General features: G+C 35.0%; 3 protein-coding genes across 3 annotated transcripts; 2 read left to right on the top strand and 1 right to left on the bottom strand.

The window, feature by feature from the left end:
• The first annotated feature begins 81,971 nt into the window (after positions 1–81,971).
• On the top strand, positions 81,972–85,028 carry LOC129876759 (F-box protein PP2-A13-like). Its single transcript, XM_055952256.1, has 3 exons — positions 81,972–82,464; positions 82,976–83,094; positions 84,342–85,028. The coding sequence occupies exons 1-3, from the start codon at positions 82,138–82,140 to the stop codon at positions 84,781–84,783; spliced, it is 888 nt and encodes a 295-aa protein (XP_055808231.1). The 5' UTR covers positions 81,972–82,137; the 3' UTR covers positions 84,784–85,028.
• Positions 85,029–116,354: 31,326 nt separating this feature from the next.
• Positions 116,355–128,535, top strand: LOC129875494 (F-box protein At4g00755-like). The gene is made up of 6 exons (XM_055950769.1): positions 116,355–116,478; positions 117,898–118,082; positions 126,577–126,996; positions 127,136–127,305; positions 127,526–127,644; positions 127,985–128,535. The coding sequence occupies exons 2-6, from the start codon at positions 117,956–117,958 to the stop codon at positions 128,265–128,267; spliced, it is 1,119 nt and encodes a 372-aa protein (XP_055806744.1). The 5' UTR covers positions 116,355–116,478; positions 117,898–117,955; the 3' UTR covers positions 128,268–128,535.
• Positions 128,536–128,770: 235 nt separating this feature from the next.
• Positions 128,771–134,061, bottom strand: LOC129875496 (peroxisomal membrane protein 11C-like). The gene is made up of 8 exons (XM_055950770.1): positions 133,835–134,061; positions 130,716–130,922; positions 130,272–130,346; positions 130,121–130,195; positions 129,953–130,033; positions 129,780–129,854; positions 129,508–129,681; positions 128,771–129,122 (listed from the first exon to the last, which is right to left on the bottom strand). Exons 2-8 carry the CDS (start codon positions 130,905–130,907, stop codon positions 129,087–129,089), a joined length of 708 nt encoding a protein of 235 aa, XP_055806745.1. The 5' UTR covers positions 130,908–130,922; positions 133,835–134,061; the 3' UTR covers positions 128,771–129,086.
• Positions 134,062–144,179: the final 10,118 nt, after the last annotated feature.

Raw genomic sequence — 144,179 nt, 5'->3', positions numbered from 1 at the left:
ATGAGAAGGGTACTGAAACAAATCGGTCATATTCAGGCAGAAGGTACCACGTTACTGTGTGATAATGTTTCAACTATAAAGTTGTCCAAATATCCAGTTTTACATGGTCGTTCCAAGCATATAAGAGTAAGATTTCATTTTCTTAGAGATCTTGCTAAAGATGGAATTGTTGAATTATTATTTTGTGGCACTAGAGACCAACTTGCAGACCTGATGACTAAACCTCTCAAGTTGGAAGCTTTTCTGAGATTTCGTGAGAAACTGGGCATGTGTGTTGTCCAGATTTGAACTAATTTTTTCTTGTCAAAGGAAATTAGTTCAAGGGAGCGTTTGTTGGAAGTAGTTGCTTGAATTTAGGACTGTTGAAATTAAGACCTACTCTACTAGGTTGTTAGAGTAGTATGCTATTTTTATTAACCGCTAGATACGTAAACTGATTTTTCTCATTATTGTTAGTTGTACGGCTTTATAAAGTCAATAGCTGTTTTTCAATAAACTGATCACACTGAAAACCAATTGTTTGTGTTCCTGTTTCTTCAATACTTTACAGTTGTATGGCCAAATAATACTTGTCAAGGTTTTTTCCAAATATTTCTGAAAATATATGTAGTCAAACGTGTCCTTAGTATAACTATGTTAGATAAGTTTTTTAAAAATATCGCTAAATTAGGTGTATATATATATATATATAATATAAATGTTTGCTTAATTACGTAGTGTTTTGCTTTATACAAAGGAAATTAAAGCTCTTTTCCATACAACGTGAGTTTGAAAAAGAAATCAAGAAACCTGCCTTCTCCTAGAAGTCTTTAGACATCACTAGGTTTTAAGAAAAGGGTCTTACAGTGACTGTGATTTTGTAATCAATGAAGCTTTGGTGCCATCTAGATACTAGAGAAAAGAATGATACAAGGCTGCAGTTTATCATTTTTTCCTTTTGGAGTTTAACGTGCAACTTTAAAGGTGAGATCTTAAACAAGTATTACAAAATCAAAAATAGTTTATGGATTCTTGTATTATGTACCACTCTATAACCTAGATTTATTTTAATACCATATTTATTGAAATCGCTAGATATCAAGGATTCTATGGGATTTACTTATTATTACTATTGTAATTCTTTAAGAGCTTTGATTTTATTTAATACGTTTAATTATTTTTTTTTTTGTGGGGGGGGGGGGGGGGAACAGACCCTACACGAGGCTCCCACCTCTCGTGCACAACCAGGGGTTGAGCCGCACACCCCCAAGCCTTATTATTCATAAAGTATAACAATACAAGGAGGGGGACATAAATCTTACCTCCGATTTTAATTGGTTCATAAGTCGGACAACCTACTAAGGTCGGCTAACTCATCCCCTGATACTATACAGTGCTTCCTAACTAACTAGAAAAGCGTTAAACCTACGAGAGGACTCCTCTCGATACAATGCAACTACGAAAAACGTAAATGAGGGAGACTCTCCCCTTCCATGTGAATACAAGAAAGAAACCTACACTAGTCCTATCCAAATAAGCTACATTTCATAGCTAAATTGAAGAAGAGCAAGTATACGAATCTTCCAATTTCCATGGATCGAGATCGTTCATTATATCTGTGTCTTTCTTAGTCTTGTCATACCGAGTTTGTCCAGGATGTAAAAGTATGAAGTCCCTTTCTGGTTGTTGGAGATTTAGGCGTTGTATCTTGTTTACAGACACACCATATCAAGTTTATGCAAGTTGTAATGATCCTTTTCAGTCAGTGGGAACTGCAGTTCCGCAAGTAGTTGTGAGGTGTTCGATGTTGCTGATGTTGTTCTTGGATGCTGCATCTGTGTAGTGTACCTACAACACTAATGCAGAAGTGTTGCAAATCTGCACAAATGGTTCTTGTTAAGGCTTGTTGCTGAATCTGGTGGTTGTTGTATGTTGTTGTGTACATTTCAATATGGTTATTGCAGTTATAGTTGTTGTAGCTTGTTGCTTGATGGATGTTGTTGTAGATGTATGTTGCAGTTCTGCAGTGTGCAAAGAGCTGTAGCTTTGCACCAAGAGAGACAATGCAAGAAGCATATACTCCAATCCCTTTCAGTATTTGTTGGTGTGACTGCTGAAACTCTAAAGCAGTTCCAAAATTGAGACAAATGTGGTAGTCCTTTATTGTACCTGCATCAAGGAAACAGATTGCAGCATACATAAGGAGAATTCATGGTGGTTCCTTGATTTGCTTGAGCTTTCTTCTTCTGAATGCAACCATCTCCAGCTTGTCTAATTTGACATATCCTCTGGTTGCATGTGGACGATGTTGGTAAGTGTAGAACTGGTGAATGGTATCAATTTCATGGCTATATTTGGACAAAGTGTCAGCTGGAAAGTTGGCTTCCCTGTATACATGGTTGCATTGGAACTGATCCAGTAATTTAACAAGATCTTGGAGCTCTGTAATGTGCTGGATCATGCTCCATGGTGGTCTAAGTCTGTGCTTCAACCATCCCACTAATAGTTCTGAATCAGTCTCCAACATTACCCTGCTATATCCATGTTGGACACACCATTTAATTCCCATTACTGCAGCTTGAACCTCTGCCTGGTTATTAGATCCCTCTCCTAGTTGAGTTGCATATGCATATATCAGCTCCCCTTTATGATCTCTGAGTATACCACCTGCTCCTATCTTTCCAGGGTTGTTGATGGCACTTCCATCAGTATTAAGATTCACAAAGTTAGGAGGGGGTTTGTTCCATTTGACTTGGATCACACTTGTATCATGTTTGCTGTGTTCCACCATGTCCACAAATTCTTTCCATTTACAAGGCATCTTCTTATTAGGGAAAGAATTAATGGCCAGCATATATAAGTCTTTGACAATGAAGCATATAACTCTAGAAGAGCTAGATTTCTTGCCTCCATACTTGGAAGCACATCTATTTTTCCAAAGGTTCCAACACACAAAGATAGGGGTAGCTTGTATAAGCAACTTATGCATGTCATTGTTAGTCTTGATCAACCACCACCTCATTAAAAGATTCTTTAGAGGGGTGTTGTTGTGTTACAGGCCCCAGAACCTTGAGAAATGCTTCCAAATATGTTGTGCAAAATGTCCAGAGACAAAAATATGGTCTATGTCATCCATACCTTTCCTATGGCAGCAAGAGCATGCAGCAGGTTCATATCCAAATGCTACAATTCTGTCATTTGTAGGCAACTTGAATTTGAAAGCTCTCCATAGTATAAAGGAGACTTTGAAGGGTATATTGTTGTGCCAGATATTACTGCTAGTGAGAGTTCTGTTCTTCTTCTTCCTCACCAAGTTCCATGCAGATGCACATGTGAACTCTCCCTGAGAGTTGGGTTTCCAATAGGCCTGGTCCTTAATGTTAGGATTGTATTTGACAGGGGTGCTTAGAATTTGATTTATAATTTGTGAAGGGGCAAAACTAATCAATTTGTTAAGTTTGGTTGGGTGCTTTATTTAAAATTAGAGATTTGAAGGGCAGTTGCATTTCATTACCTATTAATGGCAGGGGCGGACCCACCCTATGTCAGAGCTAGTCAGTGAGAGGAAAGGAAAGCTCGTTTCAAGTGAGTGAGTTCTCAGGGTGTCAACCGACACTGCTTCGTTAAATTTTTTTGTATTATATATATACAAAAATCAAAAAAAGTAGAATATATAACACTAATGACACTGCTTTAAAGAAGTAAGCTCCATGGCTTGTTGCGGTGTTTGGCGAATGGAACAACCAATCGTTCTAGAGTAACCGAGTTTGAATCTCTGTAGCTTAAACTTGACTTTTACCTTTGTGGCCTTCTCAAATAAAAGTAAATATTGTAGGGATTCTGAATTCGAACCCCAACCTCTTATTCCTAGTAAAATTAGGATAAAATAGAACAGTTGAACTACAGCACAATTCATAAACAACTGTAGAAATTTAACTACTTGTCCAAATTGGAATTGGACACAATAATAAGTTTTAAAGTTAAACCTAAGTTGAAAACAGATCTCCAAATCTACAAGCTTCTGGCTGCGTTTTTTGTGGTTAGTTTCACTTTTCTTTTTAATCTCCCAACTAAAATTTTTAGTTGTAGTTGAAATTCTTGAATATATTCATTATTTTCTTATAGATTTAATTTCTGGAAATTGTTTGGAGTTGGAGTATCTAATTTATTTTAATTTGTAATTCAGATTAAATTTAATGGAGAGATATTATTCTAAAGTATCTTCCAATCTTTGAAAATCAAGTTCAACACCTCAAATATTTTTTAACTTAACAGAAGAAAGAGGTAATGAGTTGGAACAAGACCGACAAAGTGAAAGAGTTGATTTAAATTCCTTAAAATTTGATCCCGGAGAAAGATTATCAATTTGAAAATATCATCCGAATGACTGTGATGCAATAGGGAGAGTGTATCTTCAAAATGGTCTTTTTCGACCTCAAAATCACCAATTTCCTTCTGCATCAGCACACAGCCCGGACCCTGCGCATAGCGGGAGCTTAAGTGCACCGGGCTGCCCTTTTTATATATATATATATATATATATATATATATATATATATATATATATATATATATGCTTATTATGTTGAGTTTACTTGTCTATGATCCGCTTACTTCTAAACCACGTGATCCTACAAGTACTTTAGTTTTTGTGTACTGATACTACACCTGTTCTGTCTTTTGTTGAGTACAAGGCATATTCAGCCGACTATGGAGAGACCTTGGTTGGAAGAGTGAGACTTGTTTGAGTTCAAGGGTGATCTTCTTCCAATCATGGTGGGTCAAGGTCGTTACAAAGTTGGTATCATAGCCTAGGTTCATTGATCTCATTGTAAATAAGTCTAGTAGAGTATTGCAGAATGGTACAGAGATGTCTGTACTTTTCTTTGAGAGGCTACATGATTTTAGGAAAAGTTTCATTGTTTTCTTTCCTTCGTACTATTACTTGATTCCAATTGGTATTTAGTGATCCAAATTGGTATCTAAACTCTTTCACTCTCTTGTCTGCAGATGGTTAGCACTTTCTATAATAGTGTAAGGCCTGTAGCTCTAGTAGATCTAGAGGAAGAGCCCGTTGTTCGAGGGAGAGGCTGAGGCTGAGGTAAGGCAAGAGAGGGAGTCAAGGCAGGGACAGAGTGAGAGAAGCACCTTCCAGAGTGGAGGTTCCAATTGAGGAGGTGCTAGTAGATGAGGCCCCTCCTTCTCCCCAGAACAAGTTAGAGGGAGAGGTAGAAGTTGGAGAGAAAGAAGAGCATGTTGAACAGGAGGAGGACACTCAGACGGGGGATGCTGGTATTCCCCCTTTGGACCTCATATTAGCTCAGTAGATCATGGGTTTCTTGAGTGGGTTGGCCGGTAATGGAGTCATTCCCGCAGTACCAACTCCTATCACTTGCCCTTTTGCTTATACAACTCCACTAGCAGACGAGGTGGTAGGCACAGATGCCTTTTTCGGACTACTCATGGTCCAGTAATGAATGGAAATAAGAATGACATACTCACCAAGTTTCTAAAACTCAAACCTCCAGTCTTCCATAGTACTGAGAATAAAGATGCTTATGAGTTTATTAATGACTGCTACGAGTGGTTGCACAAGCTGGGTATAATACATCAGCATGGAGTGGAGTTTGTGATATTTTAGTTGCAAGGTAAAGCCAAGAAGTGGTGGAGGGCTTTTGTAGAGTGTCGTTTGACAGTATTGCCCCACTTACTTGGGTTCAGTTTCATATCTTATTTCTAGAGAAGTATGTGCCCCGTACTTTGAGGGACAGGAAGAAGGATGAGTGTCACGCTCTGGGAGGATACCCTAGGCGCGACCAGCACTCGAAAGCCATTTCTGGCCTTCAAGCGAACCACCTGGTCCAGTCACACTTTCATTCGCTCATATTCTCTCGGCAGAAGACTAAATCATAGGCATACTATTCATATTTTAGGAGCCGAAGTCCAAACACTATCAAATCAACAAACAACTGTAATAAGACTATTTAAAATAACAATCCAACATTCCCACACTCTGGTCTATGAAGCCTCTATCAACAATCTAGGAGGTGCCAATGACAAGGTTATGGCTACCAACCATCAAAATAAGGAAAACAAAACAAAGTTATAAAAAAGATCTCGGTATCCTCTGGAAACTAGGAGGACTCACCAACTAGCTGGGAGTGTATGGATATTCAATAGTGGGCCGGTTGATGATCACTAGTACCTGTCTCTTCATCATGAAATGATGCAGGCCAAATGGCGTCAGTACATGGAATGTACGAGTATGTAAAATGGCCGAATGAAACAACATCAGAAAGAAGCAAACAAACTCAGAATCTCAACTCAGGAAGAAGAGCAACTCACTCAAATGTCCTAAGTCTAACAAAATATATGGTTTAGACGGGACCAACTCACATGCCATTCAGCTCAAACCGACCTAGAGTACTATCAAGACCTATATGTGAGTTTCTCTTATCCTACAACCATCCCTTATGATCCAGGGATAGTACACCAAGCCGACGTTGTTGCCACGTCCGTTCATACCTTGCCAGGGTATGAACGAGTCCCCAATCATGGATTCCATCAATCAGTCAAGTCCTATCATTTCAGGACAATAAAATGGAAAACATCTAACTTTAACGGTTCGATCCAATGGGAAGCATCCGACTTTAACGGTTCCATCCCTACCTATGTTGGCGGCGTAGTTTATGGGGTTCAAGTATGGACTATACTCTTACCCGCTTTGGTGCTCGATACTCCTCCCATGACTCCATGCTCATAAGACTCCATTCAATCATCTCAAACAAGTCATCAAGGCTAGTCTCATTTAGGACTTTGCCCACTCATCGACTCTATCCTCAATTTAACTCAACAAGTCATCACAACAAGTCTTATTTATCACATCCTTAGGACTCATTACAACTCCAAGGTTTTTAAATCAACAATTCAAGAGGAATAACACATTTAAGTAAATTGAGATATTTAACATAATCACATGGTTAAGGAAATCAACAAAGTATGTTAATAACTCATCTCCATTGACTCATGCTAATAAGAAGATTTTAGGAATTTCTTAGCTCAACAATATCAACATAATAGGAATCAAGTAAATAGGTGACAAGACTCATTTGAACATAGACCGACCAAAACACTCCATTCTTATGGAAATTTAACCTCAAAGAAAGTATAGGGAACATGGGTGCACTCAACCCATGCTTTGAGTAGCCTTACATACCTTAGTGAAGACTTGAAGAAAACCTTGTTGTTGGGTCTTCAATGGGAAACTTGAATTTCTTGAAGCTCTTGAATGAAATCTTTGTTGGAGAAGGATTGAAGAGGAAGAAAGGGATTTCTAGGGCTTTTAGAGACAGAGAGGGACTGAAAATATGGTCCAAAAACATTCAAGGCTGATACATATATAATTTTGGAAAATTCCTATAATGCCCTTTCTCCAAAATCTGGAAAATAGGCCAAAAACACTCTTGGAGCGATAGTGGCGCGTCACGCCACTACGGCGCCAAGTCAAATAGGATAAAAACCTGCACATCTTTTAGCAGCGCATCACGCCAAGGACCAAACTACTGAGGCTTGTTCCTGGCGCGATAGTGGCGTGTCGCACCCTTATAGCGCCAAGCCCAAGTTTTCAGAGTTCTGGAAAAATAGGCTTGAAAACCCTGCACATCTGATAGTGGTGTGCCGCGCCAGGGGCCAAACTACTGAGGCTTGTTCCTGACGCGATAGTGGCGCATCGCACCACTGCGGCGCCAAGCCCAGATTTCCAACAGTCGCAACCCAGGACTGAAATTCCTGTCGTGCTAGTTCGTCTTAGGATCGTCATATCTTTTGACTCCAAACTCCAAAAATTATGATCTTGGTGGAGTTGGAAAGTAGACTCGAAGACCTTTAATTCAATAGGTCATGAGCTACCTAGATCGTCGTTTCTCAAAAGATAGGGTCATTAGAAGTCAACCCCTTACACGAACTCATTCTAAAATTTAGCCACGACAAATTCTTGGACTTAGCTTGGTCCTAGGGGTCCTTTGTGACCCCACATCACCTCTAACACCCTTCAACTACTCAGGGACTCATCCTAACTCATGCATATACTTTACAATAATCGAGTTCAATCCTACATGAATACAAGAAGGGACCGAATCTTAGGGAAAAATTTTGGGGGGTGTTACGTTATCTCCTCCTTGGGATCATTCGTCCTCGAATGACGAGAAATCAAGGATGGACTCAGGGCACAAATCACAATAAGAATTCAGCCATCAATTAATCAATTTCTCAAATAAGAATTACTATCCAAACTCAAAATACACAAACGAATTCAAGCCAAGGGACTGAGCATTACCTTCAACATTCTCATTGGTAGGCATGAATAGATGGGGATATTTAGATTTCATATCTTCCTCCGCTTCCCACGTGGCTTCCTCAACAAATGGATTTCTCCACAGGACTTTGACTGAGGCGATCTCTTTGTTTCTTAATTTGTGAATTTGGCGATCAAGAATTTAGACCGGAACCTCTTCATAGGATAAGCTATCCTTAACTCCAATACTATCTATGGGGACTACCAACGAGGGATTGCCTAAGCACTTCTTCAACATCAAAACATGAAATACTGGGTGAATAGAGGCTAGCTCCGAGGGTAACTCCAACTCATAGGCGACGCTCCTAATCTGCCTCGCAATCTGGTAAGGACCAATGTATCGAGGACTAAGCTTCCCTTCCTTCCAAACCTCATGACACCCTTCATGGGTGATACTTTCAAATACACCCAATCATCCACCCCAAACTCTAAGTCTCTCCTTCTCACGTCGGTGTAAGATTTTTGGCAGCTTTGGGTTGTCTTTAGCCTATCTTGAATAACTCTCACCTTATCCATGGCTTGGTGAAAAAAATCGGGCCCAATCAACTCAACTTCAAACCATCCAATTGGCGATCTATACCTCCTCCTATACAAAGCGTCATAAAAAGCCATTTGAATGCTTGCATGATAGCTATTATTATATGCAAACTCTATGAGAAGTAAGTGATCATCCCAATTTCCTTTGAAGTTAAGCACACAAGCTCTCAACATATCCTCCAACATCTGGATGGTGCGCTCCGCTTTGCCATTCGTCTAGGGATGAAAGGTCGTACTAAGCTTCACCTTTGAACCCAGTCCCTTCTGAAAGGATCTCCAGAATTGGGAGGTGAATTGAGCTCCTCTATCTGAAATGATAAAAAAGGGAACCCCATGCAATCTGACGATCTCCTGAATGTATAACTTTGCATAATCTTCTGCGGTGTCAGTAGTCATAACTGCCAAGAAGTGAGTTGATTTCGTCATTCCATCCATAATCACCCAAATGGAATCATGTTGCTTTCGGAACCTCGGTAAACCTGTAATAAAGTCCATGTTGATCATCTCCCACTTCCATTCTGGAATTTCTATATTTTGAGCTAAACCACATGGCCTTTGATGCTCAACCGTCACCTATTGGCGATTCGGGCACTTGGAAACAAATTCTGCAATGTCTCTCTTCATCCCACTCCACCAATAGATTTCCCTCAAGTCATGATACATTTTTGTAGAGCTTGGATGTATAGAGTATCTGGAACTATGTACTTCGGCCATAATTCTCTCTCGAACATCATCGACATTGGGTTCACACAACCTATTTTGGTACCTTACCACACCATCTCCCCCTTTTGTAAAATCCATCACCTCTTATTTGTGAACAACTTCCTTCAATTGGAGAAGGACGGGATCATGATTTTGTTTCTCCTTTACCTCTGCCACCAGTTAGGATGTAGCCCCATCCTAAACATTAACCCCAGCTTCATTGTTCTCTTCAAGACGAACTTCCAATCAGGCTAATTTGTGCACTTCTTTAGCCAATTCTTTCCTTCCCTCCTCTGTATGGGCAGTGCTACCCATAGACAACCTACTAAAAGCATTAGCAACTACATTAGCTTTACCTAGATGGTAAAGGATGCTCATATCATAGTCCTTGAGTAGTTCGAGCCATCTTCTTTGTCTTAGGTTGAGTTTCTTCTGGCTGAAGACGTATTGTAAACTCTTGTGATCGGTGAACACATCAACATGCACTCTATATAAGTAGTGGCGCCAAATTTTTAGAGCAAATACCACAGCTGCCAGCTCAAGGTCATGAGTTGGGTAATTCCTCTCATGAACCTTAAGCTGTCTTGAAGCATAGGCTATCACCTTTGCCCTCTGCATCAGCACACAGCCCAAACCAACTTTAGATGCATCATAATAGATCACAAAACCCTCTATTCTATCGGGCAAAGTTAGAATAGGAGCAGTGGTTAGCTTGGTCTTCAATTTCTGGAAACTCTCCTCACAAGCATCGGATCATTGGAACTTACCCTTCTTTTGGCTTAGCTTGGTCAATGGTGATGATATAGATGAGAATCCCTCTACAAACCTTTGGTAGTAGCCAGCCAAACACAAAAAGCTCCTTATCTCCATTGGAGATGTGGGTCTGGGCCAATTTTTCACTGTCTCAATCTTCTGAGCATCAACCTGAATACCATCTCCAGACATAATGTGGCCTAGAAAGGCCACTGATGCAAGCCAAAATTCACAATTTGAGAACTTTGTATATAATACCTGGTCTTTCAAAGTTTGCAAGACAACTCTAAGATGATGGGCGTGCTCCTCCTTATTCTTGGAGTAAACCAAAATATCATCTATAAATACAATCATAAATATGTCAAGATATGGTTTAAATACTCGGTTCATGAGATCCATAAAAGCTGCAGGGGAATTTGTCAACCCAAATGACATCACCAAGAACTCAAAATGGCCATAGTGGGTCCGAAAAGCTATCTTTGGAATATCACACTCCCTCACCTTCAACTGATGGTAGCCCGATCTTAGGTCTATTTTTGAGAAATAGGTGGCACCCTAAAGTTGATCAAATAAATCATTTATTCTGGGGAGAGGGTATTTGTTCTTTACGGTGACCTTGTTCAGCTGTCACGACCCGAGCCTAGGGCCTAGACGTGACATGGCGAATGAGGAACCCGAAAGTACCTCAAACAAGCCTCTTAGCATTCTTTTAGCCTTTCATAGGTAATGATGATAAATAAACAAGCGGAAATCATAATAAATCTTCAACTTACATATGTCCAACAATACCTCTAACTATTAGATTTAACGGGGCTAAGACAAGTCCCTATCTCACCCTTAATCATAATAGAAGAAATTCCATAGTAAAATATCTTAACATATCATAAACTAGAAAGATAAAGGAGTATTGTTCCCGGAACATGGGAACTCACCAAAAGTAGTGTTCAATGGAATATCAACTAGCCACGTCGAGGAGAATGAGGAGGAGCACTGATCCCTACATGGTGATATCATGTAGGCAAAAGAGTATGCGTTAGTACTTTGAATGTACTAAGTATGTAAGGATGCATGAACATTGAGAAAACATTAAAACATTTATGTAATATGGAACATAATTTAATGTATGCATAATAAATCATATATATATCATTTAAAACATTCATTTTGTGGGAAATTAACCATAACCGACATTTAAGACCATGCGAGCTATTACATGGAATCCAACAAAACCCCCTACGTTGGCCGGGGAGACTACTTGCCAGGTAGAACTCCGTCAACTTCATTCATTTCTTTAGCTTTAACTTTAAGGGCTATTTATGGATCCATTAGCCTAAGCCTACAAGGGCTCCTATGTTGGCACATAGTTAATGAGACAAGGGGTTGCTACTAGGATTCCCTTACCGAATCCCACCTCAATGCCTCATTCGGTGCTAAGTCAATCCCACGGAATAGTTTAATACTTCAAAATATTGATAGCATATAACTTGAGAATTAAAACATCATAGGTAGAATAGCTCATAAAATATTTGGTAATTCAAATATGCAAGAATTTTCCTTATTGCATAAAGAATCCATCATTCATATCATTTCATCATTCTTTTACTTCATAAGACTCCCTTTTGATCATAGATATTTCTTTTATAAACATTCATTTGGAGTCAAAGCTTTCAAGTCAAACTTTATTAAAAACATAGTAAAACTAGGTGGGTTCAAATTACTTCAACTTGCAAATATGTATGTAAATAAATATACATAAATACTTTGAAATCCATTAATTAAAAATCATGCTTTAAACAACCCACCATGAATTTCAAGAACCTTTAAATAGATAAATAGAGGAATTACTTGTAAACCATCAATTCATACATATAAAATTATGTTGCATCAAAATAGACCAATAATCATTAGTTTAACCATGATTCATACGATTAAGTAAAAATAAGAATTTATCATAAGTAAATATTACTTAAAATCAAGATATTTTATTGAAAGAGTTTTTGGACTACATGGATGGAAGAACCCATGGATAAACACCCACATAATTTAGAGTAAAGCTTAAAGAAAATAAACATAATTTATCATATAATCAAAATAATTTAGACATGAGAGTGGAAGGAATACTCTCATTGAAACCTTACATACCTGGAAACCGAAGCTTTAGTTGGTACCGGAAAACTTAATGACCACTCTTGAGTCCTAGCTTTTCTCCTTGCCGGAACATTTTGTGTATTACCCGGAATATATGAATTACCAGAATAGTATTTCTTCACTACTAAGAACTAAAACTATATTTGAGAATGTGTAAACAAGTGTATAGAGAGAAGATTTGCTTGAGAAAGCTTGATGAATAAAATGAGGAAATAAGGTGGGTATTTATAGGTGGGAAAGAGGACCTAACAATAAATAAAATAATTATAAATAAAAATCTGAAAATTTAGTGGAATATATTGATGTCATAGATGATGTTAAATGGAGGACAATTTATGTCATGAGTGATGTCAAATGTATCTAGATCTTTCTATGGTAGGTGAAATGAGTTATCTTTGACAGAATACTCTTTTTGGAGCTACGTTTGAATAAGTTAAATTCCTTATTAGGATTTGGTGTCTTCATAAGAATTGTATATATGTAAGTCTAGTTTCATATCGTTCAAGAATCAACCAATTTGGATAAACCTACAGTGAGATATGATTTTTCTTCTATAAACACTCATTTCCGTCACAGCATCCTACCTTACAAAGATTAATTTATTTGACATACCTAACCTCCGAAACTTAAAATATGTTCTTCATAAAGGTTGTAGGTAATGATCTTGTGGTTACTCAGAAATTTGAATCACTCAATTTGGATATTCCTATGAAAGGTTATGACCAAAATACAGAGACTGTATCATATTTAGGCAAACATTGAAACATCGTATACAACGTTTTTAGGGGATGTTACATCAGCTGCCTGTAATTAATGCACATCCTAAGGGATCCATCTTTCTTTTGCACGAATAGGACAGGAGGACCCCATGGTGAGACACTCGGCCTAATGAATCCCTTATCTAACAAGTCCTTCAACTGTTCTTTCAACTCAGACGGAGCCATTCTATATGGAGGGATTGAGATAGGCTGGGTATCAGGAAGGACATCAATCCCAAAGTCGATCTCCCTATCAAGAGGAATTCCCGGCAGATCTTCAGGAAAGACGTCAGGAAACTCGTTGATAATCGGAACCGACTCAAGGGATGGAGACTCAATATTGTCATCTTTCACTCAGACAATATGATAAATACACCCTTTTGAGATTAGCTTCTTGGCCCTAAGGTAGGAAATAAACTTACCCTTAGGCACTATAGGACTCCCCTTTAACTCTATGACAACCTCGTTTGTGAATTTGAACTTAACAATCCGAGTCCTACAATCAATAGAGGCATAACAGACATAAAGCCAATCCATGCTAAGGATCACATCAAAATCAACCATGTTCAACTCAACTAAGTCAGCTAAGGTATTCCTATGATGAATTGACACTGTGCAATCTCTATAGACTCTTTCAGCTAAGATAGAATCATCGATAGGAGTAGCTACACTGAAAGGCTCAAGAAGACATTCGAGAATTTTATTAAATTTACTAGCCACGTAAGGAGTCACAAAATATATAGTGGCTCCCGGATCCATCAAAACATAACAGTCAAGAGAAGAGACTCATATTATACTCGTCACGACATTTGGAGAGTTCTCCTGATCTTGGCGACTACCCATGGCATATAGGCGGTTTGTACCTCCGCCTGTACCTGAAGCAGTGCCCCTCTGATTACCTCTAGCCTGTGGTGCGGTGGTAGAATACTGAGCTCTATTTCCCCCTGTTGGACACTCCCTTTGAAAATGGTCCATTTGGCCGCATTTATAACAACCACCCCTTTACGCTCTACACTCTCCCAAGTGGAGCTTACCGCACTTACCGCACGGTGGCTTCTCTCTCAAACCTTGACCCACGCTATCCTGGGATTGAGAACCCTGGGGTCTAACATTCTGATGACTCTATCCCTACCGATCATACCTGTTCTGCGGCATAGGTGCACTTGCAGACGATGAGGCATAACTGGAAGGCCTCTTCTAGAAGAAGGACCTGTTGCTCTTTTTCTGCCTCTGTTCATTCTTATGTCCCGCTGATTTTGTCCTCTTGCTCAGATGCTCTTCCCTGTCTTTCCTCTTCTCATCTTCCACCTGTTGAGCATACACCATCAATCTTGAAATATCCATGTCGGAGATTAACAATGTCGCCTTGCACTCCTTCTTCACATGTCTTCCTAAGCCAGAGAAATATTTTCTCATCTTCGACCTCATATCTGGGATCATTTCTGGAGCATATCTGGATAGTTGGATGAACTTCAGGCCGTACTTCTTAACTGTCATACCTTTTTGTTTTAGATTTACAAACTCCTCCACTTTCACTTCCCTCAATTCTCTGGGAAAGAAATGGTTAAGAAAGGCTCCCTCAAATTCATCCTACATAGCAGGTTCAGCATCCTCACCTCTACCTTGTTCCTACTGGTTATACCAGATGTTTGCCACATCCTTGAGCTGGTAGGACACCAACTCAACCCTCTCAATCTCCGTAGCATGCATAGCTTTCAGGTTTTTTCACATCTCATCAATAAAATTTTGGGGATCTTCATCAACCTTAGACCCCGTGAATGCCGGCGGATTTATTCTCAGAAAGTCTCTAATCCTGGTGGCAGCAGACGGCTCTTGGGAACTGAAGCTAAGAGTTGGCAAACTCTGGTTACTATTTCGGGCAGCCACTAATTGAGTGAGCATAGCAATCATTCCTCGAAAGTCTACTTCCGAAGTTGGTGCAGGCAGAGTAGTAGGCACTTGAGGTGCCTCCGCATATCTCGTAGGTCGGTCTCTAGCCCTCGATGGTTGTACCTCTGACTGAGTCATCTCTGCATTATCAGTGTTCCTCTGGCTAGCAGTACGCTTAAGAGGCAATATCTGCAACGTATAAACGCACGAATTAGAAAAGGGAGTTTCATAGAGTTTTACTCTATCGCACGAATTTAGAGTATGAAAAAAGTGAAATAATTCTTAATATCTTATAGCCTCCTAATTATAAGTGTGGTGCACAACACACCCATAAGCAAGACTCTACTAGATACGGATTCATAGACTCCCTAAAACTTTTGAACTCTGTGCTCTGATACCATGTTTGTCACGCCCCGAGAGGGTACCCTAGGCGTGACCGGCACTCGAAAGCCATTTCTGGCCTTCAAGCGAACCACCTGGTCCAGTCACACTTTCATTTGCTGACATTCTCTCGGTGGAAGACTAAATCATAGACATACTATTCATATTTTAGGGGCCGAAGTCCAAACACTATCAAATCAACAAATAACTGTAATAAGACTATTCAAAATAACAATCCAACGTTCCCATACTCTGGTCTATGAAGCCTCTATCAACAATCTAAGAGGTGACAATAACAAGCCCATGGCTACCAACCGTCAAAATAAGGAAAACAAAACAAAGGTGAAAAGAAGATCTCGGTATCCTCCGAAAACTAAAAGGACTCACCAACTAGCTGGGAGTGTATGGATCTTTAATGGTGCACCAGTTGATGATCACTAGTACCTGTCTCTGCATCATGAAATGATGCAGGCCAAATGGCGTCAGTACATGGAATGTACGAGTATGTAAAATGGCCGAATAAAACAACATCAGAAAGAAGCAAACAAACTCAGAATCTCAACTCAGGAAGAAGAGCAACTCACTCAAATGTCCTAAGTCTAACAGAAAATATGGTTTAGACGGGACCAACTCACATACCATTCAGCTCAAACCGACTCAGAGTACTATCAAGACCTATATGTGAGTTTCTCTTATCCTACAACCATCACTTATGAGCCAGTGATAGTACACCAAGCCGACGTTGTTGCCACGTTCGTTCATACCTTGCCGGGGTATGAACGAGTCACCAATCATGGATTCCATCGATCATTCAAGTTCTATCATTTTAGGACAATAAAATGGGAAACATCTGACTTTAACGGTTCGATCCCATGGGAAGCATTCGACTTTAGCGATTCCATCCCTACCTACATTGGCGGCGTAGTTTATGGGGTTCGAGTATGGACTATACTCTTACCTACTTCGGTGCTCGTTACTCCTCCCATAACTCCATGCTCATAAGGCTCTATTCAATCATCTCAAACAAGTCATCACGGCTAGTCTCATTTAGGACTTTGCCCACTCATCGAATCTATTCTCAATTCAACTCAATCAAGTCATCACGGCAAGTCTCATTTATCCCATCCTTAGGACTCATCACAACTTCAAGGTTTTTAAATCAACAATTCAAGAGAAATAACACATTTAAGGAAATTTACATATTTAACATAATCACATGGTTAAGGAAATCAACAAAGTACGTTAACAACTCATCTCCATCGACTCATGCTAATAAGAAGATTTTAGGAATTTCTTATCTCAACAACATCAACATAATAGGAATCAAGTAAATAGGTGACAAGACTCATTTGAACATAGACCTACCAAGAAACTCCATTCTTATGGACATTTAACCTCAAAAAAAGTATAAGGCACATGGGTTGACTCAACCCATGCTTTAAGTAGCCTTACATACCTTAGTGAAGACTTGAAGAAAACCTTGTTGTTGGGTCTTCAATGGGAAACCTGAATTTTTTTGAAGCTCTTGAATGAAAACTTTGTTGGAGAAGGATTGAAGTGGAAGAGAGGGATTTCTAGGGCTTTTAGAGAGAGAGAGAGGGACTGAAAATATGGTCCAAAAACGTTCAAGGCTGATACATATATAATTTGGGAAAATTCCCAAATTAACTTCTCTCCAAAATCTGGAAAATAGGCCAAAAACACTCTTGGCGCAATAGTGGTGCCTCGCGCCACTGCGGCGCCAAGTCGAATAGACTAAAAACCTGCATATCTTTTAGTGGGGCATCGCGCCAAGGACTAAACTACTGAGGCTTGTTCTTGGCGTGATAGTGGCGCATCGTGCCCTTACAGCACCAAGCCTAAGTTTTCATGGTTCTAGAAAAATAGGCTTTAAAACCCTACACATCTCGTAGTGGCGCACCGCGCCAGGTTTCTAACTACTAAGGCTTATTCCTGGCGTGATAGTGGTGCGTCGCGCCACTGCGGCGCCAAGCCCAGATTTCCAACAGTTGCAACCCAGGTCTGAAATTCCTGTCGTGCTAGTTCGTCTTACGATCATCATATCTTTTGACTCCAAACTCAAAAAATTACGATCTTGGTGGCGTTGGAAAGAAGACTCGAAGACCTTTAATTTAATAGGTCATGAGCCACTCAGATCATCGTTTTTCAAAATATAGGGTCGTTAAAAGTCGACCCCTTACACGAACGCATTCTAAAATTTAGCCACAATGAATTCTTGGACTTAACTTGGTCCTAGGGGTCCTTCATGACCCCACATCACCTCTAACACCCTTCAATTATCAAGGACTCATCCTAACTTATGTATATACTTTACAATAATCGAGTTCGATCCTACACAAATACAAGAAAGGTCTGAATCTTAGGAAAAAATTTTGGGGGGTGTTACAATGAGTTTATGTCCCTAGAACAAGGAGGGTTATCAGTGGCTGCTTATGAGACCAAGTTTCATGTATTGTCTAAATATGCTACTCAACTGGTCACAACAGAGGAGTAGAGGATTAGGTTGTTTGTGAAGGTGTTGAACCCCGAGTTGCAGGTATTGCCCGTCCATATAATTTCGTCATACAGGAGTTTCAACGAAGTCACAGACTTTATAAAGAAATTTAAAGGTGTGAAAGTTAAAGGTGTGAGGAGATATAGGCAGGATAAAGCTTTGGCCAAGAAGTCCAAGAGAATAGGTAATTTCTAGGGATTCTACTTCAGAGGGTCAAGCAGGCCGGTTATTACAGCTCGGTCAATTTAGTCAGTGCTGCCCGCTTCTATTGACAGTTTTTCAGGTACTCCACAGTAGCATCCAGCCCATGAGGTTAAGGGAGAATCATTCCCAAGTAGTCACCCATCATTTGATCACAGTTATTTAACTATGGAGAACCGAGAAAGAGGAAGTGTCCTTACCTAGTGAGACAGTTTCAGCACCCAACATACCAGTGCAGTGGTACCGACGGTTGGGGGGAGCAATGGTAAGGGCATCCATAGAGTGGGAGAAGAGGAAATCTAAGAGATCGTGGGGGTCGAGGTAATGGTAATACAGGTCGAAAAGCAGACCATCCAAGCAGGAAGGTAGCTCATCTGGATGATCGGGCTCAGTTTTATGCATTCCCAGGCAAGATTGAGGCAGAGGTGTCTGACGCAGGGATCATAGGTACTATTATTGTCTGTGACCGGATGACTATTGTTTTGTTTGATCCGGGTTCTTTTTATTCTTATGTGTTTGTGAAATATGCCTTAGGATTTGATGCACTGTGTGATATACTAGATGCCCCTGTTCATTTTTCTACCCTTGTTGAAGAGTCAGTCATAGTCACCCATGTGTATCATGCTTGTTCCGTTATGTTTATGGGATACCATACTTGGGTGGACTTGGTGATTTTAGACATGACAAATTTTGATGTGATCTTAGTCATGACTTGGTTGTCCCCCTACTTTGTTGTACTTAATTGCAATACAAAAACTGTGACTCTAGAGATCCCGAGGAGGGAAAGGTTAGAGTGGGAAGGGGTGTACAAGACTAAGCCAACTAATGTTATATCTTTTCCCCAAGCTAGAGAAATGGTAGGGAAGGGTTATTTGGCCTATTTGGCCCATATCGTATAAGTGGATGTAGAGTCTCCGTCTATTGTGTCTATTCCAGTAGTGTGTGAATTTTTGAAAGTATTTCCTTTAGACTTAACTAGTATGCCTCCTGACCTAGATATAGATTTTTTCATTGACTTAGAGCCGGATACTCTCCAATTTCCATTCCTCTCTACCGTATGACTCTGGTAGAGTTGAGATAGCTTAAGGCTCAGATCAAGAAGCTTTTTGATAAGGGGTTCATTCATCCCAGTGCTTCCCCTTGGGGTGCTTCGGTGTTGTTTATCAAGAAAACAAATGGTAGTATGAGAATGTGCATTGACTACCGACAACTGAATAAGGTTACCATCAGAAATAAATATGTTTTTCCTCATATTGATGACCTTTTTGATTAGTTACAAGGTGCTTCAATCTTCTCAAAGATTGATCTCAGGTTCGGGTATCATCAGTTGAAAATTAGGCCTAAGGATGTTCCCAAAAACGTTTTTAGAACCAGGTACGAGCACTATGAATTTTTGGTGATGTTCTTTGGGTTGACCAATGCACTTGCTACCTTCATAAGTTTGATGAATAGGTTGTTCAATCTATTCTTGGATTTGTTCATGATAGTGTTTGTACATGATATATTAGTATATTCAAAGAGTAAATAGGAACATGTAGACCATCTCCAAATTGTCCTAGGTTTTTGGGAAGACAAAAGTTGTATGCAAAATTGTCCAAGTGTGAATTTTGGCTGCCTTCATTTGCCTTTTTAGGCTATGTTGTTCAAACGAAGGGGTAATGGTAGACCCACAAAAATATCGAGGCAGTTAAGAACTGGGCTAGGCCTAGTTCCGTGACTAATGTTAGAAGTTCTGTGGGAAGGGCCAGTTATTATCACCATTTTGTGAAAAATTTTGCTTCCATTGCCACTCACTTAACCAGGCTGACCAAAAAGGAGGTACCATTAGAGTGGACTGACAAGTACGAAGAGAGCTTCCAGAAGCTTAAAACTCTTCTGACCACAGCAACAATCTTTACCCTGCTGGTCAAAGGTAAAGACTTTATTATTTATTGTGATGCTTCACATTCAGGTTTAGGTGTTGTGTGGATGCAGGATAAGAATATTATAGCATATGCTTTGCGACAGTTAAAGGTGCATGAGAGGAACTACCCGACTCATAACTTAGAGTTAGAAGTGGTAGTATTTGCACTAAAAATCTGGAAGCATTATTTAGATGGCGTCAAGTCTAAGATATTTTCTGATCAACGCAGCTTACAACATGTGTTCATCCAGAAGGACTTGAATTTGAGACTGGGAAGGTAGATAGGGTTGCTCAAAGACTATGATATCACTATCCAATATCGTCCAGGTAAGGCAAATATGGTGGCAGACGCACTGAGCCATAAATCAGTTAGCATGGGCACTATAGCCTGTTGGGAGCCCTTAAACGGCCCCTATCTAGAAAACTCCAAGCTTGGAGGCCAGGTTTATGAGGCTAGGCATCTCAGAGAAGGGTGGGATAATGGTCAAAGTTGATCTAAGGCCTAATTTTCATAGAATAGATCAAGACCAAGTAGTTTGAGGATGTCAACTTAAATGAAATTAGACGAAACGCGTTGATGGGAAAGGCTTAAGACTCAATACTTGATGCAAGTGGGGTGCTCCACTTTAGGGGAAGGATTTGTATTCCCCGAGTAGATGGCTTAATTCAAAAAATTCTGTCTGAATCTCATGGCTCGCGGTACTCTATTTTCCCTAGAGTGACTAAGATGTATTAAGAGTTGAAACGTCTATATTTGTGGCCGAGTATGAAGAAAGACATCGCTTAATATGTAGCCAAGTGTTGGAATTGTCAACGGGTGAAATATGAGCATAAAAGACCTGCAGGTTTGCCTCAAAGAATGCACATTCCTGAATGAAAGTGGGAAAGAATAGCCATGGACTTCGTAGTGGGACTTCTCAAGACTTTGGGGAAAAATGACTCCACTTGGGTACTGGTTGACAGGTTGACAAATTTAGCACACTCCATCTCGGTTAGAGTGGACTACAATGTACAACAGTTGGCCAGGATTTATATGAAGGAGATAGTAAGGCTACATGGGGTGCCCCTTTATATCATTTCAGGTCGTGGTACACAGTTCACTTCCAAATTTGGGGAAACGTTACATGAAGAGTTGGGCACTCAACTCACTTTCAGCACCACTTTCCATCCACAGACAGATAGGCAATTAGAGAGGACTATTCAAGTGCTGGAAGACATGTTGAGGGCATGTGTGATCAATTTAGGGGATATTGGGACAAGTTTTTTCCCTTATGTGAGTTCTCTTACAATAATAACTATCCCTCTAGCATTGAGATGGCACCATTTGAAGCCCTTTATAGGAGGGGGGTGTAGGTCTCCCATAGGGTGGTTTGAAGCTGGAGAAGTGGAGCCATTAGGGGTAGACTTAGTAAGGGATGCTCAGAATAAGGTAAGAAGCATCCAAGCTAAGCTTTTAGCAGCTCAAAGTTGTCAAAAAGTGTACGCTGACCGCAAGGTAAGGAATATGACATTCGAGGCTGGTGACAAAGTACTTCTAAAAGTGTCACCCATTAAAGAGGTGATGATATTTGGCAAGAAGGGTAAATTCAGTCCTCATTATATTGGCCCTCTTTGAGATTCTTGACTGTGTAAAGCTAGTGGCGTACAAATTTTCCTTACCACCTAGCTTGTCTATAGTATACCCAGTATTCTATGTATCAATTTTGAAGAAGTACTATGGGGATAGGTACTACATCACTAAATAGAACTCGACATTATTAGACAGGGAACTTCAATATAAGGAATAGCCAGTTGGAATCCTTGATCATGATGTCCGAAAGTTGAGGACTACATAGATCAATATGGTCAAGGTGCAATGGAAACATCATTCGTTAGAGGAAGCTACTTGGAAGACTTAAAGGGACATGCGAGATAAGTATCCTCAACTGTTTGGCGAAATAGGTACTACTTTATTTCTACTTTAGACCTATTTTTCCTAGTTAGTCACTTGGGGATGAGTGATGGGTAAATTGGTATCTATTATAGAGACCTATCCCCATCGTTAGAAATAGGCCAATGGGGAAGGATTTCGGACCAGAAAACTTTGGGTAGTAACTTCAAAAAGATTTAGCCTAGGCCAGATTTGAACGAATTCTGAGTCAGGTGAGGTATAGGGTGATTATGTGAATGGTGGGAGATCGAATCTCTGATTTATTTGGATAAACAGATAGCCAAGATGATACAAAATATTTACAGCTTCCCAGAATCGCATTCGGATGAGTAAAAGTCCTGAAATTGAATTTGGTGAAGGGTATATTTTAATATATCTTTAGAAGGGGTTGTGTTTTGAAATGGGGACTAGGATCTCAAACTCCAAGCTCACTATTTCAGTATATCCCGCCAGAATGGGATTTCGCCCTCCAGAGCGGGGCCTTTAAAGTGGGACAGTCGCGAATAAGTCAGGAAAAACCCTAAAAATGATATTGTTCTGCAAAAATAGTTTTTAGAATGACAGGAGGTGACATAGGGTGATTTTTATTAATTTCCCATTTATTTCCACACTTAATATAAGAATTTTACTCCTTATATTCATCTTTTGATTTATAAAATCTAGAAACTATGGTTGGTGATCATTGGGGGAGGGTTTGAACTGAACCTAATGGTGGGAAATAGCCCTAAGGTAGGGGTTAGGATCATAGGTTGTGTCCTTGGGTAAGAATTGAGTTATAATTCTTGTTAATTAGGCTATTTTATTGATCCTTTTGTATATGTGATTTGTTTTAGACCAAGAACTAGCAAAAAGATCTCGAAAAGGGAAACCTCTTGCATCTTAAAGTTGTTCAAGCTTGAATTTGAGGTAGGTGATAGTTTTGTTTCCCGTACGTATTTAATATACTTGTTGAATTACTTCATGATATGCATATGTATATATGAATAGGGAAACATGTTAGATTATAGATGAAATGATCACTTATTGGCTTGTTTTTGTGATGAACCTATTCTTGGTGATATAATGTTGTATATACTGAATATATTTGTGATTGTGGTATGTTTAGATCGGGTGTCATATTTCGAAACATAAATTAGATCAGATGTCATGTTCCAACACATATTTCGATCGGGTGTCACATTCCGACACATATTTAGATCGGGTGTCATGTTTCAACACAAGGTTGAATGTTTGTAGGTCCCTTGAGAGGACCCTTATGTGAAGTTATGTCATGTTGAATTTATTGAATTCAGAGAATTTTGATCTTACCTGAGTATGTTGGAGATGATATTGGTTAACTTATTCTGTATATATATATATATATATATATATGTATATATGATTCGCTTACTGGCTAACCGCGTGATCCTACCAGTACACTGTTAATTTTGTGTACTGATACTATATTTGCTCTGCCTTTTATTGAGTGCAGGGCATATTCAGCCGGCTGTAGAGATACCTCAGTTGGTAGAGTGAGTTTTGTTTGAGTTCAAGGGTGAGCTATTTATTCCAAGTTATCGTGGACTCTTCATTGTACTAGTCATTTTTACAGGAATAAGATTTCAAACATTGTTCTAGTTTTATCACTTCACATTGGGAGTGTTTCCCCTTTATTATACTAATACTTGGTTAGAGTTTTGGTACGGACGACTTTCAGTTCTAGGATGTTTTCGCATTTCAGGTTGTTGTTTAGATTGTTCTGCTGAGTTTATTGGGTCTCAATACTATTTCTGGTATTATTTCCTGCTTCTGCAAGTCTTTAACTGTTTTTCTCTTAAGTTTAATAGTGTGGGCTATAAGAATGGTTCTCCCACTGGAGAGTTAGTGTGGGTGCCAGTAATGGCGGGTCGGGGTCATGACAAACCTTTTAGAAAAATTTATAATATATATTTTATTAAGTTTATTTTTCTAGTTTCTTGAGATGAAAAATTTTTAGTACTTTTTTGATAATCGATTCTTTCAAATAATAATATTCAATTGATAATTATCCAGTTCATTTAATCTTTCTTGGGACATAATACTCCACATATATCAACTTCTTTTAATATTTTTTTGTTTGTATGAAAAGTTCACTTCTTCTACAAATACTACTCAATATTTTTATTTAAAAACCTATAATCTATTATTGTTAAAAAAATTGAGATGGCTCAAAAAATAAGTGGATAGGGATGAGATTGAAATCTGATTAGCACTAGCAAGGGTGTTTCCAGTGACGATGTGTTCATCGACATAATCTAAGAGAATTTTGGTGTCACCAATACCATTTTCTTTGAAAACAGAAGAGTTGTCGGACTCATTCTTGATTAAATGTATGAAAATAGGTGACCTTTGAATGAAGTGTACTAGGATTGTGCTCGAATCTAAACCTGCACCAAAAAGGGAACTAATAACAAGTGTATATGGGTACATAAACAACGCTAACCCAGTAAGTATCATATACCGACTCACCTTGTAGTGGCGAGGTTTGATCGTTGCAAATACTTATTTCTATACTTAATGGATAATAGCTTCAACGGTAAAAATAAATATTCAAAGGATAAGGAGGAAATCAATATGAAAAAAAATCAGAGTCAACATATAGAGCAGGAGTTGTCTGAGTTGTTTGCTAGCATGAGGAGATATTGTGGTGAGATTTCTATCTGATCCGTGACACAACTCTCCTTGTTTTTATGTTACTTCGTGTCTTTTGTTTTGAACAATGTATAGTAGATTCAGACTTTTAAAATTTTAGTGGCTCTTATACTAGGACTTCTAGATTTTCAGGGATTTGGTTGTATTTACACATTTCTATGATTATTCGACTGGGTTAGAGGATTATTTTAGCCTTATCATTTACTTTTCTTCTTAATGGTTAATAATGGACTAAAATTAGTTAGGGTTCGCCTATCCAGCTTAAGGGTAAGTGACTTTACAAATTTTAGATATTTAGGGTCGTGACAGGTCCATAATGCACCCCTTTATCTATGTTGAACTATGTGTTTCACCGGTCCATCCATAGTAAACCTCATCTCATCAAGTGATAAAGAATGCTAAGCAGATTGTTGACCATCCAACATGATCATCTCAATAAAAAGAATCAAATATTATAAAAACACATAATACAAGCCCCGTGGTCTAACCACATGCTTCAAAACCTAGCTCATGTTTTTCCACTCACACAAACTAGATGGTTTAAATAGGGGTAATTATTGACAGCGAACTTGATAGAGTATTTCCAAAATCAAGCCTCATTGGAGATGCAATGTACACAACATTCACACCCTCAATGCCATTTCTTCTGGTAGCAAATTCCAAATCAGAACTTGCCATCATGGAAATCGTTCATCCTTCTAATGATGCTTAAGGCCCCAACAGTTCTTTTCCCTAGGCACTGATCCTCTTAGTTTCATCTTTTACTCGGACATTTTCAATCCTTTTTTGATGCACATCAACATTTATGTCAAGATTAATTGCCTCACAATAATCACATTGGTCACAAATTAGGTTTCTCATAGCTTCCTTCAGTGCAATATGATCTATGCGAACTTATCATTTTTTTTCAAGGTCCAATTTTCTTCGTGTTTCAATTTTGACAATTAAACAACATAATTCACATTAATAATTAACCACGAAAAATTCACACAAGGATAAAATGAATCAAGGAAAAGAAAGTATTGATGCATCAACTACACTCATCTTCTTCTATAAGCTTCACTTGGTTGCAACGCGTGGAAAATTTAATTCCATGATATTTTCTTTCTTTTTGATCAAGATGAGGATTCTCTTGGAAGAAACTGCTACCAAAGAGATCAAAAAATCACCAAAAGTTGGAATTAACATTAGAAAATCAACAAGTACAAAAGAAATTAGAATGATACACATGACTCAACCTCTTGAAGTTGGTTGGAGTTATGCCTACTATATTTCTTTTTTAACGATTTACCATACAGAGAATCTAGTTCATCCACCAAATTCACCCCCACCTTATCTCATGGTAAATCATTAAAGAGGAAATATAGTAGGCATAATTCTAACCAAATTCATGATCTTCAAGCGTGTGTATTATTTCAATTTCTTTTGTACATGTTGATTTTCTAATTTTTATTTTAAATTTTGGTTATTTTTTGTCTCGTTGGTAGCATTTTCTATGAAGAGAATCCTCATTCTAATCAAAAAGCAAGAAAATATCTTGGAATTAAATTGTCCATGCATTGCAAACAAGTAAAACTTTGGTTCCAAAATAAAAGAACCAAGTTAAGGTGATGCATCAATACTTTCTTTTCCTTGATTCATTTTACCTTTGTGTGAAATTTTTTTTATAAGTGATTATGAAAGTGAATTATGTTTTTTAATCAGTCAAAATCAAAACTCGGAGAAAATAAAAACTTGAAAAGAAAATGATAAGCTTTGCATAGAGCATATTGAACTAAAGAAAGCTATGACAAGTCCAATTTGCAATCGATGTGGTTGTTTAGGCTATTATTCCGGACATAAATGTTGGCGAGCATCAAACAAGGATTGAAAATATCCGACTAAAAGATGAAACTAAGAGAATCAGTGCCCAAGGAAAAAACTTTTGGAGCCTTTAGCATCCTTAGAAGGATCAATGATTTCCATCATGGCAAATTCTAATTTGGAATTTTTTGTTGGAAGAAATGGTATTGAATTGTGAATGTTGTGGTTATTGCATCTCTAGTGAGACTTAATTTTGAAAATGTTCTATCAAGTTCGCTGTCAGTAATTACCACGCATCTCACCACAAGCTTGGATATTGAATATGTAAGATATGAAAAGTCAATGATAATAAATCTTATTTTTTTCAATCATGAAATGAGTTGTTTAATCTATCTGAGATCAATGAACTTCTTTGAGTTAGAAGCTTAGATGGAGGTGGAGAAAGATTGAATCTTGAAGAATATGCTAAATTATGTACTCGATTTATTTGCATGATACCTACACATTACCTTACCATATATTATTATTCAATAAGTGAATAAGATAGGGACGAACACAACAATAAATTATTGTACAAAAGTAATATTTATTATACATGTCACGATCTAATCTATCGGGCCGTGCGGTCACCTACTCTAACATCAAAATAGGAGAATCCTTACAAAATATCATGCGGAAGTTTAAAAATTATCATAATAACAACCTGAAAGTCAAGAATACACCACAATTAAGTACTAAACTCTAAGGTTTATTACAAGAAAAATATTTTAACACCTAAAAGGATACTTGTCTAAACAGGTACAAGAGTTTATAAATACACAAAGTATAAATAAAAACAAGACGCAGCTCCAACCAGAAGAAATAAAGAGTAGAAGTTGTAGGGGACTCATCTTCGTCTTTACCTATAAAACATCACTGACCTTACAACCAGACTATGCTAAGTGGCATAGCAGGAGTAGTACCAGTATAAATAACACATACTGGTACGCATCATCGATCAACTCAATACCCACCGCATAATATAAAGAAATCAATAAGAAGAAGCATGCTCTTAAAGAATTACATTCGACAACCTTTATGCACATACTCTCGTCATTCCCATTATCCTCATTAAAGTCGTTCAAGCCAAACTCTCACCTCTTCCAGTTGGTCCGCTGAGGCCTAGCCCTTCTATCACATAGAGGAGTTTCCAAACTATGGGCCTCTACTAACTCTATCCATTCCATCTACTATCTTTATTTTTCACACCAACACTTGGTCCTAGAATAATTAGTATCTCACTTAAAAAAGGGAACATTTAGGTGGGTTAAGGCACATTTTCTAACAGCTCTGGCCCGCTGTGGCGGGACCTATCCCACTCTGGTAGCCTCACCACAGTGGGATTCCTCACGCCAGAGCGTTCTGTCTGGAAGAAAAGGCTTTGAATTCTCTTCAAATCCCCCATTTAACATATATGCCCACATGACATCAATAATATCTTACTTTAAGTCACTAATTTAACTTAATAATATATTGATTTCTCTCTACTTATTTACCCACGACCTCCTGCCTATGATGTGGACAAGTCTAGCAACCATAACATAATTGAGCATATACATGAATACATTATCAATTTACCATTTTAGAGAAATATACAGTTTCATAATATAAATCTCAGATACAAAAGTCAACATGGTAACACTTGGACCATCGGTCCTTTCATATCAATTATTACACAAGATGGCCATACTCAATGATAATCGAGTTAGTTTCTCTATCATCATACATATAATCAAGATCAATTCGCAGATGATAGGCACACAATGGTTCTCTCATGGAACTCATACTCAAATTGCTAGTATGTCAATGTGACACCCAATCCAATAGTTAGTATGTAGCAAAACGCGACTTCTAATCCAATATATGTGTCGGAATGTGATACTCGATCCAATATATGTGTTGGAATGCGACACCTGATCCAATATCACAATCACAATGCACAATCACAGTCTATAATGAATAGTTCACATACTTGCACAATCAAATAATCAGGCTCATTGCATGTAATTGTCCACAAATAGTTATTTTATTAGTTTCATTCTATTTTCTCCTTTATTAACAATATTTCATCAAGCCTTATTTATTTAAGGCATCACTTTTGGGTAGAGCAAGTAAAAATTATGGATTTCATAGTCTTGGATTGTAGACTCATCATAACAACATATATCATCCAACTACAACAATTAAAAATATGGTAAACATCTCAACATCACTCAATCACTATTAAGCGTTTATCTATGATATAGACTAAATCATAACCTACAATCATAGATAATTAAATAGGTTCGTGGCATGATATCTACCAACCCTAAGTCATTAACATTCACCTTTTTGTTTCAAGATTCACATTACTCAAGTAATTCACAAGAAATAATCAGCATAAACGCACCCAATTAATCACATCCCTTTATATACATCGATAACTCATAATCCACGGTCTCAAGATCTCCTAACAACCCAGTAATAGTCTACATTTAATCCCGCAAGTATAATTGGCCTTCTAAACAATTTTCCCCAAGGTTAACATTCAAAGATTGGACCTTTATCACTAGTCACATCATAATCATGACTCATATTATATATTCCCATTTTAAACAACAATTGACAATCATTTAACTATCCATACTCCGTGACCAAAGGCTTAATCATGAAATCTCCCATCAATTTATATTATATTAAGCAATGTAAATGAATTTATAACAACTCAATCGAGAAAATCTAGCCTACCAGGACTCCAAGCAATTGTAGAAGGATTATATCATGATCCTTAACTTTCGAAAGGAGAATCTATGGAGATGAGTCTGAAATTTATGGGTTGTAGCCTTTCTTGCGTTAAGAATCTCTTCTCCCATTCTTTCCAATCCTAGAATAGCTTCTGGGGGATTTCTAGGGTAGCCCTCATCTATTTTGGCACTTAGAGGAAGAATGAGATAATAAAAAGATGTCTCCTTTTCATTCTGTCCCATCAAATCCCGCACCAGTGGCCCAACACAAATAGTTCTCAATAAAATGGGCATAACATTTTACTACGAACTCAAAATTAGGCAAATTTGGTGGCGTTGGAAAGAAGACTAACAATCCTTTAATTTGATAGGTCATGGGCCACCTAATTAATTATAGACTGAGAGATATGGTCGTTTGAAATTGACCTTAGTTTAAACTCAAGTCCAAAACTAAATTAGAAAGACACTTTTAACTCAACTTTGAGATATGAGCATAGTACGACCTTAATTCGCAACTAATGCACTCGCATACCAAGAAATTAACATAGTCATATGACAAAAGAGATTGGTATATGTTTACCGTATATAATTTTAGTAACGACGGGTTAGATCATTATAATAGGTATCAATTTACCCCTCGTTCGTCCCCGAATGACAACACATAGGGGAGGGCATAAGCCGATCTAAGATTTTTTCGAAACCAATGATGAGAAACCATTACAACTTAGGGAAAACCACATCCAAACTAACCCATTTTACGTCAATGCTATATCTAGAGTTCTACTAATCCGAATTCTATTTTAAAAATTTCTACAGGATATTATGTCCCTCGCATATCATGATACCACCTCAAATTTTTCAAACTCTACACCTCAAGACACCAAATACCTCTAAACCACACAATTCATAAAGTTCATTGGAATCTATTCTAACTGAAATCTTGTCAACTCTCATACTAGGAGAAACTTTACCCGGGCACTTACACCTTAATAAATACTATAATGAGCACATCATCTCCATTCAAAGAGTGGTAACCACAAAGTATCTCACAAATCAAACACAAGAATCAAAACACCTCAAATAAGAATGCAAGGATGCTCATTCAAAATTAATAATCGAGTATCAGTCACATTTGCTGGCAATGACCTCGGCATCACACTCTTTCTAAAAATGACATCGGCATCACACTCTTGCCAGAAATAACCTCAGTAGCACACTTTTCATCTCATTACAGTGTCAGGAAATAAAATGCAATTCGGCATGTTCACACAATAATGAGGAAACTAAAAGTTTAAGTAATTCACAATCACAATGGGACTATCAAGGCATATCATAAGATTCACATCAATGTCAATATCAATCATTTTCACATAAGGGTCCTCTCATGAGACCTTCGAGCACTTAATAATTTTCTCCATTATCTTAGCATAAACAAACATGCACACTACAGGGACCTGTTCATCACCCACTTAGACCAATAACAACATGATAAGAAACACCATTTTAGAAATAACTAAAACATTGAGTTCACATAAACTCAATCCAATAAGAAAAATAATTATGACAAATAGACACATAATTTAACAATAATTAAATTATTGAGTCCTCATAAACTCAATCCAGTAGTTAAAATAATTATGATCACAAGTACAACATAACCCGAACTCCCAATCTCAAGTCTTGACTTAATAAATACATGACACTACATTAAGACCTTTAACATAATTCCAAGATCAACCCAAGAAATGCACAACAACAATTCAGCATCACATTGTTTAAAATCAGTTACAAAATATGTTAAGGAAATTTTTCATGACAACAAATTTCGCTATTATGCAACAATAGCCTTCTTCTCACATGGTTTCCAACCAATCCTGACTGTCTTGAAATTAGAGTTTCTCTATGGTCATAAATCATTCTTTTTCCTTAACATCTTTACCAACGGTAAGTCCAGCACAATTAAGAGTTGTATTTCCTCACACGAGTATAACATGTAACACGTCAGAAATTCATTCATTAATCATTGTACATAATCAAGTTATGACTCTCTTTTTTACCACAAGTTTATCAAAACCCAAACAATCATATCTCACATATTTTTAAATATTCAAGCAAGTACCTTTTTGCATGTAGACATTTATCTCAAGCAACATAAATTCACAACACATCATATTATCTATAAAAGCACAATTCACACATCATATTATTCATATAAGTGCACTCCACACATTGTCACTCAAGCAGACAACAGTACACATAGTCACATATTTGAAACCACATCACACAAGAAAGTCAATTTCTAAACTTAATTCATTTCATAGATGATCATTCATTGATCATCCATGCACTTACATAGTCTCTATGACCAGATACCAATTGGAACTTTCTTGATTTCTATTTTTCTTGATTGTGTTCCTTCAATCGTGACAACAACATCAAGTTTACTTCGTTGAGATACCAATTGAAATTAGGAGATACCAATTGGATTCAACTCATACCAAAAGCAACGACCCGCACAAAAGGAGAGAAAAAATGGAATGACTTCCTAGAATTCTTCATAGCTTATCGAAGATTAGATGTAGACATCAACACACCAATCCACATGAGTCTATTCCACACTTGATCTTGTATAGGGAGACCAGTAACTTGGGCTCTGATATAAAATTATCACAATCCAACCTATCAGGCCATGCGGGCACCTACTCTAACATCTAGATAGGAGAATCCTTACAAAATATCATGCGGAAGTTCAAAAATTACCAAAATAATAGCCTAAAAAGTCAAGAATACACCATAATTAAGTATTAAACTCTAAGATTTATTATAAGAAAAACACTTTAATACCTCTAAGGATACTAGTCTAAAGAGGTACAAGAGCTTCCAAAGACACAGAGTATAAATAAAAACAAGACAACTCCCACAATAAGAAATGAAGAGTAGAAGTTGTTGGGGACTCATCTTCGTCTTCACATATGAAGAATCACTGACTCTACAACCAAACTATGCCAAGTGGAATAGCAGGAGTAGTACCAGTATAAATAACACGTACTGGTACGCATCATCGGTCAACTCAATACCCACCGCATAATATAAAGAAATCAATAAGAAGAAGCATGCTCTTAAAGAATTACATTCGACAACCTTTATGCACATACTCTCGTCATTCCCATTATCCTCATTAAAGTCGTTCAAGCCAAACTCTCACCTCTTCTAGTTGGTCCGCTGAGGCCTAGCCTTTCTATCACATAGAGGAGTTTCCAAACTATGGGCCTCTACTAACTCTATCCATTCCATCTACTATCTTTATTTTTCACACCAACACTTGGTCCTAGAATAATTAGTATCTCACTTAAAAAAGGGAACATTTAGGTGGGTTAAGGCACATTTTCTAACAGCTCTGGCCCGCTATGGCGGGACCTATCCCACTCTGGTAGCCTCACCACAGTGGGATTCCTCACGCCAGAGCGTTCTGTCTGGAAGAAAAGGCTTTGAATTCTCTTCAAATCCCCCATTTAACATATATGCCCACATGACATCAATAATATCTGACTTTAAGTCACTAATTTATCTTAATAATGCATCGATTGCTCTCTACTTATTTACCCACGACCTTCTGCCTATGATGTGGACAAGTCTAGCAACCATAACATAATTGAGCATATACATGAATACATTATCAATTTACCATTTTAGAGAAATATACAGTTTCACAATATAAATCTCAGATACAAAAGTCAACATGGTAACACTTGGACCTTCGGTCCTTTCATATCAATTATTACACAAGATGGCCATACTCAATGATAATCGAGTTAGTTTCTCTATCATCATACATATAATCAAGATCAATTCGCAGATGATAGGCACACAATGGTTCTCTCATGGAACTCATACTCAAACTGCTAGTATGTCAATGTGACACCAAATCCAATAGTTAGTATGTAGCGGAACGCAACTTCTAATCCAATATATGTGTTGGAACGTGACACCCAATTCAATATATGTATTGGAACGTGACACCTGATCCAATATATGTGTAGGAATGCGATACCTAATCCAATATCACAATCATAATCCACAACGAATAGTTCACACACTTGCACAATCAACTAACCAGGCCCATTGCTTGTAATTGTCCACAAATAGTTATTTCATTAGTTTTATTCTATTTTTCCCTTTATTAACAATATTTCATCAAGCCTTCTTTATTTAGGGCATTGCTTTTGGGTAGAGTAAGTTCAAAATTATGGATTTCAAAGTCTTGAGATTGTAGCCCCATCACAACAACATATCAATCATCCAACCACAACAATTAAATGCATGGTAAACATCACAACAATACTCAGTCACTATTAAAGGTCTCTTTATGATATATACTAAACCATAACCTACAACCATAGGTAATCAAATAGATTCATGGCATGAGATCTATCAACACTAAGTCATTAACATTCACCCTTTTATTTCATGATTCGCATTACTCAAGTAATTCACAAGGAATAATTAGCATGAGCACACAATTAATCACATCCCTTTATATACATCAATAATTCATTACCCATAGGTCTCAAGATCTCCTAACAATTCAATAATAGTCTACATTTAATTTTGCAAGGGTCATTGGCCTTCTAAATAGTTTTCACTAAGGTTAACATTCAAAGAATGGACCTTTATCGCTATTCACATAATAATCATGACCCACATCATATATTTCCACTCTAAACAGCAATTGACAATCATTTAACCATCCAGACTCCGTGCCCGAAGGCCTAGGCATGAAATCTCCCGTCAATTTACATTATATTAAGCAATGTGAACGAATTTATAACTTCTCAATTGAGAAAATCTAGCCTACCTGGACTCCAAGTAATTTTAAAAGGATTATAACATGATCCCTGACTTTCAAAAGGAGAATCTATGGAGACGGTCCTGAAATCCATGGGTTGCAGCCTTCCTTGCGTTAAGAATCTCTTCTCCTCTTCTCTCCAAATCTAGAATAGCTTCTTGGGGGTTTCTAGGGTAACCCTCATCTGTTTTGGCACTTCGGGAAAGAATAAGATAATAAAAAGATATCTCCCTTTCATTCTGTCCAGTCAAATCCTGCACCAGCGGCCCTAATCCCGCTCGGGCGTCCCAGGACAGATAGTTCTCAATAAAATAGGCATACTTTTTATTCCTAACTCTAAATTAGAAAATTTTGGTGGTTTTGGAAAAAAGAGTCATAGACCTTTAATTTGATAGGTCATGGGCCACTTAATTATTTATAGGATGAGAGATATGGTCATTCGAAGTTGACCCTAGTTTGAACTCAAGTCCAAAACTAAATCGGAAAGACACTTTCAACTCAACTTTGAGATTGGAACATAGTACGACCTTAATTCACAACTAATGCACTCGCATACTAAGAAATTGATCCTAGTCTTATGAAAAAAGAGATTCGTATACGTTTACCGTAGATAATTTTAGTAACGACTGGCTAGGTCATTACAATACCATAATTAAGTGTTATGTCATTGTCTCTTCTTTATGGGCTAACAAATATTTACTCTTTTTTGGGTATGTGTTTTACTTTTGTTTTCAAATTCTCCTTCCTATTTCTAGTTTTTTAATTTGGTTTCTCTCCTTCACTTGCACATTACATGTATCTCTAATTAATCACTCTCTCACACACACATGCAATCTATTTAATTTGTTCATGATTGATTTTTCTCTTTGAATATTTCAATTCGACATCTCTTCTTTTGATTTCTTTTACAAGTTTTCAATTTTTGTTTGACTTTTGCTCTGGAATGACGTATTTGATTAACAGGTAATTTTTCTGCTTTAATGTGTTTAACTTTTGTATATATTTGGGGAGTGCTTCTAGTTCTTCTACTTTGATTATTGAAACATGCACTAATTTTATTTACTTTCAAACAGTTGTATTTTAGTTTGTAAACTAATTTGGAGATAAGTTTTGAGCTAAAAATTATTTTTTTACTGGAATTGAAAAATAACAAAGTTATGGGGTCTTTCTGATTTAAAGTTTACGGTTACGGATATATTGATTCAAATGTCAAAGAAAACTTTATTGAACTGAAGTATGATGGTTTGTTACTGATTTGAAGACCATTTGAGCTTTAGAATATGGCTTTCTTTGTTTGAAGACCATTTGAGCCTGAAGCTTTAAAGCTTGAGGTTAAAATCAAATTTTTTTCAAATTGTGAATTATTTGAATTAGATGTTATTGGAGTTTATTGAAAATCTCTTAGTGAGATTAACTATCAAATCAGATGATATAACAATATTCTGAATAGACTTTGATAATGACGAAATGAACTAGATTCACCAGTGTTAAATTACCTTGGAGTAATCATTAGTCATTCGTTGACCCATTTTTCTAATCAGTAGGGGTGGGCGTTCGGTATTCGGTTCGGTATTTTTAAAATTTAGATTCGATAATTCGGTAATCGGTAATTCAAAGTATATACCAAATACCGAACTTTCAAACTTCGGTTCAGTAATTCGGTAATCGGTAAATAAAAATTCGGTTCGGTACGATATTCGGTAATACCCAAATTTCTGCATCTTATAAGATCAACACAAATGCAAGCACTTTTTTTTACAAGATAAGTAGTCACAAACCATCTTAAAATAAAACCTAAAACTAAAAGGCAACAACAGGCAACAGCAATAAAGTGCTTCAGCCTTCAGCTGCAACACTACACCCAGCAGCAGCACACTACACACAACACCACCACCTCCATCGACACCACTCGAGAAGCAAAGGTAGCTTGGTAATATTGAAGTCGTCATATAATGCGTAGAACTGATCCAAGTATTTTTGTTGCATCCGCATCCTAGCCTTCAGCAACTGGGATTCAACAACTGAAAATAGTTACAATTTAAAGAATTATGTTTTCTCTTGCACAGGAACAAGTTAACATAAACAAAATGAGATCAAGTACGAGTCATCTGCGATTGACAGTACTTTGCATTAATAATAGATATACAAAAGTCATCCACTTCCTACAAGCTGGCTTGAACTTTCAGGCTTGTAGATGAAATGAACAATAATTTTGCACACATTTCTAGTAACCCCTTATACTCCAAACACTATTACAGAGTAATCCATTGTTCTCACCAATCTAGAAAGAAACAAATCGAGTGAATTGAAGTCCACGTGAAAAAGAAAACACCAAAAGTGTACATATAACCAAAAAACACAAGTTCATTTTTGCTACTAGATCTCAAACAAATTACTAGCATATAAGTACTATCAATGTACCATAACAGGATGATACTTACCAGTGAACACTGTTAAAAAGATAATCAGCTATATATGATATAGATGTCTAGGAAAGGAAAAGCAAGTACGAGCAATTTAAATGGGAATTAACGTAAACCCCACAATCCTGTTTCACTTATAATTAGCACATATGTATTCTGAAGTTGAAACTCCTACTGCAACTCAGAACCTCTTTATGTACTATGAATCCCAGTCATTGTCTGGATATAAAAATTCTAATCTTAGTTTGCCTGATAAGCAAGTGACAGCCAGCTTGATCCCAAGAGTTTCTAGCATAAACTCCAAACACGTGGTGTAATTCACTGCAAGTGACAGCCAGCTTGATCCCAAGAGTTTCCAGCATAAACTCCAAACACGTGACCATGTTACAAAACAGGATACAGTGATGAGGTGAGTGAGCTACTTTACAAAATAATGTACTTCTAAATAAATTCAAATCCATATCAATGCAGTGAGCTCCCTAACAATTAAAATTCATTTTCAAAATCTTTCTGCAGAGTAACAGAAATCATGAAAATGACAAATGAACAAAAAAAGGCCACACAACTAAGAACCATTATAATATACATATATATTACACGAGTTAAAACTTCGACGCAAAAGATCAACCAAGACAAAATTCAAATCATTCTCCGTGTTGTCCTTTGAGTGTTTGTTATGGAATGAATCACTGTGCCATATTTAACAGTCAACAGCACTTGCAACAGCATACAACATGCAACAACAACAACAAAATGATTCAGCTGCAACACACAACAACAACAAACAACATAAGCTGCAACACTACCTGCAGCAGCAGCAGCTACACACAACAACACCACCAGCTGAAGCAGCTCCAAAATCAGTGTTTGTGAGGACATCCAACGCCGTCGTCTGCGATGCAGCTGAGGAGTGGTCGGACTCGGAAGTTTCTAGTTTGTATTTGTCATTTGTGAACTGTGAAGACTGAAGAGTGAAGTGGGCGTTCACTTAGGGAGTTAGGGACTTAGGGTTACTTAGGACTTAGGAGTTAGGATTTAATTTGGGTTTGGTCTTTGGACCTAAACATTTATGGATAATGGGCCTTTTGCCCTTTTCTATACTCCTTTAGGCTTTAGCCCAACAGAATATATCAATATAATGGGCTGCTAATTCTCATTTAAATTCGGTATTCGGGAAATACCGAATACCGAACGGTATAAAAATAAATACCGAATACCGAACCCGAATACCGAATACCGAAAATATGATTTTTGGTACCGAATACCGAACCGAATTCCCGAATTATCGAATACCGAAATACCAAATTAGCCGGTTCGGTTCGGTAATTCGGTTTTCGGTATTTTATGCCCACCCCTACTAATCAGAGTGTTTGATGATTTTAACTGATGGTGACAATTTTCTTTCCGATTTGTTTTTATTTTTATTTTTGTCTAAAGAAATTTGATTATAATTTCAACCCAGCAAAAAGGAAAAAAAATAAAAAGAAAACACTTCCTTTAAGTGGTGAATGTGTCTGTTTCACTTACTAACATAAAATTATCTATAGATAACACTCCCTTCGTATTACACCATTTTATTTATATTAGTTTCTGAACATGTGCATTGCACGTGTGACACATATAAATATTTAAATATATTAGAACGATTTAAATTATATGAAAAATGTATGTGATGAATAATAAAATGCAAAAATTATAAATAAATCTTTACAAGTGACATGAAACACCAAAATGGCTAATTTGAGCACAAATAAAAATACAAATTTCATAGAAAATCAAATTGAAAAGGTCTATTAGCTAGAGAGAAAACACCAAAAAAATAAACAGAAAAGAAAAAGTACAACATACACGTCCATCTTATATACACGTCCATCTTATAAAGACTTGATTCGTAACAATATATATAGATGGAAAAGAACTACATAGTCCGTACATAACTTATTCATCTAGTGAAACTAACAGATCAATCAAATAGTAAAAATAGATGAATTTATATAGATAAAAATAGATGAATTTATATAGATAAAAATAGAGGAATTTTAAAAGATATTCTAAAGTTTTATATTAAATATTTGGAGGTTATGAATATGAGAAACATGAAAGTTATGAATATTAAAAATAACAATTGAATAGCTAATTAGATATGAATTGTGTAGATGAATATCTAAAGCATAAAGAATAAATAAACAAATATATAAATAAATAAAGAAGAAAAGATTAGTAGAAAACATATGCTATTAAAGTAGTATCTCAAATTAAAGACTAATATAATTAAAGGGGTCGAACGTTAAAGAAAAATTGCAGACAATGAACTTTCATTAAAATGGACTGAAATCCATGGGTTGTAGTCTTCCTTGCGCTAGAATTTTCTTCTTTCCTTCTTTCCAAGCCTAGAGCAATTTTTTGGGGGGTTTTAGGTTAACTCTTATCTATTTGGGCACGTAGGGGAAGAAGTAGATAATGAAAATACGCCCTTAATAAATTCTGGCCTATCGGATCCCGCTACAGTGGCCTAGATCCCGCTCTGCCAGCTTAGTTCGGACAGTGTTCATAACTTTTACTCCTTACTCCAAATGATACAAATTTGGTGTCGTTGGAAAGAAAACTCAATCATATTTAATTTGATAGGTCATAGACTGCCTAATTCATTATAGGTCGAGAGATATGGTCATTTGAAACTGACCTTAGTTTATACTCAAGTTCAAAAGTAAATCAAAAAGACTTTCAACTTAACTTTAAGATAGAATCATAGTACGACCTTAATTTATAGCTAATTCACTCATATATCAAGGAATTGATCTTGACATTATGAAGAATGAGATTTGTATACCTTTAACGCAGATATTTTTAATAATGACAGAATAGGTCATTACAATAGATATCAATTTACCCATCGTTCATCTCCAAATGATAATACGGAGGAGAGAAAACGAGCTGGTCTAAGAACTTTTCAAAACTGATGATAAGACATCATTACAACTTAGGAAAAATCACATCCCCGAACTAACCCCTTTTTCGTTAAATGCTATATTCGGAGTTCTACTAACCTGAATTCCATTTTGAAAGTTTCGATGGGATACTATGTCCCTCACATATCATGATACCCCTTAACTTACTCAAATGCTATACCTTGAGACACCAATTATCCACACAGCAGATAAATTTTATTGGAATCTATCTTAGCTTAAATTCTTGTCAACTCTCATACTAGGGGAAACTTTACCCAGCACTTATACCCTAACCAATGCTATAACAACCACATCACCCCCACTCAATGAGCAAAAACCACAAGGTATTATCGTGACCAACAAGAGAGATATGACTAATTAAGAAATCATTTACTGACTCGACTCCTTAAATGGACCCTATTACTAAGGATCATTGATCATGAACAATCCAACATATGTCGAATTCTGTGTAATTACTCTATATCCTTTCTATGACTACTACCAGCCAATGATTATTCTCATAAAATAAGCCTATAAGTAATGCATAACACTACTCAGTCAAAATTATGTTGTCAAATACTACGCGAGTGACTATTCCCATTAATGATCAAACAAAATTTTACCAATACCCAAAAATTTGGTCCAAACACCATCTCATGATTTCTCATTAACTACACAATGTCACTACAATGTAAATAATTATTCAATCAAGGGTAAAATTTACTAAGTCAATAAGGTTTGATGTTCGAATATTAATATAGGTTACCTCAATCAGGCAACATTAACCCATCAAACCAATAATCCATATGCCCATTATCAAATAGGTTCTAAAAATACTACACAACCATAACCAGTCATACACTTAACCATACAACAGACCACCGGTCATTTGTCTAACTTAACAACCACCAGTTCTCTATTGTTGTGCATTGGTCTGAAACTGAGAATTAACCATTACCCATTCCGAAATCAAGCGGTGAAATAGGGCAAAAACAGGGGAGACAAGGCCGAGATTCTTTCTCGCCTTGTCCCGCCATGGCGGAAACATTCTCGCTCTAGAGTTACCCCTATGACGGGATCATCCCACCCTGGCGGCTCTAACGGGATCAGTCTCTAGGGAAAGATTTTCTAAAGGTTTTTCTCCCTTCTTTCCTACTCCTTGAGATTACTATTGACTTTCGGGGTCAAAATTAATCCACATATAAATTCTCTTAGAAAGGCTTAGCGTAGGCCACCCAAAAATCGAACCCAACAGTATACACACAAGAACTTCTCTCCATTACCTTAGCATAAACAAATATGCACACCACAAGGATATGTTCATCACCCACATTAGACCAATAACATCAGAATATATAGAAGCAAAGTCTAGAAATAACTTGTAATACTAAGTTCTCATAAACACAATCCAACAATTAAAACAATTATGATATGTAAAAATATATTTTAGCAACACATTGCTTTAAACCAGTTATGAAGCACGTTAAGGAAATCGTTCATAACTATCATTCTGCTATTATGAAAAAATAGCTTTTTCTCACATGGTTCCCAATCAATCTCGACTTTTCTGAAATCAAAGTTTCTCTATAGTCATAATTTATTCTTTTTCCTTATAACTTTTACCAATAGTAAGTCCATGCATAATTTAAAGTTACATTCCCTTACATAAGTATATCATATAATTTGAAAGAGATTCATTCGTTAATAACATTGTAATTTATCACCACTGCACATAATCAAGTTATGACTCTTTTCTGACAACAAGTTCACAGAAGTACAAGAAATTATATCGCACATAATTTCAATTACTCAAGCAAGTGTACTTCACACATTGACTGTTACCCAGGCAACACTATGCACATAATCACATCTTGTCATTCAGGCAAGTACACTTCACACATTGACATTAAATAGGAAACACTATGCACATAATTACAATTCCAGCAACATCACGCAAGCAAGTCAAAACTATTAACTTAATTCACTTCATTGATGACCATTAGTTAATCACCTATGCATTTACACAGCCTCTAAGGCAAGATACCTATTGGAATCTTCTCGGTTCTAATTTTTATTGCTTGTGTCCCTTTATCCATGACAACGACATCCAATTTACTTCATTGAGATAATAATTAGAATTCAGATATACCAATTAGACTCAACTCATACCACAAGCGACAGACCACACAATAAAGAGAGAAGAAATGGAATGATTTCCTAAAATGTTTCATAGCTTCCCGAAGATTAAATGTGGATGGCAATACACTAATCCACAGGAGTCTATTCCACATTTGCTCTTGTATTGAGAGACCGATAACCTGGCCTCTAATACCAACTTATCACTATCCAACTCACCGGGCTGTGCGGGCACTAACTCTAACCCCTAGATAGGAGAATCCTTACAGAAATAACATGCAAAAGTTTAACAATTACCAAATATCAGCCTTAAAAGTCAGGAATACACCATAATTAAATTTTTAAAACTCTAAGATTTATTACCAGAAATATATTGTCACCTCTAAGAATACTAGTCTAAATAGGTACAAGAGCTTCTAAAGATATAGAGTATAAATAAAGTAATGACACAGCTCCCACCAAAAGGAAAGAAGAGTAGAAGCTGTTGGAGAATCATCTTCGTCTTCATCTACAACCAGACTATGCTAAGTGGCATAGCAAGAGTAGTATCAATAAAAACAACATGTACTGGTAGACATCATCGGTCAACCCGATACCCACTACATAATATAAAAAAATCAACAAGAAGAAAATATGCTCTTAAGGAAATTCATTGCCAAACCTTTATGCACATTATTACTATTTCCGATAACCTCATTAAATTCGTTCAAGCCTAACTCTCATACCTTATAGTTGGTTTGCTGCCAACTCTAATACAAATCAAGACATAGACCATCTATCACATAGAAGAGTTTCCAAACTATGGGCCACTACTAACTCTATCTAACAAGTCTACTACTTTTAGCTTTCACACCAACACCTGACCCTAGAATGATTAACATCTCACTTGGAAGAGGTAAATATTTAAGGGACCTAAGCTCATCTCTAGTTCGTACTGGCTCACTGTGGAAGGACCTAACCCGCTATGGTGGCCTCGCCACAGTGGAATTCCTCCCGCCAGAACGGCCTGGCCGGAGACAGTAACTCTGACTTCTCCCCCAATCCCCCCTTTTTACATGTACCAATAGGACACTATCAATATCTGACTCTAAGTCACTAATCTTACTAAACCAAACATCAACTGCTCTCAACTTATTTACCACGGCCTCATACATACGATACGGATGCATCTAGCAATCATAACATAATTTGAACAAGCATATATATAGAAGCACATTACCAATTTACCATTTTAAGAGCAATATACAATTTCACAGTGTAAATATCAAATACAACAATCAACATGATAATAATTGGACCTTCGGTCCATTCATATTAATTATTACACAAGATGGGCATGCTCAATTATAATACGGTCAGTTTCTCCATCATTACACATATAGTCAAGATCAATTCACAAATGATAGTCGCACAATGGTTCTCTCATGGAAACCATAACCAAACTGCTAATGTGTCAGCGTGACACCCGATTCAATAGTTAGTATGTGTTAGAACGTGTCACCCGATCTAATATATGTGTCGAAACATGATACCCGATCTAATTATGTGTCAGAATGTGACACCCTATCCAATATATGTATTGGAATGTGACACCCAATCCAATATCACAATCACAGTCCTGCACAATCAAGTAACATGTTCATTGCATGTAATTGTTCATAATTAGTCATTTCATTAGTTTCATTCTACCTTTTCCTTCATTAAAAATATTTCATCAAGCCTTCCTTATTCAAGGCATCACTTTAGGTAGAGCAAGTTCAAGATTATGGATTTCACGGTCTTAGAATTGTAGACCAATCACACCACATATCAATCACACAACCACAATAATTAAATTCATATAAAACTTCACAACATTACTCAATCACTATTATGTACTATTAAGAGTCTCTTTATGATATAGACTAAATCATAACCTACAACAACATGTAATCAACTAGGTTCATGGCATGAGATTTATCAACACTAGTTCACACTCGCCCTTTATTTCATGATACGCATCGCTCAAGTATTTCACAAGGAATATAAAGCATAAACACACACAATTATTTGCATAAACACATCCCTGTATATACATCAATAGTCATAACCCACAAATCTCAATATTTATTAATAACCCAACAATTGTCTACATTTAATCCCGTAAAGGTCATTAACCTTCTAAACAGTTGTCACCAAGGTTAACATTTAAAGATTGTATCTTTATTGCTAGTTATATAATAATCATGACCCACATCATACATACCCACTCTAAACAATAATTGGCAACCATTTAACCATCCAAACTCCGTGCCCGAATGCCTAGACATGAAATCCCCCATCAATCTACATTATATTAAGCAATGGGGATGAATTTACAACTACTCAATTGAGAAAACCTAGTCTACCTGGGCGCCAAGAAATTGAAGAAGGATTATAGTACGATCCTTGATTTCCGAACGGAGAAACTATGGAGACAGGCCTGAAATGCATGGGTTATACCTTCTTTGCGCTAGAATTCCCTTCTTCCCTTCTCTCCAAGCCTGGAGTAGCTTTTTGGGGGTTTCTATGGTAACCCTTATTTATTTTGGCATTTAGGGGAAGAAGGAGATAATAAAAATACGTTCTTAATGAATTTTGTCCCATCGGATCCCGCTACAATGGTCTAGACCCCGTTTTGGCGGCTTAATCCGGACAGTGTTTAGTAAAAGGGTCATAACTCTTTACTCCAAACTCTGAATGACGTAAACTTTGTGGCGTTGGAAAGAAGACTCAAAGGCCATTAATTGGATAGGAAATGAATCTCCTAATTCATTATAGGATGAGAGATATGATCATTTGAAATTGACCTTAGTTTAAACTCAAGTCCAAAACTAAATCGAAAAGACATTTTCAACTTAACTTTGAGATAGGAGCATAATACGACTTTAATTCATAGCTAATTAACTCGCATATTAAGGAATTGGTCTTGATCTTATGACGAATGAGATTCGTATATCTTTACCGCAGATATTTTTAATAACGACAGAATAGGTCGTTACATCCGAGAGCACACACTTTCATGTTATCATGCGCTTATACCTTCCCACTTTTAGTATTTAATATAATAAATATAGTATGATTACTATTAATATTTAATTAATTAATTTTTTTAAGTATTTTAATTTAATATAGAGATAAAATGATAATCCAATTTTGCACTGTGAAATTTTCCACTTTTAATAAAATACGATGATGATACGATAAATAGTCTAGAAAACCATAGCCTTCTGTTATACTATGCTTGAATGCAATTTTAAAGATGGGTGACATTCGACCAACATCTCCCCTTTGCCTTCTAGCTCACGTCGCGACCCACTTAGCTTCGCATTAAGCTTGGCTTTATGAGTTAGTGCTCTTGTCTTCCAACAGTTGGCCAATGTTTGAGTCTTGCCCCCTACAATTTACAAGGCACGCTACATTAGTTCTAAAACATAGAAATAAGTCCTCGCTCCATTTTAATTTAATTTATGTGAGTTGGTTTGACTTGATATGGAGTTCAATAAATAAAAAAAGATATTTAAAATTTATGGTCTAAAATAAATCATAGATATGTTTTATGTGGTTATAAATAATTTCATTAAGGATAAAATGAGTATTTTAAAGTTAAATTGTTACTCCCTAAGTCCCAATTTATTTGGCATTTTTAGAATTTCAAGATTCAAACAAGTCTATCTTTGACCATAAATTTTTTATATATCTTGTAAATATTTTAAATTTGTCAATTATTGTGACTTATAATACTTTTTACGTAGTTTACAAATATATAAATTTTATTTCAAAAAAATTGACGATTCCACGTGTAAATTTCGGTCAAATTTAAACTGTTTGACTTTCAAAAAAATGTAAAGTGTCACATAAATTGAGACAAAGGGTGTACTAAATATATAAATGTGTCATTCTTTTTTAAAGTGAGTAAAAAGAAAAGTAAGTCATACAAATTAAAATAGAGAGAATAATAATTAAGAGTATTTAGCATAATTATACTAGGAACAAGGTAAAAACATGGGCAATTCATGGCTAAAAAGATGTGTAGATACAACCAATATCATTTGGTCACAGTTTCAGTTTCAATTTCAGATTATGCTTCCCGTACCTATATGGTCAGACTTACTCCTTTTTGATTATCCAATTCATTTGAGAATTGTTATATGTCTACTTGTTATTTAGTCTGCTTTACATATCAATATATATTTTATATGTACTGACGTTCCTATTTATATATGGGGTGCTGCATTTATGTAAATGCAGGCTCAAGTACTCAGGGCAACAGACGTCCACAGTAAACTTGTGCCTTCCAATTGACCAGTTGGTAAGCTCCATCTCTATATGGAGTTGTCAGTTCTCTAGAGCCTATGTTTTGTTCATATATGTATCCTGTAGTTGGGTATGATGGGGCCTTATCCCGACATGCTATCAGTTACTCAGATACAGACTCTTTAGAGGACTCATTAACTTAGTTTTGTTTTCAACTGTACAGTTAGCCCAATGAGCCTTCAGTTATCTATGTTTCAGTATATGTATACAAATCTTGACATTTGTTCTGCTGGGTATCAGTTTATAGCTTTAGTATGAGTTGTAATATATGTTTAGCAGATGTTTGTGCGGATCCTCATTGTCCTCCCCCTGCTAGGCTGAGGAAGTGACACCCCAATAGAATGGGTGAGTTTCATATCAAGAAAAATGGAATCTGACTGTTGCAATTTTTATTTTATTTGGTGCAACTGAGTAACTCGATCTGACTCATGTTCTTAACTCAATTTTGGGAGATATAAGCGTGCACGGGTTAGAGACTTGCAATTGCAATATAATACCGATCTAATTATTGATCTACAACAATTTCTTCTGATTATATAGCAATCTAGGTTTTAGGTTGGTCATAGGACTAGTCGTGCCTTTATGGTTGTGTTGTTGTTGTTGTTATTGTTGTTGTTGTTCGATTACCACATTATTTTGCTACTATTATTGTGTGTGTGGTGTAGTATTTACTTTAATCTTCGTTTTAGATGCTATGCTATATCTATTGTTTCGTCTCACTAGGAGTTGATACATTTGAGTTGAAGGCCTTTCGAAAACAATCTCTCTACCTCCATGAGGTAGTGATAAGGTCTGCGTATACTTTATCCTCCCCATACTATGTTGTTGTTGTATATACCAATCTAGGATCTGTCTCTCTCATGAGTCAAAATCTTGGCATCCCCTTGATTTTTCTTAATCATACATGGTATTTGTTGAGACAATTGTACCCTATACCACGTATCTTTAAAGAAAAATTAAAAATTATTAATTGAAAAAGTCAAGTAGAGTAGAATAAAGAAGAATCGTTGCTTCACTTATCTTCAAGAATGAATTTGACCTATTGAAAGTGATTTTCCTCACCCAATTTTCCAACAAACACATGTTACAGAATCCCAGTTCACAAGTTACTCCCTCCATGGTGATTTGTCATCTTTCATCTGAATTTTTGGTTTAATATTAATTGAATTAGATTTGATGAGTAACGACTATTAAATAAAATAAAACTAAGTACTTTAAAGCTTTTCAGGACAAATGGCCAGCCGCATAAAAAGGACAGTTCGGTGCACTAAAACTTCCGCTATGCACAGGATCCGAGGAAATGGCCAGCTGCATGTTTCTGTTAATATCACATGATCGATACCTAACATATCAATCATCATCTTACCTAACATATCAATCATCAATCTATAGAAATAACTAAAAATGTGATCATGCCTCTGACATCAATCTGTTATGTATTAGTTATAATAAAATAATAAGTTATAGTAACTTATATCCTACAAATTTCAGGCTCTAACCTAACTATATTTGGCGCCTCCCCTTTCAATAAAAAGCTATAAGGATTCTCTTCACTTGTCGTGGACATGTGCAGGGACAGTGCTAAGTGGGGGGTTAGGGGGTTACACTACTAAAAAAAATTGCCAAAAAGCGACGCAAAAAAACTGCATCGCTTTTTTTGTCAAACTCGACGGAAAAGCGACGCAGTCACTGTTGTCGCTTTTTTGCTCGATGCTTTCGAAGGAGCGACGGACAGGGTCGTAAAAAGCGACGGACTGCATCGCTCCTAATTTTTTTAATTAAAAAATATGTATAAAAAACGACGGATTTCGTCTTTTTATTTTTTTAAAAAATGAAATTATTTAATCCAAAACGGACATTTAGTCTCCGTCCGTCGCTTTGTTTATCTGAAATTTTTCCAGAAGAGCGACGGACAGGGTCCTTTTGTCCGTCGCTTTTCTGGAAAAATAGAAAAACAAAAAATCAGAAAAGCGACGGACTAAAGGACCCTGTCCGTCGCTTTTTCTGCAACACTTTTGACAGCAGAAACCTGTAGTTTCTGCTGCCCACCTGCAATCAAAATTCAATTCAATTGTATTCAATTCATCCCATTCAAACACAAATAACAACAAACAAAATTCGCAAAATACATAATAACAAACATAATAAAATGAATAAAATCATAATTTAGAACGATTTAAAGTGTTTCAAAGTTAAAAAAAAATATTCAAAATGTTCATAAACAAACATAGGGAACCCTAAGGACTATTTGCTATATATTCATCACTATCGTCGGAATCATCCGGAGAGGATGCTCTTGAATAACGGGGCGGAGGCTGACGGACGAGGTTGAGCACTTGTTCTTTAATTTGCTCAACTTGTTCATTCATACTTTTTTGATCCTCGATCCTTCTTTTCTCTTATTCTGCCAATGCGTGTGAAGTTTTGCAATTTGCTGAGACATTGCAGCTATCTGAACCCCGTCAATGGCCTCGGCTTGACGCGACAATCCAATACCTTCAAAACCTGATTGGAGTCGTCGTACATTAGTCCTAGAGTCCATTCCATATATTTGGCCCTTGTGGCTGCATATTAGAAAATAAAAATTATAATCAAACTATATATATATATATATATATATATATATATATATATATATATATATATATATTAAAAATAAAACTTAGAAACAAAATACATTATAATATATCTTAAATAACTTACATAGGCTCGTTTGGCTCTTTCCTCCATCCACTCATCTGGATCCGACTCATTAGTCTTTTTCATCAAATGAGTCTTTTTAAAGACTTCATGGAGATAGGGAGTCCGTTCCAATTCTTTTTCCTATAAATAAAAATAAAATTAATGAAATAATATTTTGTGAAATAATTTATTTCAGAAAATGAATTTAAACTTAAAATTTAGAAACCTTACCATCTCCCTCTGAATCGTACCAACACTCTTTGCACCTCCAATATGCAACGAGTCACCCTTTAGGCTGGCTCTTGCTTTTTTTCCTTGATCGGACAAGGCCTGGAATTCTTTGGTATTCCAATACCAGCATAATTCTTCAAATATATGAGGCAGCATCCAACTCGAAGCTGTCCGATCATCCCTAGCTTTCTTTAGCCAGCTAGACAATCTGGCGCTCGCTTTTCTTTCAAAAATGGTCGCAATGACCATATTGTACCTTGGCTCCCAGGTACATAAAGTCTGAAAAAAATGAATAACGTGAAATAATTAGTTAAGTAAAGTATAATAAAAATATTAAACGTAACTTAAAAAATTAGAATTAAACATATATATACCTTGAATTCATTAAACATTGTCTGGCGAATATTGTTTGGAATCTCTCATCAAGAGTGATAGGGCTAGTATATAGCCTCCTAACACTCTCCTGAAGAGCCCTAGCAGCATCCTTTGAAGGATGTCACCTGCAAGACACATAATAAACATGTAATTATATCATCAATAAGTTATTAATCTAACAATAATAAATAAATAAATAAAATATTAAACTTACGAGGATCCATCAGGCTCAATCATGACTCTCTCAAGTCTGTCCCTCTTCCTAGGAGCTAACCTAGACACATCATGTAATGCCTCTGTTCTAGCAGCAGAAGAAGGTGTAGGTGATATTGTGGGAGTGTCAGTCTCAACACTAGAATATCTAAGTCTCAGATTAGATACGTGAGGAGACTGAGATTCGGGAGATGGAGTAGAAGAAGATGATACTCTCGGGGGTCGAGCAATAACCTCTATGGGTAGTTTGTAGGTCTGATCATATGAAGTATATCTGACCTGTGAAGAAGAAGAAGCGTCACGTGGTCGGCGGAACTGACTATGGTAAACTAAAGGATCCATAGTCCCAAAAGGCATAACATGAAGATGTGTACTATGACTAGCTCGACGGTGCTGCATCTCCGGCGCTGAAAAAATATGTCTTGGGATATTCTCAGGATCAACATGTCTCCTAGAATTTTTTTTACTTCTACCAGAATGGCTAACACCAAGATGATTCCGGGATCTATCACCAACACCAGATGACATCTGCATGTAAAATAACAATACAATATATAAAAACCACATAATTGATTAAATTTAGGGTTAGAGAAATAAATAACTTGCATACTAGTGATAATCTACCACTCTATTCCTCCTCACTTGTTTCATTTTCGTCATCTTTCCATTCGTCCTCCTCAGATGTTTCATATTTATTGTCAATGCATTCCTCCCCCTCAAATGATTCATATTCCTCATTTACTTCTTCCTCAATATTTGGCATTATAAGTTCATCATCGAAAACCTCTTCTACTATGTATTGAGGATGTTCTAGTGTGGTTTCCAACTCGACATCAACTTGTCATTGAACAAGTGCAACATCATTTTGGTATGCCACATCTAATACATTCTCAATTTCAATTCGTCCTACAGGCTTTGTCTTAATAATAATCCACCAATCAGCCTTATCTCTACGCAATGGATATGGAGCGTAATAGACTTGCTTAGCATTTTAGGCAATGATGAAAGGATCATAACTTCCGTATTGTCTGGTGTGCTTAACTTCAATTATATTATGTTGTTGGTCCACCCTTGTGCCTCTATGTGATGGGTCGAACAACTTACACCAAAAAATACTATCTTTTTTTAGGTCAACCTGAATATGTTACTTCAATAATCTCCTGAATGACATCATAATATTCTACAATTTGGCCATTACCATCGACATCACCTGGAATGCACACACCGCTATTATTGATTTTCTTATGTATAAAAACTTCTTCAGTTTAAAACTTAAAATCATTCACACAATATTTATTCATTGTATAAATATGAGATGCAGGCCCGAGTGCGATCTCTCTCACAAATGGCGAATGTTCAACACTTGAGTATTCATCATAAACCTACAAATTGATTTCAAAATAATACAATTTACTATAAGGTTAATACCTATTGATTCAATATAAGCTTTTACACTTACATAATCCTTTAGCCATTTGGAAAACCTCGTATATATGCTTCATTGCTCCATGTGCTTTACGAACGTGCTGATAGTGATATGTACAATTTTGATAGTTAGTAATCAGTGATTAATATATAATTTGATAATTTAATTTCACACTTACTTAAGATATGGTGAATTTCTGGACAGTTAAGCAATACATGGGTCGCAGCTGATTGTCTTTCCATGTTAGTGAAGTTTCATCTTCCACACTGTTTAGATCCTCGACCACAATGATTAAAAATTGAAATCAATGGATACATCGGATCACTATCACCTTCATCATTGCGATTAGGCCTATTTCTCCTGCATGAAACTTCATCCCCAAAGTAATAGGAATAAAAGTCACCAGTTTCTCTCGCAGACTGAACAATTGAGCCTTCATTTTTTTCTCTCTGTTTAATTGTTTGTTTGCAGCTTTTAATTTTCCTAAATATATATTAACTAATAATTATAGTATATATAAGAAGAATAAATTAATTACTTATATAAGAAAAACATTACCTCTCATACCTATTAACTTTCCTTCATTCAGATCTGCCCGCTTACCCAAATTCGAAGCATATCTCTCTGGCATTCTTAAATTTTTAATCCACTCACATATATCACGTTTCTCATCCAATGTGAATGAATAAATGGCTTTAGGCTTGATAGTTTTATCATTTTGTAATTCTTGCAACCATAATTCTTTTCTCCTACAGTATTATTGTAAGTCCATTCTAGCCCTTGTGTTGTCTTTTGTCTTGCCCTTAACATCCATCACTGTGTTAAACAAATTGTCAAAATGTTTTTTCTCAATATTCATCACATCAAGATTATGTTGTAGGAGATTATCCTTCCAATACGGCAACTCCTAGAATATGCTCTGTTTGATCCAATTATGTTCAACACCATATCTAGGAAGTTTAGATGGTGGAGTTTCTGTAACTTTAGGCAATTGAGAAACTCTCTCCCAAATTTGATGTCCTGTCAGTGATGAAGGTGGATGGTCATTTTCAACCCTGTTTTTAATGCATGTTTCATCTTTCTAAACTCATGGTTCATTGGCAAGAACTTACAATGATAATCAAATCATGAATTTTTTCTTCCATGCTTTAAGGTGAATGTCTTACTATGTTCCATACAATGAGGACAAGCAAGCTTTCCAGCATTCATCCAACCAGATAATATTCTGTATACAGGAAAATCATTAATAGCCCACATTAAAACAGCACGCATAACAAAATTCTACTTAGTTGATATATCGTAAGTCACTACTCCTTCAAACCATAATTGTTTAAGCTCATCTATCAATGGTTGTAGATAGACATCAATCAAACTTTTAGGATTGCGAGGACCTGGAATAACACAACTTAGAAAGATGTACGGACTTGTCATGCACATTTCAGGAGGAAGGTTGTATGGGGTAAGAAATACAGTCCAGCAAGAATAAGGTGAGGTAGCATTAGAGAATGGTGTGAAGCCATCTGCACACAACCCCAATCGTACATTTCTTGGTTCACTAGCAAAATCAGGATACATGTTATCAAAATGTTTCCATGCTTCTCCGTCAGATGGATGTGACAAGACACCCGACAGCCTTCTATATTCACGGTGCCATCTCATATGTGGGGCAGACCTCTGCATACAACCTCTTTAATCTGGGAATAAGAGATAAATAATGCATCGCCTTAATTGGGATCATCTTTCTAGTAGGAGTTCTCTTATAACGAGCTTGTCCACAAAACTTATAATTTTCTAATTCACTATCAGTCTTGTAGAACTGCATGCAGCCATTAACACAACAATGAATTCTATCATACGACAATCCTAACTTGGAAACCAATCTCTTTTCCTGATAGAAGTTCTTAGGTATGTTAAACTCAGGATTAACCAGTTCGCCCAAAAGATCAATCATTGAGTCCATAGCCGCATGAGGAACACTCCAATCTGATTTAATATTCATTGACTTGACTGCAACTGACAAAGCAAAATACAGACTCCCTTCACATAGTGGACAACTAGCCTCTTCTAAATGTTGATAGAAGTATCTTGCTTCTTCATTAGGAGTTTCATCAAATTATTGTTCGGGTTTCATCCCACCTTGAACCCCGAACGCATCATTAACCATTTCATGAACTCTATCATGTTGAAATTTATAATGTTGAACTCTATCATGTAGAACCCTATCATGTTCAACACTAATTTGACCATGTGGTGCAAGCATATTATATTCATCCACGGGCAGCAGATTATAAAATATATTATTCAATCCATCTATTTCTCAATGATCAACCCATATAAAATATCTAGGCTTAAATCCATTATCATACAAATGAACCATAACTATATCTGGATTAAAAAATTTTAAGCACCTACATTCACCACAAGGACACCTAACCAATCCATTTCACTTAAAAAATCAAGTGTCATGGTATGATCAATAAAACTTCTTACACAGTCAATAAATTCAGGTTTCAAACCACCACCAACTTCATAATGCATGTTATACATCCACAAACGATGATCCATCTACAAAATTATATATATTCACGCTTAATTAATTAGTTCATAATGACTACAATTCATCAAGACTACAAATTTTAATTAATTCAAGTTATAATTAATTAATTCATATTATAATTAAGTTCAAGTTATGATTATTTCAATTTATAATTAAGTTGAAATTCTAATTAATTCAAGTTATAACTAATTAATTCATATAATAATTAAGTTCAAGTTATGATTAATTCAAGTTATAATTAATTAATTCATATATTAGTTAAGTTCAAGTTATGATTAATTCAAGTTATAATTAATTAATTCATATATTAGTTAAATTCAAGTTATGATTAATTCAAGTTATAATTAATTAATTCATATAATAATTAAGATCAACTTATAATTAATTCAACTTATAATTATTAAGTTCAAATTCTATTTAATTCAAGTTCTAATTAATTAATTCATATAATAATTAAGTTCAAATTATAATTAATTCAACTTATAATTAAGTTCAAATTATAAATAATTCAAGTTCTAATTAATTCAAGTCAGATGCTCTAAGTTAAATAAGAACAAAATTACATGTTTCAAGTATATACAAATTAAAGTTCTAAAATAGGAGTATTCAAGTATCTAATTAAAGTTCAAGTTCATGACAACATAAAGTTCTAATTAATTAGTTTTAAAGTCTAAGTTCTAGTTACTTCTAAAGCTTAAAGAATTCAAACTTATACAAACCTAAAAATTTCAAAGTTCCACTTTCAAAATTCCTAAAGTTTAAGTTCATGACTATGAATATGGTCTAACTCTAATTAGCTTAATTTGTTCATAAGTACTACAATTCAACAAGATTTCAAAAGTCAACAAAATTTCAAGTTCAAAGTTTTAAGTTCAAGTTTCAAAATTCAAGTTCTAAGGTCAAGTTCTATATTATATTCAAGTATCCTAAAATTCAAGCATCTAAGTCCTAATTAGTTCCAAAGACTAAAGTTCACAATTTATACAAACCAAAAAATTTTCTAAGTTCAAAAATCCTAAAGTCCAAGTTCATAACTTGAATATCTTCCAAACATCAAAAATCATTCAACCCAATGTTTTTCTAACTTGAATATCTTTCAAACATAAAAAAATCCTAAATTCTAATTTCTAATTAGTTCATGTTCTAACCGTAATTTTATCTTCAAAAACACTTCAAGTCCAACTAACACAATACCCAATTCACAATCTAATTAAAAAAAACCACAATTCAAACTAAGGCCCTAAAATTTTCATTCACATTCTCACTTCAAGAACTAACCAACTTAACATACATTTGAATATAAACAACACTTTAATTCCAACTCCAAAAAATATATGTAATTCACAATTTAATTCAAAAAAAAAATCTCAACTCAAACAAAAGACCTAAAATCTAATTTCTAACATTCACCAATTCAAAATCACATATACAAATTAACTATATTAATAACATACATTAAATAAATTAAATAAAATAAATTAACTAACAAATCAACAAATTAATATTTTTTTTCAAAATTAAAACCCTAAAACTAACTAACCTTATTAACAATATGGAGAGAGATAGAGGTTGACAGTGGGGAGGGGCGGCGGTAACAACGGCGACGGGGGAGGGCGTGGTGGCGGCAGCAACGACCGGCGAAGAGGGGGTGGGGTGGAATTTTTAGAGAGAAGGAGGAGGTTTTAGAGAGAGAGAGAGAGAGCAAAAATGAGAAAAAAGTCGGGTCTTTGTTTTGAAATATTTCAGATGGAGCGACGGACAGTGTCGCTCTGTCCATCGCTTTTTTAAAATATTTGACCGTCTTTGACCAAATAAGCGATGGACTTAGAGACGCTGTCCGTCGCTTATTTCAAAAAAAATAATAAATAAAATATAATAAAATACGATGGACGGAGACACAATATTTAAATTATATTTAATTATTTTCAATTAAAAGTGACGGACTCCATCGTTATGTTTATTTTATAATTAATTTTTAAATATATTTAAAAAATCCGCCAAAAATAGCGACGGACATATAGTCTCTGTCCGTCGCTATTTATAAAAAAAAATTAAATTATTTTTTACAAAAAAAGCGACGGATTGTGTCTCAAATGCCGTCGCTTTTTTGAGCGATGCAGTCCGTCGCTATTAGTTTCGTCATTTTTTACCAGTTTTTTAGTAATGTTAGAACGATTTCAATAACTTTTTCTTAGATTTTGTATTTAAATTAGAAACTTAAACAAATATATATGTATATTAACCCCTTAACAAAACTAATTGACAGCTGAGCTGTATGGAAGAGCCCATGAAAATGTTTTTCCACACTAGGATTGTGGGTTCAAATCCCACTTCCAAATGACATGTAAAATCAGATTAAAGGTCATTTTAATATATTTTTTTATATATATGTAGTTATATTTTTGGCAAAAATGTAAGGTAAGGCTACGTACAATAGAATTTTGTGGTTGGGCCCTTCCCCGAACCATACGCATAGCGGGTGCTTCAGTGCAACGGGTTGCCCATTAACTTACCAACTTTATTTTTGAATAACTAGTTCTCTACTTGTAATTGGCCTCATTTATATATATCCTTTGTTCAAATTTATGTGTCATTATAATTGGCACATCAAGAATTAAATTTTTAATTTTGATCATGAATTCAAATATAAAATTTTAATGTTTTTTAAAATAAAATTATAAACTTAAAAACTAAGTAGAAAACATTATAAATTACAATAATTAATAATTTAAAGTATTTAAAAGACATAAAAAATTATGATAAAAAAAATTAATTGTTGAACTCTACAAATTCGAACACCGCTTAGATAAATTGGGACCGAATAAGTAATTATTTAACCGTACTAACTATTGTACGGTTAATTAGGTTGTATTTGTATCATATCCATCTATAAAACGTGGAAGTGGTGTTTGGATTGATTTTTTTAAATGGCTTATAAATTAAAAGTTAAAAATCATAAATTGTGAACACACAACTTTTAATTTTTGGCTTATGATTTTATTTGGTACATTTCAACATTAAAAAAAAGCTTAAAAATACATTTTGAATTATCAAAAATAAAAAAGTTAAAAGCCACAAAAGAAGGGTCAATTCAAACACCAATCTAAAGCACATACATATGTGTGTGTTATTTTGTTTTCTTTTTTGTCACATATATGAGTACGTGTATACGCCCCCCCCCCCCCCCCCCCTCTTCGAGCTTGTTTCTTGTTAGTGGATGGAAATGGAAATAATTTCCGGTCTAAACAAATGCTGAATCAAATACACATATAACATAATGTATTTTATTAGCTATGCTGTATTTTATTACCTATGCATATTGTCTCTTAGTGAATGAATGTCTCGTTGCCTAGTCGAATCATTTAAGAGGAACAATCATTAGGATTAATATATTATATATGATGGAAATCAACAGGAAAAATAATAAAAAGCGACACTATATACCTATACTATATGTTAGGATTAGTAAAATATTAGTGACAGAGCCTATTCAATTAGGATTAGTAAACTATTAGTGATAGAACCTATTCAAAAAGGATTAGTAAAATATCATTTTGTTGCTTTTCATCTTTGTTTAATCTTAAATAAAAACTAGTAGTTAGGAGAATGATTGAAGCATAAATCACTTTTAAAGTGCTAATTAATAAGTAGCACTTTTTTCCACTTGGAGCAAAAGTGCAATGATGAAAACAAAGATAGAGGACCATATACCATTAACAATATGGTAGCCCGGCTTCTAATTTAACTAGAGATTTCGAGTTTAAGTTTTAGATATGAAAAAAAAATTAGAAAGAATTTCCCCCAAACGAAGCTCTATAAGGCACAAATTTAAATTATTCGGACTTCAATGCAATACCAGATAATAAATAATAAATAAAATAAATAAAGATACAGAGGACCTTCTTACTTATTATTGCCACTAGTCGGCAGCCTGCGCTTCACGCTGATGTGTGCTTGTTTTATTTTTCTAATGGTAAATTCAGAATGGAAATGGGTTTTTCACGGTTACTTATAATTCAAATAGAAGAAAATGATTTTTTTGAATTATTAGGTGTTATTTTTAAATTTTATGTATAAAAATTAAAATATCTAATAAAAATATATAAAAACAACAAAACGAATTTACAAATATCTACAAACTACAAATTCCTTTAGGAGGCATGTGGGAGAAAAAAAAGTTCATCTTCTCTTGATCTTTGGGGCGTAACAAGAGGCTTCAAGTAATTGACCACTACAACTAGTTTGGAAAGAAGGTGCCACGCTCCGAGCCTAGATTATGGGTGGGCACTACTAAAATAGGTGAAAAAGCGACGGACAGCGTCGCTAAAAAAATGCAACGGATAATGCAACGCTGTCCGTCATTCTTATATTTTTTATTTTGAAAAAGGTTAAAGCGACGGACGGCGTATGTTTGTCCGTCACTTTTTTAGCGCATTTTTCCGTCATATTTAATAATTAAAATTTTTATATAAGAAATGATGCAGTCCGTCGCTCAAAATTAAATTTAATTAATTATTAATTGTTTTAATACATTTGTGGCGGATAGCTTGTGTAAGTCCGTCGCTTTTGGTCAATTTAATTTGGTCAACCATTTCAAATTAGCGACGAACTGCGTCACTTAGTCCGTCGCTTTTTTTGGTCAAAGTCTGGTCAAATATTTTTTTTAAAAGCGACGGACTGAACAACGCAGTCCGCTGCTTCTTTTAAAATATCTGAATGTAGTTACGAGATTTTTCTCATTTCAACTATTCTCTTTCTCTCTCTATCTTTCTTCTCTCATCTCCCACCCCCAACCCCGACCCTGACCACCCCAACCACCCCAACGTCGGCCAACTTCCTCACGCCGGTGCAACCTTGCCGTCAAGCTCCTCACCCCGGCGCCATCCTTTTGTCACGCCCAGAGAGGATATCCTAGGCGTGATCGGCACTCAAAAGCCATTGCTGGCTCCCAAGCGAACCACTTGGCCTGATCTCACATTCATTGATTCAGGGGAAGACTTAGTTTGAAAGAAAACTAATCAAGAGTAAAAGACATCGAAATAAATTCATCACTATCTACTCTATGAATCCTCTATCTCTACTACCTAAATGGTGCCAGTGACAAGTTCATGGCTACATCAAAAAGAATTACTCATAGGCAATGGAAAGAATGAATATGATCCCTCCGAAGGCAAGAAGGTCTCACCACTATTAGAAAAGAAATAGATCTTCAACGAAGTGCCTGTTGATGATCTGTAACACCTGTCCCTGCATCATAAAATGATACATCCCAAATGGACGTTAGTACATGAAATGTACGAGTATATAATATGGCAGAATAAATAACAATACATCAAAGGTACTCAAGATAGAATGAAACTCACCCAACTCGGTATAATATGTAAGTATAAAATATAGCAATGCTTTAAGAAGGACTCAGTAATGTACAACTTGTTCAAAACATGTCGTATACTTTCATGCACAATCTGGGAGTCTCTCTTAACCAACAACAATCCCACCACCTATAAATAGGTGATGTATAATGAACCGACATCATTTCCACGTTCTTCCAATACTTGCCAAGGTAAAAAACAAATCTACCGATCTGGATCCACCAATCAATCAAGTCCTATCTTTTCAAGATAATAAAATAGGAAAACATCCGACTTTAACAGACCAATCCTCTTCTACGCTGGCTATGTAGTTATTTAGTTTTACTCTCGCTCAATTAGGTGCTCGATACTACTTTCAAAACTCAAAATACTCATGCAACTTAAACAAATCAGTTCAATCAAAACTTTTGACTAGTCTCATTGGACTTCCATCGAAACTCAATATCATCTCAATCATTATGCTCTTTCAAATCAACTCAATCAAATCCACTCATTGAGATTAAATACTCAACTCTTTTAAATCTCCTTAAAACATGCAATTTTGACTCAAAATAACGCATAGCGAAATCACGATCAAAACGGTTAAAATTCTTAAAGACTCTTTCAGTTTAACTCGAGCTCGACTCATGCTCAAATCATCAAATTCTTTCAGAAATATATTTTTGAAAATCAATCACAACTCATTAAAACTTTGTCTCCAAACCATCATTTACGCTCAAGATATTCATGTTCAAAATAATAAAAAAATCAACTTATGTGAAAACTCAAACTCTTGTATAATCAATGCTCAAAATCAAATATAAACTTCAATTAGGGTTCATGTGAATGAAGAAATGAACACGCATCCAAATCAAATACTCAACCCATAAACAACATCAATACATATTTTAAATATGAACAAGGAACCCAAAAGACAATAGATAACTCAAGAATTCAATTCAAGGAACTCAAAAACTCCAACTCAATTCAACTCGAATCAATAAAGATGAAGGAGCACGTGGACAAACTTGGTCCAATGTTGTGTTAGCCTTACATACCTGAATCTTAGGAGTTATTGGATAAAAGTGTTGGGTTTGGAACCTTGTAGCTTGAAGTTGAGAAATCAATCTATGGATTTGTGAAAGAGATCTTGAACTTGGAGTCTTTAGATCTCCCAATATTGGAGAAATCCCTTTCTTGAAGTTCTTGATCTTTGGGAGAAGGAGAATTTGAGATTTTGAGAGTATCTCTATGTATAAGAATATTATTACATTGAAAGATTGAGAAAAATCATCTTTTAATAAATTCCGTCGACAATTTCGACGAGCTGGAGGTCTCTTCGCCGAACCATTTGGCGAGTCGCCAAATGGTGCTTTAGCTCGCCCAATCCAACAGTTTCTGAAGAATTTCGAGCACTATTTGGTGATCTAGTTCATGGTTCGCCGAACTATTCGGCGAGTCGCCAAATTGGCTGGTGAGCTCGTCGAATTGTCCTGTCCAAATGTACTTCAATAAAATGACCATAACTTTCTACGTCGAACTCCAAATAAAATAAACTCTAGAGTTGGAAAGAGGACTCAAAGACCTTTAATTTGATAGGTCATGGGACACCTAATTGTTTATATAATAGGAGATATGGGTGTTTGAAGTTGATCCTATTTCGTACTTATACGAAAACTTAGCCGATGGAAATTCTTTGGAGTTGGCTTGGTTTTAGGGATCTTTTATGACCCTAAATCACATCTAATACATTTTAAATACTTATGAATTGATCCTAGATCATATTTACAATTTGAAGTCTTCGAGTCCAAGCCTATACGCATACGAAGAATGGTCTGAATCTTACCGTAGAAATTTTAAGGTTTAACATAAACCACATCTAATACCCTTCAAATACTTAGGAATTTATCCTAACTCATATATAAAATTACAAGTCATTCAGTTCGAGTCTACACACATATGAAGAATGGTTCAAGTCTTGGCAAAAAATATTTGGGGTGTTACATTATCTCCCACTTAGGATCATTCGTCCTCGAATGAAGATCAACCAGAGTTGGACTCGAGGCATGAATAACAAATGAGACTCAATCAACCAAATCAAGCAATCTAGACGATTAGCTATTCAGACACAAGAATAGGAAAATGAGTTCAAGTCAAGAGTAGAGACATTACCTTCAACATTCTCATCATTAGGCATGAATAGAACATCAAAACTCTATCAATTGAATCATTCAAACATATAGATCATCAATTGTCGGACTCAAGAAAGAAGACAACAACTCGAATCAAGAATAGGAAGTTACTTTCAACATCATCGTATATGACACGAATAGAAGTAGATATTTGGTCTTTATGTCATCCTCATAGGACCGACAATCCTTGATTTCAGCATTTTCAATAGGAACTACCAACAAAGGATCTCCCAAGCACTCCTTTGATCATCGAGACATGAAGCACCGAACGAATGGAGACTAACTTAAAAGGTAACTCCAATTCATGAATGACATCTCCAATCCTCTTCACACTTAGGTAAGGCCAATATATCGGTGCCCAAGTTTTCCCTTCTATCCAAGCCTCATACAACTTTATACTATCTCAGATACACATATTAAGTCTCTTCTTATCAAATACTTAGCCTCAATTCACTATTTACATCTGAGGGTCACATACCCCCCCTATTCGTAACACATACTCCTCGCAAGTTAATATCTTAACATCTCACATACACCATGTAAAGCCTACTAAATAAAATCTTAAAACTAGCACTATCACACTCATAATGCTATCTCCTCTTTCTTCACATCACTCACCATAAATTCAAGGTTAGGGTGTAGTACTAACACGCACATCACACACTGCTCGCATACTATACCAATCCACAACTACTAGGTAAAATTAAGAAATACTCGCTTACTAAGACCTCATGATAAGTAATCGACCCCTGTCTCACTGTTTGTCTAATTATAATTTTTCACCTCATCTTCTTTCATAACCTAAGTACTATTTACCCATTTATTACACCTCATTGCCTAGTTATATTCATATCCCTCTAAATAACATGGGGCTCTTTCTTCAAAATTATGAGCCTAGCTTAGATCTATCATCTTATGATTACTCATCCCTTCCATTCAACACCTATACTAGGTCTTTACTAACACAAAAACACCCAACATAAAACTCCTCTATTGGTTCAAATGTATTCAAAATCATCCTAACTAACAAACTTTTTGTCTACCTCCTATCATGAAAGTTAGACGATACTTACTATTCTTTAGTCAAAACCAAAAGGGACTTCACTTATGACCCCATCACCTACTGTATAGCTACATAACTCTAGTTACATGCCTCAACCAAACACCCTTCACGTACATCTAATCATTCACCTCAAACTCCAAGTCTTTTTCCCTCACCTTAATTTTTCACTCTCTAGAATGGTTTTCACTTCCTCTATAACTTGGTGAACTAAGTCTAGTCCAACCCACTCACAGATAGGAAACTCACTCGCTAGAAGACACCATACCAAGGATGAGAGAAGAGGTACAACCTCGAATGCTCCCATCAATATTTCTCTTACCCAGTTCAAGCCTAGCTCTAAGCCCTAAGGTTCTAGTCCTAAGATGATCATACTTATACAAATCTAACCATCAAATTTCTATTCTATACCTCTATAGGGACCTTTTACTTTGAGAATACTACTCCTTCTCACCACTTCACACAAACACTCAAAATCATCACCCAACAGTCATCAATAGCCTACTACTATCACTCTCATAGGGACAACTACACACTCCAGTCTATCAATCTAACCACCTCAACCACTTCTAAGAATGGTCAAACCTACTTTAACACTTCTACCCCCATTATTACATGAGCTCTTACCAGAGACACACTAACATACTCTTACCTATCTATTGCATATCACAGGGTCTCATCTCTCTCCTCTTGCACACCTCTATCCTTAACTAGACAAGTATAACACAACTATCATAATTAAGAAACATTCACTCTCCCCCATCTATTCTCACTCAACTCAGCCTGCTATCATCAACATCGTTATCAGAATTGGGAGGAGCTCATTATCTCTCCCATTAGCAATAACCAATACTACTATCTTTCCACTCTATGATAAGCATGATCAATATCTAAAACTAGACATTCAAATTATACCATCAATGGTGTAATAACAAGCCTAAGGCTGGTCCATGCCTAGAACAACATCAGAATTAGTCATATTCAACTCAAATCAGATTAACCATGTTATCTCTATGATGGACGGAAATGGTACGATCACTATCAACTCACTCAATCAGGAAAAACTCATCTATGGGCGTCACAAAAGATGTGGCACCCAGATCAAATAAATAATAATTATCATAGAAAGGATTTGAAACATACCGGTGACATCATCGGCGGGATCTCCTGACCTTGGAGACTACTCATGCCATACAAACGATTTGTACCCCCACTCGTACCAGAAGTATCACCTCTCTGATTTTCTCAAATTAGTGGTGCTGGAGTAGAAGATTGGGCTCTACTTGCCCACTTAGAACAGTCTCTAGTAAAGTGACCTTCTTGAACACACTTATAGCATCCACTGGTACCCTTTCGACACTTCCTCAAATAAAGTTTTTCATAAGTACCGCATAGCGGTTTTCCTTTGGAACCTTAGGCCACACTTTTTTTAAACTGGATTTTGGACTTTGAAGTTCTGATTACCACGTGGCCTTAGATTATACTTGTTATTAGATGTAGGTGTCCTCACTGATGTCGGTGTATATCGCGAGGACCTTTTGAGAAAGGAGGACTTATTTTTATTTCCTTGCTTCTATTGACGATGCTTACGTCCTATCAATTCAGCCTTTTTCCCCAAGGTTCCTCTTTGTCCTCCTCCTTGTCCTCTTCTACCCATCGAGCGTGTACATTAAACTGAGTAACAGGATCAGGCTTCTCTGCTCGGTCCTTGGTCCCTATTCCAGATATGAAGGCATGCCTAGCGAGGAAATCCCGATGCTAACGGTATCTCTCTGGTTCACTGTGTGTTTTGAAGGCATGGAATAATAATAATGCATAAACACACGAGTTAGAAGGGATTATATATAGTTAAACTTTGAAGCACGAAATAGAATACCAAAAGAAGGTCAACACTTCTTAATGTAATATAGCCTCCCCATTATGGATATGGCACGCTTCACACCAATAATAAGGACTCTACTAGACACGGCTTCATAGACTCTCTAGGGCATTTGAACCTGGCTCTGATACCAAGTTAGTCATGCCCTGAGAGGGTATCGTAGGCGTGTCGGTACTTAGAAGCCATTGCTGGCTCCCAAGCGAACCACTTGGCCTGATCACACATTCATTGATTCAGCGGAAGACTTAGAAGATGGACAAGATTGACCAAAGTATACACAAAGTCAAGGGACTCGGGTGGCGGCCGAGCCAGAACATTAAAAGATAAAGCAAGAGCCTAGGTATTTGGTGTAGAAGTGATAGGGACCAAAGGAGTCGATGAAGATGATACACCTGAGATTTCAAAAAGGTTGGATTTCAGGAGAGTTGACTTCTAAAACTTATTATTTGGTTTAAAATTGAAAATATTGAGGAAGAAGAAAGAAATAAAGGGATATATGTGTCTCCTAAAGTCATCATGTTGGGGATAAAAGGCGATCAACGATGAGAGTTGGCCAAAACCGCATGTTTAGCCTCAAATACAACTACCTAGTCTTATCAAAAATCACTTTAGCTTTAGGTTCCCTATTTCTCCCTCTTGAGAGGGGAATATCATCCTCATGATATTCCTCGATTACATGATCATCAGAGTCTTCATTGTTGGAGTATCTTGATAATTATAGCATCATTCACTCCTGAGGTGGTGCATTAGATATATCCCCTCGAGAAGTAGGAGGGATTTGTTTGGTTCTCCTTATTTTAGGAGGTTGGGACTCGAATATAGCCACTACCTCATCTTTGGTAGGGCTTGACCCTGGATATTGATTACTTTCATGGGCATGGTTAATATGTTGTTAGATCTCAATAGGAGAGACAACAATCATCGTCGCCCTTAGGAAAGACAAACTCTTTGTGATACCTGTGTTTGCAAAAAAAACTGCCAAAATGATTTAAAAAATATCATGATATGCCGCAGTATACATAAGTGAAAAGGGGATATCATGGTTTTTTTCTTTCGATTTTCACTCATCGCCCGTCTTAATGTTTGGACGCCAAGAGGGAGCTCTGATAGATTGTATGAGTCCACCACTATGTCAATGGATCAGGTTCCTTGAAAATAATACGAACAATAATGCAGAACAAAAGATTAAAGAAAAGACACAATTTTACGTGGAAAATCTCCTTGCTCAAGGAAAAAAAAAGCGCGACCTGTCCCACAGGGTTTCACGACCAACTTCACTAAACAAAAAGCCAAGATTCAAATTACAAACTCTTGCAACCCTAGGAATTAAACTTTTAATCCTTCCCTCTTGTAATAGCTCAATCACAAGACAAACCTAAGCAATAAATCTATTACTCACCGTCCCAACTAGCTCTAGTTGACATAGACTTCAAACAACCCGATCAAGCTAACTACTTCAAACAACCTAATCAAGCTAACTCTAACCATGACTTCGGGAAATCAATACAATATGAAAATGATCAATATTCCTTTATAACAAAGGAACTGATCTTACAATCTTTAGAACATAGTGTACAACATCAATATAAGACAACATGGAACTTTCTAGCAGACAACTCTATCACCTCTATCAGATCCCTTGCTATCTTAGTGAAATTGTTCTTCCTTGAGAGAGAATTAGCCTTTTTATGTCTATTCTTGATATGCAAAAATTGGGTTATTTCTTGCCCAAGAGTGAGTATTAACGTTGGACAGACACAACCTAGTGTCTTCTGATTGGCTGGACAGTCTGCTATCCTCTGCTATGTTTACAAACCACAACAGGTGGTGACAGACTTTATAGTTGGTCCTCATTATGTTATTTACTTGTCTTGCTCATGGGACCAGATTCGTCTACCAGGTCTCATAGTTTGTTAATTCATCAAAATCTGAATATAACAGCAAGGAACATGATTCCAAGGAATACAACAACAATACACTTATTTTCTTTTACTCCAAGTATTTCATATTTTACTAGTCTTTATCTTACAATTCTTATTTACTATATCATTCTTGGATCTGAGACTTAGAGCACTCGAACAACCGCGGATCCAGTACAAATGTTCATCATTGGATCTCTAACACTTCATACGACTTTCTCATTACCTTCTTTCTTATCTACATTTCACTTTTACTTATTATTAGCAAAGTATTCTCTCTCTAATAATTGAATCTGACGAATAAGCTAAGACAGATATTCTTAACCTCATATAAATTCAATTATATTGTTATTCCGATAAGCAATTGACAAGATTAGGTAAAATATTAGCAACAAGAATATATTCTATTACGATTAGTAAAATAAACATTTGTTGGTTTGTAAATTTGTTTAATCAAATAAACATGAGTGGTTAGGAGAGTGATTAGGCAAAGTATCACTTTTTCCCAATTAATGTAAAAGCACAATGGTGAAAAGGAAATAGTGGACCATTTCGTACTAATTAACTAGCCAAGAAACGGTCCTATTCTTTTTGGATAAAGAGTGTGTATTATTTTTATATATAAATCATTTTCCATAGACAAATTTAGTGGATTTCTTTGTCTCGATTTTCATTTCCCCAAAAGAATTGGGTTGGCTTCTTCTATACTTAATACACTTTTTCTCTCCGATAATAGTTGTCCACTATTAACTTGATATAGGAATTAAGAAACAGTAAATGATTAAAATAATTTTATCAAATTACCTTTATTAAAAATAAATCATCTAAATATTAAAAAATAAATAGTATTTAATAGCAAAAACAAAAATAGATACATCATGGCAAACTATTTATTAGTTTTATAAACTGTACAAGCATTGTTGGACATCCCAAAATAATATAGTAGATAAACAAATATAAATGGAAGGAGTAATTAACACCCTCTTTTGGTTAGTCAATTTTGAAAAGAATTGATATTCCATCCGATTTAATTTATTTTGACTAATTTTGACCTGACATGAAATTTTAAAAATTAGAAAAAAATTATTGAATTTTATGATCTTAAATTAATGATGTGTAAAATATGTAAAACTGTCTTTTAATCTTATGGACTTAAATATGTTATGTGAAAAGTTGAAATTAAAAAAATTGTCATAAAAGAAAAAGTAACATTTTTTTAAGAGAATTAAAAAAAAAGTAGGACAAACAATTGAAGGAAGAAGGGGAAAGGGAGTTCTTTATTTATTAAGTGCAAATTTAATTTATAAATATAAAAACATGTTTTAGACCATAATTTTTATTTTTTAAAAAAAAAAAATTGTGTCTGGTCAAACATCATTACATAAATGAGATAGAGGAGTATATGTCTATTTTTTTTGTGGTGTTTGTGGCATCTAAATGGTTTTGATATAATTAAGAGTAATCATAATTTAAATATATTGAATTTAATGTCATATTCTTATCACTTAACCTATTTGCATCCGCCTCTGATTTAATTAAATACGTATACGCCATGATAAGCTATTAAGTAATAGGCGTTAATCGTCATTAGCAGTGACTTGAGGTAGTTATCAATTATGTGTAGTATATGATATTCTTACGTATAATATTCCGTTTATTCATTATAACAATTTGACAAGAAATAAAACATAAACACCTGTAATATATGTTGCACAGAAAAAAAACTATGTATTTTAGCCTCTCATGAGATAAATTCTTTTTCAGTTAACATATTCCTTCTTTTTTCATCTTTTTATCGATCAAAGGTTACGATTACAACTACATCTATGGGATCTGAAAAAGATGGACTGTACGCTGATTTTATTACTACTTTATGAAGGTAGAAAATTGTTTTAAAAAAATTCTCAACTCAAGTGTACCAGATTCACGTACAAAGAAGAAGAAAAAAGTATAGGAAGCATAGTAACTAACAAAAGTTATGATTAATAAATTAAATTATAGGAATAAATGATGGGAAAAGAACACTTGTACCAAAAAAGAAAAAGTATTTATTCTTAAATGTTGCATTACTTTTATACCTATTTTTAATTTTAGAATAGCATAAACTTATTTTAAAATTCGCGCGCCGACGTCATGCCCATCTTATATGATATTGAGAGGGTATTAATATACCGACGGAGTATCACAGAGAATTAAGTTCAATCATATATGATATCGATATGATATCAATATACCGATGGAATATCACAAAGAATATATTTTCTACTAATTTAGAGTTTAATAATTAAGATTGTGATTTTAATAAACAAAATCTAATTGTTTTATTTTTATTTCTTTAAAAAAGAGTCAAATCTTATATGATACCGATAAGGTATCAATATACTAACGGAGTATCACAGATAATTAAGTTTGGTCTTATATGATACCGATATGATAGCAATATACCGATGAAGTGTCACATAGGATTAATTCATAGCAGTAATGCTGACATCATGTTGATGTCATGCGCAAAATAAAAAAGGAGAAAGTGGATAAGAGGATAAATAGTTTGGATCATGGATCAGGATAAATAGTTTGGATTGAATTCAATTTAAAATAAATAATTTCACAATTAGGTCTGATTTGTGCAGTTTTTCCATAAATTATGAGCAAAATATTATGAAATATGGTTAACGCTTGATCACACATTTTGGATTAAGCATTAAAATTTATCTTTAAAATATTTCTATGTTATCAAATTTTATCTTTAAATATTTTGAACTTCCCAAAAATTAGCTCCCACCAATTTTTGCAAGAAACTTCACTTACACACTCACAAAAACTTTTTTAAAAAATTAAGTAAAACGTGTATACATGTCCAATCACATTTTCAACTGCGATAATATTACAATTTAAAAATCTCAAAATTTTAAATTTCAATTTTAAAATTTATAGTCAGAGTTTCGAATATCTAACTTAGAGTTGATTTGAATTGACTTATTTTAAGTGATTTTAACCCAAACTAGCTTTTAAGTATTTTTGGAGTATTTAGGTAAATTAAAAAATACTTATAAATACTTAATTTTAAGCTAAAATAATAAAAATAAGTTAAAAGTTAAAAATTAAATTTTCTATCTTATAACCCGGGGCGGCTCTATGATTAAGGAAATAAGGCATACACCTTAGACCCCCAATTTTTGAGGACTCAAATTTTTATCAAGAATAAATTATGAGTTAATCTTTTCAATAGTTAATTTTTTCTATTCTCTTTAACTCTTTTCAATAATCGAAAAGTGTTGAACAAAGTGAATTATAAATTCTTTTTTATTTCTACTTAGATTTTCAAGCATTAAGCAAGCATATAAAAATGAGGCATACCAAGTTATAAGATTCTATGATTCTAACTCTTAATTTTATTTAAAATTTGTCAATTTATTACTTATAGAATTATGTTAACAATTCATATAATGATTGTATTAGTAAAAAAGAGGTTTTCAACATTAAATTGATAAAACATTACCTAAAACAAATAATTGGGAAAAAAGTTATTCGAAAGAAATCATTTACAAAAAGAAATAATATTAAGTATATATAGACATTTAATTAAAAAATTTCTTTAGACATCTAATTATGTTGAGTTACCCTGCTTATAACTTATATAAATCAAAAACTTAAAATCAATCCAAAAACATGCTCTTATTAGAACCAACCTCAAAAACATAGACCACAGAAGGTGGATAAGCCTTTAATTTTAAAAATCATAGTGCATCAAGTTCTTTTCAAAAGGATATATTATACAACTTGAATTAGGAAGATTTTATTAAATTATTCTTATTAAATAAGGATCATCTAAATATTAAAAAATAAATAATAATATTAAATAATAAGAATAAAATAAATATATTATATTAAATTATTTATTAATTTTATAAACTGAATAAATATAACAAGACCGAGACCTCGAAAGTGAAAAGTTTAAATTCATCATACTTTGGAAAAAACAAATCTAACAGGAAGGGACACGGTGGCACTATTTCTATATTTTAACAGAAATAATTTATATCCAATTCTGGCTATTTCTTTAGTGCAATTACTTCACCGCCTTAGGTGGGATCGCGTGCCGTGCACCACTTCTTTCGCTGATTATCTTTCCAAATACTAATCTATTTCAAAATAATTGTGATGTCTTACACTTTTCAAAAATTAAATTAAATAAATTTAATATTTCTTTTAAAATTATATGAAAAGCAATATAAATTTTATTTTTTCTTATGTTAATATGATAAAAAATTATATCTTAAAATACTAGTCAAATTTATATCGTCTGACTTTTTTTTAAAAAAAAATTATGACCAGTAAAACAAACAAAGGGAATATCATGAATGGTATGGGATCATTGGGAAAAGATAAAGGTTTAATATATAACGTGTAATGATGTTTCATTTAGACATGTGAATTTAATCATGTTTCAATTGAACATCTTAATTCTCAATAAAATATTTCAATTAGATACTTTCGGTTCAAATTTTGAAAAAAGAAATGTGCATATTTTTATTCATCTATTAGATGTTTAAGTAATTTAACCACATAAATACGTGATATACTTTATTTGAATGAATCACCTCACGAAGAAATGTTTGAGACTTTGAGGCAAATGCGTATCATTAGTGGTGATAGCATATATTATGTGGTTAAGTTAACTATCTAATAGATAAATAAAAACAAACACAAGAGAAAAAATTAAATTTAAATCAAAAATGTCTAATATATTAAAACACTATTTTAAAAGTTGAGATGCTTAATTGGAACATTACTTAATTCAAGTGTCTAAATGAAATATTCTAATATATTTAAGAAATGACTAAATGAAATATCCTGATATGTTTAAGGGAATGACTATGTATTAAGCCAAAAATAAAAAAATAAAATTTCGTCGTATATATTAAGCCAAAAATAAAGAAATAAAATTTCGTCGTATATTTGAGGAAAACAAATTCTATAAATTGGTCAACTCTATTTACCTACAAAATGATACAGTAAAATTTTGTGAATGTGATTTAAGAGCACGTCAATTGAATTGACCCTTAATAACGATGTGAAATAACCGTTACATAAATAATGATAAGCGTAAGAGTTGTAATGAAATTAATTGAAGTGAAGCCTATATCATTGTCTGAGTCGTTGACTTGATGATAGTCATCCGAAAGCTAAAGAGTAGTAAGCCTTTGAAGCTTAGAGATCGTAAGTCTATAGTGCTAATCATAAATTGTGAAACCCCTATACAAATTATTAAATGGTTATTGTCACGACTTTGAACCGCTACGACTGGCACCCACACTTACTTTCTGTTGGGAGAATCATTACTATAACCCAACTAACAACAATCGCAAGATATAAACAAATTCAAAAATGCGAAAGCAAGTTTAATCAACAAAACATAAGTTGAGTTTCCATAAACTCGGAAATACTTAGTTAACAACCCAAATATGCGGAAAATCATTTTAGGAACTAAAAGTCAATCATACCAAAACTCTAAACAACTACAAGTCCAAATAGGGACCACAATTCCCTAAGAAAGTCACCAAATAACACTAATGTTTGAATGTCTAAGTCCCGAGAGAAGGACTAGAAGCAAAGAGAGAGAAGTCACGGCAACCTGCAAGAAGCTCACCCTTGAACTCGGACACTATCACTCCTCTAGGCGAGGTCTCTCCACAGCCGGCTGAATATGTCATGTACTCAACAAAGATAGAGCAAGTGTGGTATCAATACACAAAATCAACAGTGTATTAGTAGGATCACGCGGCTAGCCAGTAAGCGGATCATGGACAAGTAAACTTAATATAATAAGCACATATATACAGAACAACTTAACCAGTGTCATCTCAAATAATATTCAGCAAGTTCACAGTTCAACAACCTCAAAATCATATAACTTCATATAAGGGACCTTTCATGCGACCTACAAATACTCAACTTGTGTTGGAACGTGACACCCGGTCCAATATTTGTATCAGAATGTGAAACCCGATCAAATTATGTATCGAAATATGACACCCAATCCAATTTATATATCAGAACGTGACACCCGATCCCAACATACAAAATAGCCACAAGTACATTCAATATTCAATGTTATGTCATCAAGAACAGGTTCATCACAAAACAGGCCAGCAAGTGATCATTCCACATAAAATCTAGCATGTTTCTCTATTCATATACACATATGCATACAATGAAGCAATTTAACAAGTACATGAAACACGTGCGGGAAACAAAACCATCACCTACCTCGAATTTGAGCTTCGATAACTCTAAAGTTTAAGAGCTTTTCTTTTTTGGTTCGTTCCGCTAGTTCTTAGTCTAAAACAAGTCACATATATACAAAGGATCAGTACGATAGCCTAATTCACATGGATTATAACATAATTCTCTTCCTATACTAAACTCATGATCCTAACCCCACCATAGGGTTAATTTTCACCCTTACCCACAGGCCCAAGCCCTTCCATAATGATCACCCATCTTAGTTTAAGAGTATTAGGAATCGAATGATGGGTTTAAGGAGTAGAATCCTTACCTTAAGGGTGAAAAAATGATGAAAATCTCCTTGGTCGCCTTTTGTCATTTTAGGAGCAGTATTTGCAGAATAAAACCATTTCTAGGATTTTTGCCCGTCTTATGTCGCGACTTTCCGCTCTGGAGGGACCATCCCACTCTGGAAGGACAAATGCAGTTCTGTCGGGTTGCACGAAAATAGAGAGTTCGAAACTTGAGTTTCAAACCCCCATTTCACAACACAACCCCTCTTCAAGATGTATTAAATTATACCCTTCACGCCAAATCCAATTTTGAGAGTTTACTCGCACAAATACGATTTCATGAAGTCGTAAATACTCTGTATCTTCTTGGATATCAGCTTACCCAATAAAATTAGAGATTCTCCCCCACCATTCACAAGGTCACCCTAGATCTTACCTAACTCAGAATTCGTCCAAGTCGGGCCTAGGGTAAAAAAATTTGAAATTACTACCCAAAGTTTTCTGGCCCAAATCCTTCTCCATTGACCTATCCATAACGATGGGGACTGATCATTAAAATAGATATCAATTTACCCATCACTCATCCCCGAGTGACCACTTTGGGAAAACAAGGCTAAAATAGATATAGAGGAGTACCTGTTTGGACGAACAGCTGAAAATACTTGTCTCGCATGTCCTTCTCAGTCTCCCAAGTAGCTTCCTCCACCAAACGATTCTTCCATTACACCTTTACCATGTTGATCTGCTTAGTCCTCAACTTTCAAAAATCACAATCAAGAATTGCAATTGGTGTTTCCTCATACTGAAGATTTTTGTTTACCAAAATTGAGTCTCATTTACTAATGTAATCTCCGTCTCCATGATACTTTTTCAGTATTGAAACATGAAACATCAAGTGTATCCCAGAAATATAGGTGGTAAAGCCAATTTGTACATCACTGGCTCTACACAGTCAAAAATTTCAAAGGTCTAATATAACAAAAGACCGAGTTTGCCTTTTTTACCAAACCTCATTACCCCCTTAGTGGGTGAAAATTTTAGGTGCACTTTCTCACCAGCCTCAAATATCATATCCCTTACCTTATGGTCAGCATATTCTTTCTGACGACTTTAAGCTACTAGAAGCTTAGTTTGAATGCTCCTTAACTTGTCCTGAGCATCCCTCACTAAGTCTATCCCCAAGGGTTCCACTTCTCCAGCTTCAAACCACCCTATGGGAGACTCGCATCCCCTCCTATAAAGAGTTTTGAATGGTGTCATTTCAATGCTGGAGTGATAGCTATTCTTGTAGGAGAACTCACACAGAGGCAAGAACTTATCCTAATGTCCCCTAAAGTCGATCATGCATGCCCTCAACAAATCTTCTAGCACTTGGATAGTCCTTTCTAATTGTCTATCTGTCTATGAATGAAAAGATATGCTGAAAGTGAGTTTATTGCCCAATTATTTTTCTCAAAATTTAGAAGTGAACTGTGTACCACGGTCTGAAATGATAGAGAGGGGCACCCTATGCAGCCTTACTATTTCTTTCACATAAATCTTTGTCAACTGTTGTGCATTATATTCCACTCTAACTGGGATGAAGTGTGTTGACTTCGTCAACTTGTCAACCACCACCCAAATGAAGTTGTACTTCCCCAAAGTCTTAGAAAGTCCCACCATGAAGTCTATGGCTATTCTCTCCCACTTCCATTCAGGAATGAGCATTCTTTGAAGTAAACCTACATGTCTTTGATGTTCATATTTCATCTGTTGGCAGTTCTGACACTTGGCTACATATTCAACTATGTCTTTCTTCATACCTGACCACCAGTATAGACGTTTCAAGTCGTGATACATCTTAGTTACTCCAGGGTGAATAGAGTATTGCGAACCGTGAGATTCTGATAAAATTTTCTGAATTAGGCCATCTACCCGGAGAATACAAATCCTTCCCCTAAAGTGGATCACCCCACTTGCATCAAGTGTTGAATCTTGGTCTTTTCCCATCAACACCTTTCCTTTGATTACATTTAAATTAACATCTTCAAACTGCTTGGCCTTGATCTCCTCTTTCAAAGAAGGCCCTAAATCAATACTGGCCATCACCCCAACCTTCTCTGAGATGCCCAACCTCACGAACCTTGCCTCCACGACCTGAATTTATCTAGCCAGGGGCCACTTGTGGGCTCTCAAATAGGCTAGACCTTACAGTAAACACTTTACACTTGACGCCATACAGATAATACCTCCATATTTTCAGTGCAAACACTATTGCTGTCAGCTCCAAGTCATGAGTCAGGTAGTTCCTCTCATGCATCTTCAACTACCACAAAGTATAAGCTACAACATTTTTATCCTGCATCAACACAGTAATTCAAACCTGAATATGAAGCATTATAATAAATAATGAAGTTTTTACCTTCGATCGGCAGGGTCAAAATTGGTGTTGTGGTCAGAAAAGTCTTAAGCCTTTGAAAGCTCTCTTCACACTTTTCAGTCCACTTGAATGACACCTTTTTTTTAGTCATCCTGGTCAAGTGAGTAGTGATAGAAGCAAAGTTCTTCACAAACTATCGATAATAACTGACCAGTTTCACAAAACTTCTAACCTCGGTCATGGAACTAGGCCGAGCCCAGTTCTTAGCTGTCTCAATCTTTAGTGGGTCTACCATTACCCCTTTCTTTGAAACAACATGGCCTAAAAAGGCAACTGAAGGCAACCAAAATTCACACTTAGATAATTTTGCATACAACTTTTGTCTTCTCAAAACACCTAAGATAATTCAGATATGGTATGTATGTTCCTGTTCACTCTTTGAATATACCAAAATATAATCTATAAAAATGATCACAAATGAGTTCAGGAATGGCTTGAACACTCCATTCATCAAACTCATAAAGGTTGCAGATGTATTGGTCAGCCCAAAAGACATCACCAAAAATTCATAGTGCCCAGACTTGGTTCTTAAAGCTGTTTTGGGCACATCCTCATGCTTAATTTTTAACTTATGTTACTCAGACCTGTGATCAATCTTTTAGAAGATCGATGCACCTTGTAACTGATCACAAAGGTCATCAATACGTGGTAAGGAATATTTATTCTTGATGGTAACCTTATTCAGTTGTCGGTAGTCAATGCACATTCTCATACTACCATCATTTTTCTTAATAAAAAAGACTAGAGCACCCCACGGAGAAACACTGGATAAATAAATCACTTATCAAGAAGTTGCTGGATCTGAGCCTTAATCTCTCTCAACTCTTCCAGATCCATATGGTAGGGAGAAATAGAAATTCAATGAGTGCCCAGCTCTAAGTCAATGGAGAAATCTATATCTCGGTCAGGAGACATACCATGCAAGTTTAAAGGGAACACTTTCGAAAATTCACACACTACAAGAAACACTCAATAAAAGGAGACTCTACATCCACATTCCGAATATGGGCCAAATAGGCAAAATAAACCCTGCACCACCATTTTTCTAGCTCGAAGAAAAGATATGATCTTATCTGGCTTAGGCGTGTACACCCCTTCCCACCCTAACTTTTTCCTCCTCGAAATCTCTAGAGCCACAGTTTTTACATTACAATTAAGTACAAAAAATAGGGGGAAAACTAGGTCATGTCTAAGATCACATCAAACTCTATCATGTCTAAAATCACTAAGTCAACCCAAGTTTGGTATCTCATAAACACTACAGAATAAGCACGATAAAAAAGAGTGACTATGATTGATTCTCCAACAGGGGTAGAAACATGTACAGGGGCATCTAGTATATCGCATAGTACATCAAAACCCAAGGCATATTTCACAGACACATAAGAATAAGTAGAACCTGGATCAAACAAAATAGTAGCCTCTACCTTGGTCTTGCTCGAAAATGTATAAAACTGAGTCTGATCATTCTAAAGGGGCACCTCCTTACCTGGATGGGATGCTCCTCGAACTGCACTACCATTACCTTGGCCTCTACAGCCCCATGGATTTCCTCCTCGCCCACTCTGTAGATGTACTCTACCATTGCTTCCTCCGGCCGCGAGTACTACGACTCTAGCCTATTGAGGTGCTGAAATTATCCAGTGGGGGTGAGGACATTCACTCCGTATATGCACTGGTTCTCCACAATTGAAATAGCTGCGTTCAAAAGATAGACTACTACCAGGAAATGATGCTCTCTGACCTTTATGTGCTAGGTGCTACTGTGGAGTACCAGAAAAACTGCCAGCAGAAATGGGCACAATTGACTGAATTGGCCAAAATGCAATTACTAGCTTGTCTGAACCTCTAAAATAGGATCACTGAAAATTATATGTGCTCTTGGTCTTCTTGTCAAAATCTTTGGCTTGCCTATCTCTCCTCACACCCTCCACCTTTTTCACAAAGTTAGTGACTTCATTGAACTCCTTTCTGACAAAGTCATGTGAACTGACAACACCTGCAATTTGGGATTCAACCCCTTCATAAATAACCAGATCTTTTATTTCCTTTGTAGTGGCCAGCTGAGTAGCATACCTAGATAACACATGAAATTTGACCTCATAAGCAGTAACTGACAAACCTCCCTTAAGGTACAAGGAACATATTCTTCCAATAATAAAAGATGAAACTGAACCCAATTAAGTGAGGGCAACACTAGCGAGTGAAACTCCACATACGCCCTCCATCACTGCTTGGCCTCTCCCTGCAACCGAAAGCTCACAAACTCTATCCCATGCTGATTTATTACTCCCAGCTTATGTAACCTCTCATAGCAATCAAGAATGAACTCATAAGCATCCTTAATCTCAGTACCATGGAATACTGGTGGTTTGAGCTTTAGAAACTTTCTGAGCATGTCACACTTAGTATCGGTCATAAAAGGACCCATGAGTGGTCTGAAGAAGGCATTAGTTCCTACCACCTCATCTACTAGCGAAACTGCAATAGCAAAATGATGAGCAATAGGAGATGGTATTGCGGGCATAGTGAGAATGGCTCCAGTACCAGCCAACCCATACAAAAAGGTCATAATTTGCTGTGCCAAAATAGGGTTTAGAGGGGAAAGACCAGCGGCCCCAGTTTGGGTGTCTTCCTCCTGTTCAACAACTCTTTCCTCTTCTTCAACCTCTGGGTTCTCCTCTAGCTCAATTTGGGGAGCGGGAGGGACCTCACCTAAAAGCACCTCTTAGACTGGAACTTCCATCCTGGCGGTTCTTCTCTCTCTCTCCCTTTGCCGTATCTCCCTATCCTACCTCTACCTCTGCTATGCCCTCGAAAGACGGGCTCTTCCTCTGTCTCTACTGGAGAAATGGGTCGTACACTTTTATGTATTAACCATTTGCAAACAAGAGAGTGAAAGAAATTAGATATAAATTGGAATTAAGTTATAGCACGAAGGAAAAAAGATAACGAAATATTTTCCTAAAGTCATGTTGCCTCCTGAAGAAAGGTAAAGACGTCTCCGTACCCTTCCACAAGACTCTACTAGACTCATTTTGGTAGTACAAAATCAATGAACCTGAGGCTCTGATAACAACTTTGTTACAACCCAGAACCACCGTGACTGTCACCTACACTAACCCTCTAGTGGGAGAACCATTACTATAATCTAACTAACAATAATCGCAAGATATAAATAAATTCAAAGATGCCGAAGTAGGTTTAATCAACAAAATATAAGCTGAGTTTTCATAAACTCATAAATACTTAGTTAGCAACCCAAATATGCAAAAAATCATCCTAGGAGCTGAAAGTCAATCGTACCAAAACTCTAAAAAACTACAAGTCCAAATAGGGACCACAATTCCCTAAGAAAGTCTTCAAATAATACTAATGTTTGAACATCTAAGTCCCAAAAGAAGCCTAGAATTAAAGAGAGATAGTTCACGGTAGCTTGCAAGAATAGCTCACCCTTGAAATTGGAAACTATCACTCCTCTAGGCGAGGTCTCTCCGCAGTCAGCTGAATCTTTTCTGTACTCAACAAAGACAGAGCAAGTGTAGTATCAGCACACAAAATCAAAAGTGTACTAGTAGGATCACGCTGCTAAACACTAAGCGGATCATGGATAAGTAAACTCAACATAATAAGCACATATATACAGAATAACTTAACCAGTGTCATCTCAAATAATATTCAGCAAGATCACAATTTAACAACCACAAAATTATATAACTTCACATAAGGTTCCTCTTATGGAACCTACAAATACTCAACTTGTGTCGAAACGTGGCACTCGATCCAAAGTTTGTATTAGAACTGACACTCGATCCAAATATGTGTCGAAATATGACACTTGATCCAATTTCTATTTCAAAATATAACACCCGATCCCAACATACAAAACAACCACAATTATATTTAGTATTCAACATTATGTCACCAAGAATAGGTTCATCACAAAATAGGCCAGCAAGTGATCATTCCACATAAAATCTAGCATCTTTCCCTATTCACACACACTTATGCATACCATGAAGAAATTTAACATGTACATGAAATACATACGGGAAACAAAATCATCACATACCTCGAATTCAAGCTTCAATAACTCTAAAGTGCAAGAGCTTTCCCTTTCAGGTTCGTTTTGCTTGTTCTTGGTCTAAAACAAGTCACATATATACAAAGGGTCAATATGATGACCTAATTCACATGAATTAGAACATAATTCCCTTCCTAGACCAAACCCATGATCCTATACCCACCTTAGGGCTATTTTCCACCCTTAGCCACAGACCAAAACCCTCCCACAATGATCACGCATCCTAGTTTAAGAGTATTATGAATCGAATGATGGATTTAGAGAGTACAATCCTTACCTTAAGCTTGGAAATCCATAAAAAAATGATAAAAATTGTCCTGGGTCACCTCTTATCATTTTAGGAACAGTATTTGTAGAATAAAACTATTTCTAGGGTTTTTGCCCTTCTTATGTCGCGGTTGGCCTACTCTGGCGAGACTATCCTGCGTTGTGGCCTTGCTCTAGCTGGACAAATCCGCTTTGGCGGGTGCACGAAAACTAAGAGTTCGAAACTTGAGTTCCAAACCCCCATTTCACAACACAACCCCTCCCCACGACATATTAAATTATATCCTTCACGCTAAATCCAATTTTAGGATTTTTACTCACCCGAATGCGATTCTACGAAGTCGTAAATGCTCATATCGTCTTGGTTATCAGCTTATCCAATTAAATTATAGATTCAATCCCCACCATTCACAAGGTCACCCTAAACCTCACCTAACTCATAATTCGTCAAGTCTGTCCTAGACTATTTTTTTCCAAAATTACTATCCGAAGTTTTTTTTGTCTAAAATTCTTCTTAATTGGCCTATCCATAACGATGGAGACTGATCATTACAGTTGTATATAGAGAAACCCTAAGGAGAAGTCTTCATAGAAATTGCTTCTCTCAAGTCCTCCACTTGGTCATGAACTTTATGATTGTAAATCGACTGATGAAAATTTATGTACCTTTTATGATTTACAGATTAATAAATTTATCTTATCCTATCTCGCTCGACTATGATTTTGTATCCAATTCTTTGCCTTTAGATCCATATGGCTCTAACCTGCAGAGCATTGGTCCTATAGCTGTGTGGACTCTAGAATTTCCTAAATCGAGTTGCATTTATTGTTTATGCTCCGTAGATGTTATTCAATGTTTCTTACCAAAATCGAGTAGCATTTATTATTAATGTTCCGTAGATGTTATTCAATGTTTCTTACCAAATCGCTTTAATCGATCATACTCTTTACATGTTGTCACATCGCTCATCCACCTAATCAACCACTTTTACCCACACATATAGTCTCCCGCCACTTTTCGATTACTCATTCACTTAAAACAAGAAAGTGGAAGAGTTTTTCAAATATTTGGCAGCAAAGCACCTGAACCGTCTCTCTGACATACTACAAAAATGTGTTCCTTGTGTATCATTTTATGTGACTGGGAATGCGTATTATTGTGAGTGACTCAAAATCACACCTTCCCTGAGATCCGCACAATTCCCATGATCTATTTAAGTCATGATTTGCCTTTTCTATGCCCTTTATGCTTTTCAGCTACAACCACACCTCTAAAATTCTTTTCCTCCCATGTTCGCGTCAGAGCTTCATCGAATAACACCACTTCTTCATGCTTTGTTTTCTTGTTAAATTCATTATGTCTTCACACCTAAAATTTCTTATCAAAAATTGCCATTGCTGGTCAAGAAAAATCATTGTCTCTAATTGAGTTTATCTGTGGTCATCCCCTTATCGATGGTGCTCCGGCAAAGCCCAAGAAGAAAGCCACGAGGAGAGATGCTCTAGAGCCATCGTTGATTTCTTGCAAATAAACCAAATGCAATTTCTGAATCTCACATGTCAATTCAAAATGCAATTCAATATCATCTATAATTTAGCACTAATGTTTGCAAAATTAATTCTAAGTAAGCTATAACAGCAATTACATAACAATTATCAATAAAAACATCAAATTAAACAGAAAATTATGTCAAAAGGATTCACAAAATCAATCAAACTTTCAAACTTCAAATATATACAAGATGTCAAATTATTTTCAAAGTTAGTTTAACAATCCGAAGAACTAAGGGATACACAACATAATCACCATCATCTGAAGAGTTATCTTCATCAAGTAAGGTGGGAGGAGAACGACCACTTCCAACTAGGCTATATACATGTATTTTGAGTGCCTCGACGGTAGTATGCAGGCTTTGATTTTCAATAATCTAGATCTATTTTGCCTTTGGTCAAACTTTTCAAATTTTAAAATTAAAAAACACATTCAATTCATCTAATCACCTTAGGAATCATATCACTCATCTCGCAAGCGACAAATGATATATAAAAGCTATGAGAAGGCTCAAACCAAAGAAAATACGCAGAAAAATCTCAATGACTATAAGAATTGTTACAAATAATATTTTAAAATCACTTTTTTAAATTAATGTCATTAACTAACTTTATTAAAAGATATGCCATATTCGAAAAATTCATTATTTTGATAGGAGGGAATTAGTACTTCCTTTGTTCCTTTTTACCTGTCAAATTTTAACTTGACGCACCTATTAAGAAAATAATGAATGGTATAGAGAGTTTACTATTTTACCCTTATTAATTGATAGAGTTTTAAACGTACTTACTCATTATATTTTTCAAAAATATTAACTCAATGTTAATAAATTGATAGTATAATAGGAAGAAATAATTGAACTTTCTTGATTTGTCAAAATTGACAAATAAAAAAGAAAATTAAATTAAAAAATATTTGACAAATAAATAAAAACGGATGAAATAATATTTTGGAAGTTTTAAACATGTCTGACGGGGGTATCATCACGCAAACACAAAGGAGCGTGTAAAGAGCTAACCAATAATCTAAAAGCATCGGATAAGAATCCACTCTTTTTCTTCCACATACGATCCTAGTCATAAACTACAATGTACAAATCCCCATTCCCCACATACAGCAACTCCTTCTGACTTCTCATACAAAAAAAAATAAAAATTCAAATCCACATTCCGTGTACCACCAGACACTGACACCTTAACCTCCTCAAACATCCTATATATACCAACACTTATTTACCCTTACGGAAATTCCACAATTTTTCATCCTCATATATTTCAAATTAAATGTCAGAAGTCAAATTATATCACATAAATTAAATACTTAAATCGGTCGACCAGAAAAGGTATATTAGATTTTTGAAACTCAATTAATAGCGCTAGCACATAACTCAACTAGTCCGGCACGATTTCTCTGTCTATTACTCTCTTTTCAGAGTCATGGGTGCTAATGCTTCTTCTTCCATTGACTCAAGACAAGATGGATTAAATAATCCGTTATCAAAACCAAAAAAACTCGAAGATATACCCGAGGCATGCGTTGCTCTAGTATTGTCTTATTTAGATCCACCGGAGATATGCATGTTGGCCCGTATTAATCGGGCCTTTCATGCTGCTTCTTCGGCGGACTTTATCTGGGAATCCAAATTGCCATCTAATTATAGGTATATTCTTGAGGAGTTATTGGGCATGAATGTAGCGGGGATGCGCAAAAAGGATATTTTTGCGAAGCTTTCCCGGTTCAATTCTTTTGATGGCGGCACAAAGGTTAGTTTGAATTATTTTTTTAAGGAAATATTACCTAAATACATATTTTATTTTATTATAATCTCTAAAAAAAATTATCATTTAAAAAAAAAAAAAAAATCTTCTCTCGGTGAATATTTTCTGATACATCTTTATCTCCTTTCTAATGCATTCCTCCCCTCTCGAATATATCTCTCATATAGGTATCCGGATGTCTTCTGATGTATCCGGAAGTCCAGTGAAATTTCTGAAATTCATAAATTTTAAAAGATTTTTATAATTTAAAAAAACAAGAAAAATAATGTATTTAGTTTTTAATATTATAAAATTTATGTAAATTACACTTTTTTATAGGTTTTGAATTTTATAACAACGATTTTTAAGTATTAATAACTAAATTTTAAACTTAATATTTGTACATATTTAATGACTTTATTAATACAAATACATTGTTTGACCAAATATTTAGTATCCGGGGCTTCTAGCTTCGTCCTGATTATTTATAATGGAAAGAGAACTTGGATGACTGCAGGAAATATGGATTGACAGGAAAAATGGAGGAGTTTGCTTGGCAATTTGTTCAAAGGGAATGACCATTACTGGTATTGATGATCGGAGATATTGGAATTATATTTCCACTGATGAATCAAGGTGGGTTATATTCTTATATATTATTCCCACTCCATCAAAATAAATTAGATAAAAAGAGAATATCCTATTTTATTTTGTGTTTTTGTTGAAATTTTGAATTCTAGATTTTTATATAAAAAAATTGTCTGAAATCTTTTTATAATTATCAATTGTGGTCATAAGAATTTTTCACTTTTTCCTGAAAAATTATTTCACTTTTTTCTAAATCCAACCAGGTTATTAGCTTTTACATCTCCCACCATCTTATCCAAAGAAAGTGAAATACAATCTCGTGAATTTTTTATTCACGTTATGTTTTTTAAAAAATTAATTTGTTTTACTTTTTAAAATTTATTATTTTTTTAGATATTTTTTCGAGGCAAATTAGTAAAAAAGTTTGCTAGAGCTCCACTTTTTAGGAAAAACAAATATTTTTCTAAAAATAATAAAAGTTTAGCCAATTGTTTTTACAGGTCTTGCTTGAAAGAAAAATGCGAATAAAAATAACGAAACACTAAGTTTTTTTAAAAAAAATGATTTTGGTCTCAAAAAGATGCACAATTGAGAATAAGTAGTAATTGTATCTAAAGAAGAAATACACAATTAATACTTCATTATCTTTAACAAAACTAATTTTATTTGGGGTAAGATGATGGAGTTCGAGCCAAGTTTATTTTTTTTCAAGTTGGCATGAAAAAAATTAGTATAATGCAGTTGAAACAAATAATTAGGAGCAAATTAGTTTATGCCACCTTTCGGATTTTCATATTCAAATAAATTTATTTTCTATCATTATTTTATATATCTTTTAAATATTTTGAATTGTCAATTATTGTGGCTTATATTACTTTTTATGTAGTTTTCAAATATATAAATTTTATATCAAAAATTATTATGATAATAAAATAAACAGTAATATAAAATTTAGAATTATCAATTTTGGATTACATATATTTTAAAATGAAGTATAATTGAAATTGGGATTTAAAAAAAAAAGAACAAATAAATAGACTTCTTCTGTTAATAAATGAAAATATTTTAACAACTTTTTTAAGAACTAAATTAATAAAATAATTATATTACAAATAAAGCACTGATAATATGCAAGAGTTGACTGATATAAACAATTATTCCATCCATTTCAATTTTATATTGCACTTTGTTTTTCACTTTAAATCGTCTTAAATGTTTGACGCTAGTACACTATTAATTGTATACTTTGGTATACTGCAAATAGTTAGGCTGATTATTTCCTATTGTTTGCTTAGGTTCCAAACTGTTGCATATCTTCAACAAATGTGGTGGCTTGAAGTTGATGGGGACCTTGAGTTCCAATTCCCAGCAGGGACATATAGTCTATTCTTTAGACTTCAGCTTGGCAGGGTCACGAAGAGGCTAGGGCGTCGTGTCTGTAACTCAGATCACGTTCATGGCTGGGACTTAAAACCGGTACAATTTAAATTAACGACATCAAATGGTCAACATGTCATATCGCGGTGTTATTTGGACAATGTAGGTACATGGGTACATCACCATGTGGGAGATTTTGTAGTTAAGGATCCCAGGGTCATGACGAAAATAAGATTTTCATTGACACAAATAGATTGTACACATACTAAAGGTGGTCTTTGTGTAGATTCTGTTTTAGTTTGTCCAATTAGTTTAGCAAAAGTGTTGAAGTCTTTTGATAGTTTGATAGTCACCAAATGATCATAATGTTTTGGCCTAGAGTAGAAAAGTCAGTATGTGGAGGTGATGGTAGATTGGTAATTGATTTTTAGTATATGTTGTTTTAGTGTTCTGTTTTGGTGTCTATAGCTTCTTGTATATATTGATTTTATGTTGTTTTTTTCTTATTGCAATTTTTGGATCTTAGAGGAACTTGCATATGTACAGGATTATTGAAAAATTTTAGAAAGTGAATTGAATTTTCATATTTTTTGGTTGTTCAAGAATCATGACACTCAATTAACTATTCATTGGATGAGATGATTGATTGAATTGACTAATTCAATTCTCAATTCAAACAACGTTAATACTCAAAAGGATCTTGGTCCATTTTTATCGAACATTTCTTTAAACAAATACATCACCAGGCATCATGCATATCAAATTTTTATTATAAAACAAAGCAAAAAAGGCAATTCAGTAGCTAAAATGAAAAAAAGTAAGAACATGCCAAAATCATAAACTCTAGAATCAAGTTAGGAATCATAATGTGTCCTATATTGATTGTAACGAAAAATCATGAAACATGTAAATGAAAGCCATAGATATTATACTTTTTTTTTAATTTATAAGCTGCTTAAAAATAAGTCAATCCAAACAGGCTATATGTCTTCTAGTTGTAACCTTTGTTACTGCTACCTATGTCATAACATTTGTATGAATTCCAATAGCCATTTGCCCTGCAAATGTACTAAGTGGTAGCTCTCACATAACTTTGTTACTCTAAGACGTAAAGGAGATAAGTTTCCAACAAGCTAAGAATGTCAGGCCATCTTGATGGAATGTCTTTGACTCGAGTAGCATATGCAGTGTGTAGCATTAGTTGATATATCACTTTGTATGCTAACACTCTGCATTCCTTGTGTTTGTTGTGATTTTTTCTCTTCCACAATTCTCAAATTATAAGGAATAACATGAAAATATAATTTCATGCTAGACCTCAGCGGAGATTACCACCACGTGAGAATGATTTCCCTTGGGGGAAGTCCTTCCAAGTTTATAAATCAGAATCTACTAAGATATTGCTCATAACTCATAAGACCTGCGAACTTAGTATTTTGATATCAATTTGTCACGATTCAAAATTCTCTAAGCCTAGATGACACCTACATCCAACCCAACAGATGAACTATTTTCATATTTTAATCCATTTTTGTTAATAATATGCATAAACAATGATAAGGCATAAAATGATTTGTACAATAATACAATTGAAATTTCCCAAAGACTTGATGATATGAGTCGAGCACTGAGACCTAAATGAAAGTAAATACCAAAGTTTGACACCACATTGTCTAGGAATAGAAAGACGTTCAAATAAGGAAGTAGAGTCAGATTCTGATGTTGCGGATCAACCATCAACTCACCCTAAAATTTCAAATGACAAAACTCTAATCGCCTCATCATATTCAGCTAGTACTCAAATAAAGACCTGCACATAAAAGTGTAGCAATAGTAGTGTGAGTATAAAAATAACGTGTATCCAGTAAGTATCATTGACCAATACCATTGAAGTAGTGGTGAGGGTTAGTTGTTGAAAAACACTTGCATTTACACTTAATCAATCGTGAGTCACTAAGTAATCAGTGAATAAGAAAATTACTTCATATTAGAATGGGTACTACTAACGAAAATATTCATTTCCATTAAATAAGAAAATAGAAGAAATACTCAACAAGAATAGTTTCGCTATTTGTTAAAAACAGAAATTAGAATAATTTCTAATACTATAATTTATTTAGAACTAGAAATAAAGTTAATATAATGGCCAAAAGATGAAGAACACGATAACCAAATAAAGAAGGAAAGAAAAGTTCTCTGGAAATTGAATATATGCTTCTTGAGTCACCTCCTTCTTTTTCTTTTTCTTCGCATTGATGCCATTTTGTACAACTAATTCATGACTTGTTGTGAGTTTGTCATATGGTCATTGGCCGGTTATGGATTCGTTGTGGTATGTTGTGGGCTTGTTACTATCAATCTAGCTTCGTATATGACATATAAAATCTGTGTATTTTTTTTGTTTAGCACCTTATTTTGCTGCATCTTTCTTTTTGTCATGTTTTTCTTTGAACATTTCTGGTGTCCTCGAACCAAATCTTCTATAAGCTTTTTAAAAATCAAGTAAAATGCACTTATCACTTAGGTTGTATTTGGTACGGAGAAAATTATTTTTTGAAAATAATTTTTAATTTAATCATATCGATTAGGGAATTTTTTTAAAAAATATCTTCCTTAGAAAAATAAGTTTTAAAAAAATAAGAAAAATAACTTTTCTATTCAAGTTTTTTTTTAAAATGTGAAAAATATTTTTTCTATTGGAAGTAGGAAATAAGTTACACAAGTGACATTCCACTTTGATTGTGTCGGTATGACCAATCTAAACATGAAAAGGAGAAAGAGAAAAAAACAAAAACGCTATCTAGCTTAACCTACCGTCGCCGCCACATCAACCCTAGTTTGTCCACCACCAGCCAATGACCGCGATGGTCAATGGCCAACCTCCCCCGGAGGTTGGCCTCCCCCAGGCTCCCACATATGCTGGCACTCTACAGCAACCTAAAGCTCAAATAAAACCTATACCTCTAAAGCATATTTCATACCTCCACGGAGAACCACAAGTACTATGGGAACAAGAAGAAGTAAATCAAATGATCATAAATGAGAATCTATAGTACGCAGTCATTGGAAAATTCTCATATGGATGGGCCGCAATTCAAAATCTGAGAAAACTTATTCCAAAACAATGTGAGTTGAAAGGAGAATGTAATATTGGTTTTCTGAACAATAGGCATATTCTTATCAGAGAGACATTATTAGAAGATTATGTGCACTTATTGTCGAAACCAACATTCTACATCACACAGAAGAATTGGTCATACCCAATAAGGAAACTGAAATGGGATTCATTGTTTAATCCGAAGGAAGAGACGAAAAAAACCATAGCATGGATTTCTTTCCCCTCCTTTCCACCAAATTTCTTTAGAAAAGAAGTTGTTTTTTCACTAGCAGTGGTAGTAGGTAAACCTTTACAAGTAGATATGGCCACCAAGAACCAGACTAGACCAATTTGTGCAAGTGTGAAGGTGGAGGTGAACTTATTGAAGGAATTTCCAAAACGCATTAAGATAGATATGAGGCTAAATGGAGAGATGGTGGAGAAGTGGATACGTATAAATATGATTGTGCGCCAAAATATTGCAAAACATGCATGATCCAAGAATATAATGAGCAACAATGTTATGTTGAACATCCTGAATTATATCCTACTAAGGAGGCTGAAAGGAAGGGTAAGTATGACAAGGAAGGAGTAAGTCAAAAGAGGAAAGAAATCAGGACTGAAGACAGTGATAAACAAATGCAAAAGGGAGGGGGAACAAAACAAGGAATAAGAAACTCAAAAGAATTCATGAAACAAAGAAATAGAAGAGGAGGATGGGATAGATGGAAACAAACAGAAAAGGTTTGGAACAAAGTTGGAATAGTCACTGAAAATCAATTTAATGCATTAGAGAAGGATATCAATGTGGGGAAGAAGGTTAATCAAGTGGAATTTCAAAGGGGGAAAGAGAGGAAAATAAAGGGGGACAAATCAGTTCTCAAGAGATACAACAAAACAAGACTAATGACAAAGAAATACAATTAACAACTCCAACTAGTGAAAGGGAAAATAAAGAAAAGAAGGAAGTAATCAATGAAGCGAAGGATAGTACAAGTGCTCAGACTGGAAAAGATCCCAATGAGGGGGAAAAGGATCACAACAAATCAGTGAAAATTCAACCATCAAAGAGTGACAGTTATGGAAGGTTTCAATTACTAAAAAGGTACACTTCATCCCATAAATGAAATTAAAAAATATGCAGAAAAGAAAGAACAATGTTGAGGGAATTAATGTTCAAGCAAGCTTAGTTGTGACTAACAAAGGACCAGATTTAATAGAGGAGAATGAGGAAGAGTTACAACAAAGAAAAGAAGAGGATGAAGACATGAACTATAACATTCAGTAGATCAGCAAAGTTGGAGATTTATCTCCAAGACATACCAACAACTTGAAGCATGGAGCTAAGAGAGGGAAATCCACCATTCCTTTACAAGTTAAAACAAGGAGCAGTAGAGACAAAATCTCAATCAGTGATCAATGATTGAAAAAATATTTTTCTGAAATGTTAGATCTATTAATACTCAAAAATCTTCTAGAAATTAATGAATTTAAATAGAAGACATCATTATTTATTCATAGCTCTTATGGAAACTTTTCAAGTTCCTAATGAGTTAGATTACTATAAAAGAAGGCTGGGTTTTCAACATGCAGGTACTAACAGTTCTGGGAAGATTTGGATGTTTTTGGAGGGAGGACTGGAATGCAAGTATTATGATGGATACAATTCAGCAGATTACTATGAAATTCAGTAAAATTGACACAAGCTTTATCATCACATCAGTATATGCTAGATGTAATACAGTGGAAAGACTAAAATTATGGGAGGAGCTAGAGAGTATTGCAGAAAGTAATCAGTTACCAGGGATCATAGGTGCTGATTTCAATGTCATTTTAAATGAGGATGAAAAATTGGGTGGGCTACCTTTCTCTCAGAGTGAAGCTATCGATTTTGCCTTGTGCATTCATTGAAGTGAAGTATTCTAGAAGTAAATACACATAGTGGAATGGGAGAATAGAAGATGAGTGCATATTTAAAAGGCCGGACAGAATATTTGTGAATCAAGTTTACTTGGATCTAATTCCAACCACTGAAGTTCAACATTTAATTAAACAAAGTTCTGATCATGCTCATTTACATATGGTGTGCAATACAGAAGAAGAAGTTAATATTAAACCTTTTCAATTCATGAATTTTTGGACTAAACACCATCAATTCAAAGAGATTGTAGCTCAAAATTGGCAAGTGAATTTTGTGGGGAACCCTTTTATTAAATTTTATGCCAAGATGAAGAAGGTGGAGAAAGCTCTTGTTGAATTGAATAATGAGACATTTGGAAATATATTTTATCAAATTGCCACCCTTGAGGATATTATAAAAGTTTAAAAACTCAAATGAAAGTTATACCTTCTCCTAGTAATAGGGAGGAACTGCAGAAAGTTGAGGTAGAATATTAAAGAAATTTTTTAAAATTGAAGAGGAGTTCTGGAAGAAAAAAACAGGAATAAAGTGGTTTGTTGAAGGGGACATGAACATAAAAATTTTTCATGTCTATGTCAATGGGAGAAGGAAAAAGCTTCATGTGTCTGAAATTGACACTGAGCAGGGACAAATTGCAAAAAAAAATCAAAAATTTGGAGAGGCTGCTATTGGTTTCTTTTCAGACCAGTTTAGAGAAGAGAACAATAATAGGGATTACTCCATGTTAAAACATATCCCAAAGAGTATTACAGAAGAGGAGAATGAGCAGATGTGTAGGCTTTCTAAGATAGATGAAATTAAAAGGGTGGTCTTTGATCTTAACGCAAATAGTGCTTGTGGCTCGAATGCTTTTTCAGGTCTCTTTTTCCAAAGCTGTTGGAAAATTATATGAGAGGACATCACAAACATGGTAAAAGCCTTTTTTGTGGTCAATAACTTCCAAAGCATATTACATACATGAACCTAGTCCTGATAACTAAGAAAGAAGTGGTGAGAATTTTTCAGATTTGAGGCCCATTAGTCTAAGTTCTTTTACTAATAAAATTGTGTCTAGAGTGATACATGAAAGGATGGCTATTGTCCTTCCAAAAATCATATCTCAAATACAATCAGGTTTTATAAAGGAAGGAGTATCACTGAAAATGTTTTGCTAGCCCAGAAAATCATCAAAGATATCAATACGAGAAAAATTAACATTAATATGGTAGTCAAACTTGACATGGCTAAGGCATATGATAAAGTATCTTGGTTATTTCTAATCAAAGTTCTGAAGAAGTTTGGCTTTTCAGAGGTGATTATTGACATGGTGGAGGCTTGTTTCTAATAATTGGTATTATGTGTTAGTAAATGGTAGACCACATGGTTTCTTTCAATCATATAGAGGTCTAAAACAAGGTGGTCCATTGTCTCCAACATTATTCATCATAACCGCAGAAGTATTATCTAGAGGTTTGAATAGCTTAGATGGAGATACATATTTCAAAGGATATGGTTTACCCAAGTGGAGTCCAGAAATCAATCATTTATCGTATGCAGATGATACAATTCTATTTAGTTCAAGGGATAGGGGCTCAGTAATCAAGATGATGAAGGTATATAAATGTACTTCTGGGCAACTAATCAACAAGTCTAAGAGCTTTTTCTATTTGCATGAAAAAACCCTCTAATTGTGGCCATTAGAATGAGGATATTGTCACGACCCGACCAGGGACTAGTCGTAACACAGTGATTGAAATCCCGAATAACTCCAACCAAGTCTCTTATACATATCATAAGCATTCATAAGATAAAGTAAAAGCGTAAACATCATAAGAGAGTCTAAACCATGAATAGTAAATGAAGAATGTCGCATGATAATATAGTCTGAAATATTTGTCCAACTATATGCCTCTACTCATGAATATGGGCGGAAGTTAAGACATGTCCCTAGCTCACCCTCAATATAAAATATAACAGAAGTCTTTGAAAACAGTAACTAACTCAATACCTAGTCCTCGATAAATGAGGACTCACCACAACGCCGCTGAATAGGGAAGCTTAACTAGCCACGTAGATGAGTATGATCTTCAACCTCGATCCCTACATTATGAGACAATGAAGGCAAAAGTATGCATTAGTAAGTTGGAATGTACTACATATGAGGGCGTGACATGTAACGTAAATCATGGTATACAAAGGTCAAGTAAAACACATGATAAGATGGAATAAGTAAAGTCATGAGAAAATCATATTGACCAAAGCATTTGAAAGCATAAATTAAAAATCATAACATACTTAAGAGATCATACATATGTGGGATAGGAACCATAACCGACAATAAGACCATGCGAGCTATAACATGGAATCCCGTTGTCTCCCCATACAATGAAGAAAAAGGGGAATCTACTTATCAAGGTAGACTCTACCCCGCTAGGTGGGTCATACATACGCTATATGTGGATCTAATAGCTAAGCCATAAAGGCAAACTATAGTGGCACGTAGTTTATGAGACATGAGGCTGCTACTAAGTCTTTTGGTAGGGCTCCCACCTCACGTCCACTCGATATTAAGTCAAATCCCATGAAATACATGCATAGCATAAAAATCATAATTACATATATCATAGTCATTATCATAGGTTTGAAATCATAGAGTAGCTCATTTTTATAACATACTCGTAATGTGAAAATTGTCGTTTCATCATTATAATCATATTTGTGTAATTCTTATCGTTAGGCCTTAGGTCACCACATAGGGCTCTAAGTCACCTTTTAGGCCTTAAGTCACCACATAGGGCCCTAAGTCACCTTACTTCATAACTTGCATGAAATTCATACTTTGAACTTAGAGTAAAACTCAATTGCATAATCAATTGACTTTGAAAATCATGTAATTCACTTGCAAACATGCATGATCATAAACTTTATATCAGCCCACACATAATTCATATAGATAATATCCTTTGGAAGTATAATTCAAAATATTCATAATTTACATTATGAACCCTAAAGATCAAAATATAAGAATTCATGGGAAAACTCTTCAATTCAATGCAATAACCATCAATTTATATCAAAATAGACTCATGATCATATTTTGAATCATAATTCATGAAATAGGAATAGAGACCATAAAATCTATAAAAACCATACTTTAATTTGATAGAAAACCTTGAAAAATTATTTGGGCTTCATGGATGAAAGAATCCATGAATCAATACTCACATACCTTAAGTGAAAACGCTAAATAATTTGGAAAAACTTGAGAGTTTTGATGGAGAGCTTGGGTGAATTTAGTTGAAGTCTCCAATGGAGTCCTTGAAAGTTTTTTGTAGAGAGAGAAATATTTGAATAGGTGAATTGTAGGAGAATGAATAGAATTAGAGGTTTAGGTCAATTTATAGAGTTGCATTTGGTCCTAAAAATGTATATGTACATTAGCTAACAATTTGGAAAAAGTCTAAAATACCCTTATTAAAAATCCAACTCGATCAAAAAATCCTTGCCAAGTCCGCGTCGTGGACCTTTCTGTTTCGTGTAGTTTCTTCAAAAATCTATCTTCCAATATACGGGTCCTAAAAATCCACTGAGACCTTTTTTCCGTAGGTTTTGACCCCCTGATCGATATTCCGAACTCGAATTTTCCAAAATGATTAAGGATAATGCATTACATAAGAGGCTTATTCCCAAGGTATTTCTTAAGGCACTTGTGCATTTCGAGGAACGTTACAATATCTCCCCCTTGGGAACACTCTTCCTCGAATGGGATTCAACTAATATAGGAAATACATGGAAAAAGGATTTAGAAACCCAACATGGTCATGAGGACACTTTGAAAAAAAATGCATATAACATGTAAACTTCATACTTAATATAAAATATAGTCCTTGAGAGAAATTATTTTCATGAATCATGCATGCATATGAATGACATATGGAACTGAAGCGTAGAAGTTTAATCAATTTTATCATGAGCAACTTAGTACCTTTAGGATTGAGTGAAAGGAAAGAGACAAGGATATCTCTTCATCATGTCTGATTCCTCTTCCCACATAACACTCTCTACTTGTTGATTTCTCCATAATACTTTAACATATGCAACATCTTTATTTCTCAGCCTCTTTACTTGCCGGTCTAAAATCTCAATTGGGACCTCCTCATAAGTCAAATTCTCTCCAATACTCACATTCTTCCTTGGAACAATAGAATTTAGATCACCCACAAACTTTCTCAATACCGACACATAAAATACCGGATGAACCAAAGCCAACTCAAGTGGCAAGTCTAACTCATATGCTACCTTGCCAATGCGCTTCAATATCATATAAGGTCCTATATATCTAGGGCTCAACTTCCCTTTCTTACCAAACTGCATTACCTCTTTTATAGGTGAAATCTTTAAATACACCATATCATCCACATCAAATTCAAGCTCTCTCCTCCTAGTGTCTGAATAGGACTTTTGATGACTTTGAGCCATTTTCGATATTTTTCTTATGAGAATTACTTTCTCCATTATATTAATTACCAAATATGGACCAATCAACGCAATCTCACCAACTTCAAACCACCCCACCAGAGACCTACATCCTTTCCCATAAAAGGCTTCAAAATGAGTCATTTGGATGCTAGAGTGATAACTATTATTATAGGCGAACTCAATCAATGGCAAATGGTCATCCCAACATCTTCCAAGGTCAATCACACATGCCCTTAACATATTCTCCAAGGTTTGAATTGTTCTCTCAGCTTGTCCATCGGTTTGAGGATGAAAAGCGGTACTTAGATTAACTTTAGTGCCAAGACCTTTCTGAAATGACTTCTAAAAATGGGAACTAAATTGAGTACCTCTATCCAATATAATCGACAAAGGAATACCATGAAGTTTCACAAGTTTGTGAATGTACAACTTAGCATAATCTTTGGCACCATAAGAAGTTTTGACTGGTAGAAAATATGTCGATTTGGTCATTTGATCCACAATGACCCAAATAGAATCATGTTGTCTTCTAGTATGAGGCAAATCCGTGACAAAGTCCATATTCACATCTTTCCACTTCCATGTAGGAATTTTGATTTCTTGAGCTAGACATCCCGCCCTTTGATGTTCAACTTTCACTTGTTGGCAATTAGGACACTTAGCCACGAACTCCGCTATGTCCTTTTTTATGCCATTCCACCAATACACTTCTCTCAAGTCACGATACATCTTGGTGGATCCCGGATGAATTGAATACCGAGAACTATGAGCCTCATTCAATATCAACTCTCTTATCCCATTAATATTTGGAACACACAACTGACCTTGGTAATGTAGCACCCCATCTTCTCCTAGGGAGAAAGCCTCAACAAATGTTTCGGCAATCGACTTCTTCAATTCGACCAAAATTTGATCATTATCTTATTTGGCCTTGATGTCTGCCGCAAGAGACGATTCCGAACCATTATGTATAAATGCCTGCATCATTGGAATCAACCAAACACATACCTAAATGTGCCAATCTATAGAACTCTTTGACCAATTCCCTTTTACCTTCCTCAACATGTGCAACACTACTCATAGACAACCGAGTAAGAGCATCGGCTATAGCATTTGCCTTACCTGAATGGTAAAATACGCTCATGTCATAATTTTTTAGGAGTTCAAACCACCTTCTTTGACTAAGGTTTAAGTCCCTTTGACTAAACACGTATTGCAAGCTTATGTGGTGGTGAACACATCAATATGCACCCCATAAAGATAATGGCTCCAAATTTTCAATACAAACACAACCGCTTCAAGGTGAAGATCATGGGTTGGATAACTTCTTTCATGTACTTTAAGTTGCCTACAAGCATAGGATATAACCTTACCATGTTGCATCAATACACAACCCAAACCAACACGCGAAGCATCATAATAAACAACAAACCCATCTGAACCTTCGAGCAATGTCAAAATAGGAGCTGACGTAAGACGATCTTTTAACATTTGGAAACTGTTGTCACATTCTTCTGACCATTGAAATTCTGCCTTCTTTTGTGTCAACTTAGTTAAAGGTAAAGAAATAGATGAGAACCCTTCAACAAACCTTCTGTAGTATCCGGTTAAGCCCAAAAAGCTTCTTATGTCCGAAGGAGATAATAGTCTAGGTCAATTCTTAACTGCCTCCATTTTCTTTGGATCTACTTTAATCCCATCACCGAACACCACATGGCCAAGAAATGCAACCTTTCTTAGCCAAAATTTGCACTTACTAAATTTAGCGAATAATTTCTTTTCCCTCAATGTTTGCAACACAATCCTCAAGTAACCCATATGATATTTCTCATTTTGAGAGTAAATCAAGATATCATCAATAAACAACAATTAGCAGGCGTATTTGTCAACTCAAATGACATTACTATAAATTCAAAATGACCATACCTTGTCTGAAAAGTCGTCTTGGGAATATCACACTCCCTTACCCTCAATTGATGATAACTAAAATGGAGATCAATCTTAGAAAAGTAGCTTACTCCTTGTAATTGATCAAACAAGTCATCTATCCTTTGGATTGGATATTTGTTATTTATGGTGACCTTTTTCAATTGTCGGTAGTCTATACACATTTGGAGTGACCCATCTTTCTTCCTAACAAATAACATGGGAGCACTTCATGGTGAAATACTTGGTCTTATAAAACTCTTATCCAACAAATCCTTCAATTGTTGTTTCTACTCCTTAAGTTCCACCGGAGCCATACGGTAAGGAGATACAGAGATAGATTGGGTATCAGAAAGGAGATCTATGTCAAAGTCAATCTCCCTTTTGGGAGGAATATCGATAAATCATCAAAAAACACATCGAAGAACTCATTAACTATAGGGACCAACTCAAGAGTAGGAATTTTGGAATCAATGTCCCTAACTCATACCATATGATAAATGCACCATTTGAAAATCATTTTTCGGGCCTTAATACATGAGATTAATCGATCCTTAACCACTGAATTATTACCCTTCCATTAAAGAATAGGCTCATTAGGAAAGTGAAACTTAACCACATGAGTTCTACAACATATAGATGTGTAAGCGGTATGTAACCAATCCATACCAAGAATGATGTCGAAATCAATCATATCAAGTTCAACCAGGTCACATGGAATAACTTTATGCAAGACCCATATGGAATAATTTCTATAAGCTCTCTTGGCTAATACCAAACCATCAATAGGAGTATAAACCAAAAAAATTCTTATTAACACTTCAGGGCACACATCAAATCTCATAGCAATGTAAGGAGTAACAAAAGACAAGTTGTTATTCGGATCAAGCAATGCATAAACATCAAACTTAAAGACTCGTAACATACCCGTGACTACATCGGGAGCCTCATCAACCTCTTTCCTAGCATGAAGAGCATAGAATCGGTTGTTGCATTGGCCACCCTTAGGTTGAGCTTGGGCGCCTTGTTGTACTTGGCCTTCTATAAGACGATCTTCTTCACCCTTGTTAGCAACAAGAGGGCAGTCGGATCACTTATGGCCCATCTTTCCACATCCATAGCAAGCACATGTTCCCATCAAGCACTCTCCTCCGTGATTCCTTCCATACTTTGCACACTTTGGAAAAGAAGGGTTACTAGTATTTACACCTTCTTCTCCTTGAGCTTTAGTGTATGGTACCCTATCTTAGCAAACTTCTTCCCTGAGCTTTGGCCTTGATGAGAGCATCCATTACTACCAACGATCCTAGCATTGGAGAACCCACTTTCATACCGGCTCTCTTAGAATCCCTCATCTTCATTTCCTTGAGCTTTTCTCCTTTAATTTGTTCCGAAAAAGTCATAAGCTGAGACATGTCCATCTCCTTAACAAGAATAGCGGTACGACATTCCTTAGCAACCAAGTCAAACACGCCTAATATAAATTTACCTATTCGGGCACATGGATCGGCAACCATTGAAGTAGTATACTTGGATAGCTTAGTAAACTTGAGGGCATAGTCCCTCATCCCCATATTGCCTTGTCGAAGATTTATGAACTCCAACATTTTAGCCTCCCTTAACTCAAGAGGGAAAAAGTGATCAAGGAAAATAAGTTTGAAAGCTTCCCATTTAATAGGACCTTCATCCACCCTATCCAACTTCTATTGAGTGTACCATATTTGAGGAACACCCTTAAGTTGGTAAGCTGCCAACTCCATTTTTTCTTTTGAAGTCACCCCCATAATACTGACTATCTTGTAGACCTCATCAATGAACTCTTGAGGATCCTCATTGACTTTTGAGCCATGAAACTCCAAAGGATTCATTTGTGCAAAGTCCTTTACTCTTGAGGATGGAGTAGGAACATTAGGAGGAGCTACAATACCTTGGTTGGTCACTACTCAGGCTAGTATAGTAATAAGAATTTGGAACTCCGCATTAGTCACTTGGTTCGGTAGAGAACCATTGTCTTGAGGAGCCGAGGGAGCTTGGGCTTCATTAACATTATCTCCTCTTGAAAATGGTGGTACTGTTAGAGCCATCTTTCTAAAAAATCGCAAAGAAAGACCGTTAGGGAAAAGAATTCTTACGATAAACTCTATAGCACGACATGTATCATGAAAGAACTAAGAATTCCTAAATGCCTCATAGCCTCCTACTCATAAGTGTGGCGCACTTCACACCCATTAATAAGACTCTACTTGACGCGGCATGTTGGACAAACTAGGAAACTTGAAAAACATTGTGCTCTAATACCAAGTTTGTCAAGACCTGACCTCAGGCCTAGTCGTAACCCGACAATTGAAACTCCAAATGACTCCAACCAAGCCTTTAGTACATATCATAAGTATTCATAAGGTAAAGTAAAAAGTGGAAATATCATAAGAGAGTCTAAACCATGAATAGTAAATGAAGAATGTCACATGACAACATAGACTTGAAATATTTGCCCAACTATATGCCTCTACTCATGAATATGGGCTGGAGTTAAGACATGTTCCTAGCTCACCCTCAATATAAAATATAACAAAAGTTTTTTAAAACAGTAACTAACTCAATAACTAGTCCACGATAAATGAGGACTCACCACAAAGCCGCTGAATAGGAAAGCTTAACTAGCCATATAGATGAGTATGATCTTCAACCTCAACCCCTACATTATGAGAAAATATAGGCAAAAATATGTATTAGTACATTAGAATGTACTACATATGAGAGCGTGACATGCAACGTAAATCATGGTATGCAAATGTCAAGTAAAACACATGATAAGATGGAATAAGTAAAGTCATAAGAAAATCATATTGACCAAAGCATTTGAAAGCATAAATTAAAAATCATAACATACTTAAGAGACCCTTGTGGTCAGGCCCTTCCTCGGACCCTGCGCATAGCGGGAGCCTTAGTGCACCGGGCTGCCCTTTAACATACTTAAGAGATCATACATATGTGGGATTGGAACCATAACCGATAATAAGACCATGCGAGCTATAGCATGAAATTCCGTTGTCTCCCCATACAATGAAGAAAAAGGGAGTCTACTTGCCAAGGTAGACTCTACACCGCTAGGCGGGTCATACATACGCTATATATAGATCCAATAGCTAAACCATGAAAGCAACCTACAGTGTCACATAGTTTATGGGATATGAGGCTAGTACTAAGTCTTTTGGTAGGGCCCCCACCTCACGTCCACTCGATGCTAAGTCAAATCCCACGGAATACATGCATAGCATAAAAATCATAATTACATATATCATAGTCATTATCATAGGTTTGAAATCATAGAGTAGCTCATTTTTATAACATACTTGTAATGTGAAAATTGTCCTTTCATCATTATAATCATATTTGCATAATTCTTATCGTTAGGCCTTAGGTCACCTCATAGGGACCTAAGTCACCTTTTAGGCCTTAGGTCACCACATAAGGCCCTAAGTCACCTTACTTCATAACTTGCATGAAATTCATACTTTGAACTTAGAGTAAAACTCAATTGCATAATCAATTGACTTTGAAAATCATGTAATTCACTTGCAATCATACATGATCATAAACTTTATATCAGCTCAAACATAATTTATATAGATAATATCCTTTGGAAGTATAATTCAAAATATTCATAATTTACATTATGAACCCTAGAAATTAAAATATGAGAATTCATGGAAAAATTCTTCAATTCAATGTTATAACCATCAATTTATATCAAAATAGACTCATGATCATATTTTGAATCATAATTCATTCAATAGGAATAGAGATTATAAAATCCATAAAAGATCATACTTTAATTTGATAGAAAATCTTGAGAAATTGATTGGGTTTCATGGATGAAAGAATCCATGAAGCAACACCCACATACCTTAAGTTAAAGCGCCTAATAATTTGGAATAACTTGAGAGTTTTAATAGAGAGCTTGAGTGAATTTAGTTGAAGTCTTCAATGAATTCCTTTAGAGTCTTTTGTAGAGAGAGAAATATTATAGTAGGTGAATTGTAAGAGAATGAATAGAATTAGAGGTGTAGGTCAATTTATAGAGTTGCATTAGATCCTAAAAACATCTAGGTTCATTAGCTAACAATTAGAGAAAAGTCTAAAATGTCCTTATTAAAAACCCAACTCGGCCAGAAAATCCTTGCTAGGTCCGCGACACGGACCTATCGCGGACCTTTCTATTTCGTGTAGTTTCTTTGAAAATCCATCTTTCGATATACGAGTCCTAAAAATCCACCAAGACCTTTTTTCACAGGTTTTGACCCCCTGATCGATATTCTGAACTCAAAGTTTCTTAAAAGATTAAGGATAATGCATAAATGAGCGGCCTATTCCCAAGGTAAATTTTAAGGCACTTGTGCATTTTGAGGAACATTACAGATATTTACTGGTATAAAATAAGGGAATTTCTCCTTTACTTATTTGGGGTGTCCAATTTTTATGGAAGGAAGAACTCACAGTAAAGATCTTATTAGGAAAGTGGCTAGAAGAGTATTGGCTTGGAATTATAAGTTTCTAACTTTTGGAGGTAAAAATATGCTTATTAGCCATGTCCTACAATATATGCTTGTATATATGTTATCATCTATTATACAAGCATAAGGACATTAAGCATATCCATCAATTTGTTTCAAGATTATTTGGGGGAAATATAAATGGAGTGAAAGGAAAACATTGGGTCGCTTGGGAGGAGATGTGTTATCCTAAGGAAGAGGGTGGTCTAGGTTTTAAATCACTAATGGGTGTGAATAATACTTTATTTTCCAATCTATGATGGAACTTTAAAACATCCACAAATTCTTTATGGAAAAAGTACATGTGGAACAAATATTGCAAAAAGCTACATCCTGTAGTGGCTGGAACTACAGGGGCATCACACGTATGGAGGAAAATGATGGCAATCAGGGATGAGGTAGAACATGATATATGGTGGCAATTGAGAGCTGGAAATCCTAGTTTTTGGTTTGACAACTGGACAAAACAAGGAGAACTCTACTTTGTAGAAGGGGAGACAGCAAGATAAGAGGAACTGGAGGTCAAGGATTTTATAAACAATGGTGTATGGGATGAAGGAAAATTGAAAGCTTATATATCATAAGACATGGTTTACCATATCATAGACAACATTAAACCCAAAGTGGTTGAAGGAAGCACTGATAAGGCTTGGTGGATAGGAAATAGCAAAGGGAGTTTCACAGTAAGGTCAATATATCAAAATTTGAGGAGGAAGAGAGATAAGTTTGAGTGGGCAAACGAGATGTGGCCTAAAGGACCTCCCTTTAAAATTTGCTTCTTTTTGTGGAGGGTTTGGAGAAGGAGAATTGTCACTGATGATAATCTAAAGAATATGAAGCTACAAGTAGTGTCCAAATGCTATTGTTGTGAAAAAGGAGAAATGGAGACAATGTCACACTTATTACTAACATCTCCCATAGCCCAAAAGCTATGGAAGCAGTTTATTTCATGTGCAGGTATTATCACGGATGGGTTGCAATTGCAATAAATAATATTCAAATAGTGGACACACAAGGCTTCCAACAAATTAGAACAAATTTTAAAGGCAGTACCATCAATCATAATGTGGGAGCTTTGGAAAAGAAATCACTTTCAGTTGAATGAAGTATCAGTGTCAACTAACAATACATCAATTGATCAAAGTGAATTTTTCATGGATCAGAACTATCCTAAATAAGTAGCAAGAGATGGTGGACATGCTACAAAGATATAAGCCTACACTTTATTACCATGTAATGAGATGGAACAGGTCAGGGGAAGGATGGATTACATGCAATACAGATAAAGCTTCCAAAGAAAATCCAGGAGAAAGTACAGAAGGTGATTTAATATATGCTGAGACACAAAGCATAGGAGAGGCAAACAATATGGAAGCAGAGGCAGTAGCAATATGAAAGGCTTTACAGTACTGCAGAAGGAGAGAATTTCCACGGGTTAACTTGGAAACAGACTCATTAAGTCTAAAAAAACATGGCTACCAGGGAATGGAGAGTACCGTGGAAGATTTCAAAGAGATTGGAAAGGATAAATGAGATCATACAACATATGAACATTCAAATCAAGCATATATTCAAGAAGGCAAACCTATTAGCAGATTACATTGTAAATGAAGCCATAAATAAAGCAGAGATAATACAATTTCATAACCTTAGTCAATTACCGAGCACGGATAGGCGAATTCTTAATATTAACAAACAGTAGATTCCAGTAATAAGAGTCAAGACAAGAAAAATAAAGGAACCTACCAACGACTAGCATGCCTACATATATAACAGTTGTCACAGTGTTCAACAAATGCAATATTTATAATTAAGAGAGGGGCTACATTTAGAGCAAAGAGGTTGTGAGGAAACTAACTAGTCTATGCTATGACATCCAACAAAAAGAGTTACATCCACTAGTAAAAATTGAGAGTCAGGGAACCAAAAATTCAGATCTAGCATGAACACAGCTAGGAGATTGCTTTGAAGCAAGTCGTGAGAAACTAGGATTTCTCCCCCTTTGCTTCAACTACAAAAGGAAAAAGGTTATAGAAATTAATTTTGCTGAAAAAAATAAAGAATATTATGATTTGAGAAAAAAATGAATGAAATAAATAAAGAATAAAGAAATAATTAGGAAAAAAGGAGAAAAGAAAAGGAACATATAATAAAAAATTAAAAAAATAAAGAAAAAATAAAAAATAAAAGGAACTAATAAAATAGAGAAAAAGGGAAAAAAGGAGAAAAATAAAAGTAGGAAAAAAATAGAGAAAATAAATGAATAAAGAAATATATGAGAAAAAAGAGAAAATAAAAAGAAGAAAAAGAGTATATAAAATAATAATTGAGTATGAACTAAATTATGGTGTAAAAAGATAATAAAGAAAAAAATAATTTGAAAAAAAATAAAGGAACAAAAAAAATGAGAAGAAAAGAAGTAGAGAAAAAAATAAACCAACAAAGAAATAAATGAAAAAAAGGAAGTATATGAAATATATATTGAGTATAAATCAGATTATGATTTGACAAGAAATAATGAATAAAATAAGTTTAAAAATGTAAATGAAAAAAGAAACATAAAAAAAAAAGTTGAGACATAAAAAACAAAAGAATTAAAAATGAGTTGACTAACTAAAGCTACAAGGAAAGGTGGTATTTATTGTAACTAGTTAGGAGGCATAAATGTAAAGGAGTATATATTTGTAATTAATTTGCTTTTATGGGCCATATACTTAATTTTCCCAAAGTTTTGTTGTACCAACTATCAAGTATAAGTATGGTATTGTTGTGGCTGTGGGTCATTTGAAAGTTTCCAAAAGAAAAAAATATGGCTCAAGGGGGATAGGACGGGCCTAAATTTAAGGGGATGGACGGGATCGGGTCTTAGCGGGCTTCAGTCTAGCTCAGAATTTTAAATATTTTCAAGTAAATGCATGTTTAAATATAATTTTAAGTTCTAATAATTACAAGTTTAGAAATTCTAATTTTCAAGTTTTTTTAAAGCCTTGGTTAACTTTAAATTATGACCAAATAAGAGCTAAAAAGGAAAAAATTATGTAAAATAAATTTAATTATCAGATTTTGCCTACTTCAAAACTTGATACAGTAAATAGCTAAACAACTAAAATTAATTACCTGTTTTATTTTTTGTGTTCGGTATAGTAATAAAAAGTATTATCCTAAAGTATTTACATATAATCTAGATAAGTATTATGGAATGTGAAGGTGGGGTAAGGATGTGGTGGATGGGATGACGGTCCTACAGAGGGTGGGCCAAAATGACGTGTGTTGTAGAGTGGGAAAGACACAATCAAAGCTTTTTTAAAAAAAATTGAATTTGGAATCGAAGTCCTTTTATTGATTAATCAAAAAGAGGATTGGGCTTACAACATGAATCAAGAAAATAAAAACCCATAGCCTAATCAGACCATTAAAAATTATAAAAAAGTCTCTACCAAGTAGGGCTCACTCTTCCTCTTCTCTATCTTTCCATTTCCGCCTCTTTTTCTTCCCTTATTACAAGCTCGACTCCAATGTTCTCTGTTGCTTTTAACAACGGTTTCCATCTCCTTCGTTTGTGGGTGACAAACATTCTTCATGTCTTTGCTTCTTCTTCTTTTATAAAAATAAGCTATCAAAGGTATTAATTTTTTCTTTTTAGCTCTACTTTTCTGTACTCCATTCATGAGCTGACTCTTTTTTCCTTGTAGGTGTACTACCCAGTTGGAAGAATGTGCTAGAAAAGAGCTCGACGAAGAGCATGAACCTTATATCTCAGCTCTGTCGATCCTTGTAAGTGTTCCCTTTTTCCTTTTCCTTTTCCTTTCAAGTATTCCTTTCACATTTTTGGTTATTCTATAGTTTGTTTGTTTTTTTTAGTATATTTTCTTTGCATTCAGCGACACCTCCAAGATACCCTTAATGATACCATGTCATCATATGATATTGTGGTAGCACTAATATTTTCTTCCTCCATTCATTCATAATACTACTTATTCATTAATGATACCAAAACAGTATACATATATATATTGCTATGGTATCATTAAGGGAAGGAGAGCCTTGGAGTAACTGATAAAGTTGTTGTCATGTGACTAGGAGGTCATGGGTTCAAGTCTTGAAAACAGCCTCTGACAGAAATGCAAGGTAAGACTGTGTACAATAGATCATTGTGGTCAGGCTCTTCCTTGTACCCCGCACATAGCAGGTGTTTTAGTGCGCCGAGCTTCCTATGGTATCATTAAGGTTTCCTATATTTTATTCATGTACAGCCAAATCATTCCTCAACACTCCTCAGATCATGTATGATAACATTATAATATATGAATATACTGTTGTGGTAGCACTAAGGTTTTTTCCTCCATTCATTTATAATACTACTCATTCATTAATGATATCATAACAGCATATACCTATATTGCTATGGTATCATTAAAGTTTCCTACATTTCATTCATGTACAACCAAATAATTCCTCAATGATACCGGTTATGTCGGAAAAATGACGGTTTAAAACTGATTTTAACTTTTTAGGAAAAAATCAATTTTAAAAAAGAGTTGTCACTTAATTTTTAAAATTTTTTTAGAAAACTTAATTTAAAAGACCCTAATAAATTTAATCTTAAAAATTAGAAAAAAATGGTAAGGGTTCAAATATCCACTATGAGAAGATGTTAACACTCAATATGGCCGCTAACGCACGATTATCCGAAGATTTAAAAAATATTTGACTAACTTTGAAAGAATATTAATTAAAAATAATAAAGACATTTAAATTATTTAAAAGAAATACTAACTTAAAATACTTAGAACAATTTAGAAAGAAAATATATTTTACCAAAATGATCAAGTAAAGAGAAAAAAAATTAAAATTATTTGAAGAAAAACAACAAACTCAATATATTTTAAGCAAATTTGAAGTGATTAAGATTTGAATATATGATGAAGTGAGAACAATTGCATATTTTCTAAAAAATGATAACTTGAATTATTATTATTTTTGAAACAAGTAAAGAATTTTGGCCCAAATACTTAAATAAATAAAAACAAGACACTTAAATAAATAAAAACAAGAGTTGATAAAATCATTTAAACCAGTAAACCAACACAAAGAAAATAGTTCTTCTTTTGGGGAATTAATTAAGTTAAACTAAACAATTAAGGGTAGAATTAATACAAAATATACAATAAGCAAATAACAAATAAAAGAAAGAACAAGCTTGAGCTTTGCTCAAAAATTTAATTCATTGGGCTTCACAGTAGGCCCAAACCTGTCCTAATTCTAAATAAAAGGTCTGCAGCAAATAAATGGGTTTCAGCCCATTTTTTAATCAATAATGCTTTTGGATTGCTGATGCATCTGCTTTTGGGTCTTGGGCTCAATTTCATCCATGTATGTTACTACCATATATACATTGTATATCAGTGTATCCAGTCCATTTTTCACTTGTCTTTTACCTTTCAAGACCTGTATATTAGCTTTCCAACAATTTGAACGAGATGGGGTAGCTCGAGACTCAAGAATATGCAAAAAGGAGTCCAAAATGACCTCGTTTGGAATTTTTCATGCATAAAAATGGTGGGAAAAGTTATTAGGAAAAATTTCAACAAAAATACTTGACGACTCAATATTTTAAAATTAGATAAGACACAAGGAAAGGAATAGAAAACATAAATGCCAAAGTGAATTTGTCGTAACTCAATTCTTTATCAAATTGAAATTTTAAACCTCAATCCTCAAGTAGTCATATACACAATGAGTGTTATGTCGGAAAAAAATGGTTTAAAATTAATTTTAACTTTATAGAGAAAAAATCAATTTTAAAAAAAAGAGTCGACACATAATTTTTTTAAAAAATTAAAAAACTTAATTTAAAAGATCCTAACAGATTTAAGTCTTAAAAATTCAAAGAAAAAGGTACGAGATTCTTATTTTCACTTTGAGAAGGTGTTAAGCATTTAAAGTGGCCGCTAACGCGTGGTTATCCGACGATTTAAAAAATTATTTGACTAACTTTTGAAAATATTAATATAAAAGGAAATGAAGACTTTAAAATTATTTTTTTTTAGAAAAAATGATCAAAATTAAACATTGAAAATAATATACATGTGTATAAGAAAAAGTAAAAGTTTATCAAATGACTAAGAAAAGGTATAAAATCATTTAAAGAGTAAATTAACATGAATTGGTTTATTTTTAGGAGAATCTAATTAAGTTAAAATAAATTAAAATGAACATCTAAGCAAGCATAAATAACATAAGTAAATAAATTACTACAAACCGAATTAATATAAATAAACAATAAATAACAAATGAAAATATGACCCAACACTTAGTTTTTGTACGCTTGGACTAAGTATTGGGCCACCTGCGTTTTGAGCTTTTGGCCCAATTTTGTTGTATATCACATCTATATATACACTGTATATCAGTGTATACAGTCACCAATTTTCTTGTATATCAGATATTGTAACACCCATCAAAATTTTTTTCTAAGATTCGGACCTTTCTTGTATACGTATAGGGTCGAACTCATTATTGTGAAGTGCATGCTTGAGTTGAGATGAGTTCCTGAGTAATTGAAGAGTGTTGGAGGTGATTTGGGGTCACAAAGGACCCCTAGGACCAAGCTAAGTCCAAAAGATCCATCGTGGCTAAGTTTTAGAATGAGCTCGTATAAGAGGTCGACTTCTAACGACCCTATCTTTTGAAAAACGACAATTTGGGTGGCCCACGACCTACTAAATTAAAGGTCATCGAGTCTTGTTTCCAACGCCATCAAGAATGTAAATTTTGAAGTTCGGAGTCAAAAGATATGGCGATCCTACGACAAACTAGCATGGCAGGGATTTCAGGCCTAGGTTGCAATTGCTGGAAAACTTGCCTTGGCGCTGTAAGGGCGCGACGCGCCACTATCGCGCCAGCAACAAGCCTCAGTAGTTTGGCCTCTAGCTCGGCGCGCCACTGCGAGGTGTGTAAGGTTTTCAAGCCAAATTTCCAGAACCTAGAAAATATGGTCTTGGCGCTGTAAGGGCGCGACGCGCCACTATCGCGCCAAAAATATGCCTTAGTAGTTTGGTCCTTCGCGCGGCGCGCCACTAAAAGTTGTGTAGGTTTTTAGGCGTAATCGACCTGGCGCTGCAATGGCGCGACGCGCCACTATCGTGCCAGGAGCGTTTTAGCCTATTTTTTAGAACTTTTGAGAAGGGGCAATTTGGGAATTATCCCAAATTATATATGTATCCTCCTTGAGCATTTAGGGACATATTTTTCAGCCGCACTCTCTCTCTAAAAAGCCCTAGAAATCCTTTTCTCTTCTTCATCTTCTTCTTCTTCTTCTTCTTCTTCTCCATTTCTAATAAAGATTTGTTCCAAGAGCTTCAAGATTCAAGTTGCCATTGAAGACCCAACAACAAGATTTCTTCAAGAATCTATTTTAAGGTATGTAAGGCTACTAAAAGCATGGTTTGAGTCCACCCATATGCCCTACTCTTTCTTTGAGGTCAAATGTCCATATGAATGGAGTTTCTTGATAAGCATATGTCTCAATGAGTCTTGTCATCCATTAATGTGATTATTGTTTTGTTGATGTTGTTGAGACAAGTAATTTCTAGGAAGAACCTTCATGTGAGTATGAGTTGATGAAGAAAAGTTGTTAAACATGTTTTATTGATGTTCTTAACTATGTGGATTGTGATAAAGGATGTTATTTTACTAATAACGTTGCTTATCTCAAATTGTTGATTTAAAGCCTTGAAATTATGTTGAGTATCAAAGATTGATTAAATGGATAGAGGAAATGTTTGGTTATGTTTACATGTTGCTATAAATGTGCATTTAAATTTACTTTGAACAATATGATTGAGATTGACCGGATTGTATGATTGGGAGAGGTTTGATTGTGATAGAGTTGATGAGTTGACAATATTGTAATGAGACTTGTCGATATGTTTTGATTGAGTTGATTGGATGGAGTTTTATGAGCATTGAGTCTTGGGAGGAGTATCGAGCACCAAATTGGGCAAGAGTAGAATCCATGCTCGAACCCAATAACTACGTCGCCAAACGTAGGAGGGGATTGAACCGTTAAAGTCGGATGCTTCCCCAAATTTATTGTCCTGACATTATAGGACTTGGTTGGATTAGATCCATGATTGGTTGATTCGTTCATACCCTGGCAAAGTATGAACGGACGTGGCAACAACGTCGACTTGTTGTACTTTCACTGGCTCATAAGTGATGGTTATCGGATAAGAGAAACTCTCATATAGGTCTTAATAGTAATCTAAGTCGGATTGAGTTGAATGGTATGTGGTTGGTCCTGTCTAAACCATATTCTTGTTTAGACTTAGGATACTTGATTGAGTTGTTATTTCTCTTGAGTTGAGATTCCGAGTTGATTTGGTTCCTTCTAATGTTGTTTTATTCGGCCATTTTACATAATCGTACATTTCATGTACTAACGTCATTTGGCCTGCATCATTTCATGATGCAGCGACAGGTACTAGAGATCATCAACCGACGCTCCGTTGAAGATCTACATACACTCTCAGCCAGTTGGTGAGTCCTCCTAGTTTACGGAGGATGTTGAGCTTTCTTGCATAGTTTTGTCGTCGTTTCCTTTAATTTGATTGTTGGTAGCCATGGGCTTATCATTGGCACCTCCTAGACTTTGATAGAGGCTTTATAGACTAGAGTGTGGGGAGGTTGGACTGTTATTTTGAGGAGTCTTACTATATTTGTTTTGTTGAGTTGATAGTGTTTGGCCTTTGGCCCCCATAATGTGAATGATGTGCTTATAATTGAATCCTCCATCGAGTGAATGTGATTGAATGATAGTGTGACTGAATCAGGTGGTTCGCTTGAAGGCCAAAAATGACTTTCGAGTATCGGTCACGTCTAGGGTACCCTTTCGGGGCGTGACAGATATACATGAACTGTATATCAGTTGACTTGTGCTCCAACTTCTGTAAAGACACATAGTAAACGTGTTAATAATGAATAAATAATAATAATAATAATACAAAAATAAAATTTATCTTATAAACATGGGAGGCCTTGAAAATCGATGGTAATTTCTTCATCGGTCAATTTTAACTTACAAAAATATAATATATATTCACGGTTGATTTAAATAAAAATTTCAAAGGATAAACAATTCCCTAAATGCAAAGCAATAACCAAAGTGGGTCAACCCAAAATTAATCTTAGCAATAAAATGTACATATATCATTAATGGTAGGACAACAACAATAATAATAATTTAAAACCCTTTAAGAAATAATCTAACAATATGAAAAGTAATAACAATAAGTATAAAAAAACAAGAACAAACAATGATGCAATAAAGGCGTGTCAATAAAAATATCATATATGTGAAATTATGAATTAATTAATAATTTTATCACTACATATATCACTTTACATAAAACAAAACAAAACTAATGCTCTATAACTAGGCAATTCATTAGAAAAAGAAGAAAATCTAAGATCAGTCCACTAGCAAAATTTATAACTAAATGAAAACATAAATTAGTCCGTTCAAAAAATATAACATATATAAACTTAAACTAAATTTCCGTCTTTTAAAATGGGAAGGCCTCAAAAAACGACGGAGAGATACTTTCATTAGCCATTTGCAAACAGTTTAAAAATGAAACAAACAAAATTGAGGTAAAAAAATAACATTAAAGACGTCCAAATTAACTAAAAATGTCGAACAAAATGACCCAAACAAAAATAGTAAACAAAAAACTTAACGGAGAATCATGAATAATGACCGAAGAACATGAAAACAAAAAAAAACAATGTCTGGAGTTTGAACCCCTCCGCCCAGATTTGAAACGGAATAAAATATACGTGGAAATGCAACAAAACATAGCAACAATAACAACAAATCATAAAACAAAGTGAAATAACATTTATGTCTAGCTAGATTTGGGAGTTAAAGCTCAAACATCACCAAAAATGAAGTGTGTTTGGCTGGAAAAGAAGAGAATTTTGGTGGTTTGGTGCTTGTTGGTTGATTTTAGTGGAGAAATGTGAAGGAGGGAGATAAAAGCGGTGAAGAAGAGTTAAAATTAGTGTTATTTATAGTGAGAGAGAGAAAGAGTGGAGAAGAAGAATAAATATTATGGGTGTATTTTTTTAAAGAAGAATTAGAGATGAGAGAGAAAGAGTTTGAAAATGGTTGTATAGGTGTAGGAAATTGTAGTGTATAGGTGTTGGACTTTTATTGTAGTTATTTATGGGTGTGACTTTTTAGAAAAAATAAGAAAGGAGAGAAATAGAGTTTGAAAATTAGTTGTAGAAAATTATAGTGTATATGTGGTGGACTTTTGTGGTAGTTGTTGATGAGTGTGTTTTTTAGGAAGAATAAGAGAGGAGAAATAGAGAGTTTGAAAATTGTTATATAGGTGTAAAAAATTGTGTGATTAGTGGGGTCGGTAAAATTATAAAAAAATTTGTGTAATTAGTGGGGTAGGTAAAATTGTGTGAAAATTTGTGTGATTAGTGGGGTAGGTAAAATTGTGTGAAAATTTTGTGTGATTAGTGGGGTAGGTAAAATTGTGTGGAAAATTTGTGTGATTAGTCGGATCGATAAAATTGTGGAAAAGTTTGTGTGATTAGTTAGGTAGGTAAAATTGTGTGAAAAATTTGTGTGATTAGTGGGGTATATATAATTGTGTGAAAAATTTATGTGATTATTGGGGTAGGTATAATTATGTGAAAAATTTGTGTGATTAGTGGGTAGGTATAATTGTGGAGAAAATTTAATATTTATCTGTATTTTAATATATTCTTAGACTATGCTAAAAATACTAAAATGAATATGAACAAATATAACAAATGACATGTACAAATGCAAATTAACGAACTATGATAAAAAATAGCTATAACTAAAAAATTTTAAAAATAAATTGATAAAATCCTCATCTAAGGATAATTATCGATAAAATTAATTTAAAATTGTAAAAGTGTATTTTTGAACTATTTAATTAAAAACATTAATTTTACAAAAGTCAGACCAAAATTACGTGTCAACAATGAGCACAAAAGAGATTTTAACCCTTAAATTCTTACCAATATTACATTAAGGATTAATGTGTACGAGTTGTGACACATTTTTTCCAAGATTTCACATTAAAACTAGTTTAATTGATTCAAAATAGCATTAAAAATAGAAATAAATGACAATCATCCATTCAAACGATGCAAAATAAAATGCAAAGATAAACAAGAAACTCATACATGATCAAAATTTCTTTAATCCATCATATACCGTTCAAATTGTAAAGAAAAAAAGAGAAACTTAAAAAGGAAACTAATCAATAAATAGTTAATCTAAATATCACACAGAACTTAAGCTATAAAATAGATGATTAAAAAGATAAAAGTTTTAAAATGAAAATGAATTATCTTGTTCGAAGCGACAAACTAGGATTGGAGTTGAGAAGATCAATTTCCACACCAATTTGTAATAAAAAAAGTGTGGAGTGATTGCGTCGAAAATCAGAGGAAAAAACAATAGAGAAATTAGTGAATGAAAAAGTATATAAAACTCCAATATTCCTTAAGCTCTCTACCACTTAACTACCCTCCCTTCAATGGAAATGATTCAACAACTTATAGCCAAAAAATAACCAATTTGAATTTTAAAAAAAATATACTTCAATAATTCAGATTTGATTCTGACATCCTCTATTTCGGATTAGATTTGAGTGAGATTTTTCTAATCCGAAGACAACAATTGAGTCTTGAGATTTGTAATTTTTAAATATGGAGAGAGCCGCATAACTACGATGAGTTGTTGTTGCTGGAATTTGTTGTTGGTTTAGTTAAGAAGATGAATATGGGATGTGTGCGCGTGAGGTGAGAGAAAAAGAAAAGAGAAGAGAGGAAATTGGATATTGTTGTAGGTGTAAAGTTAGGTGAAGTGATATGATGTAAAGTAAAGGAAAAAAGGAATGTGATGTAAAGTAAAGGGAAAAAGGGATATGGGGTCGGTTGTAATGAGAGTGTTGCTTGAATATTTTGGACTTTGCTGTCTGCAATGGTTGTTGTTGTTATGTAGTGTATGTGTAGGTTGTAGGAAATGGGAAAGGTGGGTCAGTTGGGTTGAGAATTGTTAAGTGTAGAAAATTGTGAAATTGGGTAGGAAAATCGGTTAGAATTGCAAGTTAACAAATGGTCAAAAGGTTTCAATTATAATCAATTGAATTATGAATTTAGCCCAAAATGAACTAATTTATCAAATTCGGCTAAAAAATTAAATGAGATGAATTAACACTAATTAATTCAAAAAATATAAACTACTACTTTACGAAATAATTAATTAAAAATAAAATCATTTTGAGATCATTTTCAAATATTTATAAAAGCTAATATACATGAAATCATATATATATATATATATATATATATATATATATATATATATATATATATATATATATATATATATATATATATATCATTCAAAAATTATAAAAATGAAAAAATTACTTTAAAATAATCAAAATATATTTTGAATTTTCACAAGCTAATTATTTTAAAATTGTGAGAAATTAAAGAAGCTCAATTATTAATTTATGTTGTGGAGGGTCAAAATTAGGTGTCAACAATACCAACACGGTCCTTCAAAGGAGAACTCATATTTCTCAATAATACCATCACAACATATCATATACTGACATGGTACCATTAAGGACTATTTTATATATTGATAACACTCCTCGGATCATGTATGATACCATCACAATACATGAATATACTATTGTGGTGGCACTAAGGTTTCCTTCATTTACAAAACTACTCATTCCTTAATGGTGCCATAACAATATATTCATATACTATTATGATATCATTAAGATTTCCTACAATCATTCATGTATAGCCAACTCATTTTTCAATAATACCACAATATTATATATATAATATCATGGTATCATTGACTGATGAGCAGTCCTTCAAGGAAGGGACTCATAGTTCTTCAATGATCCCATCACAATATATCATATACTGACATAGTATCATTAATGATTATTTCAGATAATCAGTAACACTTCTCAAATTATATATTATCTATCACAACATATCTATATACTGTCATGGCTCATTAAGGTTTACTTTAGTTCTTCAATGAGACTTCATAATATAATCACAATAATTTATTTTATTTTCTTAAAAGGTAAAATATATATATATATATATATATATATATATAGAGAGAGAGAGAGAGAGAGAGAGAGAGAGAAAGTTAAAAAGAAGATAAACTAACAAAAAAAGAATACAAATATTACCAAATAGTATTTCTAATAACGAATATAATAATAATAAAAATAATAAATGAGAAAAAATAAAATAAAAAATAAAAATAATAAATGAAGAAAGAGCAAAACAATTAATGATAAGATAAAAACAATAAATGAGAAAAGAACAAAAATAATTAATAAAATAACAAAAGACTTGGGCTGAGTGAATTGTGCCTATATTAAAAGGGGCGGGCGAAATTGGGCCAAAACTAAAAAAAGATATGAGCTGTAAATATTTTGGACCGAATGGGTATTTAGGAAATTAATTTGGGGTGGACTATGGAATGGTAAATAGTTGAATTTTTTACATTAATTATTATCTTTTTTTGGGGTACTTTTTTTTTATTATTATTACAATCTATAGGATAATTTACTTTAAAATCACCCATTGCCCTGTTCATCTCTCTCCTTCTCCATCCAAACCTTTATCTCTCCTTCTCCATCTAACCCCTTATCTCTCCTTTTCTAGCCAACTTCGTCGGTAATTGCTTTGCCGGCATTGCTCAAATTCATATTTTCACCAAAAGTATCTTTATTGCAGTAACTATTTTGATATGTTCACCATTTTCCTATTATTTTCAATTGCACATCCATGTGACCTTCAATGGACATTTTTTCAACTAGTGTACAAATTACTTTTCATTTTTTTTGATTAATGTACAAAACTGACTGGAAAAACTTTCTCCGAAGACTATTTCTTAGACAATTTTTTTTGATTTGATGTGGACGAAGATGAAGAACATCAAAATTAATGGACTGAATTGTTGTAGCGTTGTTTGTTGGTCACTCCGGCGTTGTGAGTTTGTTGGAAAGACAAGGAAGACAGAAAAGGGGTGTAGTATGATGGAGGTGGTGGTGTTTGTACCCAAAAGAATGGGGGAAAGGGACTTTTGGTTGGCTGTAATGGATTCGCCGCTGTTGTTCAGATTCATATTTTTCGCCAAAAATACATTTATTATAATTCTGGTGTCTTTTTGTGGGTGAGTGGATTGTATGGTGATTTGAAAATGATAGTTCGGCGGTGGTGATTCACCGGAGAAGAAGGGTGAAGCTGTAAAATTTTGTACTAAAATTGTATTAAAATAACCATCGAATTCATACATATTTTAAAAAAATTGTATTAAAATTATATTAAAACTGTATTAAATATAAGCGATATTATACATTATTATAAATTCAATACTTGTTATTCTAGAACAAATATAATACATTTTTAACAATATAAATTAATTTAAATAGTATTTGACTATTCGAAATTCACATATAATACTTATACTTCATTTGTGTTAAAAATGTTTTAGTTATATACTTTACCATGTGCGTTGGAACATGCCTATAATATGCATACCTGGATTTTAGATATTTAAACACTATTCAAATTAGTTTATGTGTTATTATATTAAAATTGTATTAGAAATATAATATATTTGTATTAAAAATATTCTACTTATATATTCACCACGTGCATTAAAACATGCCTATAATATATATTAAATTCAAAATATATTATAATTATTTTTATTTTTTTCTCTTAGTAATGATGTTAAAATATATTATTTATATATTCACAATGTATATTGAAAAATGCTTATAATATGTATAATGTATTGAATATAGAATGTATTACAAGTATAATTTATATTTATTTATTTTATTAATGATGCCAACTTTTTTAATGTTTTAATAGCTTAAAAAAATTAATTTTTACCAAACATCTTTAAACATATTAAAATAATTAAAATTTAAGAGAGAGAGAGAGAGAAAATGACCAAAGAAAAGAGAACAAGGTGAGAAAGAGAAAATGACTGAAAAGAAGAAGAAGAAAGAGGGAGAGAAATAAAAGAGAGAGTGTATTTATTACCTTTTACTATTTAGGATAACAAAACTAATGTTATTTTCGATAAGAACATACTCCCTCCGTTTCTATTTACTTGTCAAATATTTTCTAATTTAATTTCTCTTTTTACTTGTCAATTTTGACAAATTAAGAAAGAATAATTTTTTCTACCTATTATATCCTCAATTTATTAATATTGAGTTAATATCTTTGAAAAATGTAGTGAGTAAATATGTTTAAAACTCTATCAATTAATAGGGATAAAATAATAAACTCACTATACCAATCATTATTTTCTTAATAGGTGTGCTAAGTTAAAATATAGCAAATAAAAAGAAATGATTTTTTTAATATCATAATTCGTAATTAATGTAATATAATATATTATTTTATGTAAATGGGCCTAAATAGTTTCACATAGTTTTTCGGAAAAATTACAAGGAAAAATATTTTTTACTAAATAATTACTGATTTTAGCGATACTTTTTATTTATTACCATTTATAGCAATATTATGATATATCTTCTATGTATTAAAAGTGAATTATGTATGCAATATAAATATATTATAAGTGTTTTAAAATATATTATACTTGTTTGATAAGAAATTAACACAATATATTATAAATATATTAAAGTCTGTGATAAATAAATTATCTATAAATAAAAATTATATGATATGAGTTTTATAAATTATTTTCACTAATATGTATTAAAATTGTATTATAAATATTCGATAAAAAAAATAAATTATTATTATAAATAATAAATATTTTTTTAATGTAGTATTTCCCTAGTTTTCCCTTTGGTCCCGGGCTCATAAAAGACAGCCCACCGAACTATTCACGACATGGTTCCATTAGTCATGATGTGATCTATGACATAGTAAAACAGATTCACTGGTAAATGTGATCAAACTTGAGAATATCCTTTTCAGTTTTCCTCTGCGTGGATTTCCAATTGGAAAAGGTAATTTCATCCCTGTTTTTGGATTAGCCTCAGCGTTTTTAGATTTAGTGCCTGTATTACTGTTGGTGATTTCTTTTTCCCCTTTCGTTTAACCGTCCGATATGATTTGTTTTCCTACTCCTTAGTTTCTGACCTTATGGCTTGGTTTTGCTTTTCATTGTTTGACTTGGAAAATGCAAAGAAGCAGGGTAGGAGCTAGCTTGGGGCTAGGGCTTTCATCTAAACTTTTTTTTTTACGTATACAGTAGATGTTGAATCTTGTTTGTGCATTTACTTTTTCATATTCTGAATTTAGTGAAAATTCTGAATCTGACACGGCAAAGAAGATAACTGAATCACTAATTGGAACAAAAGAAAACAAGGAAAAGAACGGTGTTTTCTAAGCTAAATAGCAAAAATAAGCCAAAAGCAGTTAGAAATCCTAACCTATGAATTTCCGCTTATAAGTCATAAGTTAAAAGCTCATCTAAACAGGCTCTAAGTAAAATGGAATCGTGGATGTCTGCTGGATTTCTTTTTCTATCAGAGATTCTCAGCAAAAATGGGTGAAAAAGGGAGTAAGGGCAGCACAGGGTTGGGGAGTTAAAGAGGAGGGGATCAAGGAACGGGTCTCAGTAAAATACGGGTTAAAGGGTAAGAGGGTTTTCTCCCCACCTGTATATGCTTATGTGAACAGCCTTTTATTTTGAGTGCAAGTGTGGCCCAATTTTTAGATGACAACAACCTTTTTGATACCAAAAGATAATAAAGGGCAAACGTGCTCGATTTTTGATAATTGTAGGGTAATTTAGGCCCTTTTTCGTAGAATTAAAATAGGTTTTGTATTATTTTGGTATACTTCTTGTATACGAGAGTATTTTCCAATATTAAGGAGTATATTCCTTACTTGATTAAAAAGGGATGAGGTAGACCTGAAATTACAGGGTGGAAAGTTGTTTAGACAAAGCATACAACTGGTTGTGATTGATGTTTATTCAGCCGAAAATAGAACAAAATGAAAGGTAAATACTTGTATAGATCATCTAGGATTAAGACTTTAAATTCTTATCGTTACACTTCAGCTTCGGGTACTTGTTAGGAATCCTTCTAGTTTGTTGAGGATTTTATGTTTACATAGAGATATATGCGAGTTTTAAGAACCATTAGACAACCCTCAACTTGCCTTAAAAGACATATATGGAAGTGGAATGAAAACTTGGCTTTTGACAGAATGGACATACAAGATTCATGTGATTGTTGCCAACTTAATTTGGATAGAGGTGTAGTTGATTGATTGATCGATCTCTAGCGACCTGGTTTGCTATTTGTCTTTGAATTGGCAAAGATTGGAGTAGATAATTGTCATCTTTTCCTGTTCTCCTTTTCCATTTCTTAAATGTTGATGCTTGTCATGTGAATTGACATATGGTGTTGATTCAGGTTTCGGAACTTGAAGTGCATTGATTGGATTAACTTTTATAGTGGCCAGTCAATCAGAATGGAGACTCGGATTGATTTTGTACAATCTCTTCAAAGTGACATGTCAGTTAATATTCTGACATGTTTGAATGATCCGGTAGATGTCGTCCGTGCAGGGTCTGTTTCAAGCCTTTGGCACCATTTTGGTGAGTTATGCTAACTGAAGTCTGATAAAAGTCATTCTTGGCAGTGACACTTAAAAAAGTATTTCTTTTATTCATAGTAATAACTCCTCATCTTACTGAGTTTCACATTTCCTGCTAATAATGAAGCAGTCTACTGCATCTGTTTCCTATCTGAATATATTTGTTCCCGTAATTGCTGGTTATGGGTATCTGAGGGCCATAGTCTGCAAAAATGAGACCATTGTGTATCTTTTCAATATAGGGTTACCCTCATTTTAATTGATCGTAGATTAATGCTGGAGATGTAAGCCATTTTTGGATTGTGAATTCACAACACATTCTTTGTTTGCAGCTAGACCCTCATTTAGAAATGAGGCTAGAACTTAATCTTATTATGCGTTGATTAATGGTTCAGACTTCGAATTGTGAAAAAAAAAGGAGCTGCCTTCTATCCTAGGCAAACATTATATTCTTGTTTTTTTTTCTGTTTATGTCACTCTGCATCGTACAACAGCGGTGTCATGTTCATGAAGATATTACCTATTATTTTCCTTGTTTCCAGTGAATCCAGGTTTGAGCCTAATCAAGGAGACTCTGGCAATACCTAAATGACGGGATGATCTTGGGGATTTTGCCCAAGACTTCAGTCAAAAATGTAAATGGTCCAATGTAATAAAAAATCTAACTGTAAATGGTCCAAAAAGATGAGCTTTCTTCTCTTTCTCGAGAAAAAAAGATGAGCTTTCTCCCAAGTTGCAAAGGAGAAAACATTATGAAGCCTAGTGTTTTAAAAAGAAATCAGGCTATAATGTTGCAGTGTCTCTTACCTAAGTCATAGTAAAATCACTCTTCAAATGGTTAAAGCAATTCATTCATCTTCCTCTCTTCCTTGGGAAAATTGAAGAAAAAAGAAAAAGAAGGATGGTAATGAGGAAGTGGAGGTCAAGTGGGGCAGCCTATAGGATGTTTAGATAATTTACTTACACCCAAATGTGTAGAGAAATGTATCATTTATTATTCGGTCAATTGTATGAATTTGTGGGCTGTCACTTCAACTGGAATCAATAAAACTTTGTTCCCTCTTACAATAGAAAAGAATGAAAATGCAAATGTTGTTTAACATACATTGTTAGCTGATATAATTAGGTATTTGTTTGCATATGGCACAATGATCTTCTGTCAAGAAGTTTGATCTAGTAATGACCCCCCATGGTCTTTTGGCTAATTCTCAAGTATTGGTGATGTGATCTAACTGAGTGTTGCCTTCCTTGTTGCACGTGGTCTCGTAATCACTGCCCTCTAAAGCTAGCTCCCTCTTCTCCTCACCCTTTAGAATAGGATTCTCCATGGTCCTTTCTACATAACACTCTCGGATAACCTAGAGGACTATCTTTCTCTTTATACACAAACCTTGGCAATGAACACGTTATTGGCTAATAGTTCATCTTCCGAATCAATTACATACCTATAACAGAAAAAGTCAAAGGCCATTGAAGCACTAGAAGAATATTGACCACTGTTTCTAACTCTCTTCAAAGAGCCATTTGTACTCCTTACAATGAAATAATCATGGCCACTAGGTCTTTGATCTTTCATACTCTTACTAAAACATACTTAAAACCCAACTAACTTTCCTAACTCTTATCATATATTTTGTTTCATTTCTTCTGGAACAATCACAAACACTTTTTTGATTATGGATCTATTATTGGAAATTTAATGTGTGATCTCAACATTTAATGTGTATTCCTGAATAATCTCATTTTTCAATTATAAAATGTTAAGCATATTAGTTGCTTGTAAAGGAGGAGGAAAAAGAGCTAGCTTTAGGGGAGGAATTGAATTTGGTGTTGCCAACCTTTGGGCTTAGTTTAGAGTTATGTCTTTTTGAAGATTACAATTTCTTGTACCCATTTTCAATGTGTATGTATTTATTGGTAGTAGCTCTGTTGAGCTAAGAGCCACAAGCTAGGGAGAACTCTTTATGACAAAGAACTACTAAAGAACCAATTCTTAACATGTCTACTACAAGAGCTACATAAAAGATACACTCTCGAAGAGCCTAGGTCCTCACAGTAGAAGAGAAGAAGACTGTTGATCAAGCGCAAAACAGATTTCAAGTGTATTGAAGGATTCCTTGAGGAATTAGAATTACGGCTAATCCAATGGAGCAAAGAACAAGAAAGAATATGAAAACATTACCATATTTGCATAGATGGAGTAAGCTTTGGAAAAAGGAGCAAGACAACCGCCGCGTGAAGGAAAAATCAAGTCAAACTTAGATTAGGTTCTTGGATTCTTGAACTAATTCATGTTGGATTGGGAGAACAAAAAAGGACCATCCTACTATATAAAGCATCACATTGATGCTGCTGTAGGCAAGAAACTACAAAGAGAGAATAAGAGCGAGGTTTTATCACCGAGTTTCTTTAGCTTGAAAGATTCAACTAGCATTGACAAAAAACATGTTCCTATCAAGTGTTATTTTTACCGTTCTTGTTGTGTAGTTTGATTCTTTGTGCTTATATTGTAACTTTTGCATTCCTAGTGAATTTGTAATAGGTGTTTGAGTTGTAAATACTTCTTTGACTGGGTGGAGTCTCGAAAAAAATAGCTACAATTGGGGAGAATTGTAGAGGGGAAAGGTGGTACATTGGTTATAAAGTTGTAATTTAAACAATGGCTCAAATTTAGTGGTAATTTGGAAGGAAAAGCTTATGAGGTAGGCTGTGGTTTTTTCGACTCGGGGAGAGGAGTTTTTTCATGTAAAATTTGTGTTAACATATAATTTGTGGAGAAGAAAGCAACAGGATGAATATAACTCTCCCAGACACATATTCCAAGATAACATCCTAAGGGTCCTTCTAGTCGGTGGGATCCCTCCCTTCTTCGGCAAACTTCCTTTTCCAGAGAAACCTCTTCAACCTCCCTTCTCACCCTTTCTTCCTTCGCTTCCTTTTCTTCATGATCATGGAGAACAAATTATAATTAAAATTAAAGGGTAACCTCACTGAGTTGAGAACTTCAAATGGCACGGGGTTCTAGTGGTTAAAGAGTGTTGGCTGCACATGAGGAGAATGAGCTTGAGCAGAGGGGCTCTATTGTGGATTTGCAAAAGGCTAGGGGAGGCTTCAGGTTTTAAAGGCAAGGCCTGTAAGTCTTGGAGATGTAAAGATATATCTACCCATATTTAATGTTCCTTCAAGCTCAATAAATATGGTAGGTTCATGTCAGTCATCACTGTGAATGAGATGTCGAGATCAATGATTATTTTATTGGAAAAACACAGTCAATGAAGGATACGTGGACTTATTGAGAAAATTGAAAACTTAACATTGTTGACTTCTCAATCCCTTTAACAATGTCGACTCCTAAATCCTTTGTCAAGTCTAGCTCAACCGAATTGGAATATTCTCAGCCTTCTGAAACATTCAAACTCACTAACATGTAACTTGAAATTCATTAAGAATTCCCCCTTGCCAAAAGTGCTAAAAAATTCTAAAGATTCTCTTCAGGATGAAAAAGTAGAGATTTAGGAGGAACAAGTCCTTGAGAATGAGGAAAGTTACTCAAGATATGCGTAAGAATGAGAAAGTCCACGTCGTTGAGGAGGGTGATGATTAAAGGGTCAATGGCGTAGTGATTTAGGGAACTACCAATTGTCCTGGTTCAAGCAAAGGAAGACGAGAAAGATGAAAAATCAATTGATGGATAAGTTAGGAATTAGGAACCTAAGTTGCTCAGACTCTGGTGCAGGTGTCTAATATGGGTGCGTATCTAGAAGTCTGATACTTCATGATCTAAATTTTAAATTCGGGGGTACGGATACGTGTGCATGAATTCAGTTAAAAATAATTCAAATATCTAAAAATAGAGTTAGAGCTTGTTTGGATGGGCTTAAAAAAAGTAACTTTAATGTATGAAGGGCTTTTAGAACTTTGAAGTGCTGAAAGTTATTTTTATAAATAAGCAGTTGAGTGTTTGGATAAAAGTGCTTATGTTGAAAATAAGTGTTTGAATTTAAGGGTTAAAAGAATAAAAAGGGTAGTTTGGAAATTTAGTTAAAATATAAGGGATATAAAAGTAATTTTCATGGTCAAACAAAATGGCTTTAAGCACTTAGGAAAAAAAAGTTAGAAATCCTAACTTTTTATTTTTGACTGACGTTAAGAACTTTATGGCTTAAAGTTAGCATTAGGCAAAAACGTCCAAAAGCTAAAAAGGGATCCAAACGGGCTCTTATATGTTTAAATTATGAGACTTTATGTAGAAAACTTACAAGGTATTCCAAGGAGAAAATCCAAAAGGAGAAAAGGAAATGGACGAACATAGAAATTTCTATATGAAAGCTATTCTATTTTTTTTAGTTTCACCTTTGCTGTCATTTTGATTACAGAAATAATTGGTATCTGTCTTGAATTTTTCTGCTAATTTTGATCAAAGTGCCCAAAATTGGTTGACCAAATTCGGTACGGATCCCATACCCACATCTATGTCTGTCGACACAGGTGCGACACCGAAAGTGAAGAATCTGAGCAACTTAGCTAGGAATCATCTCCAATTATTGAGGTTCGACAAGATTATGTGGTAACCCTCTATCAAGAACAACGACGTTAGAGGTTCGACAAGTTAGAAATCCTAACTTTTTATTTTTGACTGACGTTAAGAACTTTATGTGGTAACCCTCTATCAAGAACAATGAAGCAGACATCACCAAAGAACTTGGTTCCTTCAAGAAAAATATAGAAGGAAGAGAAGAGATTGAGGAAGCCGAGGTTTGGATCAACATGGGTATGCCCTTAAATACATCCCAGAAAGATGTACGGAGAAACATGACAAATGATGGGAGCTCTGAAGATGATGAACCGTGGCTGCACGTAGACACAACCAGAAGAGAAGCTTTAAAAAGAGTAGAGAAAAAGCACATAGACAATAAGAGTATCCGACTAACATCAATGGGACACACTTCATCTGTGGCTAAAAGGAGTAGAGGCAAAGGTAAAGTTGTGCTCGATGAGGCTCTTGAGAAAAAGTAAAAAGGAATGAAAGACAATTTGATGTTAGGGGTCTTGATGAAACTATTGAGTAAGTGATGAGGATGAAGGATGATGCTAATAAAGAGGTGGAAGAAGAAGCTCCTATGGAGAAGGAGAAAGAACTTGTCCAACCCATGAAGTGCTACAAAAAAGTGGTATACAGATTTGTTCAAGGTGTTACATGTGCGGACAAGAGGCTGAAGTAAATTGCCATTTATTTCTGCATTGCAAGATAGCTACAGATCTGTGGAACATGTTCGTCTGTATACTCGAGGTAAATTGGACAATGCCCAGAACCACTTTTGAGGTCCTAACATACTGGCAAGGAATTGGAAAGAGAGGATCAAAGGAAGATTGGTGGAAAAATATCCCTGCTTGCATCTGGTGGACACTATGGAAAGAAGGGAATGAGAGATGTTATGAAGGAAAGTTTAGCAGCTCACAGAAGATCAATTGTAAGCTTAGTGGAGTTTATAGGCCAATTGTATATTTTTGAAAGTTTGATTTTGGATTTTGAGTATGATGGCACTCCCTGGGGGTTTGTAAATCCCTTCTCATCAGTTTCTTGATGAGTTCTTTTGCCTGAATACAAAGTTACCTATTTCAAAAAAAAGGAGAAAGAAAGGGTTTCTGAAGATTCTGGCAAAAGAAAAAGGTCCTCAGAAGGGACTAAAAAATCAGGACCTTCTGTTGTGGGACCTAGTTCCAAAAGAATGAAGAGAAAAGCTGTTAAAGTATAGGTGGAGAAAGTTCTAAAAGAAAGGGTAATTGACCCTGCTACTGGAGAGGAGGAACAGTGATGAAAGCACTTAAGAAGAAGGTGATACTGTCAAGGATGGTCCCACTCACTTTTTGACTCTCATCAAGTGGTGCATGAGGATGAAGTCTGTCAGTTCTACATGAAGTTTAAATTGGTTGAGGGAGACACAGTTGAGACCATAGTGGAAGGGGTGAAAATCTCATTCACCAATAAAGAGTTGGGAGACATATTGGGAGTGTCAAATGCAGGATATGATGAATATGTGAAAAGAGAATGGATTGAATATGGACCTAAGGAAAGCAGGATATATCTGACTTCCAAATTTTGGGAAGGAAGAAATGCCAATGAGCCTAGGGAAGTATTCAAGAGATATGTGGCTCTTGCCCATAAGCTGTTGTTTGAACTAGTGAACAAGTGCATCCTGCCCACATTAATGCAATGGTTGCTAACTGGATGCATTCATGGAAGTTCCTTTGGTTAAAATGGTGTTCCTATCGCTTTATTATCACTGGATTCTGTTTCTACACTTTAAATTGGCTAAAAGGCACTTGTGGTATATTGATCAATGATCATCATTGGAATTAAACACTTCTGCTTTTCGATGATGCCAAAAGGGGGGAAATAAAGGATAATAAACCTGGTTAACACGATGAATAAAAAATAACTTTAATGATCATTGATGACGAAGAAACAACTTGGTTCTTGGTTTGCTACCCCTGAAGACATTGTATGAAAGAACCCGGTAAGAGTTATGACTTATGACTGAACCTGGTTCTTGTGCAAGAAACATATAGATCTAATCAGGTTGACATAACAGTCACCCACTGGGTTGTGATAAGTGGAAGGTTAGTCCTAAGGAGGACTTGGGTAAGAGTACACATCTTACTAAGTCATGATGCTAATCATGAAGTTGGTTTTTAGGGGGAAGATTGCACCTGAGTGCACATGCGACTACAATGATACAATTATGTTTATTATGGGTTTGTTGTCATCAAAAAAGGGGAAATTGTTGAGCTAAGAGCTAGGGAGACCTATGGTTTTGGTTCTTGGATTCTTGAACTAATCCATGTTGAATACTTGAATTGGAAGAACAAGAAAGTGGCATCCTACTCCTATATAAAACATCACATTGATGTGATTGAAGACAAGTAACTCAACTACAAAGAGAGAATAAGAGCGAGGACTTATTACAGAGTTTCTTCCTCTTGAGAGAGAGAGAGAGAGAGAGAGAGAGAGAGAGAGAGAGAGAGAGAGAGAGAGAGAGAGAGAGAGACAATTGGCAATGACAAGAGAACCTATTCCTATCAAATGTTATCTTTACCATTTTTATTGTTTAGTTGATTCTTTGTGCTTAAATTGTAACCTTTACATTCCTAGTGAATTTGTAATAGGTATTTGAGTTGTAAGGGCTTTCTTGACTGGGTATAGTCTTGGAAGAAGTAGCTACAATTAGGGGAGAATTGTAGAGGGGAAAGGTACTACAAGGTAGTCCCTTGGTTGTAGAGTTGTAACCTAAAACAATGGTTCAAATTAAGTGGTAATTTGAGAAGAAAAACCTGTGAGGTAGGTCGTTAACAGTGGCTCAACTTTAGTGGTAATTTGAAGGGAAAAGCATAAGAGGCAGGTCGTGATTTTTTTGACTCCCGGGAGAGGATGTTTTTCTCGTAACATTCTTGTGTTGATTATTTTATTCCACATTTACTTTTAGTTGTTGAAAAACTTGGTTCTTCAGTATATATGTGGCATCATAAAATAATAAGCTCTTTTTTTTAAGATAGTAGTATTTTACATCCAAAAGGGCTCAGCACCATCAAGCAGGTGCTTAAAGAAAAGGTTACATTCACAAAAGAGGATTGTGGGGGATCCTACGTATATCTGCAAACTTACAAATTGTCAAAGGAATCTTCAAAAACCTGTTATCTCTCCCATTAGATCCTGTTTACGCCCAAAATAAAAAAGATTGAGGCAATTCATCTTAATTTTGTGGATGGTAGCTTTTGTTTAATTTTGTGGATGGAATCACTTTTGTTCTCAAAATATCTGAGGTTCCTTTCTTTCTGAACTGTCCATTAAATACATGCTGGAATGCTCTGCAACCAATTCTCCTCTGACCCTCGTCTTCCAATACTCCTCCGGTTCTTCAAAAGTTCCAGAGTAGTTCTTGGCATTGCCCAATTCACCTAGCATACAAAAGAACATGTGCTACAGATTTCCAGTTGTCTCACAATACAAAAAGAGATGCTCATTGTTTTCAGCTTCCTGTCCACAAAGAAGACATCTTGAGCAAATCTGAAGACCTCTTCTTTTTAGTCTCTCATGAGTTAAACAAGCCCTTTTAACTATAATTGAAAAATGATTTTTACAAGGTACAACATTCAGAAAGATATACAAGCGCTTTATTATTCTAAGAACTACATACCATTTCTTATAAGCTGCTGTCCAATTCAATTAATTTATTTGGAAGTTGGAAAATTTCCTGGATATACATTGGAATACCAGTTATTGAACTTGCTGGCCTTCCAGCTTGATAATGCCACATAAATTTCTTAGAATTTCACAGTGACTGTACAAAAATTTAGGGTTAGTTGGCCCTTTGTTCAGAAAAAAATATACGGATGCCAGTTTTAATACTAGGAAGTCATTTGAGGTTCATTATCATTTGGGAGAAGAATGGCCTCATTTTAAGTAAAATAGTAACATTGTGACTTATTTTTTGCAGTGATTACAAATGGGCTTTCCAAGCAACTATGCCTGAGAACGTTCCCTCAGCTTTCTGGGATTGCACGTATAACTGAACCAGATTGGATGACAACAGAAGCAAATGGTGTTGGGTCTCACAATTCCAGTTGGGATATTCTAAAGAGAGACCACAATGTTTATGCTTCTCTTCTTCATGCTATTACAACATTAAACACATGTCAGAGTGAATGCATAGGTTATGCAGTTAGTGCCTCGAGTACAGATAGATTTCCTGGCGAAAGTGTTGTCAATACTTTAACAACTAGGGACAGATATCTTGGTAGACCTTCATACTGGTCAAGTAAAGGAGATGCTGATCCAGATGCCTCTGAGACACTAATTTACAAATTGAAAGCTGATCTCTGTGTTATTACTGAAATCAGTGTACAGCCTTTTGAAGGTGTTTGCTTCTTTTTCATTCTATCTTTCCGTTATATCTCTCAGAGGCCTTAGATGCCTCTCAATTATTTTGATATAAGTTTCAAAGTTTTCTCATGTTTTACTTGATCCTCTTGATTAATATGTAATATCTTATTCAGCTTTTTTCCAGCCCGGCAAGCCTATATACTCTGCAAAATCTGTTCGGTTTCGGTTAGGACACCCCAAAAATTCACTAGACAAAAATGATAACCTGCAAGTGTCTCAGCAACAGCCTGCTGATGACAAGTTCATATGGACGTATACATCAGAAGAATACCCTATGGCACAGGTATTCTTTTATAACTTCTTTTCCTAACAAAGATGGTATCATCTCTAATTTGTTTTTGTTATGGCAAGTATTTCCCACTGGTAGGGCAGGTTTATGCTTATATGTTGCCAAAGTAGTGTAATGTAAAATGTTAACCAGTTTGAACTTTATCTCTAAGTCCTCAAAAGGAGCATAGTATTTTGCATGGCATGAATTAACATCTTTTAACATTGATGAGCAGACAAACTGTTTGCAACACTTCAAGCTACCAGAACCAGTGCTTTGCATTGGTGGATATCTGCAGATTGAACTGTTGGGTAGAGTTCAGAGGCAACATACGGACGACTTGTTTTACATATGGTTAGTTTTCCACTCGTCTTTCTTGAAAGATCTATGACTTCTCTATTGCTCTACCCATGGCAAGATGTAGCAGCAGACATGCGCTTGTGTCATAAGCATAGAGATCCTTGTTGAGGGTTCTACCTATGCTAATTTCTCTTATGTGATTATATGCCGTATATTTTTGACCTGTCTATGTTATAGAGTGCTTTTTATTTTTATTTTGTATAATATTGGCTGGTGATGAGCTTAGATTAGCGATATGATCATTAAGGACTCATATAACCGAACTCAACTGATTGAAATTGAGGCGCAATAGTTGTTTATGTTGTGATAACAGCTGTTTCATTCATATTTGCAGCGTTAGTCATGTGAAAGTCATGGGTGGTCCTCTCTGCCCTGCATTTGACATAGATATCCTCGAACCATCAGGGAAGTTTGTGTTGAAGTACAACCCAGAGGTTTTCCGATGGATGTTGCAAAGCTTTTCAGAAGACTCAAATATGTCTCCAATATCATCAGAGGAAGAAGTGGTTGAACATGTAGGTGTTATGGGGTTTCTGTTACACGGTTTTCATGGGGGGTTTGAACCCATGGTATGGGATGATGATGATGAAGAAATGGATGAACCTGGTGTACTTTAGTAGTATGAAACTTGTATGATAGTCTCTTGTATTTAGTTTTAAAATTTCCACCAACTAACTGTCCACCTGGTGTTCTTGAGTTGTTTGCCTTTGCTATTTGCTTGTTGTAGTTTTTCCCTAATATTTCAGGCTTATATGCAAATAAGCAATTAATTCAGTCAGAAAAAAAGGTGCACATTTGATGTTTGTGCATGGTAAAAGATTACTACACCTGGTGTTACTAAATTGGTTAAGTGATTTGGTAATGTGAGGATGTATATTAATTATTCGGTACTTGGGTTGATGGGATGTAATGGAATTGGTTGAGATGCAAGGTCCAAACATTATAATTATCAAAATTTAAAAGTTATTGTAATTAATCATGGTTAAGCGAGAAAAGTCTATATATAGAGACGTGCATGCATCAATTGATTTAGTGTAAACACTAGTGAATCCAAGTTATTTGTATGATGCAAGTTTATGAACTACTAAGATAGTTAAGTTGACCAAAGAAGCAACTCATATCAAACCTGATATAGTATACAAAAAATAGAATAACACTCTGCCCTTTAATAATTCAATTTACACTGATAGCATACAAATTCTTCACGCTACTTAGTATATATAATTTAAGATGTCTTATTATTTATCATTGATAGCAAGATCTAAGAGACTTTAAACACATAATTATAACGTTCAGTACCAAAATCAAAGATAGAGTAAACAAGGTGTAATTCCACCATAACGTGTTGATAAACTGCTAAAAAACTTATAAACAGTTGAGCATATAAATACTTATTCTGGTGATCTGGGAAATTCTTGAGCAGCATCAGACCTTTATCAGGACGCTTTGGCCTTTGGCTGTGACGGAAGCAACTGCACGAGCAAAATAAGACAATTCAGTATCAGAAGACGAGCTACGGAGAATTGAGAAAGAATTTAAGTCTTTCTTTCGAAAAGGAATCCTACTTGGAAGTTTGGTTTTAAAAAAAAGGAGCATCAAAAGTCTCCCTACTCTATAACCCGTTATAATTTGTTTCTTATATCGGAAAAAAACATTCTTGGGCTTCTATCTCGACTCCAATTGGCTACAGATTCGGAACGTGCATCTAACTTACATGTCACATGTTGCACCCTCAACACTTGACCAATGCTTGGAGGGCACCCCTTTGTAAGTTTTTTTATCTTTTCATTTGCTTAAAAAACATAGGTGATGTTTGAAAAGACGAATGTAAAACTTGTAGTAAGAATTAATATACACCTGATAACATGAAATCAGCGAGCTAACGAATCCAAAGGCTCCCGTTACACGAGGGGTGACTTTCTTTGGTGCCAATTGAAGCAATCCAACAGCAACAACTATATCCATGCCTGCCTTAATCAGGGCTAGAGATCTCTCGTTCGACTTTTGAAGCTTACTTTGATATTGCTCATTCTGCAATAAAAGATTCACCAAACATTACTATATGGACAGAACAATCTACAAGCAGAATTTTGAATAGTAATAACACAAAATGCTTGATATTGCCAAACCTTATATTTATCAGTATTCTTTAGTTCCTTTTCTAACTTTTTCATTGATGTTGAAAGCCTTCCAAGTTCTCCAATCTGGTGTAACAAAGTACGAAAGAAAAAAAAATTAATGGCATAAAACCAAATTTTAGGAGCCATAAATACAATTTACCAATGAGGGAAAATAACATGACCTCCACCAAGGTTGTACAAATTGAGGATCCCATCCAACAAAAGAACGAGATCCTGCCAAATAACTCTGTGCGTTCTTTGTTCTATATAAACAAAAGAAAGTGTGTGACGATAACCTTCAGTATCTTCATAATAAATTCAGGGACTAACGATACAAAGTAACTCGATACCTTGTAAATGCCTGACCTTCCAAGCCAGACAATTTGATCCAGAAATAAGTAAGTTGATAGTAATGCATTTTTCGACTGAAATCATGACGTTTGTTAGCAAGGAAATACAAGAACTAACAAGAAACCAAAAGGATTAAGCCTGATTCTTCACCTTTCCCAACAAGATGAGTGGAAGCGGGGTTCCTGGGGCATTTGGGCTAATAAGAGCATGAAGATCATTGATAAACTGTAGCACAGCAGAATAAAATAAGACGTAATATGAAGGTCGAAATGAGCATTTGGAATAGAAATCTTTCTACCCCTAAAACAGACCATATTATTGTTTTAAGAAAAATTTCTCTTATCATTAAAATTTATTGTCGAAAGACATAATTAAATAAATAAAAGTGTGCTCTTTCTAACAATTTGAGCTTTAATATGAGATGGTCACATGCTTCAATATGATACCACAGCAGGCAGATGTCCTGGGGTTTGCTTGACCCATGGGTCGCATGTGAGGGAGGTGTTGAAAGACGTAAATATAAATTAAAGTGTGGTCTCTAACAACTTAATCTTTTGGATGAGATGGTAACATATGTCAACACCACAACCTGACCTTGAAAAGACGGAAGAGTTTCCTTGCTAAACTAGTTGATTTGTCAACATTTTGGGCAGTCCCAGGCTGTCCATCACTCAGGAATTTTGCACCATATTGTATAGTCCTGCATATCTTGTCCCTTGCCTCTGCTTTGTTCAAATACAATACAGCAAGTGCAAGCTCTGCTCGGGCGGCATCTAAGGTGCTCATTTTAATCTAAGGATACTGCAAAAAAAAGAAGAAAATAAAAGCACATGATTTGTACAATTTGGAAACTAAACACAGTATGTAAAGTGGATAGCTACAAAATGTCATGGCATGTTTAACGCCACATGTTTCAAAAGTTTTCATTTATTTCTTAAACTCTGTGCTGATTCAAACTATATCACATAATTTGAAATAATGGAGAGAGTACTCAAATGACACCAATAATCAAGATCACCTGAGAAGCATGAAATCAGAATGAAGGAAAGAAATCTGAATGCAGGAGAAAGAGTAAGAAGATAAAATTACAAAGCCTTATGTTTACAGAGAAGTATCTTGATTTGTCTCATTTCTGTCTTCTCCATGAGCTAACGCACTTTACTTTACATCTTTTTATAACTGATAAATGGGCTAATGCCGTATGGTTCAAACTCGATGGTTAACGCTCCGCCCACTCTACCCTAGTACAGTTAAATATCAGGCTTTTGTCTGCAGAAGGGTTCGGATCCATGTTGTGCACCACGTATTCACACGTTTCGCTCTTACCTCTAGACATAGCCCAGGCAACTATGTCGCTCGGACTCTTCAAAATAATATCATCAGGTGTGTGTTGGATCCTTCAAAATTAGTGCATTTTCAAATGATCCAATACAGGTGTGGCAACATTTTTGGTGATGAGTCCGAGCAACTTAGTCGGGCAGTAACTCACTCTTTTCCATCATAAGAATCAGTTTTCCCTTTTCACAACATACAATTTAACACCCCTAGTTTTCACAAATTACAATATAATCAACAACTCGCTATATGAATTCAATCTTCACAATCCTCAACCCATAAGGGGTGGTTTTGTTGATGGTTAGGAAGGAAATTATTCATGTTTTAAAACTAACATAGCTAATACATGTTTGGTAGCTTTCAGTTGCTACTTGCTTTGTATAATATTCAGCACACCAAATATGGTGTTTGGTTATTATTTTACAATTCCACATAACAAAGTCACACATAAGTTATGAGTCAATTTATGTATAATTTTATGCCGGGTAGATTCGTAGAAGATGTAAGAGCTAATTACTTCTAATATAAATATTTACAAGGTTATAGTTTCTTGCTATTTTAATATTTTTTTTCCTTGGTTCTTCCTCTCTCTGTTCTCTGTCACTTATTCTAAGAAGTTCTCATTTTAGATTTGTGTTATTCAAAATTTTAACTTCCTGTAGTCCTCACAAATAGCATATGTATTAATAATATAACAATATATTTGTATAAATATCTTATTAGAATTTATATTATCATATAGCCGTAGTTATTTATATGCTTAACTCTCCTGGTCCCAATCTATGTGGCATCACTAAAATTTTGATATTCAAATTTTAAAACTTGAGCCGTGAATTCGAAATAGAAACTTTAAGTTTTTCAAAATAAAATTTATATATTTGAAAACTATGTAGATATTACTATAAATTACACTAATAAACAAACTTAAAATATTTACAAGATTAAAAAAAAAAAATCGATCAAAGAAATATTTGATTGACTCTCAAAATTTTTAACTGTATCACCTAAATTGGGAACGGAGGAAGTAATGCTTATGGTCTGAGGTATAATGCATGGCATATAATCAAGTGGTTCAAATTTTAAAATCATAAGTTCAATAGCTTCTAATACAGTGAGATTACAAATATGAAGAAACAATTTCACTTCATAGTTTTAGTAGCTGCTAATTTAAACAATCAAAAGTTTCACCTGTAACGAATTTTAATATATAATTATATCCAAAAGATAATGCAACACTACATGTATCTAAGGCATATCTCATATAAAATGCATCATACTCAAAAACAAAATATCAAAACTATTAGTGGGGCCAAACTTATTTATAATTTGAAATTGTCATAATACATAAATATGACTCTTAACTTGGCTTCAATTGGCAATTATGATATCTAACTTTACTAATGCACAAGTAGACACTTTAACTATCCAAAACTTAACAAATAAACACATTCGTCCTACATGATATTTTGTGTCCTACATGGCGTCCTATGTGTATGTACTTGTTTAATTTTATACAAGTTTAAGTGTCTATTTATGCACACTCAAAGATGGAGGACATAAATGTGAAATGAAGCCAAGTTAAATAACATATTTATGTATTATGCCTTTGAAATTTGAATACAACTTTGGTGAAATAATAGAAAGAAACTTTAGCTTGTGGGGTAAGGCGGGTGGATGCCGGTAAAAGTGCTATGCATGGTGGAATGGGTTGAAATTTGCAGGCTGAAACAAAAATCCACCGCCCCGCACCATTGTCATCCCTATTCAAGATATGACAACCTTGACCTCAGAAATTTGATAAACACCAACATAAACTCCAATTTCAACCACTCAAGTTAACACCGGAAAGGAAATGCAAGAATAGGCCATTAAAAACTACTCTCTTATTTCCAATTTAAATGTCTTATTTATTTTTGGTTTGTCTCGATTTTTTCTTCTTCTATATTTAGTAAGTTTTTTAATTCCAACATTCAAGATTACAAGATTTACACACGTATTTAATTTAATGTCACAAAATTCAAAACTCTCTCTTTGTTTATTAAATTTTGTGCCGAGTCAAACTTAAACACTTAAATTGAAATGGATGGAGCACATAAAGATCCAAGCTTTTGACAGGTAAAAAGTCGAATTTCATATATTTTTGACCATCTTTACCCTCAACAAACATATAAATTTCAAGTAACCAAAGTGAACATCAGGAAGTAAATACAAGAAAATTCAACTAAAAACTATTCAAACTTTTGATAGGTAAACAAAAACCCAAGAATCAAATATTCAATAGCTCCACCATCAATAGAATTTACGCCCACAAGACAAGAATCTCATAATCCAGACAAGAAATTAAAGAAAGAGGATGTTTCACAGCATAAAGTACATACCTGATAAGGAGAACACTTCTAAGAAAAGTTGGTCAATTTTGCAGAGCTCTGGAAATAGACATGAAAGCAGGAAAATATTAAGTAGCACTATATATGAAAAACAAATGAAGAAGGAGCTTAGTGGTGTAAGCTAAATATAAAATACAAATTTGTAGTGCTGTGGCTGAACTTTCCCCCTTTTGTAATCTTGTGTTCATGATTGAGAGGGTAAGATTGGGAGACACTTTTTGATAAGGGCTTGGTTGGTCCTCTCTTTTTCATTTAGGATTTTTTATTTATATTTTTGTTTTCTGATTGTTCATTCGGTGTTCGATATCTACATGAATCTCGAATAAATTAGGTTTGGACTTGGTTGGTCCAACCTCTTCCCTTAAGTATTTTTTTTATTTTTCATTTGATATTCAATATTCGTATTGAAACACGATTAATTCAAATTCGCACCTTGCAGAGCCTATTCCTAAGGTGACACTTCCAACAATATTTGTTTATATCAAATTACAATGAAAAATCTCAAACATTTCATCATAATTTGTTTTTTGTTTGTTTCTTTAGATTTCACCAAATAACAATATTTGCCCTTCTTTTTTCGATCATAAAAAGAGTATTTTTCCTTCGTCGCCAATGGGGCAAACGAAGGCTAACCTATTCCTTCCATTCAAAGGAAAGAATTTTTTTTTCATGATGGGGGTATTCAGATTGATTAATTGTTGTTGTTCTTCAAAAATTTGTTAATGTTGTATAACTATCACACCATGAGTTGATTTTGTGATTCTATGTATTGCTCACTATTTACGATTGGCAATGATAGCTTATGGTAGTCTACCACAGTGTTAATGGTTCAGGTCCACTGATAGAAATATAAATACTAAAATGAGCTACGTAAGTAAAGATAATGCACACGATTTTACGTAAAAAACCTCTTTGCTCAAGAGAGGAAAACCATGACCTGTCCCACAGGATTTAGCAACCAACTTCACTAATGGCAAAGAGCAAAGGTTAGACTTACAAACTCATGTAACCTAGACTTCAAACTCTTAACCCCTTCCCTCTTGTAACAACTCTATTACAAGACTTGAGCCTAAACAATAGTTTTATTGCCCACTATACCAACTAACTCTAGTTAACATAGACTTTGATAACCACTTCAAAGCTAACTCTAGCCATGAACTGAATGTGATACAATACAAAGAGAAATAATCAATATTCCTTTATATGATAGGAACTGATCTTATAATGTTAAAGCATAAGACACAACATCACAACAATGCAACAAAGAAAGACATTTCTTGAACGACTCGATCAGGTCCGTTTGATGCCTTGGGGAAGTTGTTCTTCCTTGAGAGAAAACAATAGATTTTTGATTGTATAGTCTTGATGTGCAAAAAGCCAAATGTTTGTTGTCCAAGGTTTGAATATTAACTTTGGACAGACCCATCCTAGGTTTCATCTGATTGGTTGTTGGGTCTGCTGCCTCTATTGTTCCTACCAACCACAACAGATGGTGGCAGCTTTACAACTGGTCCTCATTCGTCTGAAATACAATTTGCTCATGTGATTAGGTCGGTGTATCAGGTCTGATAGTTTGTTAATTCATAAAAACCTGAAAGTAATATTTTCCCCCTTTTTGATGATGAGAAACTATATAAGGACCTATTTTGTATTACCACAAACAAGCATTCCCCCTAGCAACATCTTATCATGAACCTTTCCCCCTATCAGCATGCTTCCCCCTATCTCCACTCTAACCAGGTCCTATGGTGAACTTTCCCAACACAAAAATATTCTCTTTTTTGGCATCATAAAAAAAACAGTACACCAAATCGAGATAACACACACGTAGAATAAATTCACGGCCACTGGGGGCAATACTTTAACACGATTAGAACATCATAATGGTAAGAAGTAGGAAGTAGATGAAAACAACACATTCATTACTAAAAGAGGATAATATTACATCATACGGAGTAAGAAATACAAAAAGGAACAACACAAAAATTGCCAACCAATTAGGAAAGTCGAGAGTTAAAGGATTAAGGTATTAGGAGGAGGAAGGCTTGGGGGCAAGGGAATGAAAGAGGAGGGTCATTCTAGTATTGTTGTTAGTGTGAGCCTGAAGTAACTGCTAAGTAAGAGTTTTGATTTCAACAGTAAGACTCTCATTCTGAGCCTTCAACACAACAACCCCTACTTAAACCAGATCCCTTTTTCTGAGCATGCAACAGTTGGGCATTTAGGCGAGAAATCTTTACATCTTTATTAGCCAAGATCACTATCATTTCTTCCAATTCTTGCTTCATCCTTTCCTACTGCTTGAGAATATCAGATACTTGAGACTTGGCCTTGTTTCCAGTTCTCCCTTCAACACACTCACATTCAAGAAGAGTAGATTGAGAGAAGGTTTGCTTGATGTTTCCCTTAATGCCTTTTCCCACTTCAATGCCAAAAATGATCGAAGACCAAATTGAGCAGATTTTTCCATCTTTCACTGCCATTGTTTTATGCATATTTTCCATCATAATGGCTAGAAGGTTGACATTATCAAGTTTGCTGAGAGCCTTCGTAAGAAACAATTAAGCAGAAGATGCTACAGTTCTCCCCTCCGATCTAGCAAGAGAACTTTGTTGACGAACTCAAAATAGAGTTAATATTGACCCTTCAAGAACTTTTTGGGAACCCCAATGCAACTCAACTCCGATAACTTACCAGCTTCAAGTATAAAACTTTGTGAGGGTATAGGCTTATCCACTGAGGTAATTCCCTCCCTAGGCACTCCAAAAATTCCACCTAAAATTTCCTCAGAAATAGGAAACATAATGCCACCAACCTTCGTATTGAGACTACCATCATCAGTGAAGTCCATATTGTAATAGAACTCACGTACCTCTTGATCATGAAAAGTAAGAACATGCCACTCAAACAAATACTTCCATCCCTGAATCTCAACAGGTCAACTAGGTCTCTCATTCTTGGTCTCTCACGAACCTCCAGATCAAAGACTCTGCCACTCAAAACCTTTTGAGCATGCAAGATTTTAATTCTTTCATCTTTGCTCAAGACATTCCCAACCTTTTGCTTCTTGTTAGTCGAACCTAGTCCTTTCTCAAGGATAGGTTCCTCCGCTGTTACAGGTCTCTTTCTCTTAACAATTTCCTTTCATTTCTTTTGCCCACCCTTTGACGTAGCAATACATTTTTCAGATGCAATAGTTGAAACCTCACTTTGTCTTTTCTTAGTGGCAGCAAACACATAATTAGAAATACTCTCACTACCCTTTGCGTTTTTGGAAACGTCAATCACTTTGTCTTTAGGAATAAATTCCTCTTCAACAACTGCCCTTTTTCTTAGCCTTCTCTTCTGTGTTGTTTTTGATTTATTGGCAGCTATAACATCACTCAGTAATTTCTTCTGAGTAAATTATGTGGTATAACTCTTATTAATCTTGGAAGAATCAGTAACAACATGCTTTCCTTTCTCTGAAATAGTAATAAATTTTTTTGGGAACTTCCTTCTCAGACACTGCCTCTTTCTCTTTGCTTTTCTGCTCAGTTTGTTCAACCAAATCAACTTTTTCTTGATTAGGGCTCCCTTTATCTTCAATCATTTCCATGAACTTAAAGACACTATCAAAAGTCTTCTGATTTTTCCTTTTAAATCTGGTCACAAGTGGCAACTCATCCTCATCCTCTTTTTCTTTATCCATTGGTGCCCTAGATAAGCCACTCACATGGGTCTGGTCAAAGACAGGCTTTGATTTTGCAACAGGTATGTTTGGTGATTTTTTTTCAAATCATAGAAGGGAGTTTTGATTCCATCTCCTTGCATCTCCGTTAGACTTTGTACTACCATTCTTCACTTGCTGCTAGTATATTGGACCCAACTGTGCGTTTGTCAGGAAAATCTACGTCAAAGTGTCTTTCTGACATGTTTAAGGATACTGGACCAGGTTGAGATGAGGAATTATGGTCGACTAAAGTTCATTCTCCGGAGGATGGAGAATCAACCTGGCCTCAAAATGAGTAGAAGCCTGTGGCGACGACCCTTGAGATTTAGAGACAAAAGTGTCAAAGAACAAATTAGGGTGATATCATTTTGAGGAGAGGATGGAGTAGTTGTATATATACATAATTTGACCAAAATTTAATTGGAAGAGTGGGCAATTTAGTTTTCGGCATAGGTAGGTTTGTCGGAACTTGAGAGTGATGTACAGGGGTAGATGATGGAGTGTCAACCCTTAAAGAGATAGGAGTGTTAGTTTGCGACACTGGAGGTTTCTCAGAGGAAGATAGATTATGACACATAATTTATTTTCTGGAAGAGAGAAGAGAGAAAGGAATTTTTTTGGAGTTAAACTTGATGCCTTGTATTTGAAAAGAGGAAAGAACGAGAGATAGAAGATAAATTTTAGTGAAGTGGGAGTTATAATGAGGATGAAAAGAAATGTCTAGTCCCTAAGAGTAGCATCTCTTGGGTAATCAGTTTTGAAAAGACAACTGATCAGAAGAGGGATAACTGACACATGGCAGTTTTGGCAGTTCAAAATAAGTAGTGAGAATGCTAACCTATGAATAGGGCCTTGGTCCCTCTCAATTTTTTGAATGTCAATTGCTGAGATATATCTTGCCATTTTCTTCCATTAATTAGATATACCATGTGTGTATACCTATACAAGTATGAAACTGAATTTAAACCACATGTGTATAATAAAAGTAAGGATACATGTGCCCTGAATCTAGCCAATAAAAGGATCAACTAGATCACTTGGTTTGTCAATTTGGCTTGATCATCCCAAGATTTAAGTAGTTCTTTTCAAACTGATCCCTGCTCAAGGCTTTTGTGAAGATATCTTCTAGTTGATCCTCTGTTTTGCAAAAACTTCACACATATTGCCTTTATCTACATTATCCCTTAGAAAGTGATGTCTCACATCTATATGTTTTGTTCTCTTGTGTTGAATTGGATTCTTAGTCATTTTGAGAGAACTTGTATTGCCACACAACATTGGGATAGTATCAGTGAGTACTCCAAAATCCTCCAGCTGCTATTTAATCCATAGTAATTAAGCACAACAACATACTCGGCTTTTGCGTTAGATAGAGAAACTGAGTTTTGTTTATTGGTTCCCTAAGAGATTAGAGAGGATCCTAGAAAATGAGTCATTCCTGATGTAATCTTCATCTTAACCAAGTACCCTGCATAATCAACATTAGCGTATCCTACCAAGTTGAAAGAATCTCTAGATGGATAGTATAGGATCAAATCCTCAGTTTCTTTCAAGTACCTTAATATCCTTTTTGCAGCCTTCAAATTGGACTCTTTTTAACAGGCTTGAAATCTTGCACACATTCCCATACTAAGCGCATCGTCAAGCCTACTAGCTGTCAGATATAGTAGAGACCCAATGATTCTTCTGTTCATGGTTTTATTCACCGTAGGACCATGTTCATCAACATCAAGTTTGGAATTGGTTCCCATAGAAGTATCAATTGGCTTTGATTCTGTCATGTGAAACTTCTTCAGAAGATCTTTGATGTACTTTTCTTGGAATATAGAGGTACCATATGATGAATTCTTTATCTACAATCCTAAAAAGAAGGTCAGTTCCCTCATCATTCTTATCTTAAATTCACTGGACATAAGAGTAGCAAGGTCTCCTTGCATAGTAAACTCGAGGTTGCCCTAAATATGATATAATCAACAAAGATTTGACCTACCAATAGATTATTTCCTCTTGCCTTCAAGAATAGTGTATTATCAATCTTCCCTCTCTTGAATCCATTGTCAATAAGGAACTTTGATAAACTTTCATACTAGGCCCTGGGAGCCTGTTTCAAGCCATACAAGGCTTTGTCTACGTTGAGCACATGATTTGGCTGATCAACATCTTCAAATCTAGGGGGTTGCTTGACATATTCTTTCTATTTCAATTACCCATTCATATTTGTACTCTTTATATCCATCTGAAACAACTTGAATTCCATATATGTAGCAAATGCAATCAGAATTCTAATAGCTTCCATCCTAACAACATGAGCAAATATTTCATCATAATCGATACCCTCTTCTTGATTATATCCCTGAACTACTAATCTAGATTCTTTCCTAGTTATCACTCATTTTTCATCCATCTTATTTTTGTAAACCCACTTGGCCCCTATAATAGTTCTATCAAAGGGACGGGGGACCTGGTGCCATACTTTGCTTATTTCAAACTGGTGAAGTTCTTCCTATATAGATTTTATGCAATATGAATCCTTCAATGCCTCTTTCACATTCTTGGGCTCAATGGTAGATAAAAATGATGTACAAACCACTAGATTTCTAGTTTTAGACCTGGTATGCATTTCAACGTCTAATGGAGAGCCAAGATTATCCAAGAGGTAAGAGGATAGGTGTTTTCACCCTGGATGATTTAATGGTTGTTGATCAGAAGCAACATTTGTCCCTTCGTCATTAGAAAGGTCTCTTCTAGTTGAGCCTGACTAATCTCACTAATGTCTGAAGATTGAGCTCATTCTTCTTCTTTTTGAGTCGAACCAGGTCCCTAATCTGGGTCCTTGTTTTCATTAGCCTTATCATCATTTTCAGTATCATAAGTTTGAACTCCATCATTAGCAACAACATTGTCTCTTCGAATCTAAAGAAGCTCCTCAATCTCAGAATCATCTTTATCTCTCAAATTCTCGAATATTCCAGACTCATGAAATATAACATGGACACTTTCTTCAATTCATAAAGTTTATTTTTTATACACTCTTTAAGCTTTGCTAGAAGATGAGTAACCAAAAAATATGCCTTCATCACCTTTGGGATCAAATTTACCCATATCATCCTTCCCATTTTTCAACACAAAACATTTGCACTCAAAGGCTCTGAGGTAACTTAACTTTGGCTTCCAATTGTTCAACAACTCATATGGAGTTTTGTTGAGTGTTTCCCTGATCAGGCATCAATTGACTACATAGCACACCGTGCTCACTGCTTCAGGTAAAACATTCTTTGGAAGTTTAGAATCTATTAGCATGGTTCTTGTGATGTCAACCAAGGTCCTGTTCTTCCTTTCTACGACCCTTTTTGCTGTAGAGTCTTGAGAGCCGAGAAATTGTGATATATTCCCTATTTTGCACAGAAAGGGTACCTTAGGCGTGGCAGACACTCGAAGACCATTTCTGGTCCCCAAGTAAATGACTTGGTCCAATCATACATCCAAACACTCAGCGGAAGGTTTAATATAACTCAAAAGACAGATAATTCAAGTGGACAATTAAGACATCATGAATAATGAATGATATACTGAACAATACTCAAACATGATGTAATCAATGTCATATACACAATAATGAAATTAAGTTTTAAAATAGAATCTGAAAAAAAATCTACCTAACTTAACTCTGACTCTGTCCATGAAGCCTCTAACTCAATTCTAGGAAGGTGACAAGATAAGTCCAAGGCCACCTCAGCTGACTATCAAAAGATGAAAGAATGAAAGGAATGTAAATGAAGTCCTCCGGTTGCAAGAAGGCCTCACTAAAAGCTGAACGGGGTTTAGTCTTCAATGATGCGCCTGTTGAGCAACTCTATTACCTGTATCTGTATCATAAAATGATGCAGGCCAAATAGTGTCAGTACATGGAATGTACTAGTATGTAAAATAGCTAAAAGAAACTTACTTAATGGTACTCAACTCAAATCATAGGACTCAACTCTAAATATAGCTCTACTCAATAAAGCATGTAATATATGTAAAAAAATGATTTAAAAGATATGAATACATAAATGTAATTCAGTATATAAAAATATAATATTTTACTCTTGGGGAGTTTCTCTAATGACAACTACCACTTATGAGCTAGTGATGATACAATGCTTAAAATTGCCATTGCCACAACCGTCCAATACCTTGCCAGGGCAAAGAACGCTTAATCTCATGAATCCAATATAAAAGTCCTTTTTTGGGATAAGAGAGGCTTGGCTTCTATCCTCGATGGCTACGTAATTTATGGAGTTGGAGTTTCCTTCACTGTTACCTCATATCGGTGCTCAATACTACTCCTAATTACTCTATTATGTTCATATACATTAAGCGCACAAATTTCTCAATTTACTCATTTAGTCTCTTTTGGACTTTAGCTCAAAATTCATCTCATCTCAACTCAAAGAATGCATTTAAAATAAAATTTATAATTTAACTTCTCAACTAAATCTCAAAATAGTCATTTTAGGGAAATATTCCTCAACTCGTTTATACTTAGAATGCTCATGCTCAAGATACAACTCAAGATATTTCTTAAACTCATGCTCAAACTTTTTTCAATCAAAGATGATACTTGTCAGTCTTTAACTCAAAATAATACATCAAAAATTTAATGCAAAAACGTTCACAACTCATTCTTTAAAATTCCTTCAATGCATAAAGTACAATGAAATCTCACTAGGGTTTATGTGAATGCAAACACAAACCCACACTCTCAACAAGATTCGACTCAAGAAACTCATCAAGGAATATCATAATACATATACAATAACACAATAAAATTTATATACGAATGACTCAATGAGAATGATAAATAATTTAAGAACTAGATCCATGGAGCTTCAAACTCATCTAAACTCATGAAACTAAAGATGTAGGGCACATGGATGAACTCAATCCACGTGAAAAAATTGAATGTTGAAGACCTCCCTTGAAGAACTCGAACCCTAGCCTTTCTCCTCTTCTTCAATCCTCGCTCTTAATTAGTTTAAGTGTTAATGAGAGTCTAGGTGTTTAGGATATTGATAAGGAACTTAATGTAGTCCTAAAACATTAGGGTTTTAGTTTGGAAAGGATGGGAAAAGATAGAAATACCCTTTATAAAATTGACTCAGGCATCTACGGATCAGTTCTACGACTCGTAGAAACTTCTACACGGGTTGTAGAAGACCAGTCATAGAATTGTGTTGTACTTTATAAATGTTGCGTCGAGTCAAGTCTATGACTCATAGAAATCTTACGGGTCATGGACCCTTCTTGTCCTATCAACATTCTCAGACTTTGAATCTCTTCTACGAGTCATTTCTATGACTCGTAGGCTTTTTGACGAGTCATCAACTTCACTCGTAGAAGTGACTTGGAGTCTTGACTTTTTGGCTAAGTGTCAAGGGTCTCTACGAGTCATTTCTACGACTCGTGATCCTTTCTACAATTCATCCTGTTGACTTGTAGCCAAAGTACCGAGGCTTATATTTTTTCCAGAATTTGGACCTTGACCCTATGACTCATTCTTACGAGTCACCGACTTCTCTACGAATCGTCAGTAGACTTGTAGACTCACTTCTATACTTGGCTAAATTTTAAACCTCAATGCCAACACTGAGAGTCCTTCCTATGATCAATAGGAGTTCATATGACTCGTAGGTCGACTCGTATAAATAGGCATAATTCACTTTTCTTAATCTTTCTTATGGTCCTCAAACTTAATATAGGCTAGAATAAAACTGGGTGTTACAATATCTCCCTTTTGGGATCATTCATTCTCGAATGAAGACCAAGCTATGGGTTTACTCAAGGTACAAATACAATCAAGCCTCCAATACTCAACAACAACAACAACCTAGAGAAATCCCACAACGTGGAGTTTGGGGAGGGTAAATTGTACGCAAACCTTACTCCTACCAAGGTAGGATGACTGTTTTCGGGAGACCCTCGGCTCAATAAAGCATAAAAAAACGTTATATAAGGCTAAGAAGTTAAGAGGTTAATAAGTTCAAAGCGATATGATAAGGCAAATAACGGAGCGCTACAAATAAAATAGAGTAATCAAAGTACGGATAGCTGTTTGTAAATAGTTCCCCTTTTTGGGTACAAGGGTTCTTTTCCCTTTTTTCGCCAAGATGGCTCTTACAAGTGGCAATAGGGGCTTGTATCTTTCTCAGCAGGATCTTCTCAAGGAAGCAAATGATGTGCTTCAACTTGATAAATGGAAATTACCCACCTTTAAGAGGAGATTTGAAAAATATAAAAAAAATTATTAGTTAATATATTTCTGTGCATGTACAGAAAGAAATTCTGTATAGGCTATTTCCTTCCTTCAATCTAACTTTTGTAGACTTAAGAGGCAAGGTTTCATGTCCCCCTATTAGTCGTGGTAAGTTCTTTGCCTATTAATATAAAACATGATGGGGTCAAGCCAAATTCCCATACATTAAGCTCACAACCTAATGGTGATGACTTATAAAAAAAACAAAAAATCATGTTGTCTTTTTCTTTTCTCAGATCATTTTATTAACGTCTAGTAAAACATGCAAAAATGCTTTTACATGACACTTCAAAAGAAAAGGAGAATATAAATCCTATATATATTATATA

This window comes from Solanum dulcamara, chromosome 12 (assembly GCF_947179165.1).
Source record: "Solanum dulcamara chromosome 12, daSolDulc1.2, whole genome shotgun sequence".
Classification (NCBI taxonomy): Eukaryota; Viridiplantae; Streptophyta; class Magnoliopsida; order Solanales; family Solanaceae; genus Solanum; species Solanum dulcamara.
This window is presented reverse-complemented; position numbering and strand designations above follow the sequence as displayed.

Bases quoted from the DNA above. Each gene is read 5' to 3' on its own strand.
- LOC129875496 (XM_055950770.1), bottom strand. From the start codon at position 130,907: ATGAGCACCTTAGATGCCGCCCGAGCAGAGCTTGCACTTGCTGTATTG. The intron at 130,196-130,271 runs GTGAAGAATCAG...TCATGATTTCAG, and splicing joins CACTCATCTTGTTGGGAAAG to TCGAAAAATGCATTACTATC. The intron at 129,682-129,779 runs GTTTGGCAATAT...CTTTTATTGCAG, and splicing joins AGAATACTGATAAATATAAG to AATGAGCAATATCAAAGTAA.
- LOC129876759 (XM_055952256.1), top strand. From the start codon at position 82,138: ATGGGTGCTAATGCTTCTTCTTCCATTGACTCAAGACAAGATGGATTA. The intron at 82,465-82,975 runs GTTAGTTTGAAT...GGATGACTGCAG, and splicing joins CTTTTGATGGCGGCACAAAG to GAAATATGGATTGACAGGAA. The intron at 83,095-84,341 runs GTGGGTTATATT...TTGTTTGCTTAG, and splicing joins ATTTCCACTGATGAATCAAG to GTTCCAAACTGTTGCATATC.
- LOC129875494 (XM_055950769.1), top strand. From the start codon at position 117,956: ATGGAGACTCGGATTGATTTTGTACAATCTCTTCAAAGTGACATGTCA. The intron at 126,997-127,135 runs GTGTTTGCTTCT...TATCTTATTCAG, and splicing joins CAGTGTACAGCCTTTTGAAG to CTTTTTTCCAGCCCGGCAAG. The intron at 127,306-127,525 runs GTATTCTTTTAT...ATTGATGAGCAG, and splicing joins AAGAATACCCTATGGCACAG to ACAAACTGTTTGCAACACTT.